Raw genomic sequence first — 144,179 nt, forward strand, 5'->3', positions numbered from 1 at the left:
CGTAAAAATGAGGTTTTCTTGAAATCTTCTTGGGAAGAGGACAATGGAGGAATACTTTGGTGAGCCGCTTGCTGGTGGGGCTGAGACCGCAAGCGGCATGTTGATAGAACAGGTGACCTCCAAATTGTCTCATAAGGGGGCTGGCCTGGGTAACTGCAGAGCTTTGGCTTTGTGGAGTGAGGAATGAGGGCTTAGGTTTCTTTTTTTCAGTCTTTCTTCCACATGGTACCATGGTATCATGGGGGTTTGAGAATAGAGAAGGGAAAAGAGAGCATTCTTGGTTGAGGGACAGGCATAAGCAAAGGCCCAGAGGTGTGGCCACTGGTGGCAACCCACTAAAGTCAACCTAAGAGGATGTCAAGATGGTTCTCTCTGTCTCACTTTTGGCATATGCCCTAAGACAATCAAGACATCTTTTTCTGAATAAATTTTCAGAGTGCTATGGTGTTTCTCCCCACTGGCTCCATTCACAGAATGAGGTTTGTGTGTGTGTGTGTGTGTGTGTGTGTGTGTGTGTGTGGTTATCCTAAGCCTAAGAAGAGGGATTTACATCGTCTCTAGAGCTTGGGACACACTGGAGGGGTGACTAGCATGGGCTTAAACATAATTTACAGCTGAGAGGCTGGTAGACGAGGCTGTAACCACACTGAACTTCCAAAGCCAAAGGTGTGTGACCAGGAGCCCACGTCCCATGTATCAGGGCCATTTAAAAATGGTTAATTTTACGTATCAACTTGGCTGGACCATGGTGCCCAGATATCAATCAAACATTATTCTGGATATTTCTGTGCAGGTGTTTGTGGATGAGATTAGCATTTAATTAATTAATTAGTTAATTTGTTTATTTTTAAGATTTATTTATTTATGATAGACATAGAAAGAGAGAGAGAGAGAGGGGCAGAGACACAGGAGGAGGGAGAAGCAGGCTCCATGCCAGGAGCCTGACGTGGGACTCGATCCCGGAACTCCAGGATTGCACCCTGGGTCAAAGGCAGGCGCCAAACTGCTGGGCCTCCCAGAGATCCCCGAGATTAGCATTTAAATCAGTGGCTGTTGAGTAAAGCAGGTTACTCTCCATAATGTGTGGGTGGGCCTCATCCCATCAGTGGAAGGGCTGAATAAACGAGGAAATTCTGCAGCAGGTGGCCTCTGGACTTGAACTTCAACATGGGTACTTCTTGGGTCTCCAGCCTGCCAGCTCACCCTACAGGTTTTGGACTTGCCAGCCTCCATAATCACATAAGCTAATTCCTTAAAATACATCTCTTTCTGTATATACACACTTTCTATTGCTTGTGTTTCTCTGAAGAACCCTGACTAACACACCACGCACAAGGCTTTCTTCCAGGGTGAGGCTACCTCAGCAGAAAGAGGCTGGAGGGGTACTGCTGGATGCAGATTTGGGGGGCAGCATATGGGTCATTCATGTAAGCATCCGCTGGGTGACCAGTTGGATGACTGGCATTACCTGCATGGAGGGGGCTGCTGTGTTATGTTCCCAGTGGGAATCCAGGGATCCCAAGAAAGCCACTTACTTACTCAGAATGGTTTGTGGGAGAAATAACTCATCAGAAGATGGGGGCTGTCTCACAGGCTCAGTGAGGAGGCAGGAGCCCAGACTCATCCCTTTTCCATGTCCTCCAGTCTCTTGTGTTTTTCATCATTGCACCTGCCTCAAAATATCTTCCCCATTTATGGGCTCAAGACGAACTATCATCTGAATCTCTTAGTTCAAATTCTCAGAAGCCGGATTTGCTGGTGGTTGGCTGGTGGGCTGCCTCCTCTGGGTCAGGAGCCCCCCTCCCCCTCCACAGTAAGAGAGGCTAGGAGGAGAGGATGCCCCCAAATGCACGGCGTGGGGGGCCGCCCCCTTCCAGAGCTCTGAGTGGAGCAGACTGAGCGGTGGGAGGATTACCAGCTGCAAACCCTGGCTGGTCGGGCTGGAAGATGAGGTTGTGCAGGGCAACTGGAGCTGGATCGTGGAAGGTCTTGAACGCCGTGTCAAGGAGTTTGGACTTTAACTCCTGTGACCAGGACCCGGGGAGTCACATCCAGCAGCAGCAGCAGCGCCACCCCCTCAGGTCACTGCCAAGTGGCCCATTTACCTGGCTAAGCAGTTGGATTTGAAGGGGGCAGGTAGAATGTGGGTTTTTTGTTTTTTTTTTTGATGGATGCTTGAAATGATCCTCGGGCTTTGGAATGATTCACTTCAAGGACTCTTGGCTTTTGTATGTTTCAACTCTCAATTGCAACACTACACTAATGTGGTTTTTTGCATTGAATTAAAATTAATCTAATACTTGACAACTCTGGCTGGATGCCTGCCAAATATGGAGACTGGAGATGCTTCCTGTAAATTCCGCCACGGAGGATTCTTACGATTCAGGGAACATCTCATTTATCTCACTGCTATGCACTCCTGACCCTGATTCCCTAGAGATTCCTTCCGTAAGATCCTCTTGCATAAACGTGAGCATGTTCCATGGCAGTTACTTTTTCAAATCTGTATAATCTCTGGGGACCAGGATCATCCGAGGTGCAGGGAAAGGGTCATTTAGATGAACCAGGTCTGCTCAAAGTCAGTCTTGGATTTTTTCCAGTAATAATCTCTTTCGTCATTAATGGCCTGCTGGGTGAATCTTATTACATCTCCTTAAAATAATTTAGATGCTAATATCTCCCAGTGACCATTATGTGGGGAACGCAGGGCTGGAGGTGGTGGTGAGGGCGGAAAGCTGTCTTAATTCTATGCTCCTTTTCACAGCTGGACACTCTCAGCCGAGAGCTGCCCTAGCAACCAGGATTTTCATGTCTTTGCCCTTAAAATGCCTTTGATCGCCATCCTCAAAGTTCTACTTTCCCCGATGAGGAGCCAGGACTCTGGGCGAGCCACCCGAGGGGATTCTGGGTGAATGGTGGAAGGGCAATGGTAGTTTTGATCAGATGTGAGCTTGAGGGTGGGCTGGGGGATGCATGAAGGAAGTGGGAGGATCTGGTCATCAAGAAGTTTGACTTCCAGTTCTAGGTTTATTTATTTTATTTAAGAAATTTTTTAATTTTTATGTAATCTCTACACCCAACGTGGGGCTCGAACTTACAACTCCGAGATAGAGTCATGTGCTCTACCCACTGAGCCAGCAGGCACCCGCCCAGTTCTAGGTTTATTATGAGTAGCTGAATTCGTTCGTTCGTTCATTCATTCATTCATTCATTCATTCATTCATTCTTCATTCATTCAGCAACTCTTGATGCCTACTCTGTGTTGAGTCCAGTGCTGGTTCTGAGAAAGCAGAGACAAGCCATCCTTCCTGCTTCAAGGACATCATAGTCTGTGTGCAACTTTCTCCTTCTTGGGCGTCAGTGTCCTTATGTGTGTAAGGAGGAGATTGGAGAAGTCCTCAGAGTGCTCTTCCAGGGTCAGTGTTCGGGACCGTAAGAGCGCCTTCCTCTCCCTTACTGCACCCCCACGCTTTGCCTTGGGGCTTGCCATCAGTATCTTGCTCTTGAGGAGCTCAGGGTCAGTTGGGGCAGGGTTCCATGGCCTGGTGGTAAGTGGGCCAACGCATGTTTGTGCAGAGCCCTGTGGCAAAGCTGAGGAGGCAAAGAACATCTCTGCTTGGGGAATGTGATTGTGAGGATTCCCATAGGTCCCGACCTCCAGGAATGCCCCGAAAATCCCAGCCCACTTCCAGCTGAGCCTTTAACTACCTTCATTGGATGAGGGGCTGTGTAGCTCTTAGGAACTCGGTTTCTGATGCCACGCCAGAGAGCAGGCTGATTCTGCACCCAGGTTCTTGATGTTGAGCACCAGGGAATATGCCACCACTTACAAAGAAAGTGATAATGCTGTTGACGTTTTTACAGAAATATTTCTTGTTGGATGCTCAAGAGTACGCCTGTGTTGTTTTCTTAGAATAGGAAGGGGTGCGAGGTGTGAGTATAAAGCTTGATTTTGTAGCAGATGGGCCCTGCCAGCCGGGAGGGAGGGGTCAAGGTGGCATCCCAACATTGTCCTGAGGATGCTGTGTCTCTGGCTCGGTCTCAGGCCACCCTGAGAACCTCAAGTCTAACAGGTTCATCCCAATATTTCCTGGGAGCTCCTGGCTCTCTTGCTTTGGGTTTCCCCAGAAGCAGAATCCGAGACAAGGTGTATTGGTGGGGATTCAGTTGGAGAGGTGCACCTGCCACCAGGGAGAAGCCAAACACCCTGTATGTCTCCCCTTGGGGGTTTGCCTAGATCCCGACTGACAAACTTCGTCTCTGATTCTTCTTCTGGGATACTACACACCTACGTTCAAGGGGGTAGTTATAGGGACCAGACTTTACAGCTTGTGGGAGTGTCCGTGAGGCTGTGGTCACGGTGCCTGCCATTGGGGGCTGAAATCCAGAGGGCAGACAGGAAGGGAAGATGGGTGGAAAGGGAGGGGCAGCAAGGACAAGCTGGAACCCTAGGAGACCTCTCTGCACTTGGGGTCTGTTCTTGTGGTCCTCATGGTGGGGCGTGTCCTGCAGAAGCTGGGGTCAGTGTCATGGAGCTCAATGTAGGTGCCTGAGAAGCTGAGGGAAGGTCTAGGGGAAGCGCAGCAGGTGTGGACCTCATGTCACCGGGCCGAATCCCAGTGTGCGCGAGCTACAAATGGCTGCACTTGCCCACTGCCCTCCAGACCCCCTGCAAAAATTCCTCTGTGGCCAACCTTAGCCAGAAACATCCAGGAAACGGAATTCTGGGAAAGGTAGTGTCACCTAGCCAGGTTGACCCGTTACAAAGTCACTAAACAGGGAGTTAAGGCCCTGTAGTTCCTTCAAAAGCAGATTCTAAGAAACACGGGTGGGTGGGGGGTGGGACAGAGAGGGCTGAGTAATGCCACTTCCCCTGTGGGCTCCTGGGACTTGGCCCCCCTGGGAACCCTGGAAGACAGTCTCCCCAGGTTTCAGAGTTATCTCACTTCATGGCTGAGGACGCTGGGGCGCCATCTCTGTCTAGGGTTGAGGGCGGCTTCCAGGCAGAGGAGGGGTTTGTAGAAAGTCGCAGGTGTTGGTGATACACGGCCTTCGGGGCGGGGGGAGGCTGGGGGGGCGATGCCGAGTCCTTCTGCACTGGGGCGTCACTTCTATGTTCCCAGCTGCCGGGTGTCCCTCCGTTTTCTCGACTTCTTGCTTTGGCCACGGTGGTGGCAGCTTCTTCGTCTCTTGCACTCACTTTAAATGGGCAGAGCTGCTTCTGTACCCTCTGCTGCTGCTTTATTGTTTGGTCCTCAAAGTGGAGCTGAAGTGAGTTGGCAGAGCGTCACAGAGATTTTAGGGCAAGAGTCTACTACGTACCAACGTGTCCCTGTCTGTCCGTCTTCTGGCCTCAACCGAGTGTGGGAGCTGAGCCAGGGGATGTCTGTGGGGGGGGACACTGTTGTGCTGTTCTCAGAACCAGACCTCTTTTCTGAGCAAGACCCACTGCCCCTGCCCTAAGGGTGCGCTCTGCTGGGCAGATCCAGGCTCCCCACCACTCAGGCCGCAGGACCATGACTCGGCCGAGGCTCAGGGCCCCAGAGCACCCCACCCCCCCCCCGCCAGAATCTCAGCATATCGAGGCTGAAAGGGGCCTGCTCAATCCCCTCAGTTCACAGAGGGAGAAGTCAAGGCCCAGGAAGGAGACAGATCCTCCGGGGCGGGGGGGTCTCACAACTGTTTCACGCGACCCCCGTTTGTCTGAATTTCAGGCCAGTTGATTTTCCACTGTGCTGTGCCATCCACTAGGACAAAGCGTCTGAGTGGCTGTTGCGTCAAGAGGGACCTCATCACAGTTTGGGAAGTGTCTTTGCGGCTGGTTTTGAGCCTGTTTCAAATCCTCGCTTTACAGCCAGACCTTTCTTTCCCTCGTGGGCAGGTTCACAGATGTGCCCTTAGATATAGGTCCTCTAAACAGGAAGGACAGCGACTTCAGACTTGGGGAGCCTGGGGTCAAGTTCCAGCTCTCTGCCTGCATGTCTTTGGGAAAATGATTTAAACTTATGTGCCCCATTTCCTTGTCTGAAGAAGGAGGATAAGAAAACACACCTCTGATGCCCGTTGCGTGGATTCAGTGTGTGGTTGTGTGCAGGACGCAGTAACTGCTGGGTAAGCAGTGATGGTGACTGTTGTCACGGTTATTGCTGGGTTCAAGGCCGTCTGCCTCCTTGATTGGGGCAGCTGGTCATGCTGCCTGTGTAAGTCTTTTTATTTTTTAAAGATTGTATTTATTTATTTGACATAGCGTGAGAGAGGGAGGGCATAAGCAGGGGGAGCAGCAGGCAGAGGGAGAGGGAGAAGCAGGGTCCCCACTGAGCAGAGAGGACCCCAGGATCAAGACCTCAGCCAAAGGCAGAGGCTTAACGGCCTGAGCCACCCAGGCACCCTGTGTAAGCCTGTCTAATTCAGGGGTTCATTAGAAGCCCCGCTTCCAACCCTGCCAGCACCCGGTAATAAAATGGGAACTTTGACCTCTACTCGTTTTATTCTTTTGTATTCCTTTCCATTAGTTCAGAGCCTGAACCAGGAGACAGGGGTATTTATTGAGGCTGCTCAAGCCCCACTAATGTCCAGTATGGACAGTGTTGAAAATTCAGAGAAGAAAAAGAACAAAAATCTGCCCGTAGTTGTGTCACCTGGCACTGACCTTCGTCAGATTTTTCCGTGTGGGTATATATATATTTTTTTGACCGAAGTTGCATTATGTACTTTTTTCACTCAAAGATAGAATGGATTCCTTTTCAAGAAATATTTTTTCTTGGCATGATTGTTGATGGCTGAATGTTATTCAAATGCATGGGTGTCCGGTGATGTATCCGACCAGTCTCCTGCTGGTGATGGGCCAGGATCTCATGTGTTTGTCCGCAGATCCGGTCTTCACCCTTTTCACCTGCTCTGGACGTCCAGGGACCCGCCAACAGGCTCCCGGGGGACAGAGGGCAGGGCAGGCTGCATTCATTGCTCTTGATGAAGAGGAGAGGGACGGGCTGGGTGAGGCAGGGCTGTTCCTTCCTCAACTCACCCCCATCAGAGCAGGGGGCCAAGGGGGCCTAGCAAATAATGACGCCCCAGGAGTATTTAGATAAACTTCCCTTGTGTAGAACCAAAAGATGTGGGGGAGGAAAAAACCCCAACCCATGTAAAATAAGTCAAAGCACCGTCACACAGCTTATCTTGCTTCATCCTTAGGCTAAAACAGAGAGGCAGGTAATGTTTTTTTGGTTCCCACGTTACAGGTAAGAGTGAGGCTCAGACAAGTTAAGGAACTGGCCCAAAGTCACACAGCTAGAGGGTCACAAGGTTGGGACCAGAAGCCGTGGCTCCTGACCCCCCTGGCCCCACTCTGCGCCGACTGGGAACCTGTTTGAGTGTTTTTAAACGTTTGAGGTAAGGTTGCCAAAGGGTGGTGGGCCTGAGAACCGCCGGCGGGGAGGGAGCAGGGAAGGCAGCTCCTGATCTGGATCTGTGAGGGTGCCCACTGCAGCCCCCCTCTGCTTCCTCCCACTTTCCCCAAGTGCCCCTGCAAACTGCCCACCTCCCTGCCTTTCCACCTGCTGTTCCCTCTTCCCAGGATGCCTTCCCTGCCTATCGTCCCGGGTGGAAACGTTCTGTTCTCGAGGGAAACTCTGAGATGCTCTCTTCCCCCACAAAGCCTGTCTTCGCCCCCCAGAACTGCCACGTGCTCTCTCCCTCCTCCGAGTCTCCGTCATTTCTCTGTGGAGCTGGACCATGCACCCCCGGGGGCTTCCGGCAGAGCCTGTCCCCCAGCTTCCGCAGCAGCTCGCCCTTAGAGGGTGTGCAGCTGTTTGTCAAATCGCATCAGAAGCAAGGAATTTTTGCCTTTTGACATTGCCCTTGCATCCCAAGATTTGGAGGCTCCGGATCCGTCCGCTGCAATTCTGCAGCCGTGATTCTGGGGGGGCCCCCACCTCCCCTCCACGCAGAGCCACGAGCCGCTGGCCCTGCGTGCACAGTCTCCGGGATGTCTTTCTCCTGCCCCCTCGCCCCATCCTTCTCCACCTGCCTGGCCCTCCAGGCATCAGGCATCGGGGAGCTGGTGCTGTGTGACAAAGGACGCCCAGGCCTAGTGGCTTCAAGTGATGCTTTATTGTTTCTTATGCTTCGGTGGCACACCCCCGGTGCCCTAACAGAGGTGACTCATGAGCCCGAGAGGGCCGGTGGTCTTCCTTGAGCCTCTCCCCATGGCAGCTGGCCTCCAGAGGGACAAGGAGAAGCTGCTCAGGCTCTTGAAGGCTGCATCCCATGGTCAGAGCAAACCGCAGGTGCACCCGGATTCAGGGAGGGGAACTAGCGTCAGCCTCTTGACATGATGCCGAGCAGCCTGTGTGTGGAGGGGCTGGAGGAACTGTTGGTGGTCATGTTTAGATCAGCTCCCCCACTTCTGCCACCCTAAGTCCGGCTTCCTTCTGCAACAGCCCCCTGGGGGTCCCATGCTTCTGTCTCTTCCCCCTCCGCCCATTCCCCAGCCAGAGGGATCACTCCAGAGTGCAAATGTGGCCACATGCTCACCTAACCTCACCTCATTGACAGTTTGCCAGGTGTGCCACGATTCTTTGTGGCCTAGATTTCTCCCTCAGCCTAGGATGCCCTCCCCGGGCACTATGGTGCACTCCTCTTTGCGCTTCGGGCTCCTGCTCAAAGGCTACCTCTGCCCCAAAGCTGAGGGAGTCGGTTCTCCTACAGCTTCTAGAATTGTGTGAGTCTAGGCAGCCCACATCCCACCAGGGGACAGTTGCCAAGCTACTCAGTTCATTGCTTTGAAGGTTTTCCACACGTTCCTATTTCTGAAATCAGGATGCATTTGTCACCCGGTGAGACGCCGTCACTGTCACCATGGGAGAGGGACAGCCGTGATGTGGTCACCACTGCCTGCGGGGGCCGGCCAGTGATTGGGACACCCATCCCTCCTTGGAAAAGTCACAAGCCAGTTAGGGGCCGTTTGAGGAGAGAATGGGCGGCGGGTTCTCGTCTGTAAATCTTCAGTGGACAGCCTTCTGGTAAGACCAGGAAAGTCCAGAATTGGAACTTGCAAAAGTGGGTGTGAGCGGCCGGGAAGAGAGTCCCGGAGATGGTGGTGGAGGAGTCTTTGAAGGATGCACCATCATCTACACGCCTGGTGTCAGGGGATGGTGTTAGTGACAAGAGCCTGGCCGTGGACCGGGCTCAGTAGAAAAGAGAATCAGAAGAGTTGGACTCCAAATGCATTTTGGAGACCTTAAGCAATTAGTTTTGCTTAGGGTTTTCTTTTTATGTGTATGCCCAAGAGTGATATATAATTAAAAAAAACATGTCTAATTAGGTTGAATGGAGCTCTTTTGATGAGAATAAAATAAACATTCTGTGATAGAAAGTATTGTATCTTAGTTGCATTTTCTTTCTTTTTAGTAAATTAGTAATTACCATCTAAGAATCAGTGCTACCATATATTAAAGGAAATATGGTAAATACCTGGGCAAGTGTCAGGATTCCCCCGGCCAGCTGGCCAGCTGAGCCCCCAAGGGCAGGGACAGGGTCACTCCTGTGACTTGGTATCCCTAAATTTGTCGTGTGAATAAGCTTAACTGTATTCCTACAGGAAGAGATGAGGAGGCTCCGCGTGGTCTGAGGACTTGTCCAATGTCACCCTCCAGAACTGGGATTTGAACTTGAATCTCTTTGGTTGCCAAGATCAGTGCTTTTCCCATGACATGTATCAGTTAGGTTACTTTTAGCTCCAAGGAACAGAAGACCCAACCAAAAAAAGTTTAGGCAAGATGGATAGTTTAGTGTTCCATCATAAGAAACCTGGATTTAGGACAGTTTCAGAAATTGGTTATGTCTTCCCTCATAGGTTATGCACTTCCCTCATCAGGGACTCAAGTGTTTTCCATCTTTTGTCAGCTGTTTCCCTCATGGTCTCAAGGTGGCTGCAGGAGCTCCAGGCATCTCTCTTTAAGATCAAAGATCCCAGAAGTCCTCTGGCGGATGCCCTGCTTATGTCTCATGGGCTGGAATAGCATCTTGTGCCCATTCCTAAAACAATCATTGGCCAGAGGGTTAGGATGACCTCACTTGGCTTAGGCCAATCAGAATATCCTTGCATGAGTCTGTGACATCATGATACAAATGAATAAATAAATAAATAAATCATAAACTGGGCTTCTGTAAACTGGGGTGGTGGTGGCATCAGAGGACTCACGGAGAGGGCTGCACCGTGCCTGGATGTGCTGCATTCCCTAAGCAGCCTCACGTCTTTGAGGAACAGCAGAAAATGTCTAGAGACCTTTACCAGCTTCTCTGCTTTCCGTCTGTATCCTGGAGAGGCCTGGTTTGGCCTGGCCAAACTGACTGTGCTGCCGCTGCCCTGAGCTCACCTCCTGGGTGTGGAGGGAGGGGGGGCCCTTCCCTCTCTTGGGCCCAAACATTTTAGAGAATGAAATCTTCATTTCCCCTGTCTGTGCCCCCGCCCCCCCCCCCCGCGTTGGCGATCACACGCGTCTCTAACCTTCCTTATCTTCCTGGCTTACACACTTGACAAGTGAAAATTTTACTTCCCTTCTCTAGCTCAGATAACAGGTGATGTGGGAGGTTTAGCTTCCTTAGGAGTGATTGCTTGGGGCTTCATGTGAATATATTTTAAGGTTTTCAAGATGAAACTACTTTTCCTTCCACTTCAGAGAGGCAGTTTCACGTTCATTTTATTTCTCAGTAAAATTGGGCTTGGACGCAGAAGATCCTAGCTGACCATTTGGATCTTCCCAGGAGGCAGGGTACGGGGTTGGTTAAAAGCCCAGTCTCTGATTTCGGACCTGAATTGAGTTCTCAGTGCTGTCGCTCATTAGCTGTGTGACCTTGGACAAATTGCTTCAGCTCTCTGATCCCCAGATTCCTCAACCAGGGCTAGGGATGGCCTCTGCTCCTAATGTCGCTGTGAGGATTAAATGAGGCACCATGAAATGCCTGGCACCTAGAAATGCGCCTAAGTGCCCCCCTTCTCCTTAGTGTCCCTGGAGACAGTCTCAGGGCCTCTGTTGGCTCAGCTGAGAAAGGGGAGGCAGTTCTTACAAGACCAGACCTCCCCTTTCTTCCTTCTCTCCTTCTTCTCCTCCTTCCTTTCTTCATTTGATATTTATTGGTCTCCTTTAGGAACAAGACGCCAATGGGCTTGGAGTTAAGAATACAACACAGTGAAGAGCAAGGCAGATGCTGTCTCTGCCCTCCTGGGGCTTATAGTCCAGCAAGGGAGACAGATATATATAAAAAAAGTCAAGAGCAAGCTCAGTAAGGGTTCCAGAAGGGAAATGGGGGCATCGTAGAAGGGAAAAGAGGGAGCTCCCCTGGGACCCGGGGTGGGAGAGTGATGGGGAAGGCCTCTGATGAGTACTGATGTTTAAGCCGAGCCCTAAGGGATTACAGTAGTTAGCAGAGGTTGGGGAACCGTGTTAGGGTAAAGGGAGGAGCGTGTGCAAAGGTCCAGAGGTGAGAGAGGGGTGCACATTTAGACCAGCTGAAAGAAACACACTTTGGCTGTGTGGGAGGGCTGTAAGACTCAACCAGGGACGACCCTGTGGGCCGTATGAAGGAGTTCCATTGTTTTCTAAAATGATGGCCAGTTTTGAAAGGGTCTTAAGCTTGCCAGGTTTCTCCTGGTTGCCTCATGGGGACTGGATGGAGTGAGAGGCAGTGGTAGGAGGAGAGAGAGAGAGAACTTAGGTGGCCTGTGTGGCGGTGCACGTGGGGAATGATGCGTGTGTGGCCTAGGGTGGGGCAGCTGAGCTGTCACCTGAGTCCAGGTGAGTGACGGTGAGGAGACTGTGGTGGCTGCTTCTCTGGCATCCTGGGCTGGGCTGCAGTTTGCAGGGCTGGTCAGATGATCGGGCTTGAAAACTCCCAGATTCCAGGACCTGTATGCTGGGTTAGGGTCCTGCAGGCCATCTCGTGGAGGGAAGGGGTTCAGGTGGCTTCTCAGGGGCCATATTTACCTTGAGTGTTCAACTAGGTCGACGTGGTACCAAGTGGTAAGCCTTGCGGGTGCGCACCTTTGTCTGAGTTCTGCTCCCTGCGAGGAGAGCCTCATTTCCTTCATCTGGAAAGTGGGATTGGTGACAACTCCTGCCCCTTAGGACGGAGTGAGGTAGCGCCTGCAGAGTGCTGGGCCAGTACTCGGAGACCAGCTGGGCCCGCTATCATTTCTGCTGTTAGAAAGGCGGATACCATGGCCCGGTCTGTGTGTGTTTGTGCGTCCAGGGGGCGCTGGGCTGACCGCTGAGTCCCTTAGTACCCATAGCATAAGCGAGTTTGTCCTCGGAGCTTGTGATGGTCAAAGGCCAGACTCCAACCCATCACCCTTAGGGGATGTGCGCTGGGTTAGTAGACAGACCGTTAACCAGAGGTCAGGAGCCTTGGGTTCTGGCATCAGAGCCGTTACCTGACCCGGAGAAAATGCTTACCTCGCTTCGTTCAGTTCCCTCATCTGAGCAGCAGGACAGGTAACTGCCACCCTGCTGTGTACTCTGTAGATTTATCCTCTCTCTTCTTAGGGGTCACATCATCTCTAGGGGGGAGCTGGTGCCCGTGCTGAGAGGCAGGTTTGGAAGGTCCATCCTGCTCTCACTTGCAAACCTTCCTCAAACTTCAGAGATCTCCCACAAGGTCATAAGGGCACGCTGGAGTCCCAGCTATCAGTGGCGTCTCTCCTCCTCTGAACGCAGTCCTGAGGAGTTGGGGCGTTTTCCTGGGGTCTCCACTGCAAAAGGAGGGAGAAGAGGGGGCCCTGAGTGTGGCTAAAACACCAACACGTCAGCAGGGCCTGAGGTGACTCACCACTTACCTGTAAACCCCACGCCACCCGCTCCCTTCCCCAGGTGCCACACTCAGCGTTCCAGCTCCACGGGAACCCCAAGAATGCTCTCCTACCTGCAGCCCTTTGCTTAGGTTCCTTTGACTGCCTGGCTTCTCATTCCTCCAGTGTCACCTCATGAACTCCTACTCAGGTAAAGGCCCAACTCAAATGCCACCTCCACTCAGAAGCCTCCCTTGACTGACCCATAGAGCCGGCATTGCTCTCCCTTGCTGTCTGAGAGCCAGTGCTCCAGGCAGTGACTGGGGAGCATTTCCTGCAATTTTTGGTTCACTTTCACCTCCACTAGGCTGAGGACTCCCTGAGTGTAGGATGGTGCTGGCCTGTTGCCCATATTCCCTGGGTGCAAGGGTAGGTCCTCAATGGCTGTCAGCACTAGTCGGGTGACCCAAGCATCCTCTGGGCCTCTCAGCCTTTGGGGCACATGGGGTCCTCTTACCAGGTAGACCTGGCTCTCCTGTGCCAACAGCCCTTGACTGCAGAACTATGAGGACTCAGGCCCTGTCTTTTCTGACAGGCCGAGGGGCTTCAGCAGATAATCAGACTGTTGTGCTGCATTCCCATGACGTCTTCCAGCTTTTCCTAACACAGGGCTGCAGCGGCCACTACTTCTGCCTCCCACCCCGCCCCTTTCCCAGCAGTGCTGTGGGTGCTCTGCTGTGCTGCTCTTCTCTGGAGGCCGCCATCTCTATCCCGTTGTGACTGTACTGGTCACTTGGCTGCCAACTGTGGGAGAATTTTGTCCCCCTTGTCGTGTTTTGCTTTTTCAGAGGAGCCCCAAAGCAGGGGTGCTTGGGTGCCAAGGTTCTACAGCTCCTGTGGTGTTAGGCCTCACAGCCTTCCCTACTCCTCTGGGCAGCTGGACAGGGCAGGTGGGAGCAGCAGCCACCCAGAAACACCACTCCTTCCTGGTCCTCAGGCCCTTCCCCAGGGTTGATTCTCTCCCAGGACCCCATGGGCTCTCCTTGGGATTTGACTTTGGTGGAGCTCCAGACTCCGAGGCATGCCTGGAGACACTTTGTATAGTTATGCCCTGAGGGGATGGCGGTCTTTGAGTTCTTTTCCAGAAGTCTCCTCAACTGCTGTGTTAATCAGTTGATGCAAAGTGTGTGTGTGTGTGTGTGTGTGTGTGTGTGTAGGGTCCCTGCTCACACACCCAGGCTCTGCTTAGGATCTGCTGGAGCAACCCGCTACTGTTGAATGAATGAACACACGGGTCCCTGCCCTGGCTTCTCGGGGATGCTGTCTGAACAGCTGGTGTGAGAGTGCAGGGGCTGGGCTGGGGTGGGGTGGGGTGAAGGGGATGTTACTGGTTTTAATTGGCTGTTTACATTCTTTCAGGCACTTACTAACTGGGAACACTTAGGCCGATTACATAACTCCTAGGAGCCTTGGTTTTCTCTGGTGGAAGACAGATGCACGAGCAGTGTGGCCTGTGCAGTCTCTGTGTGTGCTGCACGACGCCCTGCTTACCTGCTAGGGTGGTGGTGGGGAGAAAACGGGTTACTCTGGGGCAGAGGTTTCCTGGTGAAACACAGACTTGCATGGAGAGGTCTGGCTAGGGGACAAAATTAGGACTGTGGAGCCAGGAAGAGAGAGGATGACATGGAGGTAAGAAGCCAAAGGAGGGGCATGGAAGGGCAGCAAGCAACGGCTCAGGGATCTGTCCAATGGTGGCTGAGTCCCACTACCCCTGAGTCCCAGGCAGAGGGAGGGAGGAGCAGACGAGGAAGGCGGGGCTTCTCCAGCTTCTCCAGGAGAGGAGCGAAGTCCCAGGCTGTTCTGTGGCATCTCCATCTCTTCCATCTCCTGGCCGCTGTGTCTCCTGGGGCAGCTTGGGGCGGGGTGGGGTGGGGGGAGCTCACCTGCTCCCACCTCCAGGCCCCTCCCATTCCTTGGTCCTCAACTGACCCTCTGGCTCTGGGCTGTCTGCAATGAGCGGGGGAAGCGGGGCAGATTATTTTGGGGAGTTTGGTCTAATTCTGCTCATTGATCAAAACCATTTTTTCCTAATTTAGTCAGATGATTTCCTTAAGAACATTCATGTTTCTACAAATGAGAGCACTTGCATAATCTATTCCATTGTGGCATCCCTCCACTCCCCATCCCCACCCGCACCTGCCCCGCCCTCACCCACCCCTCTCCGCCTCCAGGAAGCCACACAGCTTCCGGGCTAATTTGATCAAGATGAGTAAAAGCAAAACCATCTGGTTTCCTTCGACAGCTGATTCCAGAATCGCTATTGTAAGAGACCTGTCTTCCAGGTGGGCCTGCCATGTGAGGGGGTGTCTCTCTTTGCCGAGATGAAAGGGCTCGGTCTGCTACAGAATATCTCTGTGCAGGCATCAAGCTTCCAGTGAATCACATCAAAGGCCTCCCTGCCAGCGCTGGCCCCTTCCAGCTGGGGGAAAATGGGCTCATTAGAAGCAGGAAGAGTACATTGTTTACATTAGGCGGTGCTGATTTACAAGCCGGAGCCTCCATTCCCCTGCTCACCTCGGCGCTGCCGGCTGGGGAGAGCCCTCCACTTGCCTGGAAAGGCTCCTTTGAAGGTGCCCAGCCTCCTGCAAAGGAGGCTGTGACGGCGGCGCTCCCCCCCTGCTCGCCCTTCCTCCGCTAATTAGGTTGTTACCAATTGAGCAATATCTGGGGCTTGGGTAGAGACTAGCAGGGGGACTGTCGGGGAAGGCCTCTGCATAATTGTGTTGATTAAGAGGTACAAGGCTGGAAATGTTGTCTTCCTTCAAGATCAAGTCCCTGCGCTCGTGGGAGCCTTGATTTTTCTGGGCCAATTTGTTTGTATTGGCCTAATTGCTCAGGAAGGGCATTTTCCCCGGATGCTTCAGGTCCGAGGGTTTGGTGTAGTTCTGCAGCCCAGGCTGCCAGGACGCCGGGGGCTTGCGTGGGGGGCGCCCTGGGGGCTGGTGGCTTCTCCCAGGGGGGTCTCCCTGTGGGACAACTTTGGTGCCCTTCGGGGGGTGGGGGGGCAGGTGGGGTGCCTGCACAGGCCAACTCAGTGTATTCCCCCGCCCCAGGGCAGGATAAACAAAATGTTCACTGGGCTCAGGGTTCTGGACTCCCCTTTAAAAGCCACCCTATTAAAAAGAAAAAAAATAAAAGCCACCCTATTGGGCAGCCCGGTGGCTCAGTGGTTAGCACCGCCTTCAGCCTAGGTCGTGACCCTGGATTCCCGGCATCGAGTCCCACGTCGGGCTCCCTGCATGGAGCCTGCTCCTCCCTCTGCCTGTGTCTCTGCCTCTCTCTCTCTCTCTGTGTCTCTCGTGAATAAATAAATAAAAGCCATCCTATTTGGGGCCCCGGAGAAAATTCAAAGAAAGTTAAGAACACCAGCTCTAATCATATTTAAAGTTTTTTTTTTTTTTTGGGGGGGGTGGTTGCGGAAATCTCACGTGGCTCCCAGCAGCCGGCGCATCCTCATCCAGGACTGAAAGGCCGTCTCCTGTTTCCAGCCTCCCTTGCAGCTAGGCGGGCCATGTGACTAGTTCTGGCCAATAGGCTTTGAGAGGAAGTGACGTAAGTCACCGCGCTAACGGGGTCGACGGCCGGAACGGTCCGCCATCTTTGTTTTTGCCTCTGCCACGGAGACCTCGGAGGCGAAGGCTGGGGGCGGCGGCGGGCCGTGCGACCCAGGCCTGACCTGGTGAGAAGCAAGCCTTTATTGCTTTATGCCCCCGGGGTTTCATGGTTAAGTTCTTCCTGCGGCCTAGTGACCTTCTGGTGGCCGGTCCCGACCCATACAGGGACCCACCCAGTGCTGCCGGCGCTTGTTTGTCCGGACATGGCTGACGTAAGAAAGGGAATCCGCCTTCCCGGACTTGCCGTTGTGCCTTTCAGTTTTACCTTGGACCTGTCAGTCTTCCTCTGGAGCAACAGGAGGGCCTGTCGGCCTGGGTCCTGTGCCCACCCCCTCCCCTGCCAATCACGGAGCCCGCTGGCATCGGAACGTTTTGATTGGTCAACCTGGGCTGGGGCGGTGGGGGCCATATGATTGACAGTCCCATCCGGGGCGCGGGGCTGTTGGGGAAAAGAGAGGATCCTGAGCAGCTGGAAATTTCTATTGCAGGTGCTGTTCCTTAGACCGCTGTGCACCGAGAGCCTCGAGTGGCTCAGGGGCTTCTAGAAGACCATACCGCCAAGGCCCCGGGGGAGCTGCCCGGCCAGGTACAAAGGATGGCTGTGTGTGTGAGCGGGTCAGTGGTGATCGGATGGACTCACCCTACCAGCTTGCGGCCAGACGTGTGGCAGGCGAAGGGATATCGCTTGCGTTGATGGTGGAGAGGCAGGAACTCTGGAATCAAGGCGTGGCTGTGGGTGCTGGGAACGCGGAAGCGGAGGAGGCCTGGGAGGGTGTGCTGGTGGGGATGGTGGAGCTCACCTGCCCGCCTCACTGGTGGAGAGGGACCTCGTGGCCTCTCATTCCCTGCAGGGCTTCTTCCTTCTCTTTCTCCACAGCCTGACTTCTGGTCACACGTCTTTTTGCACAAAGCCCTTTGTGGTTGTTTCAGAATGGTGGGAGCATCCGCCCCGAGTCTCCTGACCTCGTAGCTCCGCTCCCACAGCTAACGCCACAGGCTCTGGGGTCTTCCATCCCAGAAATCTCCGGAGGAGATAATAGATAGGGTCGGCCCAGCCTGGGTCAGGTGTCTGTGGGTGGCCAATCAGCTGTGGAGGCCTTCAAGGACACGTGGCACTTCGGGAGGCCTCAGTTTTCTAGCTGTAAAGAGATGAGTCAAACGGCATGCTCTCTGGGGTGCCTGGTGCCTCTGATGATGGGAAGTGGTGTGTGGTACGGTGGTCAGGAGTGCCTGCTTTGAAGTCAGACAGCCCTGGGCGTGAATCTCAGCATCCCACCAATTAGCGGTGTGAGTTTGGGAAAGTAATTTGACTTCTCTGAGTTGCAGTTTTCTTATCTGTGAAATGAGGGTAGTAGTGGTACCTCCTTTAGAGTTTTTAAAACAATTTATTTATTATTATTATCTTTAAAATTGACACACAGAGGCAGAGACACAAGCAGAGAGAGAAGCAGGCTCCATGCAGGGAGCCCAACGTGGGACTCGATCCCGGGACCCCAGGATCACACCCTGGGCTGAAGGCAGGCGCTAAACCACTGAGCCACCCAGGCTGCCCGAGTTTTTATTTAAAAACAAACAAAACAAAAAACAAAAACAAAAACAAAAACAGGATTAACTAAGATGATGCACATAAAGCATTTAAGCTGCAGTTGGTACATAGCAAATGCTCAACAAATTTAGGTATATATAAAAAAAACTATGGTTTTATTTATTTATTTAAAAGGTTTTTATTTATTCATTAATGAGAGACAGGGGAAGAGAGAGAGAGAGAGAGAGAGAGGCAGAGACACAGGCAGAGGGAGAAGCAGGCTCCACACAGGGAGCCTGATGTGGGTGGGACTCGATGCCAGGACTCCAGGATCACGCCCTGGGCTGAAGGTGGCGCTAAACCACTGAGCCACCCGGGTTGCCCAAATCTATGTTTTTTTTTTTTTTTTTTTTTTTAATATTTTTTCTTTATTTATTTATGATAGTCACACAGAGAGAGAGAGAGGCAGAGACACAGGCAGAGGGAGAAGCAGGCTCCATGCACCGGGAGCCCGACGTGGGATTCGATCCCGGGTCTCCAGGATCGCTCCCTGGGCCAAAGGCAGGCGCTAAACCGCTGCGCCACCCAGGGATCCCCAAATCTATGGTTTTTAAAGCTATTTTTCCCAGTAGTCTCTTCTGAAGACTTGGGTTGTGTTTTCACAGTGATGTCCTTTGGAGAGTAATATTTGGATCTGGAGGAGGCTGGGGAGAAAGGGAGGATGCCAGTGTGGAAATCCACTGCGTTCTTCTGAATCTGGTGGGCTCAGGGATGATGCTTGGCGGTGAATTTAGGCAAAGGCATGGCTAATGGGGCAACTGGGCATAGGCCAAGTGGCCAGGGTGACTCAAAGCCCTGGGTCTAAAGTGTGACCACTTATAGGACACTGGCCCTGGTGGTCCTGGGAGGGCCAGTGGGTTGGGTGAGAGGAAGGCAGGTGGTGGGTGGACTCCTGTAGGTGGCTGATACCCTGGAAGCTCTGTTGAGATGTGACTGTGCTGTGGCACATGTGCAAGACTGTCTCCCATGAGTAGGAGGCAGGGAGGAAGGATTTAAGCAAGGGCGAGGCCCAGGCCACCAGATGCAATCACAGTGCTGGGGCAGGAAACTCTGAGGTTCTAGGCCAATCAGTAGCTAGGTCTCTGAGGCCTGAGAGGGGCCAGCCTGGGGTGGGAGGTGGTCTGGGTTCCCGAACCTCTGAGCAGCAGTAGAGCCCAGTGATCCTGGCTGAGCCACTGGCGTCAGGGCTGCAGCTCTGGCTTTGTGCCCATTCTTGGAGCTGCCTCAGACACCCATCCCAGCCAGGATTGCTGCAGGGACCAGAGCCAGGGGGAGATGCTGTGCAAGTGGGAGCCCCAGTGGGCCCTGGTGCGAAGCGGAGGGAGAAGAAATGAACAGATCGACCTGCAGAATAATTGAAAGTGGTAGTTCTAGCAAAGACACAGGGCTTGTGTTGGGATGTTCGGGGTCAGGGCCAGCATTAAGAAGTTATACGAGGGCAGTTGGCCCAAGGGAAAAGACACAGGCTGGCCAACTCCCAAGCCATCAGACGGTCTCAGCATCAACACTAACTTTCATCCGTTGGACATTTACTATGTGTTCTTGTTGTGCCAAGAGAGCACTTTGTGTATGTTATCGTGAATCCTGACATTGACCTTGAGACATGGGGATCATCACCCCCTTTTGTGTGTTTGAAGAATTTGGCTCAGAGAGGTAAAGTCACTTACTCAAGATTGCACAGCTAGTAGCTGGTGGAGGCGGGATTTGAACCCACCCCCGACTAGCTGTAGAGCACAGGTTTCTGGCGGCTGTTCCTGCCCTTGCCCACAGTGCTCCAGTTGTGTTGCTTTCCTTTCTACTCCCTGATTGTCTGAAGGGCCCAAGGCCTTGACACATACCCTTCCTTAGGTCTGCAGTGCCCCATTCCCGCCCATCCTGGGTCCCAGTATAAAGCCGCTTCCCTGAGGAAGTCTTACCCCCAGTCTGTTCTATGTCTCTTGGCTGTGATTCCTCAGCATCTCCTCTCCTCCTTGGAGCTGCTGTTACATATTTTTATTTGTAGTAATTTATGTCCAGTTGGTTTTCTCCACAGGAAGAAAATACCCATGAGGTTCAGGAGGGCAGGGACAGGGACAGGCTTTTGGGTTTTGTTTGTTTCTTTTTGTCACAGCTGTATTTCCAGTGCCAGGGACAGGAAGCCTCACACATATTTGCTCTCTCATATCTGGTACCCAGTTCCATCCTTGCTGGCTCTGGGAGCCTCTCTGTGGCCTTGGTATCCTAGCTTCTTACCCACAGCTTGGCTCTGGAGGGGAGTCTTGTGCTGACAGGTGGACTGGGCACCAGCCCTGCATCCCCAGGGCTATGTCCCTGCCAGAGGAGGAGGGGCAGACCCCTGGATGTTCGCACAGCTGGCATTTCCCCTGGACTCCTTCACTGGAGGCGTGGAGCAGAGGCCCGGAGCTCGGCTCACCTTTAGGCTGTAACCCATCTCCTTTGGCTGACACACACTGCCCGTGTGACTTGGAGACAAAGATGCGGTGGCTGGGCGAGAGAAATTGCGTGCTGACATTTTGCACCGAGAGGGTCTGTGACCGGCTCAGGCAGGAGACAGTAATGTTATTAAGTCAGTTTTTAAACTGGACAACATTCTTGACATTTCGGCCGAGATGCCCGAGCATGAAAAGCTTCTCCCTTCCTGTAGTGCATCTGCAAACAGTAACTCTGTAGCAATATGACTTGACTTAAAAGCCTGGGGCAGTTTGCTCATAATTCTAATAACCATCCAGAATTAGATCACTTCACATTCACCTTATTTCTTCCCTCATTCATCTTCTGGTCAGGTCATTAGGAACTCCCTGATTCTTCCCCCAACCTCAGCGTTCTATTATTTATATATTATACACATTTTTCTATAGAGTCCCTGGGAAGATTTAAAATGGCCACAGAGGATGGACTTTCTGCCCTAATGACAGCTTGGGAAACCACCTTTTCTCTATTCACAGATCCATTTTGATCCATTGAGATTTTTAAAACTTCCAGCTAAAAATATTGCACAGGGGTTTCTATCTGGGGTCCCAGTGAGTGTGGGACAGGTCAAGGGGATGAACCAGTGACCACAGCTTGGCAGGAGGGTAAGGGAGGGGGGTCGGATGTTGTTCAAAGCCTTCTATGACCCCAAATGGGCGGCTCTTGGATGTCACCATGTTGCTGTGGCCCTCTTGTGGTTTTAATGTGCCCATGTCAGCTTGATTTGACAGGTTGGAAAACCACCATTTAAAGATGACATTTGGGGCACCTGCGTGGCTCAGTCGGTTAGACATTCTCCTTTGGCTCGGGTCATGATCCCAGGGTCCTGGGATTAGGCCCTACACTGGGCTCCCCACTCAGCGGGGAATCTGATTCTACCTCTCCCTGCTGCTCCCCCTGCTTGTATTCTATGTCTCTTTCTTTGTGTCAAATAAATATGTAAAATCTTTTTTTTTTTAAAGACTTTATTTATTCATGAGAGATGAGAGAGAGAATGAGAGAGAGGCAGAGACACAGGCAGAGGGAGAAGCAGGTTCCATGCAGGGAGCCTGAAGTGGGACTCGATCCCTGGACTCCAGGATCACGCCCTGGGGCGAAGGCAGGCACTAAACCGGCTGAGCCACCCAGGGATCCCCTAAATGTGTAAAATCTTAAAAAAAAAAAAAAAAAAAAAAGACATTTATCGGTGTGCCTGGGTGGGTCAGTCGCTTAAATGTGTGTCTTTGGCTCAGGTCATGATCTTAGAGTCCTGGGATCAAGCCCCATGTGTTGGGGCTCCCTGCTCAGCCTGGAGTCTGCTTCTCCCTCTCCCTCCGCCCCTCCTCCCTACTTGTGCTTTCTCTCTCTCTCTCTCTCTCTCTCTCTCTCTCCCCCCTCTCTCCCTGTCAAATATTTATTTGATAAGATAAAAATCTTAAAGATGACATCTATCTTCATTGTTTGTTTTTCCTGACAACAAAAGAAATACTTGCTCACTATAAATAACTCAAACCCCACAAAGATACATAATGTAGAAAGTGAAGGTCCCTTGTAATCCTGCTACTCCTGAAGATGATAGTACTGTGCATTATACCCTAGATGTTTTTCCTACACATATATCAACAGAAGTAAGAATATATAATTATATATAATTATTTTGTTGTAAAAAAAGTGTGCCACAAACATTCTGGATCCACACTCCATTTCTGATTACTTAATTTCAGTAAACTCTTGGGCTGAGGCCTGGAGTTTGGTTCAGAATTAGGTAAAGATGTCCATCACCCACTCTGCTGGTACTAAAGGAAGTACTTTGTGCTTTAGCCCATGTCAGAGTGTCCTTCCATCTGGAGGCCAAGTCCTGGGCCTCTGCTGGTGCCCTGTGCCTCCCATGGGCAGCAACCTCTGTCTCTGCTGCTTTCCTCCAGAGAGGGTCCCTGGATCCCCCACCTTGGACCCCTCCCATTCTGCTGAAGTACAGAAGGCGGCGAGGTAGAAGGAGCAAGGCGCCTCTGAGGTTTAGCACAGACCTAACATTTCCCAGTGTCCAGCTCTTTTTTCTTTGAGAGTTGGTCTCCGCGATGGTCTAAATATTCGTGTCTCCCAGCAATTCCTATGTTAAAAATCCTAAAGCCCAGTGTGATGATATTAAGAGGTGGGGCCCTTGGGGCGCTTAGGCCCTGAGCGCTGGTCCCTCCTGATGGGATTAGCATCTCACAAAAGAGGTCTGAGAGAGCTCACTCTGCCCTTCTGTCCTGTGAGGACACTGTGAGGAGGAACTGGCCATGAACCAGGAAGGGGGCCCTCACCAGAACACGACCATGCAGGAGCCTCCATCTTGGACTTGCTGCCTCCAGAACTGTGAGAAAACATACTTCTGTTGTTTATAAACCACCCAGTCTGTGGTATTTTGTTATGGCAGCTGAATGAGCAAAGAGAGTCCTCCAAACAATGCAACAAACACCTTTGTTTCCAGTGCACTTCAAAGTTGCATTTTAAAACAGTCTTCCTAATATGCAAGGTTAAGATAAATGGTATTTGGTCTTGGCTGGAAGGACCAGATTTTTCACCTCTTAAAGTTTTAGTCCACGCAGTGAGGTGTTAATTTAATGCGTTGAATGGCAGAACAGATGAGCTCGCAGTGCACAGAGTATTTTCTCCAGGAGCAAAAAGTATTAACAGTAACAAAAATAAGACAAATGATGTGCAGATCAGCACGTTTATGAAGTACAGTATCTAATGATTGTGATAGTTGATCTTCCTTCAATAACTCATTGCTCAAATGAGAGACATTCATTGTCAATATTTTAGAGCATCAAACCACAAACAGGTAGTTCCGCGTAGCAGAAGGAGCTCTCTCCACCTCTAACATCAGTGTGGCAAGTTAGTTTCCCTCTTTGAGCCTCAGTTTCCTTGTTGGTAAGATGGAAAAGATGCCACCTTCTCAGGGTTGTTGCAGAAGTCAAATGGAGTACTAAAGGTCAAGGAGGTTATACAGTAGACATCGTCTTCTAGGATTGCCTAGCATTTAGAGGATGAGTGGGAGGGAAAGCTTCCCCCCCACATGGAAAGGGAAGGGGTCAGGTGCCCATATGTACAGGCACGTGGTCCATGCTTGGCCAACCATATGCTATTGCCTAGTGCAGTATTTGGGAAGGAGTGATGCCCAGAGTTAGGGGACAAATCAGAATTCATCCCGGTGGCCATGGGACCAGCAGGTGGATGTGGCGGTTCCAGGAGTGGCCGCAGCTGTGTTCTACTCAGACTCCTGGCATCCTGGATTTCTCCCTGCTTTTAAGCCTGCTTCGCCTCATTGGCGCTGTGAACTCTCAGTCTTCCTTTGCTGCGTCAGTTGCCTATAGTTGGCTTCCGTCATTTTCAATAAGGAGTCCTGACCTATGGAATCTTCTGTGAGCTGTGCACCCATGAGAGATTTCTTTTTGTGGGATGTGGCTCCTTTCCTGGAGGACTGAAAAATACGGATGCCTGGGCCCTGCCCCTGAGCTTCCAATTATGGGCAATTTTGGTTTAGGGGGTTCTTCAAATTGGAAGGAACCAAAAGTGACGGTCTTGGTCCTGCTTCATGATCTGACCAGAGCACAAAGGCAATGTCTTTTAGAAAATGTGCCCACATGTGTCCATTATCTCCCTAAATTGCTTCTCCCGGAATTCCTCCCTTCTAGTTAACCTGACCTAGGTTAACCCGGAAACAGGTTTAGGCGGAAGGAGAGTCATTACAGCATTGTGTCTAATTTAACAATATGGAGATAGGCCTGATCGCCACAAATGAGGCTAATGGTTACGTAAGTCATGGTGTAGCCACTCTAAGGAATGTTATGCAACCACTAACAAGTGATGTTTGGGTAGAGGTAGGAAATATTTGTAAGTTAAGTATGCTTGACCAAGAAGATACAAGAGAATCTATCAAAATATTTGTGGCACAGTGTGTTTCTTTCACAAAATACAGCTTTCTCCAGCTTCTCCTCCTTCCTCTTCATGTTGTTCAGTTCAGTCAAACTGGTTTGTGTGCAGAGAGAGTTTCTACCAAATTACCGAGAAATGTTGGCTGACAGGACAGTGGCCATTTGAAGGCCAGCCATCTGGCCTAAACTCGTCCTGGGTTAGTCACTCCGTGCCCGGCTTCCTGCCTCCCGTTGGGGTGGCTGCCACCGATGGGCACGCTGGTGAAGAGTGCGTTTTGCTGTGCAGGTGGACAGGCCTGGCTTGCCCCCAGTGGGGAGAATAGTAGGAAGTATGACACGGTCCAGTTACTTTATGATTTCCTTATAAGGCGTCCTACTGAAACAGATGTTTGAAGGAAACTCTCTTTTCCAGCTTGAATATGGATCAAGATAATAATAGATTGCCAGGTAAAATGTTTTATCTCTAGTCATTAAAAATCATGTATTTCCAGTCTTCACTCCTTTTTTAAAAGTTTCTGTGAATTGGTAGAAAATATTCATTTATTGGTGTGTTCATGCACTCATCATTTATCATGCATTTGCTGAGAACAGAGCTGGGCAAACACCTTTGTTCACTTGCATCGTTTCCTGAGGTCAGAAGCTTCTGGTATTTGTTTGGCTCAGTCTGGCTGCTTGAGGCTTTTGGATTCTGGTCTTTGCTTGGGTGTTGAGGGGTTTTATCCTCGTTCCTCCTGGTTCTTAGCTGAGAGGGGCAGTTCAGTCAGCTTTCCATTATCCTCCCAGAAGTCCTGGGCAGAGACTCCAGCTCTACCTCCCCTCAGCCTTTGCAGGGGGACATCCTGCCAGCCACCCTCTCTCCTTTAGGCCTAGTCTTGAAAGAATAGAAAGTCTGCTCTCTCCTAGTTCAGTCCATTCCAGTTCAACCCATTAAACAGGAAATCCTGCCATTTGAGACAACACAGATGGACCTTGAGGGCATTATATCAAGTGAGACAAGTCTGACAGAGAAAGATGAATGCTGTATAATTTCCCTTATATGTAGAACCTAACAAGCAAATGACAATAACAAAATAAAACAAAAATCAAACTCCTAAGAAAAAAAAGATCAGATTGTGGTTACCAGAGGTAGCACATGGAGAATGAGGAGTTAGGTGAAGGTGACCAAAAGATACAAACTTCCAGTTATAAGATAAATACATACTGGGATGTCATGTGCCACATGGTGACTATAAGTCAACACCACTGTAGGATATATTTGAAAAATGTATTAAGAAGGTAGAACCTGGGGCACCTAGATGCTTAGTCGGTTAAGCATCTGATTTGATTTTGGCTCAGGTCATAATCTCAGGGTTATGGGATCAAGCCCCATATTGGGCCCTGCACGGAGTGTGGCACCTGCTTAAGATTCTCTCTCCCCCTGCCTCTGCCTCCCCCCTCCACTAAAAAAAATACTAATAACTGAAAAAAAAAAAAAAAAGTAGATCCTGACAGTTCTCATCTTAAGGAAAAAAATCCATTTTTTCGTATCTGTGAGATGATAGATATTAACTAAACTTACTGTGATCATTGCACAACATATGCACATCAGGCCATTATGTTGCACTCCTTAAACTTACATAATGCTATCAATTATGTTGCAATAAAACTGGAAAAAATAAAAATTTAAAAATTTAAAAAAGAAAAACATGGATGTTACCCTGAGCCCAGGCCTGTGCTGGGGATTGAGGTGGATATAAAAGGTTAGAAGCTCTAAACTTACTTGGAGGCAAGGCAAGGATACAAGTAGCCATGTTCTGTGAAACCCTCCAAGGACACTCTTTGGCATCCTGTCCTAGCCTGTATTGCCACTGGGTTAGTGGTTGTTTTTCAGTCATTTGTTAGTTTATGTTTTCAACACACTTGCTGGATATTGGGTGGGCACTGTGCAAGCCCTGGCAACAGAGCCAGAAGCTCATAGTCTTGAAGGGGAGATAAGTTGTGCATAAATAACTATACAGTAAAATGCAGAAAATTGTATTCTTTGAACTTCTGCTGGTTCTACTTCTCTAATAGCTCTTAAACCCTTTTCCTCCTCATTCCCACTCCTATTTTGTTTCTCTTGTGGATGACTATATAGACTTCCTAACTCAACCAGCCTCCAGTCCAGCTTCCACATTCCCATCAGATGGGTTTGTCTAAAATCTAGACATATATCTCCATATACTGCCAAATCCTCCAGTCTCTACACAAGGCCATCTGTGGGATGGAACTCTGCCTCCCCTTTCTAGCCAGACTGCTTGCCCCCAACCTGCTTCACAGTCTCTGTAGTTTTGGTACAATGTGCCTTTGTGTCTTCGGGCCTGGTATTCTCTCTTCCAGACGAGCTGTCCCAACCTGTTCTCCTAAAAGACTTCAAACCTCAACTCCTATACCAGATCATCTGGAAAAGCTTCCTACATTTCTTTTTCTTTTTCTTTTTCTTTTTCTTCTTCTTTTTCTTTTTCTTTTTCTTTTTCTTCTTTTTCTTTTTTTCTTTCTACAACTCTTCAGTGGGTGTCCGCTATGTGCCAGGCATGGTGCCAGGAATATGAAAGTGAGTAAAACCAATATGGTACCTGACTTCATAGAGCTTCAAGCCAGGTGGTAAAAAGAGATACATGTTAGACAAATTTACAAAAAAAGTAGGATCACAAATTGTGATAAACAGTATGAAGAGGATAAATGCAGGATGCTCTCAGAGAGGATGGCCAGGACTCCACTCCCAGAGTATTGAACAGCCACAGGACATCCGTCCTAATCTGGTACCAGGCCTCTCACTCTAAGGAGATGGTCTGACCAGAGGTATAACGAGAACCATTTGGCTTGGCCCTGACCCTGTGTCAGTTGTCTCTGTAGTGGCAATATAGTCCTTTGCTGGATACCTTCTGGGAGGTTCTGCTCAGCTCCAGTGATCTTCCTGTATTACCCTCCTCATCCTTGGCTATGTACCCCCATAGATGTGTCTGTACCATGGGACCAACCCTCCTTGGTCATGTTTGGATGTGTCACAATGGATACCTGAGCCAATTTGGTGAGATCGATTCTTTCTCCTCAGATTTTGAGACCCAGAGATCTGGTAAAGGCTGAAATTTTCTCTAGAATAGAACATATGGAACTTGGGAGGAAGGAGTGTCCATTTCCTTCTGCCTGAGAAGCAAATATGCTGAAGAGAACAGCAGAGCAAGGACTTTCTTGAGGTCTGGTGCTATTTGTGCCCTTGAGTTCTGGGAAACAACCCTATGTTCCTTTAAATGATTCCCCTTTGCTGTCTAAGCTTAGCTTCTGTTGGTTTCTATTTCTTGCAGCTTAAGAATTCTAGCTATATAGATCCCAAACAGCTGATCATCAGCGTGGGCAAGTTGAAGAAAAATCAGTCACCTCAGCAAAGACTTGGATGGAGCTAGTCAGTGCATGTCAATCTATGGGGTCAGGTGTTCAAGACTTGCAGCTTCTTGGCTGACCTTGAAATGTCTCATGGGTAGTTTCAGCATCTTGTGCATCCCAAGTCAACTCCAAAATGAAATCGCCCAGATAGCTGTTAACAAATACACTGTAACTGGTCTGTCCAGTTCTAATGGTTGGTTAGCATCTGTGTGTACATGTCCTGTGTTTACCTCAGCGGAGCCTTTGGTCTTTTGGGAGTAGTTGTAACTCTGCAGAGCATATGGTCTGGTTCTAATCCCTGCAGGGATATTGATATTCTGTAGATGCATGATTTGCCAGGTCAGATTTTTTTTTTCTGCTTCTTTCCTCTTGAGAAATCAAATTTTTTCCTATTCTAGATCACAAAGAGAATTTTTTTTTCTGGTTGAATTTTTAACAGATCTTTATGAGTAAAATTAGCTGCCTTTGACTTCTCGGGTTTACTGTCCTCTTGGGTTAATTTTATTTAATCGGTGGCAGAATAAGTTTTCTAAAAATCACACTCCTTCCATAGTCTTAGAAAAATAAATGAAAAAAAAAAAGGCCCCATTTAAGTGGCCTTGTTATTTCTCTTGATTTGCACAGCCTTAGCCTCTCGCTTTTGTCCATACAAACCGTAACACAGAGGTCACAAAAACCCCTTGACTTATTTAAATGTGGTAATAGCATCGTTGATGCAAACATGGGGTTAACCCAAATATTTCATAGTTTAGAGATTTTCAACTAATAAGAGGAATCAAGCACTATATTTGGGGAGAGATTAAGGTCACTGGCCCTCATTTGAGTTGATTGGTCTCTTGAAATGAGATGCTAATTGTGAAATTGATAGGCAGATTTCCAATTTTTTTACCCCCAATAGTTTATGTTTATAATTAAAATAATAAAAATGGAAAATGTCCAGTTCAATCAGCATAATCTCTCATCTATTCTCAAGCAACCTAACTGAAGTGAGATGCATCTGTGCGTGTAAGTCACGAATTCCTTTTCCTTTGCCTCTCCTGGCTGGAGGGAAGGGGAGGAATAAATTGCTTATAGTCTAGATATGTTGACATCTCAGAAACTAGAGAAGACCAACTACAGTGTTAGAATAAAAAGAAAAACCAAAAAAGAATTGGGGCCACTTTATATAAATAAAAGAAGATTCTGGTTTGCAGTTAAGGTTATTAGTTGATTCATTCATACAAGCAATATTTACCTGGGTACCTATTCTGTACCAGGAACTAGGGATATGGAGGTGAATATGAAAGTTAGATTCCAGGTCTCGTGGAGGCTACATTTTGGTCAGGGAGGTTTTTAAGCAGGGAGTGGGGTGATTTGATGTGGTTTCTGCTAGCTAATGGCCCTGGCTGCCCTGTGAAAAATGCACTGGAGGGAACCCAAGTGGAAGCAAGAAGACTAGTTAGAGGACTCTTGTAGTCGTCCAGGTGGGAGATAACAGAACAGTGGTTTAGAACTGGTTGTGACAGTGACAAAGGCAAGAAATGACACATTTAGAATGTTTTGGAAGTTGAGTGGAAAGGACTAGCTGATATGGTATGGGGGTTGAAGAGAGGAATAGACTTTCCCCCCTCAAATATATGGTTGTGTCATATGGCAGGTGGGGAAACTGAGGGGGATCTGGGAGTTCCATTTTAGATATGTTGGCTGTGAGATGCATCCAAATTGACAGGTTGCTAGCTACCTCAGTTCCAGAGGAGGATGGGGAGACCAATCCTTGATAAGGTCTGGCTCCAGTGAGGAGGGAGGCAGAGTTTTCCAAGCTATGGGGAGCACTAGAAAATGATTTGCATGACAACTTAGAATAAGAAAACTGTCTTGGCCAGCTGATACATTGGGCAGCACCTGAAAAAAGGAATTCAATAAAGATGAATGAAAGGTGAACGAACCCAAGGACAGAAGGGAGCTTGGAGGGAAGGAGGAAGACAGAGATATTTTGCATCCTAAGAGCAGGGTTTAGGGAAGAGTAGACCCCATTGAAGCCAAATGGAAGAGTATGACAATGCATGTGTGTCCTGCCCCTGCTTCTGTAGTGGGAAGAGTCTTGATTTAAGGGTCAGACAGATCTGCGTTCTAATCCAGATACTATCACCTGCAAGCTGTGTGTTCAGGCCACTTGCTGGACCTCTCTGCACACATACTTTGAAAAATTTCTGTCTCCCCAAAACATTGAAGTCATTAGGTAAAAAGTAATTTGTTTCCCCTTTCTAGTGTTGAGCAAAGAAATATCAAGCTGCAGCTCGAAATGTCAGGTCAACTTGAGAGAGTGTGACCACATGAATTGAAATAATTGCAGCCAAAAGCAAAGGCAGTTTTCTTTAGGCAGAGGTCTTATCTTGCATGAATGGGTCATTTAAGCTGTGATTTTTAAAACCTTGAGACAGGCTTTTGTACCCTCCAGGCTGTTGTCTGGGATGCTGGGAGAGGGACCAAGGGGCCATTTTCCAAGAGTATCCCAGGTGATAAGCTCAGGAATGTCCAATAACCTTGACTACTTCTGTGATTGAGAAGAGATCAAAGGAAACGGAGGTACATTCCCAAGAATTAAAAGACCTTCAGAGCAAAAGGAACAAAAGCAAAAATAAAAATAAACAAGTGGGACTATACCAAACTAAAAAGCTTCTGCACATTGAAGGAGACCATCAGCAAAATGAAAGAACGACCTACACAATGGGAGAAAATATTTGCAAATCCTATATCTGATAAGAGGTTAATATAAAAATATATAAAGAACTCATAACTCAAAAACAAAAAACCAGTCTGATTAAAAAATAGGCAGAGAAACAGAATGGACATTTTTCCAAAGAAGACATACAAATGGCCATTGGGTACCTGGAAAGGTGCTCAACACCATGTATCATCAGAGAAATGCAAATCAAAACTACAATGAGATACCACCTCCCACCTGTCAGAATGGCTATCATCAAAAAGACAAGAGGTAACGAGTGTTGGTGAGGATGTGGGGCAAAGGGAACCTTCATGCACTGTTGGTGGGAATGTAAATGGGTGTGGCCACTGTGAAAAACAGTATGGGGGTTCCCCAAAGAAATTAAAAATAGAACTACCACATGATCTAGAAATCCTACTTCTGGATATATATCCAAAGGACCCCAAGGAGATATCTGTACCCATACTCACTACACTTTATTCAGAACAGCCAAAATATGGAAACAACCCAAGTGTACATCAACAGATGAATGGATAAAGAAGATGTGGTATATATACACAAAGGAATATTATTCAGCCACGAGAAAGAAGGAAATCTTGCCACTCGAACATTGAGGAAACTTATGCTAAGTGAAAATAAGCCTGACAGAGAAAGACGAATACTGTATGATGTCACTGACATGTGGAATCTAAAACAAAAAAGAAAAAAGTTGAATTCACAAAAACAGTATAAAAGTGGTTGCCAGGGCCTAGGAGATGGGGGAAATTGGTAAAAGAGTACAAACTTTCAGCTATAAGATGAATAAGCTCTGAGGATCTAATGTAAAGCATGGTGACTAGAGTCGATAACACAGTATGTGTAATTGAAATTTGCTAAGGGAGCAGAACTTAAACGTTCTCACTTTAAAAAAAAAAAGATAAATCTGTGAGGCAGTGGATGTGTTAATTAACTAGATGGGGGATTCCTTTCACGATGCATATGTGTATCAAGTCACCATGATATGCACTTTAAATATCTTGGAATTTTATGTCAATTACACATTAATAAAGCTGAAATTTAAGAAAGACTTTATTATTTTAGGAAAAAGTATGCAGTGCTTCCTCTGTCTACATTCTAGGAGTGTCTTGCAAAGGGTATTGATATATCCTTCATCTTTTGTCAATTTTTACATCCGATGAGGAACGAGAAGAGACTTTTCATTGTGGGAATGCTGTGGGATTATGTCTGAGGGAAATCATGTCATCTCATCTTAATTCTAAATCTAGTTGTTTGGTTCACATGATGCCAATGAATTCTTTATACTTTTTCATCACTGGGTTTTCTGGTTTAATGGCTTGTGCATAGACACTGGCCATGAGGAGATGGCCCTGTTTTCCTAAATGTATATTATAAACCAGAACTTCTCAAACTAAACCGTGTACACAAACCACTTGGGCATCTTGTCAAAGTGCAGACTGGTTCAGCAGGTCTAGGTGGGGTCTGAGGTTTTGCATTTCTGATTAGCTCCCGGGATGCCTGAACTTGCTGGTGTGGGGATCACATTCACACCTGAGTAGCAAAGTTGTAGCATCCTGGTCTGTTAGTGGAGCCCAAGGGAGGAGAGGTTCATGACAAAAAGGTTTGGGGAAAATTGTATATTTTATCTCACCACGTAGATTTAAAATGCACCGTATTCACATCTTCTTAAAGTCTCTGAGAAGTTCTGCCGTTAAAAAGAAACTATTTGTTTTACTCAATGTCAAACTCATTTAATCATGAAACCCCTTTTCAAGGAAAGCCATCAACATTCAGTAGAATTAGTGTTCTTCGTATCAAATTTTGGAGAACAATTTGAGGCACCAAGGATAATCATGTTGATTGCAAACAGTTGCTAGGCAGTCCCCTGGGAGAATGCCACAGTGTGTGATTATTAAGAACATGGGCTCTGAAGTTGAGTCAAAGCCTGTGGTTGAATCTTGGCTCTTCACTTAGAGCTGTGTGACTGTGGGTCAGTCCACTGCTCTGAACCTCAGTTTCCTAATGTATAAGTGGGGATAATAAAAGATCCCGAAAATGGAAGCTGATATCATAGTTGCCTGGGTTGGCGAAACATGATGCTGATCATCTTGGTTAGAGTGAAAAGGGCTCAGGTGAAGGAAACCCAGGGAAAACAGTAATATAGGAAAGGTTGGGAGTTTGAGCCCAAAGGGCCCCAGAGACTGTCTGATGCTGCACCCTCCGTTTATGGGTGGGCGACCTGGTCACACAGTGGAAGGAATTCACCCAGGTCAGACGTGAAGAGCAGACCAGAACCCAGAACTCTGGCCTGACCCTGCTGCACTCTCCAGCCCACTGTGCCAGGCATCATTCAAATCACCCAAGTAACACCTTCAGGTTTCCTTGTGACGAACCACCTTTGTTCCGACATAGTGTTTGAAACTGTGGCACAGAGAGGGGATAAGAAAGATTTTGCAGGGCACCTTTCCCTTTGGGGGCCCAGGCGAGAGACCTCCACTGTTGCCGGTTAGAACCCTCAGTTTACCAGGGTGCTCATGGAAGTGGTGGTGACCTTCCCAGAGAAGCAATACCCAGGTGGTGGGGGTGGGGATGTCTATAGGACATGGTGCAGCCTGAGAGGGACCCTGAGGCCAATTTTGTAGAGGTCAGGCCAGTCCCCCAGGCCACCCTATGGCTGTGGGTCCCAGGGTGTGTTGCTTACTCGATCTGCCCACAGGCCAAAGGGACAAGAAGTAAACACACTACTTTACTACTTTACAGTTCCTGAAGGCCTGTCTGTTTGATTTCTACTTTGAATCTCAAAACATCCCTGGAAAGTGCCTCGGTTTGCAGTGTTCTGAACCGAGGCTCCCTCATTCAGGAAGAAGGAGACAACGTGCTGCCCATGGTGGGGGAGGTACTTGATGCCCAGGTCCTCGGGTACCTCTGTCTTCAGCCCCAGCTCTTGTCTTCACAAAGCCCTCCCTAAACAACCCGAATGGGTGCATCTGGCCTGACAGCTGAGGGCTGTTACCTAACCGGTTTCCTGAAAACTCTTTCTTCCTTACCTCTCTCACTTCAGGTGTGGAGGCTGTGCAGAGCCCCAGAGCGTGAGTGAGCCACTAGGTTGGTGGACAAAAGGATAGACTGATGCGGGAAACAAAGGCAAAAGAAAAATTCAATTTCCTTACTACCCATATAGTCCACTGACAAGTCCTTGAAACAGGCAGAGTGACATTCCTCTAGAAACTCCTCTCCCTCCATATTAATACTTTGCTAAGGGCACAAGGCAATTTTAGCCCGACCCCCAGGATCCTGTAAGTCTATTTATCATGAAAGTTCCTTTGGAAACTTCCTTTATCTCTACCCTCCAAGATACATACTGGCAATCATTCCCCAAGCATACGACCCACCGGAAATACATCTAAACGGTCTCAGGACAAGGTTTTATTAGACAGTAATAAATGACCCTTTACCAACAATAGCCAGCCCCCTCAAGGTCCTGAAAACTTGCTTCCAAATTCCTTAGAAACTTAGGCTATCCCTAACCCCTTCCCAACTTGAAAGTATAATATAATGGGCCACTCCTCATGACCCTGGTGCAGCTCTTTCTGCCCACAGGTCGTGTCCCTGTGCTTTGATAAAATCACTTTTTTTGCACCAAAGATGTCTCAAGAATTCTTTCTTGGCTGTGGCTTCGAACCTTCATGTCTTTCCTACTCACAGACCATCCAGGGCAAAATCTCACCCAACATCCTGATCATATAATGCTGACTAACGTTCGAGAGGAGCTTATAAAGTTCGTTCACGTCCATTTTCTTATTTCTTCCATCTGCTAGCCTCAAGAGTGGACAGGGCAGGGTTTGCAATTCCCCTTTTTACAGATGAAGGAACTCAGGCTTAGAGCCGGCATGATGGGTCCACGGCAAGACCGCAGGGCAACCAGGACAGAACCAAGGCTCTGGGCTGGTCCAGGCCACCCCAGGAACTGGATCAGGGGCCACCCCTTGCCTGACGGAGCTCCTCTGCTGCTGCCACATCCAGGAAAATCCGTGTCCCCTAAAGAGCTGTGAGCACCATTCTTCCCAGAACTGCCCCTTGCCCTGTGCCAAAGGAGAGAAAGAGTGGGTTTTTAAGAATCCTCTTGCAATAGCCCAACACTCAGCCTGGCCTGCAGTCAGCCCAAATGCATGTTTGTGCAAGTAGGGGTGGGCAGGCGAGGGCAGAAAGAACCCCGGGCTCTGTGCCCAGTGCCTGAGATTTCCCAGGAGGGAAGCCGGCGTCCAGGCAGAAAGCCAGAAGTGTCCCTCATCACTCCCGAAAATGGGTCCTGGAGGAGCCGTCCATCCCTCGTCCCTGCTGCTGATGCATAGCGCGGGGGGACGAGAAGGGGCCAGCCTTGCCCCCCGAGGGCTCCCACCGAATCCGGGAGGAAGCCGCGTATTTGTCTTATTTCCTGTGCACCATTTTGACTTATTTTCCCGGTCCAAAGAAAGAGCTGCCATGTAAACTAAGGCTCCGTTCTAGGGGGCCTGTTGGCTCCTTGGAGTCTGTAATTGGGGCATTGAAAGGATACAAAAAAAAAAAAAAAAAAAAAGCCCACAGAGGAGTGGATGATCTTTTATACTTAAAGTTCCCCCCTCTATAAAAGCGACATATTACAAACCTCTTTCTCCTCTCGAACATTTCTTGCTAAGTGCATTCTGATGCCACATTGAAACGCAAAATAGCTGGAATCAAGCAGGCACCGAAGGCTATTTATATGCTAATCTCTATTTCCCAAGCTGAAGCAGGAACCTGCAACTGGGTGCTGCTTCTAATGATGGCTCGGCTTTAACCTCTCTGGAAGAAAGAAAAGTATTTTCCTTAAGAAAACAACTCAGTTTCTTTAAGATGAAATGTAATTATCTATTATCAGATGTCCCTTAAAATGCAAGGCCTATTAAAGCTGCTAAAAATATTGAAGCCCTAATTTCACCATAATAGCATTTTAATTTCAGCAAATCACGGCTCTATTGTTACAGGACATTTTGCGGTAGGAATGTGGTAAGAGGTCCATCTTAGCTTTCTTCTTAACATTTTCCTTTCTTTGAGAAGTACAATTAAATCATTGCAATCATCTAACCTTGCTCGACACAAAATTTTACTTATCAAGCGCGAAAACAATGGTCATTAGCATTTAAAAGAATTTGTTTTAAAAGTAGCTAAAGTTTAATTGCTTTAAATATTCTTGTTAGAATGTGCAGCCGCTGTTGGTTCAACGTTCATATTAAAGAGAGACGGTGTTTAATTGATCGCTGAATTTCATTGAAAAATATTTACTTTTTTCCTGGGCAAAGTACGAAAGAGACGTTTTGATGGACCCTGGAGGAGGAATGGTTTGGGGGAAGACGGCGGAGTGTGGGGAGTAGCTGGCAGAGTGACCAGCTGGGTGCTCACCTGTGCATTGCCTGCATTTTCGGGAGCCCTTCCTCTGTAAGTCTCTAAAGCGAACCCCCTCCTCCCTCCCCGCCCTGTCGTCTTAATAGACCGCAACGGGAAGCATCTCTTCTCCACTGCAAAATCCTTGAACTTGTATTCTTGTTTATCGGAGACCCTGGGGCTAATCTCGACATCTAAAGAGGGGGAACTCCATGCTGGGGTATCCAACCTCTCCCCTCTGAGCGTTTTGAAACTGGGGCCCAGAGCAGAGCTGGTGCGCAGCAGAGAGGGGGCCACTCTGTGCCGGGTCTTCTGCCCACACCTGTTGGGGAGAGCAGACTCTTCCACAAATCCAGCTCAATCTCCATCTCCTTTTTTATTTAAGAGACTTTAGGCGTCTTAGTGGTGCTGTCCCCACTGAGTCTCACCAATTTTACAGGATTTCTGAGTTCCTGGGGGAGGCTCTGGCTGGTGGGAAGAGCCCTGAGGAACAGGGCCAGAAGACAATCAGCTCAATAGGCTACTGACTGAAGTTGGCAAAGAAGATGTCGTTGGGACCCTCGGAATTAGTGTTTATTGAGCACGTTACTGTGCACCCGGCACTGAGTTACTGAGTGCTGAGATCTTCATTTGCATCATTTCCCTTAATCTTTGCAATAACCCTCTGATGGACAATACTATTCCCGTTTTCCATGTGTGGCAACTGAGGCTCGAGGAGGCTAATTTGTGCAAGCAGCCAGTGGGAGGCAGAACCTCAAACCATCCGAGATCCATCTTCTAACAACTTCCGTGCTAAGTAGCTTTCTTCTATTAGTTTCTGTCCTTAGCCATGACCATAACTTGGGCCTCCCGCTGGGACCCAGGTCACACTAAAAGCCAGTTGCTTCACTCCATTCTACTTCCTTTCTGCCCCCTTTGCCTTGGGACCCTCTGGGCCCATGTATACATGGAATTTAAAAAGTCTCCATTTTTTCCCCCTTGAGTCTCAGTTTGCTACCTGGAAAATGAGGAACTTGGCTCACCCAGTCTTCAGGAGCTCTGCTGGGTCCAAGTTTCTATGGACTCAGTTCTGGCCTGGGAGGGTACTGAGTACCTAATCTGTGCCAGGCCTGGGGTGTTCAGAGAAGGGTAACATGGATCCCTGCCTTCTAGATGAATGCTCTCAACAGCCAGCTCACTGCAGCTGACCATCTTCCTTCTAATGTCATAGGGCTGAACAATGGCAGCTGTACCCAGCACAGTACTGGTTGGATCCTTCAGGGTCCCAGGGCAATCTGAGATTTTGCTTGGTGTTCCCTTTCATTTGCTGGACCAATGCTCCTTCTCTTTCAACATCCAGCTCAAGAGTTACATCTCCTGGGGAGACTTTCCAGCCTCTTTTCAAACTTGGATTCCCATGACTCTTCCAGCATTTCTGTTGTGTAGCATCTCCTCTTACAATAGAAAAGTGAGGATGTAGCCCAGGTTAAATGTCTGGTTCTACTGTGTGCCAACGGATACTCTCAGGTAAGTCCCTTATCCTCACTGAAGCTGTTTCCTTGTCTCTACAGTGGGGTAATAATAGTGTCCACTTCCCCCTTTTGTTGTAAGTGCCTAGTGAGATTTGTATAAAGCTCCTAGAACAGTGTCTGGCACATGCAAGCACTTAATGAGCATTATTTACTATTAACATAATAAAGGTACTTACTCCTAGGTGTGTGCTACTGCCGGGCCATGTGCTCTGCCAAGATTGTTACTTTTATGTCTCTGTGGCTAACACAGAGACTGCTGCCTATGGGCAAGCATCAGAAAATGGGCAAGAGCAAGGGGTCCAATTTATGTCATGGCACTTACCAGCTCTGTGACCTTGGATAAGTTCCATGACTTCTCTGACCTCCAGTTTCTTCATTTTATTTATTTATTTATTTATTTATTTATTTATTTATTTATTTATTTAGTTTCTTCATTTTAAATGGAGATACCTACCATGCCTTCTTTGTGAGATCATCTAGAGAGTTACCTGAGGCCACGTTGGGGAAGTTCAGTCCTTGTTCAGGGACAGTTGTAAGAGCCCAACCCATGGTACCCATTAGGTGACCAGGTGCTCATTAATCACTGACATCTGTATTCCCCTTTCACAGTCTTATCTCATTTAATCACAACAGTTCTGGGAAGGACCTTTATTATAAACTCTGGTTCATCAAGATCCTACAGCTGGTAAGAGGCAGGTCCTCTGACCTCACATCCCCTCACCCCCCCATTAACCACCCCCTGACATCCTGTATGATGAAGTCAGGTGGACACAACAATGATTCTCAAACAGGCCAAATCATCTTCCATTAAAGTTAAATGGGATTTAGGGAAAAAAAGTTAGGTGGCATTTGGACTCCTTAGGAATCCTGGCTAAATCGATTTCATAATGGCGGGTCCTGAAATGACACCTCCAACAAGAAGCTGCACTTGGCTTTTTATACTCTTCGGAAGCTGTTATAAATATTATATTTGAAATAGCAGATTTCAAGTTGAAGTCCCCTTTGTCCACTCTGGAATTCAGATTTATTTCTAAGAGACCAGTGCAATTTTCTTATCTTTTTTACAAATTACTATAGTCTGGGTTAATCTCATGCAGCAATAAAGCTGTTTGCCCAGGAAGCTGCCTGTGGTGTCAGAGCTGATGAATGGCTCGGTCCAGAACATTGAAAAAACTTGGTTCTCCTGCGGCAAACTACTGATGTGTTCAGCTGCTCAGATGTTAGTGGGCAGACACTCTCACCTCGATCAGGGCATCGGACCCTTTGAACCTAAGAGGTCTGAGGTGCTCCAAGCTGCCTCTCTCCTTCATAAAGAAGGTATTCCTGTCTGAAGCTTTCTGATAGTGGCTGTGAATCAAGTGATGACAGTCAAAGCCAGAACAGGGAGTGGGTACAGGCAGGGTGGTCTCAAGGGACAAGAGAGTGAGCGAGCTGGTCTCAGAAGCAGACAAGAGTGGAGTATAGGGGAAGGAGCAGAAAGCATGTGTTTCATTCATTCAACAATTGCTATAGTTTTAAAAACCTAACACACACCATTGATTAGAAAGTGCACTATTGACTTAATAAGAACCCTTTTTGGAGACATGAGGGGAATAAATACAACCACTTTCAATGTATGTATTGATTTTAAGACCCAGTGTTGAAGGCATTCTAGAGGGATTGAGATCTGAAGGATAGTAAAAGACGACTGTTGTTTGTATGCATGTGTGCTCGGGTGAATGTGTGCATGGATGTGTGTGTGTGTGGCTTTTCTGAGCAGTGGGAGACCCTTGGGAGAAAGTGTTCAGGCAGAGATAGTAGAAGCCCGAAGCTCTTGAGACAAGGAGGCTTGCTGAGGAAGCTGAAAGAAGGTCAGTGTGACTCTGGAAGAGGAGGTTGGTGGAAGGTGAAGCTGGGGATCATCTGGGACATCTCATGAATACAGGTGAGCTGAAGAGTTTAGATGTTCTTCTGAGGGCAATGGAGAGGCACTGAAGAGGTTAGGATTGATACATTCTATATGTGGGGTCCAGGGGAGGCAAAGAGCCACAACCTGGAAGACAGCTGAGTCATGGGAAAGCTGGCACTAGAGAGGATGCGCACACCAGGGGGATGTTCCCCCCCACCACTTCTGGGATGAGCACTGGCTTTGCGGGCCTCAGGGAGTGCCTCAATCAGAGCACTTAACTTATGACTTTAGAATTGAGAAGAGAGCAGATTTGTCTCAGTTCTGTAAGAATGAACCTCTTCTAAGTGCTTATCCTTCTAGGCTGGCAAGGTCAAGTCTTCAGCTGGGTTTCTGTTCCTACCCTTCCTGCCACTGCTGAGTAGTACCAATGTCGGAGGTGGGGGTGGTCCTCACCCAGTCCCTTCCAGTCCTCAGTCCCCTTTGGTCACTGTGGATTAGCTTCCCGTTCAAGCCTGCTGGGTGTTTAGATGATGGGGCGCTCCTCAGCCCTTCTGCTACACTTGGTCACAGGGGTATTTTCATGTGGGTCCAAAGGCCACAGATCTTAGAGTTCAACTACTTCACTTCTTTCTACTCCATCACATCTTCTCGTCACAGCAACTCTCCAGCTTGGGGGTCATGTACCCATTGGTCTGTGTTCCACTTGGAAGCCTCTGAGAAACCTATCCTTTTCTCTTCTTCCTCCCCCCTAATGGTTTCCTTATATTGTAAGCATTCCCCTCTGCCCTTTCCCAGCCTGAGATAATTCAGATAAACTCAGGAGCAGGTTGTCTTTCCCTACCTAGGAATTTCAGCTTTTGTCCCTTTAATACCAAAGCTCTGCAGGTAAGGGTGAGGGAACACAGAACCCTAGCACTCTCCCCAACCCACCCTTTTTTTTTAAACTTTAGAAACTGTCATGGTTTAGCTGGTAATGGGCTGAGCAAGGAAGAGATGGCCCATCTATTCATCCATCCATCCATCCATCCATCCATGCATCTATCCATCTACTGCTTTCGAGCAGGAGTAAAAAGGTTTTAAGGATGCCATTTCTTTGATAACTGCCCACTTCTGAGGATGGGCTACCACAGCCTTGTTTCTCTGCTAGGCTCTGTCCATTGTCCACAATGTCTGAGACCAATACTGTATAATATTGGAAGCCTGGGTTCTGGAGTCAGACTCCCTGGGTTCATGTCCTGGCTGCATCACTTGCCAGTTATGTGACTTTGGTCATGCAAATCAGATTTTTGTTATGGTACTTATCTCATGCATAGAAGGAGAGGCCAGGATCCCTGGGTGGTGCAGTGGTTTGGCGCCTGCCTTTGGCCCAGGGCGCGATCATGGAGACCCGGGATCGAATCCCACGTCGGGCTCCCGGTGCATGGAGCCTGCTTCTCTCTCTGCCTGTATCTCAGCTTCTCTCTCTCTCTCTGTGTGACTATCATAAAATAAAAAATAATAATAATAAAAAAAAAAGAAGGAGAGGCCTACTGTTAGAAGGCCTACTGTTAGAAGGAGGCTAACAGTAGCACTTATTTCAAAGGCTTGTAAGGATTAAGTGAGTTAATACATATAAGGCTTTAGAGCAGTACCTGGTACTTAAATGTTAGATATTGTGAGTACTCTTAGATCAGGGGTGGACATCTGACACAAGCTGGGTCAATCTGATTCTCTCTGCTCTTCTTGAAGTTTGGAATCAGGACTGGAATGTGTCTGGGTCACTCAAACCTGATGTCTTGAACTGAGATGAAGTGAGGCTGTCCTGGGCGTTGAATAAGGAGAAGCTGGTCTACAGAGAAGAAAAGAGAAAATGGGTGTCTGGAGAGGAGATAAGAGTCTGTGTCTCCGAGGAAGGGGGAGGGAGGAGGAGGGAAAATGAGAGGGAGGAAGACAGGTAAGGAGGAAGAGGAGGAAGGGCAGAGGGAAGAGGAGAGAGGTTTAAAGATGCTTAAGTGCTTGGGTTCCTAGTCCCAGACTTGCTCCTGATGGTCCGTGTTCTTTTGTGTTCAGGTCAATCTCCATTTGTTTAATTGCTTTTTGTTTCTATTACTTTGGAGTGGGTGTCTGAACGGGAATGACAAGCAGATCACATCCCTGCCCTTGAGGAATTCGCCATTGCTATAGGCTGAGTGTTTGTATCTCCCCAAAGTCATATGTTGAGACCTAATCCCCAATGTGATGGTATTAGGAGGTGGGGTCTTTGGGAGGGGGTTGGATCCCAAGGTGGAGCCCTCATGCACGAGGTTAGTGCCCTTATGAAAGAGGCTCCAGAGAGCTTCCTTGTCCCTTCCTCCAGTCCTCTATGTGAAGACACAGCCAGAAGATGGTCATCTAGCTAGGAATGTACTGATGCCTTGATCTTGGCTTTTCCCAGCCTTCAGAACTGTGAGAAAGTTTGTTGCCTCAACCACACAATCTATGGTATTTTTGTTACAGCAACCCGAACAGAGTAGGTGAGGACAGGAGATACAACGTGGTTGTAGCAAACTAGAAAATGAGTATGGATAGGATGAAGAGGGGATGTGCTAGCACTGCTTGAAAGCAAGCAGGATGGCAGAGGGCTTGATGGAGAAGATAACAGTGGCATTAGGTCTTGGGAAATGGATTTTCCAACAACTTCCTTTGTGGAGCTGAGCTGTGTCTACTGCTTCCAGCCATAATTGCCCCCTGGGGCTATGGACAGAAGACACAGCTACACCATGAGAAAAAGACCCTCACAGTAAAGTTCCCTTCCCAGTGTGTCAGGGCTTTCTAACCTGACAAGCTACGGCTCAGTGCTCTGGGATTCCGGACAGGATGGGCTTATTTATTAGTGTCCTTTGATTTCAGGGAATGTTAAGAGGCAGCTCTAAGAGAGGAGATTTATAATTTAAGCATACCCTTTCTCCACACCAGCCATATTGGGTATTAACCTCACCGAAAAGGCTGAGGTAGCTGACAGGTTGTTCCATGAGGCAGGCTCTTCCTGGAATCAGATCAGCTGCCTTGTGGGGGCCAGATCCACAGCCCATGAACCCAGTGGGACTAGTTGCTGTTCCCCATATCCACTCTGGGTGAAATTTCCTCACTTGCAGGCCTTTCTTTGTGCTGTTCCCTTACCTGGAGTGTCCCTCCCTGTGTGCTCATGGCCCCCCATGAGAACACTACCCATTCCTCAACGCCCATCTCCCCTTGTGCCTTTTCCATGATGGTCTCTTCGCTCACCATCTTCCCAGATGAGATACGGCTCTCCCCTGCACTCCCTCATTTTGTAGCCCCGATGCAGCATCGTTGGAGCATATTCTGGGTGTGGGTATGATACCACACACTTGTTTTCTCCTTTAACTCCCATCAGAGTGGGACCGCTTCAAGGACGAGACCTATGGTTTATTCATTCTTACATTTCCAGACCCTCCATAAATGTTTATTGACTGCATAATCAGACTTTTTAGTGCTTTAAAGTTATTGATAAACTACAACCCAAAACCTGTGCTGCTAATCATATGCCGGGAATAGGACTAAGATCAATCATTTCATGTCGTCCTGATGCCAACCCTGTTGGTAGGTGGCACCATCATCACCACTTTGCAGATGAGAAGAGCAGATGGGACTGGAAAGAATTAAGGCAGGGCACACAGCTAGTGAAATGGCAGAATTATTATATTTTCAGTCCTAGACTACTTCCAGCCAAAGCTCTTAACCCTTGAAAATGACAAGATGCAACCACCCTTTTGTAGGACACCTCTTCCCCAAGGCTAATTAAAACAACAAAGAGGTATCATTTTTCTTAACCTGTCCAGTGAGGATAAAAAGGTAACATCACTTTGGACAATGTTGCAGTGGATTCAGTAGTCTCCTATGCTTGTGGCATTAATGCTGAGTCCAAACATGAGTCATGCTCTTTGACCCACTCACACATACTGCATTAATGTGGAAAAGTTCTCTTAAGGGGTGCCTGAGTAGCTCAGTCAGTAGAGCATCCAACTCTTGATCTCAGCTCAAGTCTCGATCTCAGGATCATGAATTCAAGCCCCACTTTTAAAAAATTATTAAGAAAAAAAGAGAAGTTATCTTAAGGAAATAACCCCAAAGACTGAGGAAGAAAACAATAATAAATAAGAAGCTCTTCATGGCATCATTGCTAAGGATAGTGACATGCTCATCGGTAGAATAGCCAAGTGAATAATGGCACCACTCCATGGAGTACTAGGCAGTCATTAAAATGACAGTTGTGAAGATTGTGTGGGATACCAAAACTGTTTAGGGTGTAGCATGAGGCCCTAAAACATTGGGTACACAGTTGGGGGAGTACCTCAGTTACCACGAGGTAAAACCTAGGGCTGAGGAGAGAGGAAACCTATTGAGAATACTAATGGTGCTTGTGTCAGGGTGAATGAGTTATGGCTTATTTTTGTTTCTTTTGTTTCTTCTATTTTTCACTTCTTCTGTAACATAGTTTATTATTTTTTATGATGAAAATGATGTGTTTTTTTTAAAGCTGATGAATAATTCCATAGCTGAGCTTTATTAGCAGCCCAAAGGTGACCTTGTCTGAGGGAGATGTTCTCTAGGCCTTGGATGGAGGCAGGGAGGGCCGGGCAGCATGTGGCAGTTGCCCTGGGGGTGAGGGGGTGGGTGGACACCTGTGTGTATGTCCTATTGCACTGAAACACTGCCAATGAGGGGACTGACCCCAGGTCCCTGGAGGTGCCTTACACCAGGAGGATTGCTTAGCTTTTTGGGTGAGGCAAGCACCCCAGACATCCCTTTTTCTCTTTGAGATGTACCTACTTGGGCACACTGCTATGCCTCCCCATTTTCTCTAGTGCAGAGCTGAGTAGCAAGCTCAGGGAGGAAAAGGCTGGATACAGCATCTGTATTTTTAATTAAAAGAAAAAACCAGCAACAAAAATGAAAGCTGAGAAACTAAGGATGTGATTGATAGTGTGCAACATTTTTATTATCTGCCCAGTTCATTGAAGAGCACCCTGTGGTTTCTGACCACCTACAAGGCAGTTTGGCCCATGTTCTTTCTGACTTTTGGCCACTCTTTGTTCTTCCTCAGTTTGCAGGGCTCTTTGACAAGAACAGAGTGAAGGAAATGGGCTTATAAAAACTGTCTTGGATTCCCACCTGGTGTAGGCTGTTAAAGCTCTCCTCAAGGGAAGAGGGCTGTGGTCCCCTCTGAGAGGAGGTGATGTGGTAGGGAAGAAGGCAAAACCAGGTATGAGCTCTGTTGTAGCTGCTTACTAATCATGGCTAAATTATTTGGGCAAATTCCTTCATCTCTCTGAACCTCATTTTCCTTATCTGTAAAATGGATGATATGGATGGTACCTGCCTCAGGAGGTTGTTATGAGGTAAAGTGAGTTGAAGTATATGGAGCAGTGCAGACCTGGCCCATTCTTCATGCTTGAGAAGTGCCAGCTCTTATTTTGATTATTACTACTATGTAATGACCATCCCTTCCTTGGTACCCCTGATGAGATATATGGGCTTTTTCTTTTCTTTTTTAAAGATTTACCTTATTTATTTGAGAGAGAGCGAGAGAGAGCGAGAGAGAGCACAAGCAGGGGCAGAGGCAGAGGGAGAAGTAGGCTCCCCCCTGAACAGGAAACCTGACTCGGGGCTCAATCCCAGAACCCTGGGATCATAACCTGAGCTGAAGGCAGACACTTAACTGACTGAGCTATCCTGGTGCCCCACTTTTTTTTTTTTTAATAAAATATTCTATTTATTTATTTGAGAGAAAGAGCACATGCATGAGTGAGCATGCTGGGGTGGGGGAGTAGCAGAGGGGAAGGAGAGGAACAAGTAGACTGCACTGAGTGTGGAGCCTGACGTGGGACTTGATCTCACAACCCTGTGATCAAGACCTGAGCTGAAACCAAGTGTTGGATGCTTAACTGACTGAGCCACTCAGCTGCCCCAGATATGTAGGCTTTTTCAAACAGAACTTTACTGTAGGAGAAAAAAAGGTGGTGGTAAGCAGGAGATGCAGAATAACTTGCAGACTTCCTGTGCCCTTGAATGTTTCTGAGCCTCAGACTCTGTTCCTTCAGGAATTCTCTTTGCCTAATATCACCAGGTCTTCCTGGGACTTTGGTCCTGTCCTGTCTTAAAGACAGCTTCTTGGTTCCCACCAAGAACCGCTGTTCTCCTGAGCATTTCCTTGTTCCTGCCAAGGATTCAAGACTACAGTGTGTCCTACACGAGGTACTGTGCTGAAGGCTATCCATACAATTTCCAATTTAATTCTCACAACCTTTGAGGTAGTACTGTTATTATCACCCATTTTAGAGCCAAGGTAAAGGAGGCTCAGAAAAGATAAATAATGGCCCAAGGTTACCCTCTGAGTAAGAGGCAGAGGAAGGATTCTAACCTAGGATTCTGACCATGAGCTCTTAACCACTGCATCTATAGATGGTGACATTAGTACTGATGTCCAGGAGGTTGTGCTGTGGATTATTAATGAAGGTGAAAAATGCATTGTAACCTCTAACGTGCTAGGCAAATACGATGGTGTAATAACATACAACATCATATATAGGAGGAAGTACAACACTGTGGTTATAGGCTTGTGTTCAAATTCTAGGCCATTCCTTATTGACCTTTTATCACTTAAGTGACTTTGGACGTATTGTTGAATGTTTTCAAGCTTCAGTTTCTTTCTCTATAAAACTGGGAAACTAGTATGGGATTGTGATGACAAATGTGGTAGTATGGGTGAAGCCTTAAAACAATGTCTGGCACATGATCGACAATAAATAAATAAAACTCTATAATGTGAACTCCACAATGGGAGAGAGTTTTGTTTGTTCATTCTTATGTATCTAGCACCTAGGCCAGTATCTGGCCCACTTGTGCACTCAGCGACTCCTTGGTACACAAACAAATGGTGGTCCTAGTTGTAGCCACAGTGTCTCTGGGGACACTCTGGGTTGGATCCTTATGGAGGGACAGGGCTGGCTCTGTTACTCTGACAGGCAATTTGATGGATGTGCCAGGGTAGCCCATAGACATGATGGCTTGAATGGCCTGATCCAAAGGCAATACTTAGGGATAGTCACACGGACACCCCAAGAGCTGCTGCTACCTGAGATTTCATCATTTCCCTGTGAGCTAAGTCCATCTAGGAAGTTCTTTCTGGCCTAATCAGAGTTGCTTGTCAAAATTTATTGTCTAGAGTCAAGGGGAAGACCCTTATCAAATTAGGATTACATAGGGCTGGAGAGACCACTGGGGCTTGGGCCTCTTACCCCACCCCTCCCTAATAAGGAGGCCGCAGTAGTTAGAATTCAATTAAGCCCTGGTGAAGGGAGTCTTCGAGGCAGGGCTGGGGCAGGCCCATGTCTGGGCTGAACAGAACAACCGATTTAAGCTAAATCAACGCCTACTTAAGTGAGCCGTAATAAGCATTCTGGGGGCAACGCCAGCCTGGGGGCGTCATTTATCACCGGGTAATAGAAAACCCTAATGAATAATAACTTGGGCCGAGCAGCCGGAGCGCGCATACATTACGGGGTTCGAGCTGCCGCTGTCCACTGAGCCGGGAGGGTGGGGTCCGGGGCCTGGGTGGCGGGTGTGCATATTGAGTTCTGCCGCCGTGCACGAAGGCCTTTGTTGCGCAGGAAGGCCATTAATCTCGCGCCCGCTTTGCCAGTCTTGCAGTTGGTGTGGGGGACACGGCGGTCCGTTTGCTTGTTGCACCCAGAGGGACCAAGACGCCTGAGGAGAAAACGTGCTCCTGAGAGATGCTGCTGTTGGCTTCTGCTTGGCCAGGACGTGAGAACACAGACCTCACACCAGCTCCCCTCTGATGCCGGGTCCCAGGTCCCATGAACTCAGGCGGCCTTGTCAGGCAACACAGCGTGAGCCCCCGCGGTGTGCACAGTTCCGTGCGGGCAATGATGGGGTTTGGGGCCAAGACCGGGACGTGCATTATAAAGTTTTGCACTGGCAGTGTCTCATTTAACGTAACTAACTGCTTTTGAGATCAATGTTATATTCTTGCCCCGTTTTACAGACAAGAAAACTGAGAACAGAAGGTTTAAGTGGTGGGTGTTAGGTTTTTTTAGAAACTAAATGGAAATGAGACCGCCAAGGCAAGCGAGGGTCCAAGAACAGATTTTATTGCAGGCACCCTCGGGCGAGGTTCCACGACTCACGGGGGAGAGAGAGTGAGTCCAGGAAGTCGCGCCAAGACAAGGTGGTTGGGGGAGGGGGGGGGTTTACATAACGTTGTAAGGCAGAACGGTTTCCTATTGGTTGGCTCATATGCAAAGGGAGGATTGCAGTTTGACCAGTCAAAGGTGACTTCCTCCTCTGGGGTTTGAAGGGCATTGGGTTCGGTTGGGGAAGTCCAAAGGAGAGGTGTCAGGGTCTGCTCAAGCTGTCGTCCCAAGTGGAGGTGGTGACAGGAACCTCAGCCATTTTGGCGTATCCGCCATCTTGAGGAGTTTCCCTTCCCGCCTGGCCCCAACAGTGGGCACACACAGCTAGGAAGTGGGGGTGGGGGGGTCCTGGAATTTGAATCTAGGCCTTCTGAATCCTTTACCTTTTAGCACTTCCCCTCCCAGGAAAAACAGGCTTATCTAAGACTTCTTTATCTGGTCTGATAGCATTGCCTTCGGGCTCTGGATCCTCTCTGGGTCCTCGAGAGTTAGATATTGCCCCTCCCCTGTTGTGTCCTGGCAGACCACTCCCCTCCTCTTGGAAGTTCTTCTTGTGTCTTCCATAATACACCTGCCCCTTCACCTCGGCCTCCTCAACAGGATAATTATTGTGTCTCACTGCTGTTGTGAGGATAATACATCAATCTGTACTAAGCCAAGATTCTTCTGGTCCTGCCGGCCTGGGGGTAAGAGAAGGCCACTGGAATAATAACACACCAATGTCTTCTTGGCTCAGACTCCACCACAGCTTTGTTCCTAATCTGTCTCCTCACATTCTTTGAGGATTTTGGGGGTACCTCATGTTGCGGACAACTTCTGTTGTTTCCAGGGAGCCTCTGTGACTTCCTCCTGTCCTCTCTGTGAGCCTGTTGAGTGGTGTCCAGTTCAGTGTTGACCTCTTCTCCTGCCTCCAACACTAGTAGAAGTGACTTTTCTTTTGTTCTCTCAAAGTCCTCCTTTCAGACAAGTGGGGAGGTTGCCCTCCTGCACATTCACTAGTCCATTCAACAAACATATATGCACCTTCTGGTGGATGGAAATTCAAAGAGGACTTAGACCATATCCTTCTATACCAGACAGAAGCCTTTCTTAGGGGCTACCACTCCTTGCTCACCTTCATATTTCTTATTGACTCCATATTTCAATTTTAGAGCTGTACAGTCTTATGTTTTTTATTTCCTGAAGAATCTGCTACTGCTGTTTTTTTTTTTTTTTTTTAATTGACTGACTCTTGACCATAAACTCAACTTCTCAGGATTTTTGATGAGTTCATTGAAGCCTAGAACAAAGCATCAGTGCCATGAGCTATGCTAGGCTCAGTATCCTCCCTTTTGACCTCAGCCAATGTCCTCAGACCAGGATGGGGCTGGGGCCCAAATTTTCATTGGTACCTTCAACTGAACAGTCAACTTCAGGAGAATACCTCAACAGCATTCCCCATTAAGCATCGTAAGTGAACAGAAAAAAGTCACCTTGCTGTTTTCTGAGAAAAAAATTTTAAATTCATAAATGAAGAATTAATTTCAGGGGTACAACATAGTGATTTGACAGTTTTATACTTTACAAAATGCTCACCACAGTAAGTATGGTCACCATCTGTCACCATGCAAAGTTACTATAATATTACTGACTAAAATCTCTATGCTATACCTCACTCTAATCAACCATAAATTGATAAAACCCAACAATACCAAAGAAAATGAGAAGTGTTCTCTCATGTGACTTGTAATAGCTTTGTTTTGACCTATTTTTTCCTAGCTTGTTTTCTGCTACTGGAGACTCATCATCCTTTTGCCACCTATGTAACAACTCTTCTGAGAGCAAAGCATCTTTATGATGGTATCAGCCCTGTCATGGAAAGCTGAGTGGCCATTGGAGGCAGGCCACTCAGCTTTCCCTTCAAAAAGCCATGTGAATAGAGTTGGCTGATGGGCTCTAGGTGCTGCTCTTTTTGATCTGCGGAGATAGATGTTCAGCTGAGGCCACACTCTCCCAAGGCTGCTCCTGGCCAATGACTGAGCACTGCAGGGATCAGAGCTGCGATATTTGTGTCTCAAAATGCAGGACTCCTCTCATGGCCATCTTTGCTCCAAGCTCCTTAATGGCCTGGCCAAGACATTCTTAGAGCTATACTGCATTTTGTGACTTTTCCTGCCCAATCTTCCTTTTGTCCCCTTCCCCAGTCACAGATGTCAGATCAGTATATTAAAGGTTTTCCTTGCCCACTCCTGGTGCTTCTCCCCTTTATCCTTCACAGGCATTTCCCCACTATAAATACCTGGCACTTCTAATTCTGTCCTAGCATCTGCTTCCTGGAGACCTGGGCTGACACATGGTAAGAGAGAAGCAAAAAATCATACCGACACTCAGGATGACTTTAAAGGACCAGAACAGAGGCTCTCAGGATCACCAGGGTAGCCCTTCAAGTTTCTAACATGGACTCAGCTTTTGACTGGAATGGCAGTGAGTGAGGGACACTAGGACTCTTCCAACCAGACTGCATTTAGGATAAACCTGTTGTGCCAGGGGCAGAACTGAGAGGCCAGAAGGTCTTGCTTTGGTCTGCCTTGTTCAGCTTCCCTTCCTATGCTATTATCACCATGAACTGTGTCAGTCTGTGATATTAAAGTGGTTGCCTGTATGCTGTTTTGGCACCATTGGACCTCAGGAAGGATTCTCAAGAACAATCTGCCAGGTCTATCTTCCAGAAGGCCTTGACCTCTGTTACCTTGAGACCCCTGTTGGTGCTCATATGCTGAGAATATACCACTTCATTCTCCTCACCACCATCCTCAATCTTCAGGAAAATATACAGTTCAGTTTGGAGGGAAGGGCTGGTCAAAGTCTGTTCTAACTTCACGGACAGATTGACAGTCACCTGAATGACAGTTGTGATGGGTGGTCACTGGGTGGGGTGGCCAGCTGGCTGAAATTGGTAAGCAGGTTACGTGGCCTGAGAAGTTGTTAAGGAACCACAGGGATGTCCAGGGTGCAGAGAGATACTGATTCTAGAAGGTAGAAACAGTGGCATTCCATGTTGCTGAACCCAACCAACAGTGACGTCTCTATCCTCATTCCCCCACATCGCAGCAGAATTCCACACAGTTGTCACCCCTCCTGCATGTTAAAAGACAAGCTTGTGTCATATTCCTGAGAGATATTTGTCTGTACTTAACATACCCTCAGTGAAATTTTTGGTTTACTCCTCTCCCCAACTCATTCATCCCACCATCTTTTTTATCTTAGCAATGTGGTTCATTCAGTAGCTCAACATTCATGCAGAGATTAAAAGCAAAAGCTTTGGAGTCCTCTTTTTTCTTCTCCACTAGCACCTAATCCATTAGTAAGTCCTATTGCAGAGCATCACCTCTTACCACTGTCACCGCTACCATTTCAACCTGGATCATGACATCTCTTGTCTGGACTCTTACAGTGGCCTCCTACACGATGTCCCTGCTCTCCTCCTGCAGCCCACCTGACCTTTTTAGAATTTCAGTCAGATCATTTCACTTCCCTCTTAATCCAAACCCTCTTACCATATTGAAAATGAAACCCATCATGAAAATGAAAGGTAGAGCATAGGGGATATAGTCAATTGTATCATAAGGCAAAATAATAAAATAAAATAAATAAAATAAAATCCAGATCTCCTAATCTCATAGTGTGTCTTCCCCCCACCCCCCATCTACCTATTCCACTCAGGCCCACTCCTTTCTGAATCCTGAACACAATGAAGATTTTAAGATATTTTTTTTCCTACTCAGGGCCTTTGCACATGCTGTTCTCACCACTTCTTATGCTCACCTACCTAATCTTTGCCGTTGAGTTGCTCTTTATATCACTCCAGTCTGACGTAAATTATCATATAAAGAAGCTCCTCATCCCTGTCACTTTCTTATTCCACTGTCCCTTTATTAAAAATTAATAACCTGCATTGTTAATTGCAAAAATGGCCACAATTTACCATCCGTCTGTCTACTGATGCCTCTTTGCGATGTGACTTTGCAACATGTCTCATAGACAGGTAGAATTGATTTTCCCATTCCTTGAATCTGGGCTGGAGTTATGGCTTACTTTGGCTAATAGAATGTTTTAGAAATATATGTGTGCCAGCTCTAAGCCTTGCAGTCTTCCACTGTTCCTCTTGGATCCCAGCAACTGCCATGTGAAGAAGCTTGAACTAGGTTGGTGGAGGATAAGAGACACATGGAGGTAAACCAAGGCACTCTAGCCCAATAGTCAGCCTTCCCTGGAAACAGAGCCATCTGGCTGACCTGAAGCCAATTTGCAAGTGTATGAAGGATCCCAGACAAGACCAGTAGGACTGTTGAGGACAAGAATAAATGGTCCTTTAAAAAAAAATCATAAAATATTAGTATGGTTGGTTATGTAGCAAAAACTAACAGATCTAACTCATGCCATTATTTGAAATTATCTTACATAGTATGCTCATTTCTATATTGTGTCTCCTCCACTAAAATACAAATTCCTTGAGGGTTGGGAGGTTTGCTCATCACTGTATTGATTATAGCTGTAGCATTGGATCAAAATGACAGTGTGACAATATGGTACTTTAAGAAAGGCCAAGATATTGGCATTTCATTAAAAAAGGCGAGATGTGGCCACCAAAAATCTTCATCGCTTTGTTTTAAGTTCTTCCTGAGGGAAAGCCATGCTAAGACTGAGGCAATTTTGTTCTTCCAGGAGAGTGATGGTCAAGATAAAGTACCTAGGGGAGGAGGCATCAGGCACCAACAAGGGATCCAGCCCTTTTCTGGGAGGGGAGAAGAGTAAACCTAGCACTAGGGGAAGGAAGCTTGAAGGGTCTGGGGACTTCATTCTTTCCTTGTCCCTTCCCTACCCCTTAATCCTGCTGCCATATCCTCCACTTGTTTGCCTTAATGTGTCCCCTCATTCATGTTCTAAGGAGACTCCATTGGGCCCTCATAAGAACAGCAGAACGCATACTGGCTTTGGGAGCAGTATAAATTACTAATAGCACTCAACCCTGAAGGGAAAAACAAATAATGGCCAACTACCCAGTGATCCAGGTCATGGGATTTTCACAATAGCTTGGAGAAATATAGACAGATGGATTTCTAAGTGATTGCTCCTTGGGCTGGTTAGAAATTTTGCTGTAGCACAAAAATTTCTGTGTATCTCTCCAGATATAAGTAATTCTGACCTCAGATTTTGAAAGATACTGAAATAATAGTATTGTACCAACAAAAATATTAATATTTTGATACTTAAAGCAAGTATATAATACTGAAATGTCCAAGCACCTACAACCTAACTGTGATGGCCATCACATTCCCAGCACCTAGCACAGTGCCAAGCAGGTTCTTGGTCTGTGCATGAATGGATGAGCAAATGCTCACCAGGGTTTGGCTGTGGGAAGGGGCTGGGTGGAGGTCTAGCACCAGGGTAAGCAGCTGCCCTCAAATGTACATACATACCCCTTGCATATACACACATGCCACCTCCCCAGACAATAACGGCTCCACTGGGCAGGCGGAGGCTCTGAAAGGGAAGCAGGAGGGACATGCATCCCAGGGCAGTATGTCTGGAGGAGGATGCAAACACTCCATGTCCTCCTGGCCTGGCAGGGCTGAATCTTCTGGCAGAGGAACTTATACCATTGGCTCTCCTGGGTCTCCCACTTGCTGACTGCAGATCTTGGGACTTTTTAGCTTTCATAATCACATAAGCCAATTCCTTATAATAAATCTCTTTATATCTATCTATATATATATCATCTATATATCTATCTCTATATCATATCTCTATATCTGTAGCCCTATATTTATATCTGTGCATCTATATCTATCTATATCTATGTCCTATTGGTTCTATTTCTCTGGAAAACCCTGACTCATATAGCCAGGGTGGTGGCTTTCAACTGTGACTGCCCACTAGCAGCACCTGGGAGGATTCAAAGAGTGTGACTCCCTGGGCTCCATCCCCCCAGAGGTTCTAGTTCAGTCTTCTGTGGTGAGACCTGGGCATCTCTAATTTTTAAAAGCTATCCAGGGACCCTTTTGTGCAGCTGGGGTGGAAAAGCACTGAGCTGGGGCATGGGGCTGGTGGTGGAGAAGAAGGGAAGGGATGTGAATTCATTCAGGGCATCTGTGTTGCAGGCATTTGCATAAGTTTTCTTGTTTAATAGATACAGGCAACTGCATGTCACAGTGATGATTCTTTTCCTTTTTTTTTTTTCTCCAAATAAGGACATTGATTGCTCAGTAAGTGGATGATGTCCAAGGTCACAAGGCTAATAAGTGGCAGAGCTGGGATTCACACCCAGGTTGTTTGACCCTAAATTTGGAAGATGAGTCTGGAAAGTTTTGGCCCAGAAGTAGTACTTGCCTTCTACTTTGGGAGCATGGAGAACAGTGGAGCGTGTAAACCCCACTCTGAGGTCAGATCCCCTCATATATAACCCGTTGCTCCTGCCTGGGAGGAGGTCTTCAAGCCTGGGTTCCTGCAGGATTTATGAGTCCCATGACAATGTCTTCGATAGCAGAATATTAGCATTGGACTGGCTCTCAGAAATCAAAGCATTCCCCCATCCCCTTGTTTTCCTTCCAGAGTAGGGATGTGTCACATTCATTTCTTAATTCCCTTGACAGCAATGCTTGGCATACTGTGGGCACCCAATTAATGTTTATGGAATTGAAATAAGTAGTTTTAAAGGTCACAAAATTGATGCAACAAATGCTCAGAGAAGTTAATTGTCTTTCCTACACAGAGTCAGCTACCGCAGAGTTGGGACTAGAATCAGTTCTGATCCCAGCCAGGTGGCCTTTTCATGCTGCTGTGCTACAGTATTGCTGGTTTCAGAATCACAGCCTTTTGGGGCTGAATGGGCCTCAGAAAAGGGTTATGCAGGATTTAAAAATAGTTTTCACCTTCCATGTCCTCTCCAACTCAATATCAGTGGCACATTGTGTAGAAAAAGATTCTGAGACTCATGAGGAAAGAGTGCCATCATTGATTAGTGATGTCTGCCAAAGATGTGGGAATGGTTAGTGGCAACATACATGCCATATAGTTGCTGTTCCTGATTTCATTCAAGTTCTTTAATTTATGGTTAAGAATTTATGGTTAAGAGCATCCTGGTCCTTTTTGCCATCCATAAAATTTTGTCATCAAAAAAAAAACAAAAAACAAAAAAAAACCAACACCACAAAAACTGCACCCCAAAACAACCCAACGTAAGTCTCTTATATAAGTAATAGAGGACTATTCCACAAATCCCAGGTCTTCTAGGGGCTCTATGAGGAAAGCCAACATTGGAGTTATGGCAAATATTCTGGACTTGAAATTGAATGAAGAGATTTGTATACACATACTCCTGCTTAATAATGGTGTGATTTAAAAAAAAAATGGTGTGATTTCAGGCATTTCCCTTCTTCTTTCTGAGTTTCAATTTCTTCACCTGTAAAATGGAAATATAATCACTGTCTCTTAGCGCTCTTAGGGTTGTTATGAAGAGTAAATTAAGGACAGTATAAAAAATGTCTCATTAACTATGAAGCATTGTGGAATCATTCCTTCTGTAGCTTGTGTTATTGGTCCCAATTTTTTATCTTTCATATGCCCTTCGCCATATGACTTTGCAGTTCTTTCCTTAAGGGGAAGTATACTTTCCTGGCCCTTAACTTTGGGCTTGGCCATATAACTTGATGTGTCCAATGGAAAAGGATAGAAGTCATAGGGTGCCAGTTTGGGCTAGTCCTCAAGAGGCATCAAATATTTCCACTTCTGTCTTGTGGCTCTGTCATTGTGATGAGAAGAATGTGTCCCAGCTAGCCTGTTGGTCCAATGACGATGAGAGAAATGAGGAGCATACTCAGACCTAACTTGCAACGTATCGCTGCCCAGCTGAGCCCCAGCTGATCTGTAGATGCCGGAGTTAAATGATGGCTTTTTGTGGAAAGTAACTGAGATTGTTATGCAGCAATAGCTGACCAGGTCACCTTTGAAGGTGATTTCTAGTGAGAACTAGATTTCTCTCTCTGCGGTTATAGTTCTATTGTGGAGTGAGTAAAGGACAATGTGTCACAGGATAGTAAGGGCACCTTGTCACAGACTGGCCTTCCCTCCCTTTTCTGCCTCTGGGAATGTGCCTAGAGGCTCCTGGATGCAACTGACATTGATCTATGCAACAGCTTGTGTGAGGGCCCTTCGGCCCAGACATGGCTTCATGGCCTCCTGTAATGCAGTGACTCAGTGCAGAACATCAGTGATTTCAATTTTATTTCCTCAGTCTTGGAAACTATGGCTTCCCCTGTTCACAACCACCTTGTACCTGCACCCCACCTTCTGGGGTCCTCACTGCCTATTCCCATTCTGTACCCTTTCTCTGCATCCCACTTTGGGTTGGACTTTTATTCTCTTCAGGAGTAGGAAGGGATGTATGGGAAGGTCAGTTACCCCCAATTAGCTTTGGAGGGAATGGACCTGAGCCTCAGCCAGGGGACAGGGCTGCTCTGTGGTGGCCAGCTGAAGGGCAAGCTGGACCCTAAAGAGTCTAGGAGAATATGTAAAACTCTGCATTAGAAAGGCAAAGGCTTGGCTTTCCAAGTCCTTTGCTCTGAAGTTCAAGCAGAAACTATGAGAATTGATATGCTAAACGGATGCAAAGGAAGAAATTCTTCCAGCAGGTGCCTGGGTCTGAGATTTTTTTCCTAGATAAAGAAAGGTAATGTGTGTTCTGAAGTCATTTTCACTGGTATTTCTCAAAGGAAGAAGTTGTTTGACCTTGAGAGCATTGGGTTGAGAGAAAGAAAGAAGGGCCAGAGAGGATGGGGACTTGTCTAAGATCTCATAGTGACTTGAGGCAGGGCAGGCTGTGCTAGGTCCTGGTTGAGCTCTTCCTTTTTTGAGTGGATTTTCAGAACCAAACTAGTTCAAGAACAAAGTAGGGTCACCACCCTCACATGGTTCAATTTTCACTTATCTTCTTTTTTTTTTTTAAATTTTTATTTATTTATGATAGTCACACAGAGAGAAAGAGAGAGAGGCGGAGACACAGGCAGAGGGAGAAGCAGGCTCCATGCACCGGGAGCCCGATGTGGGATTCGATCCCGGGTCTCCAGGATCGCGCCCTGGGCCAAAGGCAGGCGCCAAACCGCTGCGCCACCCAGGGATCCCTCACTTATCTTCTTGCTGGAAAATATCCCTCTTCAAGGTATTCTCATGGCTTGGCCCCACTCTCCTGGATCCCCATGCTCGCACTATTGATGGTGGGGCTATGTGCCTGTTGCCTGTGAAGCTAACTGAACAGGGCTGCCTTCTTGCAGGGCTGGTGTTTGGGCCACTGTGGCCTTGGCGCTGTGAATAAAATGTGGAGGCTTGCTACACTGCTCTCTCTGGCCCACTTTATGTGGTTGGGGCAGCCCACTCTTCTCCAGTCCTTCCATTCTACAGAGTTTGGAGCCAAAGACATCTTTGTGCATTTGCAGAGAGAAAGGAGCCCCCCTGTCTCCACACACAACACTGGATTGTTTCTTCTTCCCAGATTAATGATATGATAGGATGATTGACAATGAGAACGCTCACCTTCTTTCAGGCAAAAATCCATTCTCCTCCTTGGTGTTTCTCTCATGGTCTTGACAAGATAATCACAAAATGGGTCAATATTAGTATCTTTCTAAGGTTTGGGTTTTCCACTTGGTTTTGTCCGTGGTCACTTGGTTATACCCATGTGTTAAATGGGAAGCTGAAGCCCTGAGGGTGTGAGTGGCTTGCCTAAGGTCATACAGCTGGTTATGGTTGGAGTGGAGGTGTTATGGGCTAAGTGGTCGTGTCCCCCCAGAATTCATGTGGGGAAATCCTAAGCCCTAATGTGATAGTATCGGGAGGGTGGGAGGTAATCAGGTTTAGTAGAGGTCATGAGACTATTGCCTTTATGATAGAATTAGTGTCCTTAGAAGAAGACGGAGGGACATGAGCTCTCAGTCCCTCCATGAGCACACAGCAAGGTGCAGACCCCATGTGCACGCTATGAGAAGGTGGGCTCACACCAAGCCCAAATCTGCTGGCACCTTATTTGGGACTTCGAAGATTCCAGAATTGTGAGAGGTAAATGTTTGCTTAAGCCAGCCCATGATGACAGCCTGAACTGAGTAAGGTAGGTGGTAACAAGTCAGTCCTCTCACCTCTTAGCCCAGCTATCCTTCTGCCTCACAGACGGGCAGGTAGGTTGTACACTTTCTGGGAGAAGATAGGTTAAACACTCTCTCTGTGACCACTGAAGCCTTTGTTTACCTGGCTCATCGCCGGAAGGTGAACCTCATTCTCTCCAGCCGAGGATGATGGAGTGGGCTTAGCTGACATGACAGTCACATCATCAGCCACAGTGACACAAAGTTGGAAAAGTATGATTCCCCAAGAACACTTGTGGCAAGAGAGCAGGAGCAGACATCTTGCTGTCCAACAAGTGAGGTAATTAATATTCCATTAACAAGGCCATTACAACTCCTGAATAGAAATATGCTTTCTCTTAAGGTGTGAAGCCCACTCCTAAGTGAGGTGTAACAGCTGAATAAGCATACCTGCTGATTTATGTCCATAAAACTTAATTTATTAGCAATGTCTTAATTGTGATGGTGCATACAGTCCCTAAGCCATTAGCAAAATCCTCTAAAAGCCGCTGACGAGAATAATATGCCCAATAAATGGGATGAGCAGCACTTTTTCTGCTTCTGAGGCTATAGACTTGCTAATAAGGCTAGACTGGTTTTTTAATGGAGTGGCCAAGTGCATGGGTGGGAGCTCCTGGAGAGTACGATGGGGGATGGCCTCAGCCTGTGCCTATGGCTGTGGCTTGAAGGATGGGTGATATTTGGACAAGTAGAGATAGTGCGAGAGGTGGAGGGAACAGGAGTGGTTCTCTAAGGCGTAGAGAATGTGGCACAGAGGTGAAGCAGGAGTACCATTGAGTTGTTCAGTTTGTCTGGAAAATAACTGTGACATCAAGTGTTAGCTGTTCCCACCCTCCCTCCCTTCTTCCTTTGTTTCCTCCCTGTGCCTCCCACCCTCTCTTCTTCCTTCCTGTTTTTCCTCTTAGTCCTACCAAGGGCTTGGCTTGTATGAGCACACATAGTACCTTAGTATTTGGGTATCCATAAGAATGCCAAGAAGTGGACCCTGATTCCTTCTTGCATGAATTCAGACATGGGCCCACCTGGGGTGCCCATACTCAGAAGAACAAAAGCCTGGTAGAACCAACAACCCCTGGGCTTTGAAGGACATACTATCTTGCACATTGCGATATCTACCTAGATGAATTTAAGTGACAAAACAATACTTCCTCTGGGAACTCTAATGGGCAAAGAAGAATCATGTTCCTTTGCCCTGCTTTCCTCCTAAGGGAAGGAGCCATGTTAGGACCCTCGTCATTAGGGGGAGCACTTCTGGTTCTTCTCCATTTTTCATGGACTTTCATCATCTGAAAAGGATAAATGGAAGGAATAGATTGAATAGATGTACTCCCAGGCAAACTTTGTTACCCAGCATCCTGCTTGCAGCTATACACCACCCTTCCCCATCAATGACCACTGTCCTTACAGAAGCGCCAGAAGGCCTAGGGCTTCAGTGCTCTTGGGATGGAATGCACTAGAGTCCTGCAGAGCAGTGGCACTGCTAGTTCCACTCAAGATACTCATTTTGGTCAGCCCAGCTTTTGTTCTGAAGCTAGTTTGGATTGGAGTTCCGTTACCTAAAACCAAAAGAATCTTGATTAATGTCGTCTGCTATGTATCGCCTAAAACTTCACTAAACAATATGGGGGGAAAAGCCAGAAAAGAACTAACAGCATAAGGAAAAGATACTGGCTGTCCAAATCCTGTCCTAATATGTGTGTGTGTGTGTGTTTAAATTAACTTTATTGAGATGTAATTAACATATAAGAAAATGGACATGTTTAAGCATACAGGCTGATAACTCTTTTTTTTTTTTTTTTTTTAGGCTGATAACTTTTGATAAAGGTAGATATCTATGTAACTACCACCTGATTAAGATGTAGAACATTTCCATCTCCCCAGAAAGTTTCCTGCTGCTGGGCAACTACTGTTCTGATTCCTAGCACTGTTGATTAGTTTTACCTGTTCTACTATATGGTATAATCAAAGGCCCATAAATCCTACAATATATACTCCTTTTTATCTGGCTTCTTTTACTCAATGTAAGTACTTTGTGATTCATTCACATTATTGGGTATATCATTCATTTTTTTTTTTCAGAATAATATTCTACATAGCACAGCGTAATTTGTTTATCCATTTACCTGTTGATGGACATTTCAGTTGTTTCTAGTTTGGGGCTATTATGAATATAAATGTTATGAACATTTATGTGTAAATATATATATATACAATTATATATATACATATGTAATTATATGACTAAATTATATATGTATTACATATGTATAATTTCTCTTGGGTAAATATGTAGGAGTGGAATTGCTGGGTTGTATACATATACATTTGGCTTTGTAGGAAACTACCAAACTGTGTTCCAAGGTGGCTATACCATTATATATATTCTCTTCAGCAATGTATGAATAACTCAGTTCCTCTACATCTTCATCATCTGATCTTAGACTTGTCTGGCTTTCAAATTTTAGCCATTCTATTGGGTGTGAAGTCATCTCTCATTGTGGTTTCAACTTACACTTCTCTGATGACTAATGATGTTCAGTATCTTTTCATAAATTTATGGGCCTTTCATGTGTCTTTTTGTGAAGTATCTATTAAAATTGTACCCCTTAAAAAATTAAGTAGTTTGTCTTATTATTGATCCATGAGAGTTTTTTTTTAAGTATTCTGAATATAAGCTCCTTGACAAATATGTGTGATACAAATATTTTCTCCGAGTCTGTGGCTTGCCTTTTCTCGATAGTGGTTTTTTTTTTTTTTTTTTAAAGAGCACAAGTGTTTTATTTTGATGAAGTAGAATTTATCTTTTTTCACTTTTACAAATAATGTTTTGTTTTTCCTGTCTCAGAAATCATTGTCTAACCCCAAACTGCAAAGATTTTCTCCTACAATTTCTTCTAGAAATTTTATAGTTTTAGGTTTTAGGTTTATGTCTCTGATCCATTTCAAAATAACATTGTGTATGGTATGAGGTAGAAGTTGAATTTCCTTTTCTTTTATATGACTATCCAGTTGTTCTGACATCATTTGTTTAAAACATTATCCTTTTCCCATTGAGTTATGTTGGTGCCTATGTTGTTGAAAATCAATTGGCCATATATTGGCCAATTTCTGGATTCTCTAGTCTGTTCTCTTGATCTATATAGGTTTACCCATATACCAATATCATTCTCTCTTGATGACTATAGCATTATAGTATAAATCTTAAAATCAAATAGTGTAAATCCTCTAACTTTATTCTTTTTTTCCTATTTTGCTTGAGCTATTCCAGATCCTTTGTATTTCCACTTAGCTTTAGAATCAGTTTGTCAATTTGTACAAGAAAATCTCACAGGATTTTGATTGGGATTGTGTTGAATTTATAGATCAATTTGGGGAGAATGTTGGGGAACAACTTCATGGTGTGCAGTCTTCTAATGTGTGACTATGCTATATCTCTCGATTTATTGAGATTTTTAATTTCCCCCAGTAATATTTTATAGTTTTCAGTGTTTTTTTTTTTTTTTTTTTCCCCCATAAATGCCCTTTATCAAGTTGAGGAGTTTCTTTCTATTTTTAGTTTGCAAAGAGTTTCTTTTTTGGTCATAAATTTTTGCAGTATAATCCCCCATTTTGTACTGATTTAAGTATTTTTTTGTGTTAAAATTAATAAATACTATACCAGAAGAAATTTTAGAATAAAAAATGTTAAAAAGTAAAAAAAGGAAATATGGGAAAATATATTTATATCTTTTATAATTTAGTGGTGTGGAGGTCCTGTATGACTCCAAAAACAGAAACAATAAAAAAGGTATTAGATTAGGCTACATGAAATTGTAAATTGCTGTTCTAAAGATATTATAAACACATATTGGCTAATTACCACCTGGTTAAAAATGTACACAACATATATGATAGATAAATGATTGTTGTTTCTAATATGTAAAGAGTCTATATATATCAATGGTAAAAATTAGAACAATCTCATAAATAAATAGGCAAAGGGCACAAACAAGCAATTTACAAAAGGAATGTAAATACCAATAAAAGTATGGAAGGATGCTCAATCTCAACGGTAATAAAATAAATCCAAATTAAGCAATGTTATTGCAAATTTATGCCATAACATATGCAATATTATGCAAATGTTATTTGGCAGATTGGCAGAGTTAAACAGATTGATAATTTTCGGTGTCAAAGAGGGTGTAAGGAAACTTTCGTATTAGTGGTGGGAAAGTAAATTGTTATATCATTGGAAGACATGTGCTAATATTTATAAAAAAATCTTAAAAAGGTGCATACCCTTGAATTCTGCAATTCCATATCCAGGAATTTATTCCAAAGCAATAATCAACAAGTTAAAAGAGATTTATATATAAGGATGTTTATTGCGAGTCATTGTTAATATAAAATTTTGGGTAGAACCTAAATATCCATCAGCAGAGACCTGATTAAGCTAGTAAATTATGCTATAGAATACTATCTATTTATATGAATTATGTGGTTTTATATTTATTGAAATGGGAAGATGTCCCTTGTTAAATTAAAGATAGCATGTGTATATTAAGATCCTATTTTTTGTGTTAAAGTAAGTGTGTGGGGATCCCTGGGTGGCACAGCGGTTTGGCGCCTGCCTTTGGCCCAGGGCGCGATCCTGGAGACCCGGGATCATATCCCACATTGGGGTCCCGGTGCATGGAGCCTGCTTCTCCCTCTGCCTGTGTCTCTGCCTCTCTCTCTCTCTCTCATTCTGTGTGACTATCATAAATAAATAAAAATTAAAAAAATTATAAAAAAATAAAGTGTGTGTGTGTATACACACACACACACACACACACACCCCCAATACAATGATTGGCACTCAGTAACAGCTGACCGACTAAGGTCCAGATTAAAAACACAAGGCTAGGTGTGTGTATATCAGATTTTTAAAAAAGATTTTATTTATTTATTCATGAGAATACACAGAGAAGAGCAAGACAGAGACAGAGACACAGGCAGAGGGAGAAGCAGGCTCCATGCAAGGAGCCCGACATGGGACTCAATCCCGGGTCTCCAGGATCACACCCTGGGCCAAAGGCGGTGCTAAACCCCTGAGCCACCTGGGCTGCCCATGTATATCAGATGTTAATGATGACTATTTAAAGGTGGAGGGTGTTAAGTGATTTTTATCTTCTCTGTTTATTTGTGTATAGTATGAAAATTTTTTCAACAAATGGGTGTTATTTTCATAATCAGAAATTGTAATCTATTTATTTTCAGAAATGAAAGACTGGATAGGACTTCATCAATTATAAGTAGAGGTGTTGAGGATGCTGGCCTGTGTTTTGGGTTGAGTGACTGCCTTTAAGGTTCTCTTTTCATTGGAGATAAGACTATTAGAAGGAGGAGAAGGAAGAGGAGCAGGTGTATATTTGTATATGTGTATATTTGTGTTGGTGTTTAAATTTTCCACCTGTTGTGTTTGGAGTGCCAGTGGGACACCCAGTTGGATATATGGGTCTGGAGCTCCAAGAAAGAGGTTGGGTTATAATCCAATTACTGTTGATTCTAAGTTGTGAGTCAGCAGCCAATGTGTGGTAGTTTCCATCATGGCCATAAATGCTGGCTGCCCAGTGGAGAGAACAGAGTGAGGAGAGAGGAGGACAAGGGGGTAGTTCTTCAGAACTCCAATATCTTTAGGGAGGGCAGGAAGAGTTTCCAGGAAAGGAATCAGAGGAAGAAAAGGGAGTGAGGATGGAGAAGCAGCAAGTAGTGTCCTGAAATAATGGGACGATAATAAAAAATACATAATAATAAATGCAGCTGAGAGGTCAAGCTGGGTGCAGAATGCAAAGTGCCCAGTGGATCTAGTTGTTAGTGGGACATCTATGACCTTGGTGGGAGTGGTCTCAGTGGAATGGTGGGTATAGAAGTCAAAATGAAGTGAGGGGTGAATGCCATGTGAGTTGGTAGGGTAGTAAGTGTATTCAACTCAGTTCAGTAAGTGTGTCCAAGTGTATGAGACACTGGATGAGCAGGTAAGACCAGACTGATGGTGATAGCTGGAGGGAGATAGAAGGTCAAGATCTCATGTACTTTTTCTTAGGATAGGAGAGATGTGAGCATATTCAGAGACTGAAGGGAAGGGGCCAGCTGCAAGGGAGCCATGGACACTGGAGGTGGAGAGAGGGGTACTTCACAGGGGGTCAGAACAGGTGGGAAGGGACAAGAGCCATGGCACTGAGAGGATTAGTCCTTGATCAAGGAGGCAACCCTCTTCTACTCTGATAGAGCAGGGGAGAGGATGGGTGTGGGTGCAGCTGTAGGGCAGGGAGCAATAATTACGGGTGGTTCATGCTTGATTTTCTCCAGAAGGCAAAAGATGCCCTCCCTCGTGATGGTGTTTCATCATCTCACTACCAGGAAAACCACAGTTTTAAGGTTCCCGCTTGATGAAGTTGGCTTGACGCAAAGCAATAATGAAAGTCGCCAATGGAGAATGTGGCAGGAATCAGCCCGAGTGTCAAATTCACTCAGCTCCTATGTGCAAATAGATAATTACGAGGCATCTCTACCAGTTGAAGGGATCAAGATTCTTCTCCTGCGTAAGCTGGCACATGTTTAAGATTTCCAGAATACAGATTTCCGAAATAATGATTCTAATAAACAGTGGTTATCTTAACTTTATTTTCAGGCCATAAAACATATCCTTTGATAAATTATTTCGCCGTCTATCCCCAAGTGCACCTCTCCATGCAAGCCTCCCCTCCCCCGGCCAGCAGCAGCCCGAACGGCAGCTCCATATATTATTCATTCCAATCAAATAAGACACAGTGGTGCCTCAGTAAACTTGCTTTTCATATCAGAATTGGTCTTATTGAGTAATACACACTGCAGACCCCAGCTTCCAGCACCAGGCCTGAAATGAGCAATTCTCTCATTGTAATAATGTGCCTCTGTCATCTCCTTATTATCAGCATGATAAAAGATGAAATATTCACAGATGCTGCCCTCCTAACCTGATCACAGCTTGATATTTGAGCTTTGGAAATGAGTTTTATAAGCTTTAATATACTCCTTGGCGGAGTGACCCCTGAAATTAAACATTATTACAGAGCGGATATTTAAAAAGCTGGGGCCGCAAATTACATCAAAATGAAAATATTAAGGAGTATTACGAATATACCAAGTGGGAGCTCACAGCTCTGGAAGCTGTGAGCGCCGGAGAACTCCACACGCGGGTGTCAAAAACATCAGAAAAAATAATAACAGCAGAGACACCTTGACTTCGGTTATTTTATACTTAGGACTAAACGAAATTATTTGAATGGATTTTTTTTCTCCTGTAGGCTAGCTTTCCAGGAGGGGGAAAAAAAAAGCCCATTATTCTCAACTTTAGGTTCCTAATACATTTCACGCTTGGTTTAAAGAGGCACCTTCCTTTTTTTTTTTTTTTTCCTAGTGCATGGATAAATAAAAGAAATACCTAAATATAATGAAACCAAAGATCATGCTAAGAAAAAAGTGAGCAAACACGACTAGAAAGAGCCCCTGGATTCAATTTCCCCTGCGATTGGCACTCTGATGGACAGGCTTCCAGCAACATCGGGGCTGGGGCTGCAGGAAACCAAGTAGGAGAGAGTGGGGTGGGGGGCTCACCAGCCTGCGGTAGGACTGTGGCAGCTTCAACATGGGGACCTGAGGATAATCAGAAACATAGTATTGTCTGCTTGAGCTTCACAAGGGATTTCAGTTTGTGGGATGGTGGTTCCTGGAGTTGGGTACTATGGATGCAGACCAGTGATTACTGGTTTAATGCTAGACTCTCTTGGATTGAAAACTTCATGAGGGCAGGAATGGTGCCTGACTTGTTCCCAGTGGTATTCTCAAGTGTAGCCCCAGGACTCAGATAGATGCCCCTTAGTAAATACTGTATTTGTTAAATGAAGGAGCGAGTGAGTGAAAAAGAACCAATGACTTCCCAATTCTTTTCCTTCCTGGCCCCCATGAAGAGTTCCTTGGAGGTGTTGTCTCTCTGGACCTGCAAGGAACACACAAGGAATCTTGTCTGTTCTCTTCCAAATTCTTACCCTTTTATATTTACCTGAGGCTGTAAAACTAAGTTGCTAATTATAATTGGAGAGTATGCCAAAATTTTTTTTTTTGATGCAATATATACATTTTGCTATTCTGCTTGTCATGGAAAGCTCCAAAAAAGAACCAATGACTTCCCAATTCTTTTCCTTCCTGGCCCCCATGAAGAATTCCATGGAGGTGTTGTCTCTATGGACCTGCAGGGAACACACAAGGAATCTTGTCTGTTCTCTTCCAAATTCTTATCCTTTTATATTTACCTGAGGCTGTAAAACTAAGTTGCTAATTATAATTGGAGAGTATGCCAAAAAAAATTTTTTGATGCAATATATACATTTTGCTAATCTGCTTGTCATGAAATCTCCTCTTTTTGTCATTGCTTTTTAAAATTAATCTTTCTGAGATTCCGTTTCCTCAGCTGTAGGACTGGGACATTAACACTCAACTTGGTGGTTACTGTTGGGATGGAATGAGCAAACATATGTAAAACAGTATGTTAGCTCGCTGGCTCCCTCCCTCCCTCCCTTCCTTCCTTCCTTCCTTCCTTCCTTCCTTCCTTCCTTTCTCCTTCCTTCCTTCCTTCCTTCCTTCCTTCCTTCCTTCCTTCCTTCCTTCCTTCCTTCCTTCCGGCTTGGAGATGGTACAGATGTATTGACCAATTCAAAATAATCTTTTTTTTCTTTAAAAGAAACAAAAATCCCTTTCCTCAGTGGCAGATCAGTTATTTTACAAATCTCAAATGTTTATGTATAAAGGGGAAAAGAAATTCACACATAAAATCTAAAACATGGATTTTGTAATGGCTAGACTGGGGTTTGAATCCTGACTTTGTCTATTTGTAGCTTTGAGACTTTAGGCAAGTTATTTAATTTTTCTGAGGCTCAGTTTCCTTATTTATAAAAATAGGAATAATGGTAATGCTATCCCATTTGCCTGCTTCATGCCAAGGTATATATGTAAAAAAAATTAAATATAAAGTGTAAAGATTAGAAGAGAAGAAATAATAGTTATTATTTGCAGGAGTGCCTGGCTGTCTTAGTGGAGCATGTGACCCTTGATCTTGGGATTGTGGGTTCAAACCTCATGTTGGGTGTAGAGATTGCTTAAAAATAAAATCTTCTCAAAATAGTTATTATTTGCAGATCTATTACTATATAGAAAACACAAAAGAAACTATAGATAAATTATTAGAATCAAAATGAGAATTTAAGTAGGGTTGCCGGATACAAAATCAATATACAGAAGTCAGTTGAATTTTTATATGAATAGCAATCAGTTGGAAAATATAAAAGAAGCCATTCACACTAACAACAAAAATATAGAAGTACCTAGGAGAAATACAACAAAAACTGAAATTTTTTATGGAGAAAATTACAAAATTTTTTTGAAATATGCTAAATGAAGGGCTATATAAACAGATATATCATATTCTTGGACAAGATGCCCAACATTATAAAGACGTAAATTTCTCGAACTGCTCTTTCAATTCAGTGCAATTCCAATTAGATTTACGATGAGATGGGACCTTGACAAACTAATTCTTTTTTTTATTTTTTTATTTTTTTATTTTAAAGATTTTTATTTATTTATTCATGAGAGACCCACAGAGAGAGAGAGAGAGAGGCAGGACACAGGCAGAGGGAGAAGCAGGCTCCATGCAGGGAGCCCGACGTGGGACTCGATCCCGGGTCTCCAGGATCATGCCCTGGGCTGAAGGTAGCGCGCTGAGCCACCCGGGCTGCCCTAATTCTTTTTTTTTTTTTTTTTTTTTTTTTAAGATTTTATTTATTTGAGAAAGAGAGCATGAGCAGGGGGAGGGACAAAGGGAGAAGCAGACTCTCTTCTGATCAGGGAGTCCAATGTAGGGCTCGATCCCAGGACCCTGGGATCATGATCTGAGTCGAAGGCAGATGTTTAACTGACTGAGCCATCCAGGCACCCCTAACAAACTGATTCTTACATTTATATAGTATAGCAAAGGGCCAAATCCTTCTGAAGAAGAATAAGCTGGGGATATTACTGTACTAGATGAGCAAGACTTACCATAAAGCTATAGTAATCAAGACAATGATAGATAAATAGGATGATGGAACAGAAGAGCCCAGAAACCATGCATACATGGAAACTTGACTCTTGATGGTATGTGCGTTACAGAGTAGAGGGGTGCTGGGAAAATTGGTAATCCTTACTAAAAAAAAGATTCTGGTTCTTACCTTATGATTTACATAAAGATAAATTCTACGTGGATTAAATTATTAGAAGTGAGAAGAAAAACTAGAAAATGTTTAGAACAGTATAGGAGAATATCTTCATAACCATGAGGTCATGAAACATACATGTTGTAAAGACAAAGATTAATAAATGTGACTATATTAGAGTTAAGAGCTCATTCATCACAAGACCCCATAGAATGAAAAGACAAGCCATAAACCCAGGAGAAGATATTTTAACACACATAACCAAAAAGGATTAATATCCAGAATATATAAAGAATGACTGCAAATGTGTAAGAACAATACATTTGTATCAGACTAATGGGCAAAAGACATAAACAATTATTTTCCACAAGAGGAAATATGAATAGGCAATAAACATATGAAAAGATGCTTAGCCTCACTGATAATTGGAAATTGCACATTAAAACAATAATGAGATTTCATTGCATGTCCATCAGATTGCTAAAAATTAAAAAGACTGGCAGCACAAAGTTTTTTTGGGATGTGGAGTAACAAACTCTTGTCTACTACTGCTGGGTGTAAATTTGTGCAACCATTTTGGCAAAATTTTGGAATCATTTAGCAAATTTGAACTCCTATATATACTGTGATCCAGTAAATCCATTCGCAAAGTATATCCTTAAGAAACTTTCATATATATTTACCAAAGGACATGCACAAAAATGTTCATACCATCATTTTCTGTATTAGCAAAGATAATGGACTTCATCAAAATGTCCTATTGTATATTGGATAAAGAAATTCTGTTAAGCTTATATAATGGACTGCTATTCTGAAATAAAAGTGAACATATTAATACTATTTGCATTAACTAGGGTGAACTTATAATTCAATGTTGGGTGAGAAAAGGAGGTCATAAAGAACATCTATAGTAGGATACCATTTGTAGAAAATGCGTAAAAAGCTGATGATGATAAAATTATAGAGAAAACCTAAGGAGTGATTAAAACAACATTGAGATAGTGGTTATGCTAGGGTGGGTTGGAATCTGTAGGAGAGGGTATGAGGCAGGGGAGGAGTATATAGGGGGCTTCTAAGATGCCAGGGTTGTCTGATTTCCATTTTATTATCTCTGTTTTAACAGTACATATGTGTTTTTAAATCCTCTTTTGTATGATGTATTTTATAGTGAAAAACAAAGCAACAAGCTCAGAGGTGGGGAAGTGACTTGCCCAGAGTAAGAAGTAAGCAAAGACACAGACCACAGTCCTCAGGCTGGTGTCATTTCCTGAAGCATTAATGTTTAACCATTAATTCCTTAACCTTCTTTTGACTGTGGCTCTTTCCCTCCATTTGCACATATGTGTTCATGACTCCCTGGGCCTGTGGTGTCTTCTTCCAATGTGTAGGTCTTCCCCGTTGGACAAGATGCTGAGTTACAAGGCCGTATTTCCAATCAGGACTGTGTATTTTCCTTCAATCTGTCATTAGGTGACAACATTGAAACCAGATGTGTCAGTCATTCTGGTCGTGGTCATGGTCAGCAAAAGGGCCAGTTTGCAAGTCCAGTTTCTTCATAGCAGACTAATGGCAACTATACCAATATTAATAAACATCTATTGAGCACCTACTGTGTGTCAGGCACCATTGTAAGCACTTTTACTTAGTCCTTCCTATAGCCCCTAAGGATACTGTCATCCATCCACATTATTCCTCTGGATCTGGGGTTCATACCCAGCCAGTCTGACTTCAGAGTATTGACTACTCTCCACACATTTAACTATTTATTACATGCCTGCTATATTCAAGTCCATGAAATAAGTAATAAGCAAAACAGACATGGTTTCTGCCTTTACGGAATCCAGTGTGGGAGGCAGGCACTCATCCAAATATAAAATTGCAAATAAGGGTAAGGCTGTAGAGGCAAGAGGTATAGGGAGCTATGATAGCATATGTCGGAGAGCCTATCTGTGTTGGGAATGTCAGAGAGAGCTTCACTAGGATGTAACATTTGAGACGAAAGTGGAGAGGGCATTAGCCAGCCTGGGGATTTCGTTTTTACACTGAAGAAAGTGGTTATAGGGCAGAGGGAGAGCAGGATGGTGCAAGAAGAGGGTACAAGCCTCTAGAACAAGATGGTTAGAGAGAGGTAATGACACATTGTTGTCACAGGAGACCTCGTGTTCACAGACAGCTCCAGAGTTAGCAAGACAAATAAGGGCAGCTGGAGAAACAGCCTATCCCAACCTACCCAAATAGGCTGATAGGATTTAGCATTCCAACACTGGCTTGGGCAGAGACCTATTTATTTGGGGTGAAATGGGAAGACAGGACTGATGTCCTGCCCTTCCAATTTCCCTTCCTGAGCTCAGGGGAGCTTCTTCTAGGATATGGCTTCCTTCTCCTGAGATGCAGGTGGCTGCTTTTGGACCACAGGTAAATTACTTCTTGGCACCTGGCTTTAGGAGCCTGTTAAGCCAAAGAATTCAGCCAGTCTCAGTGTTATCCACACAACTAAGGTTGCGGCAGAGACTCTATCTTTTGTCCTTCTCCCCTTTGATTTTAGTCAGAACCAGGGTCTGCTTATCATTGGTCCACCTCTCCCAAAGTTGCTGTTTCTAACTTTGTCTGTGAATAGGACCAATGCTTGCAAGTGCCATAAACTCAGGTGGAGCTAGCACAAAAAATAGGGGCTTATTAGGGTTTCAGGAAATCCAAAGAGAGTGATGAGGCTGGATCAGAAACAGACTCACATGGTGGAACATAAAGCCAAACCTCCTTTCCAGTGCTGCAACTGTCAGGGAGAATGGGTTCTCTGCCTCATTCCTTTAGTCACGTGTAGTATAGACATGTAGTATAGAGTGCAGGTGGGCCCGCCCACGAGGCAGAAGAAAGCCCGTGTGCAAGAAGAAGGGGATGTCCTACTTTTTGCCATCAACCATGGAAACTTTGACCACTGAAAAAATGTGGTTCAATGAATGTCTAGGCCTGGACAATTAGATTTGTCACTCCTGTCCATCAAGAGAAGCAAGTGCAAAGATGTTGAGAGGAGCTAGAGAGTTGCTAGATGTTGCTTCCTTTATGAGCTGAGTTGGAAATATGAGGCAAAGAGAGAAGCCTTCCTGTTAATACTGGCAAATTGAGTGGGGTCTCAAAATGCCACCTAAACCATTGGGACACTCATGCAGCAGTCCTGGCCCTGTGTCGGGATCTCATTCCATTAAGAGTGTGTTCCTGTTCTGACGTCAGACACGGGCATTGGCTCCTCATTGGTCCATCTCCCCCTACGCTAAGGGGAGACTGACTTCCAATTGGCTGGCCCACTCCCAGTGTTGTCATGGTAGAAGTAAAGGCTTACTGCTCTTTGGTCCAGTTGCTTCTATCTTTGTACAGCAAAATGTAGTAATGCCAGAAACAAACACATTTTTGCATCAGCATTTGCCAGGGGACATAAAGTTACTTTTGCTTTCTTACTACAGCTCTTGAAGAACATGAGCATGCCCTGTAAACACACTTTTCTTTTTTTATTTTTCAAGGTGAGATAATCATGAATGGCATTTTAAGAAAATTCTTGTTAAATACTTTGAGTATCTAGCTTCCGAGATGTGACACGGAGTTGGGAAGAGGATTCCTTCTGTGTCTGCATGGAATCCACGCAGAGTCCCTCCCACCCCCAATAAGTTCTGGACCTCAGCACAGGGTGTTGTAATAACTCCCATTTCTCTGCCTGGTAACTACTGTCCCAGTCTTTGCTTTTATGAGTTTGGCTATTTTAGAGAACTTGTATAAATAAAACCATGCAATATTTGTGTTTCTGTGACCGGCTTATTTCTCTTGGCATCATATCCTCAAAGTTCATCCATAGAATTCAGTTTTCTTACTCTGTAGACCATCTTCTATGCACTGCACTGCCTTGCTCCTCTGTTCTTAGCCAGCCCTGGTTTAGTAAGACTTTACATTTTGACTCATGGTTATTTCTCAGCTAATTCTCAAACTGCCAGCTTTCTACCTGGTTGAAACTGTTGGACATGGCAATCATGACTTTCCCAGACATATACTCTTCCAAAGTAGCCTCTTTTACTCAGGCTCCTGCTCAGAGGGAGGGTGTTTAAGTGCCCTGTGTATAAGAACATGGTGCCCCTTTGCTGAAATTTCCCTATACACTTTGTTTGGCACTTACGTGCATTGGCCCACACAACCTGTACCATCTTGTGCGATAGGTCTTGGTTCTGTAATTCTTTGATTCTAAGACACATTGTCCATTTATTTACTTTTTTTGGGAGGTGAGGGACACTATCACATCAAATATCTAAATCAATCGTAATGCATAGCCCAGTTTCAGAATGCTAAAGTGTGAAAAAAAAACACAGGATAATTTTTACTTAATAATAAGGTATTAGAGACTCAGGGAGATTAAGTCATGTGCCCATGCTCAAACAGTAAGTGGTGGAGCTGGGATTTCTAAAATTCCTGGTGGTGGGGCACCTGGGTAGTTCAGACGGTTAAGCCTCTGCCTTCGGCTCAGGTCATGGTCTCAGGGTCCTGGGATCAAGTCCTGCATGGGGCTCCCTGCTCAGTGGGGAGTCCGGTTCTGCCTCTCTCTGTCCCTCCCCCTTGCTCCTGCTCTTTCTCTCTCTCAAATAAATAAATGAAATCTTTTATTTATTTATTTAAAAGATTTTGTTTATTCATGAGCGACACAGAGGAGAGGCAGAGGCAAAAGCAGAGGGAGAAGCAGGCTCCACAGAGGGAGCCTGATGTGGGACTTGATCCTGGGACTCCAGGATCACGCCCTGAGCTGAAGACAGCGCTAAACCGCTGAGCCACCCAGGCGTCCCTTAAATGAAATATTTTAAAAAATAAAATTAAATTCATGGTGGTGAGAGGTGACCCTGTCCTTTCTCTTCTCCTTCCTCCTGTACCCACTTGCAGCTGGAGCCAGCAGCCTGGTTCGGGTATGTGCATCTGATCTCCTGCTGTTCCAAGTACTGTCTTCCTCTCAGGAATGAAGTATTGGTGTTGAGGGAGACTGTAGTGCCTGGGGCTGCAGAACTGGGAAGTCTGAAAGGGTCAGAGCCATGACAGGCTGGAGCCTTGGACAAGCTGATGTTTAGGGGAGCAGACAGTTTGAGGATGGGTATATAAATGGGGCAGACCAGCTGAGAAGGTAAGATAGGGATACTAGCCACTATGATGTTCTCACTCTCCTTCCTCCAGGAGGATTCTGGAACATTCTCCTGAATAAAAATAACCTTTATTTGCCAGGTGCTTTGCTTATTAGCATTTACACCTCATGATCTCATGTCACCTTCATGACAACCCTTTGGCCAGTTCTAGTCTCACCCCATTTTAGAGTGAGAACATGGGTTCAGAAAAGTGACTTGCCTCAGTCCCACAACTGGAAAGTGGCTGAACTGGATTGGGATCCAATGTGGCCTCTATCCAGAGCTGGGCTTCTCTACACCATCTTACTTTGAGATCACTAGAAACAATAACACCAAACAAACAAAAAACCCCGAACCACCCTCTTATTCATGCTGGTTTGCATGAGTGTCTGATCCTTGGCACTAGGCAATTACAACTGGAACAGAAGTTTTCACAGAGGATTTTGTTTTCCCTTCTGGGTTTATTCTGTTTGACTACGATATCAGTGACAACATCTGCTTTCTGTTTTTACAGATTCTTTTTTTTTTTTTTCAAAGCATGCATTTGAAGTATGAGTATTTGGTTTTTTGGACTGAGTGAATGAATATGTTTTATTTCTCTGAGAATCCACATTTCTTAGGCATGTGGATTGAACTGAACTGTCTGGATTGTTTTTTCATCTGAACAGTCCATGCCCCAAACGCAGCTTCTTACCACTCCTTCTCTATCCCCCTTGATGGTTGAATCCATTTGAACAGGCTTTTACACTTGCCATATGATTTATTTACTAACTCAGGTGCTCATTCAGCAACTGAGCATTTACTGAGCACCTATTCTTTACTAGACGTTGTGCTGCAGCCAGAGAGCTCCACTGACACGCCCCTGCTTTAAGAACCTCACAGGTTGGGGTGTGGAGAGAGAAGTAGGAGGGAATAAGGTTACTGAGGACCCCACAGCATCACAAGTGCTATCACAGAGGTAAGTACAGTGATGACAAGAGCAGTGTGTGCGTCAGACTGGGGTTTTATCAAAGCTTCCCGATTGGTTGGCTGTGATGTTGAAGGACAGGTGAGTGTTAGCTACATAGAGAATGGGTGGAGAGGTGGGGAGCATGTGAAGCAGAGACAATAGCAAGTATCAAAGTCAGGAGGAAAGTTAGGAGAACTGCAACTCACCTGGTGTTGGGAAGGCACAGGTGAGAGTGATATGGACAGAGTGACAGGGATCAGGCTAGAGAGGCCGTCAGGGGACAGACTGAGCCTCCGTACAGCCTTATTAATGAAAGCCTTCCTTAATAACAGGTGAAGGAATTCCATGGAAGGGTTGAAGTGGGGGAGTGTTGCAGCCAGGCTGCTTTCCTGTGGTGGCAGTGGAGTGAGTGGGGTGTAGTGGCAATTTTCGCTGTCAGAAAATCCAGTTGGGAGGCAGTTGCTCTAATCCAAGAGAACAGTGGCAGTACAGATGGAGGAGAAAAAAAACCAACAGATTTGAGAGCTGTTAGGGAGGTAAAATAGGCTGAGCTTCTTGACAGAGTGGAGCAGTGGGTGAAGGAGAGGGGGGCATCCTTCCTTCCTAGGTCGTTTGGTTGGGTGACTATGTTGGTGGCACTGGCACCATTTAGCAAGATGGCGTTGGAAGTGGTGGAGCAGGTATGGGGTCTGGACTGGGATTGGAGAAACAAGTTCAGATTTGAATATGCCACAATAGATATGTCTGTGGGACATGTAGGGGAATGATGGGCATTGGCAGGAGAACACCAGAGAGGGGCAGAACAAGAGAGACCAGTGCTCAGCATCCTACAGCTGCCCTGGGAATGGGATGTGAGGATGGGGTAAGGAAAACTCTTTTGCTTACCTCAGGCATCCTGGATCTTTTCTTACAAGGTTTCTACTTGGAAAATTTCCTGTCTGTCTTGGGGGGTATGCAGTCAAATTGCAATGTCAGTGCACCCAGCATTGATAGTTTCCCTGGAGAGATGCATCTTCCCACCCATTTGGATATAGCATGTTGGGGCTAATATGGAGGATTCTGCTTCCTTGCAGTTCATTGATACATTCCTTGCATTTGGTATCCATCGTCCTCTGGCCATCACCAAGTCAACGGGATTCTAATATTCCTTTCCCTGATCCAACCAAAGCTCTTTGTAAATTGGACTCAGCAGGAGTAAGTCCAGTGACCTCATAAATAGTGGAAATGATTGCAAATCAGAATTCATATATGTTCCCAACTCAGTGGGTATCCTTCTCCCCCACAAAGGAAGCAATCATTGCTTTCAAATTTCTGTTTGCCCTTTCACTCAGCTATGTTGGAAGAAAATATATATAGAGATTTTGCTGTATAAGCCTGAAAAGTCCACTTCCTCCAACCTGAAAAAATAAGAGTCCTATGCCTGGCCCTGTGTAGTCAGGTGTTTGCACTTGGAGAATCACCCAGAAGTGTGAGGCTCTGGCTGGGGGCTCATAGAAAAGGTCTTCCATAAGCATCAGGGAAAATACTTCATACTGAAAGAAATACTTAAAAACATGGTGGCAGAGACTGCTAATGTGTGACCAACATCAGTCTTTTCCCCTCTCTTCATGGCACATGGAGGAGGAAGGGCTTCAGGGACTCATTTTGGCCGTTGGAGCATGAGCAGAAGCAATTATACCCTTTCTAGTCTTGGCCCTTCATGAGATCTTCCACTTTCTTTCTTGTCTGTTTTCTGGCTTTTGTGGTGATCCAGTGGAGGACTCTGAGATGATGGAGCAAATATATGGAAGGAGGTTGAGTCTCTGAATGACTGTATGGAGCAGAGTTCTGTCTACTGGCCTGCATTAAACTATGACTTGAATAGGAAATAAACCTCTCTGTGTCTAAACAGTAGGATTTGGATGGGGTTTGTCCGATGTGGGAATTTGGTTGTCTTTTCTGCTATTTCTTCTCTGAGTTCTGTTTTTTGGAGCCCTGCTTGGATTTGTATGGAAAAGACTGCTTTCTCATACCTCTTTCCTTGTCTGGCACTCTCCTTGCTTTTCCCTATAGAGATATATGAATCGAATAACTTGTGGTTCTGATGCATAAAAGGTACATAAGAGAGAGAGAGACAGAGACAGAGAAAGAGAGAGAGAGAGAGAGAAAACGTGTCCTCACGCGCACAAGGGATTGCTTGAGGAGAGAGCAGGGATAGTCCTGGATTCCCATCCTGCCTGTAGAGTCTGTTATCTGATAAATCACTTAATTTTGTCGAATCTCAGTTCCTTCACTTGTGAAATGGGCTTGTACGAATAAGGAGAATTGCTGTGAGCGTTTGATGAGATAATGTATATGAAAGCACTTTATAAACTGTAAAGCTCAATATGCCTGTGGGTGATGATTGGGGAGGTAGGAGGATGTTGACACTTGGCTGAGCGATACTTCACTGTGATTGTTCTCTTTTCGCCTGCCATTCTGGGCACCCACATTCTTTAAGTGGAAGCATCCATGTTGAACCCCAGTTCTTTCATGTTGCACTGCTCGAAATAATCCTTGAAGAGCATTTATAGAAAGTTAAGGTTAATTTTGCTCACTCTCAATGCTTTTTTTCCCTCTTCTTTCAGTTGTTGCTAGATTTATGGAAGGAGAATTCATAGAGCAGAGTTAATAAGTCAATTAAATTTCATTTGGTTTACAAAAAAAACTCCCCATTCTAAAACTGCCCAAGAAACAAAACTACATCTATTCACACAAATTGCAACGCTTTTTCTCTGGATAAACAATTTCTTTTTGTGTTTTATTGTTTTTATGTCCTAAAAGGACAGAGAGATTCACCCGTCTTGGAGTTTCCATAATTTAAGAACAATCATTTGCTTTTTCTAATTTGTCCTAATGAGCCCACATTTTTTCTTTATCAGACCCATTTTCTCTGGCAAAAGGTCATCACAGGCAATCATCCATGTCTGCTGGGTATAAATTGTTTTCATAACAATTTTCATTTGCCTTGGAAAATGCGCCAGGCTGAAAACATGGCCACTTTTTATCTATGATAGCATGCATCATGTTTCTTCCCATTTGCTTTGGAATATCAACCCTCAGAAGAATAACAAGCCATGGAGTTGGGAATGTGAGCTGGTGATGTGGACTGACAACACTCCGTCCCTGCTTTCTAGACCTGCACACCTGTTCCATCTCTTCTTTCTGGCTCACTTTGGGATCCAGATCCCCTTTTCACTTCCTCTACCTCCTCGGTGTGTTTTCTGGCTGCCTTGGCCTAGTCGGGCCTTGATTCCCCTTCATTCTGTGTCCCAAAGCTGAAGGCTGATCAAGCCCACTCTCACTCCCAGTCTCAGCTCCTAGAAGTGTCCTGGGCTGAGGCTGGGAGACTGTGATAATCAGAGGAAGGGAGGATTTTAAAAAACATTTTATATTTCATTTTAATTCTCCAAAAGCTCCAGCATGTGTTCTGTTGATTCCTTCACTCATTCATGTGACTAAAATTACTGAGCATCTACTCTGTTCCAGGAACTGGGCATAAAGATTACATACATTCCTGCAAACTCTATGCTTTTGATCCATTGATGGAGATAGGCAATGGTATGAGAAATTATATTGCCATTGTGGGAAGCACAGAGACACTGGGGGAACAGGGTGTCTGGATGAGTTTCTGCTCAGATTCAAGGCAAACAGACACAATGTGCTAAAGGAGGGGCTCAACCAGCACTGTCCAAGAGAAATATAATTTGAGTCACCAATGTAATTTAAAATTTTTTACTTAAAAAATTATATGGTAAAATTGACGACTTTTTTCTTTTCCTCCTGCAGTGTTCAGTTCTTAGAATTTTAACACATGGAATATACTCAGGTACCCACCACCACAGAATATAGAACAGTCTTGTCTTCCAAAAAAACTCCTCTGGGCATTCCTTTGTCATCACATCCTTTCCCACCTATAATCTCTAGCAACCACTCATCTGTTTTCCACCACTATAGTTGATCTTTTTTTTTTTTTAAATTTATTTATTTATTCACGAGAGACACAGACAGTAAGGCAGAGAACAGGCAGAGGGAGAAGCAGGCTCCATGCAGGGAGCCTGATGTGGGACTCGATCCAAGGTCTCCAGGATCACGTCCTGGGCTAAAGGTGGTGCTAAACCGCTGAGCCACCCGGGATGCTCCTATAGTTGGTCTTTATAGGAATGTTCAATAAAATGGAATCATATAGTATGTGAGCTTTTGTGATTGGCTTCTTTCACTCAATGAATCTTTAAGATTCATCTAAGTTGTTTATTAATATTTCCTTCCTTTTTTGCTGTAAGTAGTTTTCCATGATATGGATATAGTACAGTTTCTTTATCCATTCACCTCCTGGGGAAGATTTGAGTTGCCTCCAGCCCTGGGCTATCACAGACAGAGCTGCTGTCAGTCTTTTCCAGCTGCCATGACAAAGTACCATAGACCAAGTGGTTTATAAACCATAGAAAGTTATTTCTCACAGTGGCAGAGAGGGAGAACTCTCTGGGATCCCTTTTGTAAGGGCACTAATCCAATTCATGAGGGCTCAACTAGCATGAGTGACTCACCTCTCAGAGGTCCCACCTCTTAATACCATCACACTGGGAATAAGATTTCAATATAAAATATTCATGGGGTAGGGAACAAAAATTCAGTCCATAAAAGCTGCTATGAACACTTATATAGACTTTCGTATAAACGTACATTTTAATTTCTCTAGGGTAAACACCCCGGGGTAGGATCTCCGGGGTATTATGGGAAGTGTATAATTAACTTTGAAAGAAACTGCCAAACCTTTCCCAGAGTGCCTTCCATTTTGCATTCCCAGTCGCAATGAGAATTTCACTAATTCCTCATCCTCACCAGCACTTGGTGTTGTCAATATTTTTAATTGTATCTATTCTAATGGATGCTAAGGGATATCTATTTTAATTTGCATTTCCTTAATGCCTAGGGATTGAACATCTTTTCATGTGCTTATTTGACCTCCTTATATCCTCTTTGGTAAAGTGTCTGCTCAAGTCCTTTGGATGTTTCTTATTGAGTTTTGAGAATTCTTTTTTTTTAAAGATTTAATTTATTTATTCATGAAAGACAGAGAGAGGCAGAGACATAGGCAGAAGCAGGCTCCATGCAGAGAGCCTGATGTGGTACTGGATCCCAGGAGCCCGGGATCATGACCTGAGCCGAAGGTAGACGCACTCAACCATTGAGCCACCGAGGTGCCCCGCATTTTGAGAATTCTTATGTTCTGGATACAAATCTCATGTCTGTTACGTGGTTGGAAAGTATTTCTTCCCAGTCCGTAGCTCGCCTTTTAATTCTCCTGTTCGTGTCTTTGGTAGAGTAAAAGTTTACAATTTTTATGAAGTTCCAATTTATCATTTTTTTCTTTTATGAATTATGCTTTGGTATCATTTCTAAGAGCTCTAAGTGTTTTAAATTTTCTAGCAACCATCTAAAGAAAAGTCAAAGGAATGAGGCAAGATAAATTCTAATAATATATGATATATGTCCCAATATTTCCAAAATGCTGTAATTTCAGCATGTAATCATTTAAAAAATTAAGATGTTTCACATTTTTGGGGTACTTAGTCTTCAAAATCCATTGTGTGCTTCGTACTTACAAGCCATCTCCACCTGACTATCCACATTTCAAGTGCTCAACAGCCACATGGGTTAGTGGCTACTGCATTGGAGGGTGTCAAGCCAGACCATGTGACAAGTTTTTGAAAGGTGATGGTTGACAACTCTTAAAGTCCTCCCCTACACTGAGGGTATAAAAAGAAGAGGAATCAGAGATTTGGAGCTGGTCTTCGGGGAGGATTTCTTCAGGGAAATCTGTGCTGTGAATTCTAGCCTCCTTCCCTTCCATGGGGAGGGGGGTGGGATCTGCTACTTCTTAATCCTAAACCAGCTGAGAGGGACCATGAGGAGGAAAGCAGGATGTGGGGGCTCAAGCTTTGGAAAGGAAATGGTGCTGTGCTGTGGGTCCCAGGGGAAGGGCTGTGGGATACCTGTCTTCTTGTCTCAAGTCTTGAGAAAGGGCTTGAATGGGTCACTTGGAGAGCTCATTATACATCCCCTCCAATTTGAGGGACACAGCTGGTGTATGATTTATACCTAAGAAACCTACAGGTCAAGGATACTGACTGAAGCAGCCTAGAAGTTGCTGTACTCCCATCTATTTGGGGTCAAGAATGCAAGAGTGTAGCCCAGAATGAGTCAGACAGAAAGCCAGTGTGAGATCCTATGCAGGACCTTGGCCATCAGACCTCAGCAGAGAGAAGCTACAGGTGTCATCCAAGGCCTCAGGACTAACGCAGGGCAAGCCATGGGCCTAGGCAGAGATACATTTGCCCTGATTAAGAAGACTGCAGCTGTGAGAGAGCAGAGTCTCCAAAGGACCCACGAGAGAAAAGAAGTCAGTTGTGGGCGTCTGCGAAGTTCAGAGAACAGCAATGCTAGATCTCCATGTACCAGTCAAAACAGAACTTTCAGGCTCCCCTTCCCTCTTCCTCCTCTTTGCCTTCCATCCATGGAGATGTCAGAAAGGTGGATGGCAAATGGGAGAGGAGGAGTAGAAGCGTAGGTGAGGAACAAGAAGACATCCACCATGTCTCTCTCCTCTGACTGCAGGCGCCCCACCTGTAAGTAGTCTGGAGTGGGCAGAGTGGAAAAGCCTCGATTTTAAATCAGATCTAGGAGTTTGATTATTATATGAGGCAGGATGTTTAAATTACTTAAATTATCCTGTGACTTAAAAGACAGTTTATGCTTCTCACCTGTTTGATGTCTCATAACTAATCTCCTGCTGCTAGACTCCCTTTTGCCCCCTTCCTGCCCACTGATGTGGAGGTAGCCTATTGAATTTCAGCTCGATCATGTCACACCTATTCTCACAAACCCTTCATGTGCAAACCTGTCAAGGCTTTCCATGAGGGTAGAAGATAATATTCCCTCTACTCCGTCCACAGGCGTCATCGTGGTGGTCATGGTGGGGATCGTGGTGGTCATGTGGCAGAGAACACATTTGTCTCAGGTGCTCCTGGGGCCCTTGACCACAAGGTACAGGTATAGTTTAGTTTGCTTGCAGTGGGGAAAATCAAGCCCAATGTTAAATGAAATTGATCAGTTGGAAATGTTGATACATCATTAGGTTGAGAAAAATAAGCCAATCAGTCATCAGATGTGTTTGATGGAAAATGTAAGAGACTAGTTTGGGTGATTTATTAATTCAAGAATTATTTGCTGAGCCAAGCACCATGCTAAGGAGCTGGGCATACAACAATAGAGTAGTCACAGCCCTTGCCCTCATGCAGTTTTCAGTTTCTTACCTAGGATTTTTGCAAGAAATTGTCACTACAGTGTGTGAGGATTGTTACGATAGAGGAAGTCCCAGGTGCTTCGGATGGCCATGACAGAGACAGTGTCTAAAGCCTTACCAGTTTGAATTTCCATCATTTGGGGATCAAATCTGCAAGCATATAGAGATGTAGAAGGGAAATGCATATTGGAGAAGCTCCCAAGAGAAATAGAAGGATATAGCATTACTGAGTAGGAACATAATTAGGAGGGCAGTGGCAAGAAACGATCCCCAAGGATAGATGGGGAAACAGGATGATGCTCATCAATCATGGGGGAAAAAAGGCATCAAAGAATGATCATTTATTGATTCCCTGCAGTGGGAATAAAACAGTCATATCTTGCAGATAATGATTAACAGTGGGTATTAGTGTGATGCAGCCCTTCAGTGGTGGAGGTGATGAGGCACCTCTTTGATTTCCAAAGGCTTGGAGTATAACTGATTGGCCATCCACTGCTGAGCTCTGAAGTCCTTCATGTGCTTGCCTGAAGGCCACACTTCTTATGCTTATCCCCGGCCGATAACAGAGCGAGGTGGGGCTACTAAAACAGACTTGGTCTGAGGAGATCCGGGGCCCTTCTGATGGGTGACTTCCCACTTTCTTCTGTAGCTTCTCCCCCTAATGAGTTTTTGCACATCTAATCTCAGAGGATCCAGACTAGCATACCTTCCCAAGAGTATTCCAGAAGAAATGAATAGATGTTTCTTGAAGCATATTTTTATCCAGAAACCATCAGTGCTGTCAGGGTAGGTGCAGCAGTGGGGGCGGCAACCAGGCCGGGCTATGTGGCCACATGGCATGGCATTACACATGCACCTGGTTCAAAGTTTGGTCTTCCACTTTGGGGTGGGGGACCTGGGGCAAGTTACTTAATTTTTACTACTCTCTGTATCCTCATCTGTAGAATGGGATACTCATTTTTCCCTCACACGCTTTTATTTGGTGGGATAGATCAAGGTAATGCATGTAAAGTCTTACCACAGTACCTGGCACAGAGTTGGGCTTGCTGCTAAGGGCTTTATCTCCTTTCTCCTTCATCCTTGGCCGAGTGCATCATTCCTCTTTCATTTAGGGCCCCTTGATGCACCACCCTTTAATACAGCTTCATGAAGGCCCTACTTCTCCAAGAAGCCCTTACTACCAAAGTCTTAGGATTGAGATCTTTTGCTTCTTCTGACCTGCTGTTGGTGTCCCTTTCTTGGTTCTGATTGCACTGGACCCTGTATGGTTTACAGGGGATCTCTTCCACGTCCTCTTTATAGGAACTCCTCCTTCTCCATCCTTGTGGTTTTCGTGGGAGCCATGTTGGTGCTCTGCAATTCTATCTCCTGGATACAGTTGGTTGTTCTGTGGCATCTGAAATGAGCCATTGATACCTTCCCTAGGAATTTTAGACTCAAGAATGTCAGATTTGTTTCGGGAGGCAACTAAGGTCATCACATCTCAAGCTCAGAGGCTACTGGCAGCCCAGCCATGTGTTCCATTGGACGGAAGGAGAGAGCCTGGCCACAAGGAGCTGCCACACCTGAAAGGGAAAGAGGAAGGACAGGGAGAGGTCTGGCAGCATTGAAGTTCTTGGTTCTGGTTTTTCCATAGGTTCTGAGACACACCCCATCATAACCAATACCCTTCTTGCATAAGCTAGTTTGAGTAGAGTATCTGTCACTTGCAGCCCAAAGAGTTCTGAGTAACGAAGGTGTTATTTTGTTCTATGTTTCTACCCTGCCTTCCCGCCTTGACTATGAACCTCTCAGGGGCAGAGACCATTTCTTTCTCTCTGCTTCTGCCCCCAGAGCCCAGAATAGTGCCTGGCCCCTCCCTGCAGCTGCTCCAGACAGATGTGCAGTTGACAACAAGGCTAAATGAAATATTATGCTCATGGAAGCTTTCTATATAATCTGTGCATGATGTCACACGACCACTTTAAATCTATGCCCAAAATTCAGGCTTAAATGTGCTAAAAATGTTTGGTGGCAAGGACTGTGGGCCCTTTTGGAAAAGAGCTCCTGGCAGGTATTTTGTAAGAGGCATGGAAGAGTTTCAAGTTGATGGGTGTTGCTAGGAGAAACACCACCCGAGATGAACCTATGTCACCATGCACCCCACCCCCGGCTCCCCTGCTCCTCTTCCTTCCCTTGTTCCGCCAGGCGACCTATTTAAAAATGCAAACATGAGGATACTGCAGCTACAACCAGCCTGTCTGTGGTTGTAGATGCACAGAAAGTTGGTTGGATTTGCTCTCAAGGCTCTTTGCACACATGATTCCATTTGAGTCCTGATTAAGGTGGAAAATCCACAAGGACAGAAATTTTTGTATTTCATGTACAACCTACACCAGGCTGGCCTTCTCAGTAAACATCAAGCAGGGTTCCTCTTCTGAGTTCTGCAACATGAGCAGGGCTAGGACTTGGGTAAGATGAAGACATTCACCTAGATGCAAAATGTAAGGGGGTACTGAAAAACTCGCCATTGAGATAAGTAACATTTCAATACAGTATTTTAAAAGGTCATTATTAATTTAAAAAGTCTGTGATAAGATTTTAGCATTTTACTTAAAGATGGGCTCTGTTGATGGGGTCAGGATTAGGGTGAGTTGCATGGGATGAAAGGGCAAGTGTGGGGTTGACCTTGAATGGAAGGTCCAAGGATAGAAGACACTCCTCTGAGTTCACCACAAGCCATCTGTCTTTCTCCTTGGCTTATAGATGACTGTGTGTTTCATTCTCCTTTGCGGTTAGGTACAGCCATGTGACTAAATTCTTGTGGAAAATCAGTAGAATTAATGTGAGTCACTCCAGGCCTTGCCATGGAGAACTCCAGCATTCGATTCTTCATGCTCTTCCAGCTTGATACCCATGAGCATGGGGACCTCAGAAGCCAAGGGTTGAACATGACAGAGTCACCAGACAAAATAACCTAGGAAATGAAGTCAGTAGTGAAGGAGAGCCCACCGGTCAGATCAAGGCATCCTTTCTGGACCTTAAGAGAATTAAAAAAAAAAAAAACGACAACTTATATTCTGTTAATCCACTGAGATCTGGGAGATTTTATTCTTTCCAGCAGCTAGCATTACCTTAACTGATAAATAATTTGGTACCAGAAGTGGGATATTGCTGCTACAAAAACCTAAAATATAGGACATTGCCTTGGTGGTCAGGTGGCATGCAGTGAGGAAACTGATCTTGGAGGCTGGAAATATGGACACCCATGATGTACAGGTGCAAAGCTTTTGGTACAGTTGTCACCTGTGATAAATGAGAAGGCAGGCTATGTGCCTACTGGGCCTGTGGCTCTAAGGGACTCAGTTGGAAAGAGTCTGATAACAGGCTGGATTTTACTGTCTGCTTCTGGCAATAGATTACAAGAAAGAGATGAGCTCAAGAGAGATGTGGCTGAGTAGCCTTAAAATAGCTCCCATGTCTCCGAACTTGTAGTAGAAAGCAGCTGCAAAAGGTACACAGCCTCAAAAGAAGGATTAGTCTCCTATACCCACTTCAGATGTGGTCACAAAATATGATGGATGAGAAAGAGCCTCTGAGAGCCCAGATAGGAGCCACAGGAAATCATGAATGTGGAAGATTCTCCCAGAGAGCAGAGCCAGCACCTGGTTCCTTAAATGTCCTTACATTTCTCCATCATGAGGGTAGGCACACCTCTAAATTCCACTAGCAGATTGTTTATCTGAACCTTTCCCATCTCGCCTTTCAGGCTGTGTGCTGCTCCATGCCTGGAATGTGTTGGTGAGATCTTGGTGAGATTAGGATTGCACATTCCACTAGCAAATGTATAACCTGCCAGGGGGCTTTCAAATGCTTATGCGCTTTATTATTATTTTTTAAAGATTTATTTATTTATTCATGAGAGACACAGATTGAGAGGCAGAGACATAGGCAGAGAGAGAAGCAGGCTCCCAGCAGGGAGCCCGATGCAGAACTCGATCCCGGATCCGGGGATCACGACCTGAGCCAAAGGCAGGCGCCCAACCGCTGAGCCACCCAGGCGTCCCTGCCTGTGCTCTTTAGTCCAGTATTTCCATGTGTAGTAATCTGTTCCAAAGAAACAGTCCAATGTGTAAATAAAGATTTAGGCACAAAGATATCCAATTCACTGTTATTTAAATAATAAGAAATTTGGGGCATCTGAATGGCTCATTTAGGTAAGTATCCAACTCTTGATTTTGGCTCAGAGCATGGTCTCAGAGTCGTGAGATGGAGCCCCATGTTGGGCTTTGCACTCAGTGGGGAGTCTGCTTGGGATTCTTTCTCTCTCTCTCTCCCTCCACTTGAGCACTCTCAAATAAATAAATCTTTTTTAAAAAAAGTAATAAAAAATTTGGAGACTATCTAAATATCCAACGAATTAAATAAAAGACCTAGTAAATTTATCAGATATTTATAGCATAGAATATTACTCATCCATTAACCTTTTTTGTATGTGAAAAGTTTTTCATGATTTGAGAAAAGCTTATCATGCAAAATTGTATGTCAACGAAGACTGCTGCTCAGTAAAGACATATGCACAGCAAGAAAACCAGAGAAGGAGTATGTTAATATGTTTGTGGCGATTTTATAGGGAATTATAGGGCTTATTAGAGACAGTATCTTGGAGGTTTTGGTAACATACAGATTTGCTACAAAGGGTATAGATGGCTTTTATAATTATTTTTTTATTTTTTTATTTTTTTTTTATTATTTTCATTTATTTATTCATGAGAGTGACACAGAGAGAGAGGGGGAGGGGGGTGGCAGAGACACAGGCAGAGGGAGAAGCAGGCTCCACGCAGGGAGCCCGATGTGGGACTCGATCCCGGGTCTCCAGGATCATGCCCTGGGTTGAAGGCAGGCCCCAAACTGCTGAAGAATTGATGATGTACAGTTGTCACCTTCTTATCCCTGATGCTCTTCTGATTCTAGCATTTGGTTTGATGAGCTGGAGATACCATTGGCCTGAGAATCAGGAGCCCTGACTTCAGGCTTGAGTTGCTGGGGAAACTTGAACCTCCCTGGGGCCTGTTTTCCCATTTGTACCCAACAGGGGCTGCGTGGGATGATACTGAGCTGGCCTTTCCAATTCAAAAAGTCTGTACACAAATGTGCTGAATCACCCTCCAGTTCATCATTCCTTGAGGTAAAACCAACCCTAAATCTTGGAGCCTGATAGACTTTGAAATTGGCCCTCATTTTAATTCTCAAGTTCTTAGCGTGAGAGCAACATTCAATATGGTTCTGAAATATCTCATGCAAAAAAGTGCCAGAGTCATAGACTGAAATATTTATTTGAATATAAATGAACTCAGATTTGCCAAAATGCGTTCCCCCTGTTGTCATGGACACAAATGCCTGACTTTCTGATTTGCATTTCTTCTCTAATGGGTACAATATGTTTCAGCTCCTCATTGGTGCTGGGATTGGATATGAGAAACTCACCCTTCTGTGAGCTCCCCAAAATGTCAGCCAGTGAGGAACTTTTGTGCCTTGGGTTCTGCTTCCCTGAGCCAGCTGGAAGTAAGTTTGTGTGCCCGTGGGGTCAGGACAGAAGCTCAGAAGACTCCTGGCCCCTCCCAGCCAGCTACTCCGGGAGGAACACAAGCAGTGGGCCCAGGTGCCTCCTACGTATTGCCTCTTGTGGTCCTTCTTCCCGCCTCTTCAGAAGTTCACTTTTGCTCCTTATTCTTGAGTAGTGAGGGTTGCAGGAATTCTTGAGCAGATATTCCTGATCCCTGCCAACAATGCTCTTTGTGATCCCTCTCGGTCCTAGGTTGCCCTCTGCCCTCCCTCTCAGCTCGAGTCCCCAGAATCACATTCTCCCTTGCCGCCTCACCTTGAAAAAGACAATCACCGAATCTCCCAATTATTCCCCCTCCTCTCACTCACTGAGCCTTGTTTTCCATTTCTAAAATGCTAATGGGATCTTGCGTGATTTTTCTTAAAACCCCTTCATGGTCTGACCCTGATGTTAAGATAAAGTCCCAAATCCTTATCACGGCTTTTGAGACCCTGTCCTATCTGGCTCCTGACCCCCTTTTCAATCTCATCTCATGCCATCAGGCCCTGGGCTCACTATACTCCAAGCACATTGGCCATCTTGGCATGTCACCTTCCCCCCTTCATTGCCTTTGCCCATGCTGTTCTCTCACTTGGAGCTTTTTCCTCTCGCCCCCGAGCAGATATTTCTTAGTTTTCAGATTTTACCTTAAATGCCACTTGTTTAGGGAAGTCTTCTCTGATGCCCCGAGTAGGTTATATAATCCCTAGATAAATGTACTTGGCATCCCCTGGCCTTTTCGTCTATGGACTTGTCACAATAGGAATTAAATACTGATCTCGTGTCTAACTTCTCTGCTGATCCGTAAGCCCAGCGATGTTTAGGATCAGGTTTACTCAGTTGGCCATTATATCTCCAGCCCCTTGCAGAGCGTCAGGGACACGGTAGGTGCCAAATAATTATTTGAATGAAAATGAGTTCTTCAGTCTGGTTGTCACAAATTTCTAAATCACAAATCTGACCCTGTAAGCCCCCAACCCACAACTCTCTCCTTCCCTGACAAAACCAAGTAACTCAAACTTAGCTGAGGGCTCATTGGGAGCATGAACAGACAGAGGTCCCCCATGGTCTGACTCCCAGGTCCTCTTCTCAGCCCCATTTCCTCACTCCCTGCCAGACCCTGCACGCCCCACACTTCAGAATCTCCTGACCCACCCATGGCTTCCACACTGAGTCTTGGTGCTTCCTGCTGGGTTTGTTCCCTTCTCCATGGAGAACTTCAGCACACCCTTCATAACCCAGTTTGGATGAAGGAACCAAGGCCTTCCCTCCTCTGAGAAGCCTCTTCCACCCCCAGCCAGCTGGTCCAATCCTGCTGGGTTGTATTACTCACGGGTAAGTTTGTAGTCGGTGTCACTCTCTTGTGAGTTGCTTTAGGACAGGAAGCCTGTCTTATTCTCCTGTGTCACCTGTGATCAGCATGAGATCTGGCCCACAGCCTGATGAGGGAACGCTCTTCTCTTCTCCGCATGCTTTCTCTCTGCTCCTGGACAGGAAAGCACTTCTGCCTCCCCTCGTGCCTGAAGTGCCGCTGCTCCAACCCCTTCCTAACTGTGCCCTGCCACCAGAGGAGACGTTGATATCCGATTGGTCAGAGTGAGGATATTCTCTGGAACAAATTGCACTCATGGTTGGCATGTCTGTGTCTTAAAGGCAGAGACAGAGGCTCTGCCCCTCTCCACACCTGTTAATCCAGCCAAGGCCCACAGTCCCTCCGCCCTCCTCTCTGATGCAGGTTCTGTGCCTCAGCCCCAGAGGTAGGTCACATGGGGCCTGCTCTGAGGGTCTCACCAACCTCACCTTTGGAGATTCAGGCCTCCTGGCAAAGCTTTGCTCCTGTCTCAGTCCTGCATATGAGGGAGTGAGGAAAAGACGTTGGACCCGTGGCCAGTTGCCAGGAATAAAGGGCTGCTTTGTTTCCTATTTGATGATGGTGCCTGGTGCATGTGCTTTACCAGGCAGTCCTTGATGGCCCCCATGGACTCCCTCACGTGGTCACTGAAATAATTCTCAATTCCGAGAGCCTGGGTTCAAATCCTGGCTCAGTACATGCTTGACTGAATGTGAACAAGTGATGAGGCTTGCATTTCCTCACCTAAAAAACAGGGACATCAATAATGTTCACCTCTTAAGGCTTTTGTGAAGATTACTTTTATTTTATTTTTAAAAATTTTATTTATTAGAGAGAGCACAGAAGCAGGGGGAAGGGACAGAGGGAGAGGGAGAAGCAGACCCCCCACTGAGCAGGGAGCCCAACACGCGGATTTATCCCAGGACCCCGAGATTATGATCTGAGCCAAAGGCAGATGCTTCACCGACTGGACTGAGCTACCTAGGTGCCCCTGTGGTGAAGATTGGATGAGAGGTTCTGAGCATGATGCCTGGCTCTCAGGAAGCACCAGGTGACAAAGAGGGACCCGGTTAGGGCGCTGGAGTGTAAGCTCTCCGAGGGCATGAATGCATCAGTCTCTTTCAGGGCTGCATCTTTCACTCCTGGGACTGAGCCTGAGGCAGAGCAGGTGCTTGGTGAATGCTTATTGTGTGAATGTTATTGTTCCTATTGTTAATAACGTGTAGGAGGCACTCAGTAAAGCTTTGAAAATGAATGAATGGATACATGCACGTCTCTCCAAAGCCAGTCTCTGATACACAGGCTCACTAAAAAGATAGAAAAGAGTCTGTTTTAATAAAATCAAGCACAGACCAGGGAGACCTCTCTACTTTGCAGTTATCTGAAATGTCAGCAGAATTTTCTAGATTTGGATAGCACTGGCATTTTGGAACAGTCACGTGATGGGAACTCCTTCCTCCTTTCCACACGACTCTCTGGCCTCCTTCCTGTCTCAGATTCTCTCCTGGGTCCTGTGACACAGATGCACCAGGCACCATCCCGGCCCCGAGGAGCTCCAGGCTCACAGGTGAGTCCCTGGGCAGCCCTGGGGTCATGGTCTCAGGTACCCACCATGTGCTGTCGTCCAGCTCCAGCTCTGTCCCTTCCTTGCGAGTCCCCTGAGGATGCCCCTTCCTCTCTCTAGGAACTTCCATGATGGGTTTGGACTAGGTCAGTAGTGTCCCCTCTTCGGAGCAGAGGAACTCTTTGTTCTAGTAAAAATCCTATGTGGAAAATGAGGCTGCCTTGGTGGCGCCGTTGGGTAAGCTCCGATTCTTGGTTTTTGGCTCAGGTTGTGAGCTCGGGTTCGTGGAATGGAGCCCCACCTCAGGCTCCATGCTCAAGCCTGGAGTCTGCTTGGGTTTCCCTTTCTCCCTCTCCTTCCTGCTCTCTCTCTCTCTAAAATAACTAAATTGTAAAAAAACAAAACAAAACAAAAAACAGTACAAGTGAGGGTAAAAGCAGATACAAGGGAGCTGCCAGGACCGGGATGGTGGAGGCTGGCTCTGCCCACAGTCCCAGTCCCTGCCCTCCCTTTCCGACCCCCCCACCTCAGGAGTGCTGAGGGTGGGAACACAAGGTCCCTCCAGCATTATTCATGATCCTGTGGTCCTGGACTGCCCAAGATTTCCTTGTTTTTTTTTTTTTTTTTTTTTTTTTGTTTTTTTTTGTTTTTTTTGTTTGTTAAATATATGTTTATCTTCAAATAGTTTTTAGATTGAGGGAAGAGGTGAGAGGAGAGTACAGAGAGTTGCCATAGAACCCACACTGAATTTTCCCTGTAATTAACCACTCACGTCAGCATGGAGTGTCTGTCACAACGCACGAGCTGGTATCGACCCACTGCTACTAACCGAAATCCATACTTCACGAAGACTTCCTTAGTTTTCCCTTAATGTCTTTCCCCTGTCCCTGGACACCACCTAGGACATCACATTCCATCTACTCATCGTGGCTTCTCTGGCTCCTCGTGGCTGGGATAGTTTCTGAGCTTTCCCTTTTTTGGATGATCTTGACAGTTTGCAGAGTACTGGTCAGGTATTTTGTAGACTGTCCCTCAGTTGGGATTTGCCTGATATTTTTCTCATGATTAGTCTGGGGTTATGGGTTTTTGGAGGGAGATCCCAGGGGTGAATGCCATTCTCATCACATCATTATCAAGAGTCTATCCCATCCGTGTGACTTATCACTGCTCCATCAGTTGGCTGAGGCATGTTGGTTGGTTTCTCCACTGAAAAGTCACTCTCCATCCCCACTTTCCTTACTCTGTACTCTTCGAAAGGACACCACTATGACTTGAGGGTGGGGAATTTTACTCCACTTCCTTGAGGACAGAGGATATACGTAAATTATCTGGGATTCTTTTGCACCAAAGATTTGTCTCTTCTCCCCCACTTATTTATGGTTCACTCATTTATTTATCTCTGTATAGATTCATATTTATTTTATATTTTGGGTTATAATCCAATACTATTTTATTTGTTGCTCAGATCATATCCAAAGGGTTCTGATTTCAGAAGAGCTTGGGTACCGGCTGGTTCTGCCCCCAGAAAGAGCTCATCAGTGAGGAGACAGCGTTTGGTGCAGGAGGAGGGATGGGGCTATTGGTTATGGAGGCCTCCACTCCATCTGTGCTCTGTGCTGGAGGAGGGGTCTCTGGCAGCTGCTGCTGAGGATATTTTTGGGGGGGGTTGGGAGAAGTGGAGGTGATCCCCACCCCTACTCACCACCCTCAAAGAATCAGAAGAGAACTAAAGAGCTAAAGAAAAGCTTGCTTAGCTGGAGCCCACTCTCTGTTCCCCTGAATGGTTTTGACGGTGGAATTTAAAGGGGCAGTAACGTGTACTCACACCATCTTCTGTTATTTGTGTCACATGTTGAAAACCTTGTTGGGTAAACTGGGGAGCAAAGCAAAAGGAAACCCTCAATGATTTCACCTGCATGCAGATCTCAGAAGCAAGTCCTCCTTAGTGAGAGAAAACAGAAGTGGGGTGTACATGCGTGTGTGGACCTGTGTTAAGATTGGTCCTGATGATTCACAGCATCTGCAGATGGAACAGGACCCCAATATTGAGGATTTAGCTGCAGGAGAGGGCTGTTGGAGGAAGGAGACCCGAGTTCCAGTCCCTGCCCCATCGTCAGCTTGCCGTGTGACACTGGGCAGATGCCACATGCCACACATCTCTAGGTCTTGGATTCCTCACCCGTAAAGTGTGGAGGTTAGGAGCAAAAAGAATATAACATCAGGAACGAGGCCAGTGACAATACTGCCTTTTTGAGGGTGTTACTATGTAGTAGATGCCCCATTAAGTGCTCTGTACGCATCATCTCCACGACAGACCTGAGACGTCAGGGGTTTTGTTCTCATTTGAGGACAGGTTGATGAGGAAACAGGTTCAGGCATGGTGAGGCCAATAGATCAGGAAACAGTTGCCACTGAAAAGACAGTTTGTTACTCACAATTCCCAAGAGGGAAGCAGGGCCAGAAGAGGAAGCACCCGGGTAGGTCAGGCATGCTGTCTGGGCTGAAGAGAACATAGTTGATGTCCAGGCTGGGATTTGAATTTTCTCTCCAGGACTGGGATTTTTATGATTGAGAACCCAGGTACTGGGGCAGATTCCCGGGGCTGCGATGCTGTGCAGCTCAGGCCATTTGCATCAGCTTTCTGAGCCTCCACTCTCCCATCTGTAAACAGGCTCAGCAATAGAATTTTCTAAGAGGATGGAGGCTCTGCCATCTAAGAGCTGGTCCTTGAAGGAAAACCCTTGCAGGGGAGCTGAGACAGGTTCAGGATGCAAATGCAGACAGTTCAAGCTCATTAATTCTGACTTCAGTGGTTTGCAGTCTGGGATGATTTGAAGCCAGTAAAACTAGGCTTCCTTTTCACTATTAATAAGAGTGTAAACAAGATTAGGGGGCGAGTGCAGGGAAGCTAAGGTAGGCCATTGTTATCATAATATTGCAAGGGAATGTTAATTCACACAAGCAAACAAACTATTTTCAACTACTTTGAGGCTGCTGTTTACATATCAACAGTGTGCTAATTGCAAATGACTCTTTCTCAGTGCAGAGCTGGGTCTACTCTGTTAGCTTTTGGTGGGGGAATTTTTTACATTTGAAGACTTCTCTTTAAAACTACTGTGTAAGTTGGGCTTTTCTTTTTACCTTGTTGTTACCAACCATCGGAGGATCCCCAAGATTCAGGGAGGGTGCTCACAGGAGAGCACTGCCTTGCACAGAGGTGAGCAGAGGCTGATGGGGAGCTACGGAGAGCTGTGGGCATGGAGGTGCCTGAGCAAAGGCTTCCCAGGAGAATTGACCATCTGCTTGGGTCTAGAAGGGTGATGGGTTTGGCTTGATCTGGGACCAATTCCTGAACTCACACCCTGTCTCACCTGTCCTGTGCACCCCACTTGTCTGGCCATCTCCCCATTCGTTCGTTGCCCTACCTTTCACATGGCACTCAGCTGCTAGATAAGAGCCCAAGGGGCTGTCGCTGTAGGGAGGGGCAATGTACTCCTGGGGCAATGTAGCTGGACATTGTGGAATATGGGAAGCCCAAAGAATTGCCCCTCTTTTGAATGCATACGCAAGATGTTAGGGTAGGAGGGTATGTAGTAGTTCTCAAATCTGGCTGCATATTAGAATCACCTGGGAAGCTTTTAAAAAAAATTGAATTCCCAGGTTCCACCCCAGATCAATTAAGTCAGTAGGGTAGAGGATCACAGCTGTAGAGTTTATTACTTACATTGCTCAAAGGGATGCTTGATCCCATTATATCTCACATGGCTGTCACACTTTTCTGTGTGTTTTCTTTGCTTCTCCCTCATTAACAAGCGTAACGAATTCATTACTTCCATTAAGTCAGCCAACCTTTATTGAGTGTCTGCTTTATACCAGGCATGATACCATAATTTGGAGGGCCAAAGATGAATGACACAGTTCCTGCCCTCAGGACTTCGTAACTGGGGAGAGAGAAGTGTGCAAAGAAAATAGTATTCTGGTGTGGCCAGTGCTGTCATGGAGGAGGGGCACCATTGTGCAGGAGCACCGAGGAGACAGTGAAGGACTCAGTCTGGAGGGGATGGGGAACATTTCCTAGAAGAGCTAGCATTGAGGGTGAACCTTGAAAAGATAGTAGGAATTCTCTGGGCTAAGGGAACTTTGGGCAGAGGGAACAGTATGAGCAAAGGGCAGGAAGTATGAAGCTGGGTTGTGCATTTATCACTCTGTGTCGGGCACGGTGTGGAGCACTTCACCTTCATGAACTCTTCCTAATCCCACAAGGTAAGAACTCGTTTTACTTCCAGTTTACAAATTAGGAAACTGAGGCAAAGGGAAGTTGAACAGTGTGACTAAAGTCCCACAATTGGTAAGTGGGGAAGTTGAGATGGAAACCAAGCTGCACCCAACCCCAGAGCAAGAACTAGATGAGGAGGATGTGGGGAGGTGGGTGGGGGTGGGTAGCAGGGCAGGATGTGTGACAAGGGTAATGCTCACAATAGGATCTTACATTTATCCACTGTTTATCTGGTGCACCATGATTTCTTTTTTCTTTTTTCTTTTTTTCCCCAAAAGAAAATTTCAAGCAGACTCCATGCTGAGCCAGAGCCTGACACAGGGCTCAATCCCATGAGCCTAAGATTAAGGCCTGAGCTGGAACCAAGGGTCAGACACTCAAGCAACAGAGTCACCCAGGCAGCCCAGTACATCATGATTTCTAAAACACATTTCTTTACTTGGGTGCCCAACACTTCCTGAGTGGACCGATTTTCAATGCACTACCTCTCAGCCCTCTCTGGAGCCAGATGGATACAGGAAGGGCAGCCAGGGCTCTGAGCCAGTGGCAGGGTTAGCAGGGCCTCTGCATGGTGGTCACTGGCCTTGGAGCTCCCAGGCTAGGCTGTGGGGCCCTCTGGCTCTGACTGAGGAAGTGCTGCACATTGCCTGGGGTACAAAGTGCATAATTTGATGATTTGGGGGATTCCTGTGTCATTCATTGATCTGGAGTGTCATTCATTGATCTGGAGAAATATACACTCATTTTGGTGCCACCTTTGGGTCCCCACTTAAATACCCATAGTTTGTCTGAGGTCTTCCCTGGTTGTGATAATGTATATATATCTTTTGTAAGAATGACTTTTTTTTTTTTTTTTTTTTTTTTTTTTTTTTTTGTGGCAGAGCTAAGACATTGCGTTTAAAAAGCAAGAGCTCTGGGCTTGCTTTTTGGAGTCAGTGGAGCTGGTCTTGCTATTAGGACAGTAAGTAAGTGACCTGCTCTTAAGGGCAGGAGGGGTAAGATGGTCTCACAGTGTGCAGGGTCATTCTGCTTCTTAGAACTCAGTTGGGGGGTCATTTGTAATTCTGGAGACTGGTTTTGAGGGACACGGACCCCTTGGTACTATAACAGAGCTCAGGTGGAAAGCTATAATCACAATATGTTACCCTGACAAAAGTGAAGACTTGTTTAAAATACGTATCTCTGAGAATCCTCTCTTGCAGAGACAAATGAAGCAATTTGAGGAATAGGCTCAGTCTATGTTAAACACAAAGGGGATGAGAGAATTAATTAAAGGGGAGGGGCGGGATTGATCTCTGTGCTTGAAGCCATGAGCCTTGGTTTGACACATCCCTGACAACCTCTGATGCCTGTGCCGGGACACACCTTAGAACGTGTCCTCTGCACAATGCACTGGAGAAATGAGATTAGCAGGCATCGTAGGAGGCATTAACGGACGGTGGTTCTTGCACAGGGCAAGTCTATGTAGCATCTGAGCAAGAACTAGAAAAAGGAGTCCCTTCTGGAAGGAAACAGCCTTGAGAGTGCCCAGCTTGGCAAGTGATGAGAAGCTGGTTTCTCTTATCCCTCTGCTCTCTTGGCCAAGTGCCTTCGTGGAAACTGTACACCTGTGCCTGGCAGCGGGGGGCCTGAGGTTGCGGTTGGTCCTCTCTCTGTCTCTCTGCCTCAGCCCAGAACAAACATGTGGCTGGATAGGAGCCACAGAAGCCAAGAGGAGGTGGAATCTGGTGGCCTGCCAAAGACATCTCATCACATTCTTCCCCCAGGACTACCTGAAAAAAGCCACGGGCCTGAGGACTGACCTTCTTGAGAAGCTCTCCTGTGCTGACACTGGCAACATCACCAGGGAATCATTTGGAGGCACCTCCTGTGTGCCAGAGGATGTCTTCAGAGCCAGGCAGCGTATTGGTTTCCTGTTGCTGCTGTAAGGAATGACCACAAATTTAGTGGCTTAAAATGACACAAATTTATTCTCTTCATGTTCTGGAAGTACAAAAGTCCAAAATGGACTTATTGTTTAAAATCAAGGTATCGGCAGGGCTGCATTCCTTTTGGAGGCTCTTCAGGAGAATCTGTTCCCTTGCCTTTCCTAACTCCTGGAGGCTGTCTATACTCTTTGGCTAGGACCCCTTGCTTCATCTTCCAAGCCAGCTGTATAGCATTTTCATGTCTTTCTCTTTGACCTTTCTGCCTCTCTCTTATAAGGACCCTTGTGATTAATTGTGATTATCTCAGGTAATTGAGTATTGTCTATCTCAAGATCCTTAAAAGTCACATCTGTAAAGTGCTCTCTGCTGTGTAAGGTAACATCATCACAAATTCCCAGACCCAGGACTAAGACATGGACTTCTTTGGGGGTCCATTATTCTGTCTACCACAACACTTATATGTTGCCTTTGTTTGTTTGTTTCCAATGTCTGTGTCTCCATCAGATTGTCAGCTTCTGGAGGGTAAGAATTGTATACATTTTGTATGGTTGGCATGTTTCACATTACTTAACACAGTTGCTGTTGGCAAATACTAATTCTTGAACAAATACATCCTGACCTCTTCAGGGTTATGGGTAAGGTCACCGAAGCCTAGAGAGATGTGCGGCTTGTTTCAAGTCTTATCAATCTTGTGGCAGAGCTGGGTTCAGAACCCAAGTCATAAAAGTCTTTCCACTTTCCCTAAATAGATAGTGGTCCAAAGTCTCAGCATACAAGATAGCCTATCCTTTTCCCATAGGATGACATGGACATTCCTCCAACCCTGCTGGCTGGGGTTGTTTAGAAGGACATTACCTATCCAAATGGAGTATAAAGAAGAATCCAAGCTATGGAGTCTCTAAGACATAGGTCTAAGTTCTGCTTCCACTTATAGCAGTTAGCTATTGCTGTATAACCAACCTCCCCATAACCTAGTGGCTTAAAACAACAATAATTTATAATTTCTCATTTGTCTGTGGGTTGGCAGTTTGTTAATCTAGACCTGACTTGATTGACCTTGGCTTGGTTTGCTCATGTCTGTGGTCACCTACTAGGTGAGCTGGGGACTGGCTGGCCTGGGATGGCCCAAGCTGGGACAAATCAGCTTTGTTCCATGTAGTCTCTTATCCTCCAGTGGGTAATCCTAGGCACGTAGTCGTGACCACGGCAGGTTCTGGGAGAGAGAGTAGGAGTGTACCAGCTCAGAACTGGTGTGTTATTACTTTTGCCACATCCTCTTGGCCAAAGCAAATCAGACACTAGATTCAAGGGGATATGGACATGTCCCCACTTCCTTTAGGGGAGGATCTACAAAGTCACAGTCCTGATACAGGAAGGGGTAGAAAATTAGGGACAACTGTATAGTTAGTGTACCCCATGCTTTGACCCCATGACAGTCAAGTTTCTTAATTCTTTGATTCTCTAGTTTCCTCACCTGGAAAATGGGGAAATAGTAATAATATTACACTGTGGTGAGGATTAAATGAGATGGAACTCGTGAAACCCTTAGCAATGCCTGGCATGGTGCTCAGTAATGATAGCAGTGGCTGTGCCTAATAAGATCAGCAATTACTCTTGTTTTTGTTATTGTTATTACATAATAATTGTTCCTATTATTGTAGTTTCTACGTAGCAGAAAAACCATGGTCCTAATAAGAGATAACAGATGCTGGCGGGATGTATCTCACTTCATGGGGACAGGAAGGAGGCCAGAACATGGCTGTTTCTCAGGTTACTGAGAACCTTTTATCTTTCTTCCATTTCATAAGGATAAATATGAAGGGCCCCTGGGTGGCTCAGTCGGTTAAGCATCCGACTCTTGATTTTGGCTCCGGCAGGTCATGATTTCAGGGTAGGATCGAGCCCTGCATGAAGCTCAGAGCTTTTGGGGGGGAGGGCTCTGCTTGAGATTCTCTCCCTCTCTGCCCTTCCCCCTACTAGCACGCAGAGCACTCCCTTTCTCTCAAATAAATGAATCTTTAGAAAAAGGATAAATATGAATATAGCATTTAGGGACAGCGTGGGACTTGAATTCAGAGGACCTGGATCCACGTATTAGATCTTCATCCTATTAGCTGTGAGAATTTGGACAAATTTTACTGTACCTCCCTGATTCTCAATTTCTTTCCCTATAAAATGGAGCTAATAGTACCTATTTCCCTAGTCTGTTAGGCGAGCTGACTCAGTTGCGACAGGTAAAGAAGAGTTCTGCAAGCTGGAAAACACTAGGCAAATATTCCTTATTATCGATCAGTCCTTTCCTTCTTGTCATCTGCATCTGTGCCCTCAAAGGCCTAGGCTGTCTCAGGATGATGAGCTTTAAGAAGATGATGGAAATTTCTTGGCTCTCTGGTTATCTGTGAGCAGGAAACTTATCTTAACTTGTGTGATTTTCCAGCAGTTATCCAAGCTTAAAAGTTTCATAAAAGGGGACAAATTCCAAATGTTCAACCTTCTAAAATCAAAAGAAATGACTCACAGGTCATTAGCATCCCTGGAACATAGTGGCTTCTGTTTTATTGCTATTAAGTAGGATTTAGCTCTATTTTATTAAGGCAATTTTTACAATCATGTGAGAGGTTAATGCATTTCGCACATAATCCACTGCCTAGCTCACTAAATGCTGAACCCATTAAAGCCAAGCCATACAGGGGAAGGCTTCAAGACAGAGTGACAAATTATGGGTGGTGTGCAATGAGTGACTAAAAGTATCTGAGGGTGTTTTTTTTTTTTTCTCCGAAATTTAAAATTTGTTCTCAAGCAGGAAAATAATTGGGCTGTCCTAGCAAAAGTACTTATGTAGGAGCATATGGCTGCAGCTGGTAAGCCCTGATGGGCAGTAATGGACTCTTGCCCAGGTGCCAAAGTTCTGAGAGAGTATCCCTTCAACAATTCCTAGCCCCCTGGCCACTTAGGTCTTCTTTTATGATTTTTCTACATCTTGGGACCTGAAAGGCAGTATCTGCCAGGAATTCTGCATTTATTAAGCAATAATGGATTGCCCCACCCTCTGTACTCTCTTCATGGAAGACAGAGCCGGTTGGAGTTTTGAGCAGTAGCAGGTCATAGTGATCACGTGGGTATCTGAAGCCTGGAGAAGGAGGCAGGAGCCAGATCATGGAATACTTTGTAAATTTTTTAGAGTAAATATGTAGACATTTGGGGTAAATATCTAGGGGTGGGATAGTTGGGTCAAATAAGCAGCCTCTGTTTAACCTCTCTCATATATTTTGCCTTCCTACCAGTAACGTATGATCATTCCAGGCTGCATCTTTGAAATCGGAGCCATTCTGGCGGGTTTCTAGTGGCATCTCTAGTGGTGTTATAATTTGTGTTTTCCTAGGGACGAGGGACATTGACATCTATCTGTGTATGTGATGAGGTCAGGATTTTAAACAGTGGACGCAGAGAATCCGATCTGTGTTTTAGGTTCTCGAACCAAGATGGAACTAAGATCTTGAATCTGATTTCTTCTCATCATCCCCGCTGAAGTGCTGCAACCGAAGGGACAGGGAAATTCCTTTTTTTTTTTAAATTTTTATTTATTTATTTGTATTTTTTTTTAATTGGAGTTCGATTTGCCAACATATAGCATAACACCCAGTGCTCATCCCGTCAAGTGCCCCACTCAGCGCCCATCACCCAGTCACCCCATCCCCTCACCCACCTCCCTTTCCACCACCCCTTATTCGTTTCCCAGAGTCAGGAGTCTCCCATGTTCTGTCTCCCTCTCTGATATTTCCCACTCATTTTCTCTCCTTTCCCCTTTATTCCCTTTCACTATTTTTTATATCTCCCAAATGAATGAGACCATATAATGTTTGTCCTTCTCTGATGGACTTACTTCACTCAGCATTGTACCCTCCAGTTCCATCCACGTTGAAGCAAATAGTGGGTATTTGTCGTTTCTAATGGCTGAGTAATGTTCCATTGTATACATAGACCACATCTTCTTTATCCATTCATCTGTCGAAGGACACCGGGGCTCCTTCCACAGTTTGGCTATTGTGGACATTGCTGCTATAAACATTGGGGTGCAGGGGCACAGGGAAATTCTACATAATTTCTGAAAACCACAAAAAGGTCCTAGCCACTTCTTTGAAACCTCTGAGAGTTTTAGCAAAATAAAATTGGAAGCGGAGAGCACAGTAGAGGTAGGTACTGGCTGCTTGCTCTGCTATCCTTTGGTTGGTGGAATGAATGAAACAGTTTTACTCTGCCCCACTGCTTAGCTCTTCTTGGATCTAGCATTCTATGTTAGAAACTCCCGATGGCAGAGGAAGGGGTAAGGCTCAGTCCTCTAATACCCACACCTGAGACTGCAAAAAAAATTCCAAACAAACAAAAACCACCCCTGGTTGTACCATAATATCTATTGTTTCCTTCTTTCATAGCAGTAGCGTTTTTAGCTGGTCAGATGGCCACTCAGAATAAGAATTACATTTCCTAGCCTCCCTTACAGTTAGGTATGTTTATATGATTATAGAGGTTTAGTCTCTGGAATGTAAGTAGAAATGGTAATGGTCATCTCCAGGAAATACTGTGTGTGTGTGTGTGTGTGTGTGTGGATGTGGGTGTGGGTGTTGGCAGGACTGAGGGAGAGAGAAAATCCCGAGGAATCTGTATGCCCAGGGTGGAGTCCGACACTGGGCTCATCATGAGGCTTGATCCCACCACCCAGCAATCATGACCTGAGCTGAAATCAAGAGTCAGGCGCTTAACTGGCTGAGCCACCCAGGTACCCCACCAGGAAGTGTTCTTAAAGAGAGAGTGTATAAATTTTCCCCACCTTCCTACTGCTGGATGGATTCTGGACTTGAGGGCTGGAGTTGAAGCATTCTCTTTAGACTATGAGGTAAGACCCTATGCTGAGGAAGATAGAGCAATAAGACTGAATGAGCCAAGACCCCTGACACTGTGGAACGTTGAATCAAAGCTAGACTGACAGCTTCTGGATTTCTGTTTCTTGAGAGAGAAATAAGCTTATATCTTATTTAAGGCACTGTTGTTTTGTCATTTGCAGCTGAAGTTAATTTTAATTTATAAATCCTAATTCCTCATTGCTGTTGGTCACTTTCAGGAAAGGTATAGTGACCTACTAATTACCAGCAGATTATCCAAAGTGAACTAACTATAAATGTCATCAACAAGTATGAGGAAATGGTGAGAAGATGCTGGTTTTGTGAAAAGACTTAGCAATTCAAAGAGAGGGGCTAGAAAACCAGTCTGAACATTGAGCATAAACAGTGTACTCGGTGGAAAGGGTATTTGAAAAAGCCCTCTTAATTGTGTGAGATGCTGTTATGTTGATTTTTAAAAGATCAATCTGAAAACAATAAGGAGTTCTTAGAAAGAAAGACATGATTTCCATTGGTTTCTACGCTATCAAGGCTATGCATCGCCAAATGGAAACGTCAAAGAAGAGCCTGATGAATTAAAAAACTAGCTTGAGAAACTCTCCCAAAGCTCAGATGAAGATTTTGAAGAGATAGAACGGAAGTGCCAAACGAAAGGGAAAAGAACTTCAGAACGAATGGGGGAATACAAATAAAAATAGGCCTGGAGACTCAGATCCAGGAAATTCACTGTCCATTTAATGGAGGTTTCAGATGCAGAGAGCTTTATAGAAGTGAAGCTGTAATTGAAGAAGAGACTGTCCTTGAATTGAAAAAAACAAAACAAAACAAATACATCTTCAAATAGCAATCTCCACAAAGGGTTGGAGAGGAGCACTGAAGGAAGTTCAAAACTTTAGAGATTATCGGAAAGGTATCACTAGTATCAGAAAAACCAATAAGATTCAGATTGTTCAATAAGTTCAGATTGTTGACTGATTTATCTTCAAATTGTGCTCAAATATGATGGAAAATATAAAGTTCAGAGAATAAGTAATTGTGACTGTACTTTCTCCTATAAACTATTAAAATAATAACAGTCTTGGTTACTTACTATGAGACAGGGACTGTTCAAAGCATATTGGTTGAATTATTTCATTTAGCTCTCATGGCAACCTCAAAAGGTGGGCACTATCATCCTTTTTACAGACGAGGAAGTTGAGGCACAGAGAGGTAAATAACTTGCTCAAGGCTACACAGTAAAGGCAGAAGGGACACAGTATGAACTCAGCTCATGGTTTTTTTATTTTTTATTTTTTATTTTTTATTTGTTTATTTGAGAAAGAGCGAGCAAGAGCACGCACAAGCAGGGCGAGGGGCAGAAGCAGAGGGAGAAGCAGGCTCCTCGCTGAGCAGGGAGCCAGACATAGGTTTCCATCCCAGGACCCTGAGATCATGACCTAAGCTGAAGGCAGACACTTCAACTGACTGAGACACCCAAGCGCAACCTCAGCTCACGCTCTTAACTACCAAACTACACTACTTCCTAAAACAAGTTGAGGAATATTAATCTAGTAGAAGAACCAGACTTTAATCAATGCCTGTTAAGCTGCAACTATGATAAGTGCCAGTAGGGGGTGCTGTAGAGTTTTCATGCCTGGGAATCCAGCCTGACGCTTCACAGATGAATGGCGTGTAGTTACTGCTTATTGAATGCTTTTTTTTCTACCAGATACTGAGCATCATCCAAAGGGGAAAACTAGAGGAAGGATCTGGGGTGACGATCTTCTACTTACATGGAGCACAGAGACACTCAGACTTGGGAGGAACCGTGTCTGTCAGAGGAGAGTATTATCTCCACCACATCCAGTGTCGGCTTATAAACCCCACCAACAGGGAGCTCACTACCTCTTGCGGTACTCTGCATCGTCATTGAGCACCTGGACCCCAAACAGTCCCAGACTTCAAATCTGAGGTTGTCCTGAGCTAGAAGATGATCACAGAGTCTTGGCTGGTTAACAATAAAGATAGAGGAACAATGTGCTTCCCCAAAGGACAGGCATGCTTATAATGGAAAAAGGAAGTGTTCATGAGGGCCGTGATGCAGCTTCCCAGAGGCTGATCTTGTAATCACACCTCCTGGATGTCCAGAGTAGCCTCTAGTGCTGTGAGTCTCTTGATTTCCTGATTCACGTATTTACTCCTTCACACTACCATTCATGGATTTTTTTTTTTGTACACACCTCCATTCATTCACTCCTCAATTTATTTTTTTCATTCATTCATTGATTTAGTAGGCATTTGCTAGGTCCCTGCTGGTCTATGTGCAGGAGGAGGACGGGATCCATTTCTGGGAGGTCCTGCTCCGTAAGAACTAAGATGTCAGTTACTAACTATGAAAAAGCCTGCAGATTTCCAAAGTGTTTGGGGTCTGTAAGAGTAGGGACTGCTCCCAGCATCCATCTAGAGGACTCGAACTGTGCACTGAGGGGCAAGTGTGTGTGCTGTCCCACACAAGCAGGCAATTCACTAGAAGGAGGGTGGCTCTAGTGACTTATGGGTAAATGAAGACGCACTTGAGTTTTCCTCTCAGCTCCCATTTTATAAATGAAGATCTGGGCTCAGGTCACATTTCCCTAAGCCATGGTCTGAAAGCAAGGTATGCTTCCCACTTTAGTGCAGATAGGTAGCATAGGGGATAGCTATTTAGGAATCGATCTGAAATCATTTACATTCCAACCAAATTCCCAATGTTAATGTCTTAAGCCAGACATGATTGGGGAGGAAGGGAGAGACTGGAACCAAGAGAGAGTTAATTTGTACGGTTTTAACATAGGTACGAGGATGAAAGGAAGGCAAGACACCTCTTGAAGGACAGGGGAATGCTTGGCCAAGGGTCAGGGTCAGGACCAAATGGGGGACTGGAAGATGGACAATAAAACATGAGGAGTAAGTAGAATTCCACCCAGGGATTTTGCTAGAACCTGGTGTGTGGCTGACTTGGATTTGGTATAGAGGCCACTTGGCACCAACACACCTTCTTCAGGCACATCCTTTATGGAGCTCCTACCCATGCCCCTTACTGCCATCTGGGTGTCTCCCGGTGCCATATTCTCAGCAGGAATCACAAGGGCTTCCCACAGAAGGTACCCAGGGGCCCGGTCCATGCACGATCACTCCTATCCCCATTTCCCAACTCTAGCTCATTCTCCCTCTATCTCATTCCCTCCCTCCCCCTTCTCTCTTCCCTCCTTCTCTGTTCCCTTTTCTCTTTTTTTTCCCCAATGTCTTGTGAGTCCTTACTTTTTCTCTCCGCAGTGATCTGTCCTTTCCTTCTGCCTGTGTTCATTTTCTATCATCGCAATGAATATGAAGCAATGCCTCCCAACAGCCAGGTGCCAGAGGTACAGAGATGAAAAAGGGTCCCCCAAAGGTGGATCTGCTTGCAGGGGAGATAGACTAATGCTCTGAGGTTAGAAGGAAGCTCAAGGTGCGGTGGGAGTGCTGAGGAGGGGGTGGTTATTAAATCAGTGGATCCTGGGAAGGAGGTAGGGAGAGTTACAAAGAGGAATGGATGGCTGGGATGGGCACTGGCCAATGACAGTTCACGCTTGGATGTGGGCCTTCCAGGGAAAAGGAGCAGCATGTGCCAGAAGCTTAGAGACAGGGAGAGCATGGTGAGGTCCATGCGCCTGGGTCTCAGGGAGGTGGACTTGGTGGGAAGTAACTGATTATGGACGCTCGTTCCATACTCTGAGCAAATGCCTCTGCGGAGGTTCAGTCTCCTGGCCAGGAGGAATTTGGGGGAGAGCCACCCACCTTCAATTCCCAGTTGGAGGGAGCAGATGAGCTATGAGCAGACAGGAAATAGGGGCTGGGTAGTGGGCTACCTGGAGCTCACGCTTGAGCCCTTGTTCACCTTGACCTGTCCTGCTGCCCTGGGGACTGTCGGCTGCGGGGAGTAAGGGAGGCAGAGGGAGTTTCGAGGCAGAGGGGCTGTGGGGAGGAAGGGAGGCAGAGGGAAGTAGTAGTTTGAGCGACCTTTTAGCTGCTGAGACTTCACTGGGCCTGTCTGCTTGCCCATTGGTTATTCTGGGTAAGGTAGGGGCAGATTTTCCAGGGGGCGAGGGAAGAAATCACCTCTCTAAAAAGGAAGACGGTAACTCCTTGTGCCTCAAGCTGGATGCACAACCGGGCTTCTGGCAGCCCTGAGTGGGCCCCATGGGGCCTTGCCCAGCCCCAGAGCTTTCATGATGAAATAATTGGCAGCTCATTGCAGCCCAGGCTGGGGCCCAACCAGGCCGCATTGAGGTCTGTGGCTCCCGATGAAGCAGGGCCCATGCAGAGATCCTTAATGAGTCACAGAAGGGCTTCCCCAGGGGCCCAGGCCACTGGGACAAGGTCACTACAACAGACGTGGAACCCCGTGGGCCCCTTCCCCACTGTGCGTCCATGAGGGGCTCCCACCGTCGGGTGCCACAAAGGCCAGTCTTCCCACAATGTCCTTGGACTGTACCCACATGGCCAACTGTGCAAATCTCAGCTCAGCCTTGCAGCCCGGAGCTGAGCCAGAGGCCTCTTGACTCATTGCTGTAGCTGTTCTGGAACTTGGCACAGTTACTAGTATTCCTCAAAGTCATAATTACCACCACTTAGCCTGGGTTAGTGATCTGGAGCAGGGAGCAGCCCAGCCCGCATTGCCTCCTGCTGCCAGCAGACCAACTACTGGTGATAGCTTCGTGGTTCATAATAATAATAATGATGATAATAGCTATCATTTATTGGACACTCGCTGTGGACCTGGCTCGGGGCTAGGTGTTTTACATGCGGAACAGAGCCTGCTCCTGTTCCTCCCCCAATTTTCTCCACCCCCCACCCCCCACTCCGGGTCTGCTTCATAACCGTTGATTTGCATGGCAGCTTTTATTTTAGAGCAGGGGGGGAGAGGGTGTTCTGAGGACGAGGTTGGAGTGGATGAGATGCATTGTTTCCCATCTGGCCTCTCATGTGGTCTGAGTTTGAGCAGTTTGGTCAGCAGAAGGCCAGGAACGGATAGAATGCCTTTTTTTTTTTTTTTTTTTTCATGAGACACCTGGTAAGATTCTGGACAAGAAATCCTGGACAGAAATCCTGGGAGACTTTGTGAGGCTTTAGGCAAAGCAAAGCTGCTTTGGAGGGCAGCCCTTACCCAGTTCTGCTGGGACCCCAAAGGCTGGTGGCTTTGGAAACAGCCAGCTGTTGATGGCCACCTTGTGAAGGGTGAGGCAGGGGTGAAGCTTCCTGCAACAGGTTGTGTTCTCCAGAGGCAGATGCTGATGGTAAGACGTTCTGGGGACCAGCGCCTACAAAGGTGAGGGGGCGCGTGCAGGATTGGGTGGAGGAAGAAGCTCAGCTACCACGCAAGCCCAACAAGGTCTCGGCCAGCCAGATGAGGAGTTCTGAAATGAGTTTGTCCCTCAGTGTCTGCACTTGGCAGGAGTGCACAGACTCACACCCCTACCTCACCATCACTGGTCACAGGCTGTCCAGAAAGGACAGCCAAGGGTGGAGCTTCTGAGGCAGATCTTGAAGGAGCTGAGAACTGTGGTGGCTATAGATTCCTCCCTATAGCTGGGCTTCTCCAAGTAGCTTCATGGTGGAGGGTAGAGGGGTGTGTGGGCCGGAAACAAGGGGGAGAGGAGGAACAAATGGGGAGGCCAGCTGTCCGGTTTTGTGAAGATGTGTGAGTGCCTTTGGCAACTCCTACAGAAACCGGGTGGTGCTTTGGGGAGGCTAATTTCCATCAGTCAAGTGGCCTGGAGCCACCATAATTTGGTCATGAGAAGTCAGTGTGACTTTATTTTCTGGTCAAAGGCTGGTGAGATTACACATATGTGTTCTTTGAATTTCCCACAATAACCCCACTTAATAGATGGGAAGACAGAGTTCTGAGGGCCAAGTAGCTCGGGTGTTCAGGTCACCCCCGAACACAGGCCAGGCTGATTTGGAAGCTCAAGTCTTTCCCCTCATTGCTGCCGGGGATAGGGGAGCCTCAGGCGAACTGCCTCTGGGAGGTCCTCATTGCGTTTGGCTCCAGTTCAAAGAATGGAGAGAGCAGGACCCTCTTAGCTTGCCAGGCCTGCCATCACAGAGCACCACAAGCAGGGTATCTCGAAACAACAGAAATTTATCGTCTCAGTTCTGGAGCTAGAGGGCCAAACTCAAGGTGCAGGATGGTTAGCGCTTGGAGGAGAATTTGGTCCATGCTCTTCTGCTTCAGGTAGGTAGTGCCAGGTGCTCCTTGGCCAATAGATACATCATTTCCATCCTTGGACGGATGTTGGATGCCCGCCTATGGGGACACCAGTCATGTTGGATTAAGGACCTCCACAAAGACCTCAACTGATTACATCTGCCACCACCTTCTTGGCAGATAAGGCTACACTCTGAGGTATCGGTGTTCTAGGACTTTAATATATCTTTTTGGGGCCACGATTTAACCCAGAATAGACTTAGAAGACCCTATGTGCCATCTACCCTCCCTGAGCCCACCCACCAATTCTTCTACTGCCTTGGATTCATTGTGCCAGGACAATGAAGCTAAGCTCTGGGGTTCAGCTGCAGGGAGGGCAACATGCTGGACCCCTCCTTGCCATCGATGGAGGGGCCATTGTCTCTCCCCAAACCAAGGGTGTTTATGGCATCATAAAGCATCATAGCAAGGTCTCACCACAGCGACCCGAGTCCCGGGACAGCAGGGACTAACGTGACCTGACTCACGCTTAACCACTGTCCCTACGGTGCTTGGCACACAGCAGAGTCTGAGAACAGGAAGGGACTCTGGAGGAACTGACCTGCTGCGTAAGGTGCAGCACGGCGGTCTGGCAGGATGGGGTGAGCGGTGACCATCAGACCTGGAAGGGTGGTGGCCCCTGGTGACTCGGGGACAGTGGCTTTGTCGAGTGGAGGGGCTAGTCACAAGTTGAACTGGGATGAGGGTTGAGACAATATTCTGGGGGAGTCTCCTGTGACTGAGGGAATTCAGACACTAATCGGAGTTTAGGAAGGGGGCTTTGGGGTAAAGCGAGTTTTTTTTTTTTTTTTTTATGATAGTCACACAGAGAGAGAGAGAGAGAGGGGCAGAGACACAGGCAGAGGGAGAAGCAGGCTCCATGCACCGGGAGCCCGATGTGGGATTCGATTCCGGGTCTCCAGGATCGCACCCTGGGCCAAAGGCAGGCGCCAAACCGCTGCGCCACCCAGGGATCCCTGTTTTTTGTTTTTTTTTAATTGGAAAACTTGAGCTAGGTGGGTGCTGACGGCAAGGGCTGGGCATGAGGGGGAGCTTGATGGTGCGGGCAAGAGGAAGGAGGATGTTGGCTGAGGCTGGCAGGTTTTTCTTCTTCTGAGCCCCTCTAATCCACACCATCTGCTCTTACCTGGAGATTAACACCTCCTCTCCTTGCTCCCATTCAGTTCCAGCCGGGTGTCCTTGGCAGGGACCCAGAGGGTGCCATTGGTAGGGTCACAGGTGCAGTTTGGGTCCGATGGGACGGCCTGGACGCCCTGTGTGCTACAGGGTAAAACCTACCCCCCCCTCAGCCTGATACCGTGGAATTTTTGTGGTTTAGTTACCAGCCTTCTCTGTGATTCTGTCGATTTCTAGGCCCTCAATCAATGTTTGCTGAACGGTGAATGAATGGATGGATCCCAAGGACAGGGTTACCGTGGAGCTCCCAAGCATTTATCTTGAATCTGGAAAATGCAAGAAAAATTGGGCCATCTGTTTCTGTATTATATCAGGATAGCAAAAAGCCACAGAACTTAACTGTAGCCAACTCAATCATGTGTGACAACCTGGCAGTAACGCAGGACGCCTTTGTGTAAAACACAGTGTGTGCGTGTGAGTGTGTCTGCAAGAGTTGGAGGTGATTGCATATAAAATCACATGTGTGTAAGGGCGTGCATGTCTGAGTGCGTGTGTTACTGCATGTGCCTGTTATCTGGGCGGTTGTGTGCATCTAAGTGAGCAGATACATGCAGGAGCATGTGTGTCTGAGTATATGTGAGTCCTCGTGTACACGCGCAGCCCTGCGGGCTCAGATGAGCAGGTGCACTGCAAATTGCCGTCTGTCTGGTTGTGTCCATACATTATGTCCCCTGGAAAAATCTCTTGTTCGCGAGCTCACGGTGTCCAAATGTATCTGAGAACTACTCCACCTCGCTCCCTCAGCCCAAGCTGAGCTGAGCCATGTGAATTGGTTAAAAACCAGAATGATCGGGTCCTTAGGAAGATAGGCAACCATTGCTATACTGAGAAGCTAGTAAGTAATGCGGGCTCACCTGCCACCCGGGCTGCGAGCACCGTTCCACCTACCCGTGCTTCCAGCACAATATTCCGTGACGACGAAATTGTTCTATGTCTGCACCGTCTTTGGCACGACACGAGGCGGCCCACATGTTAAACGCTTGACGTGTGGCCACTGTGCCTGAGGAGCTGAATTTTTCATTTTCAGGACTCTTAATTAATTTAAATTTAAATTGCCACATGTGTGGCTAGCGGCTGCTGGATTGGACGGTGCAGATCCAGGCCCTGTGGTCCAGGCTTTTCTCTCCACACTGTGTCCCCGGAGCCTAGCCTTGGCCTGACTCTGGGAGGGTGCCCAGTAAGTGTCAGCAGACTGGAGAATCTGCAGGCAGGGCAGGCAGGCCTTTGGGGGATTTGTATTAATGAAGAGAATAATGGAAATTTGATAAAATAAATGGGAAAATAAATCATGTTTGTAGATAAATGAGTGCTTCTGAAGTGTTGGATAAGTGCCTTCCCTAAAGAGGTACACAATATCTTTATGGTGGAGTTTATCCTAAGGGTTTATTAAGACTTGGCCATTTTTTTCCCCTTCTCTCTCTCTCTCTCCCTCAGCCTAGCAGGAGCAAACCTCAAACTCCTATTTGCACGAGGTATTAATTTCTCCCCAGCGGAGGCTCAGTTGGTGAGATAATTTAAGCTACTGTGGGGACAGAGGGCTGTCCTCACCTTTGTGTGTCCTTATGAGCTTGCTGTCTCAAAGCTTGGGTTGTTCAAAAGACCGTCCATCTCCAAACGCACAGCATGGAAACTACAGAATCTCTGAATTAGGCACTCAGTAGCTACTCCGCTGATTCCTAGAAGCCCACCATGCTAAGCTCGTCTCACCAGTAGGTCACAGAGTAGGAAGTGTGCAAGTTCCTGCTGATTTGGCAGCCCTGTGCCCACCGAGAAGGAACGTCCTCCACCTCTTTCACATTGGCTGCAGTTGCGCAGCTGGTGTTGCTGAACCTAAGTGCACGACCTCTTGTGAACCCTCTGTGCCTCAGTTACTTCACCCATAAAATTGGGGTGCACCAGGACCCATGTACCCACATCACAGGGTTGTAGGGACACGCAAATGATTTAATGCACATAAAATACTCAGTCTGAGTCCCTAACGTGTAGTAAGCTGTAAACAGATGTTAATTATCAATATCAGCATTATTATTTTTAATCATTATCTCATCTTGCTAGGATCTGATGATGGCCCATCAGGGGATATTGTTTATTTACAGAAACTATTGATGACTTTTTTTTTTTTTTTTTTTTACCTTAAATAAGAAATTGTGAAGTCAATACTCCTGGCACTTTGTCCTTAACCACCATACCTATAATTAATTCTATAAACCAGTAGTTTCTGTATTTTTAAAAATCATGGACTCCTTATTTACTGGAAGCTCAAAATGTAAAATGTATATAAATGGAGGTTCTCTAGGTGAGGGGAAAGTGGGCGTAAAGACCCTCCCTGCCCCAGCTGTCCTTCCATGGGTTTCTTGGAAGCCTTGGACTCCAGGATTATCCTTACAACCAAGACAGTTATGCTTGTGGTTATGTCCTCTACATCCTCAATCCCTCTTCAGACTGGGGTCAGGTGACATGTGCTATTCCATTAGTTAGTTACTATAAGTGTGTTAAGTGAGGATATCAGTTGACTCCATTTTAATGCTTTTCCTTCCTTCCAATATGGAACCTTAATCCATTGTCTTTGGTTGATTTGCACCAACACCCTTCCTTAATCTCCTTACGTAGATGGACTCTTCACTTCTGATACCCAAAGTTGTTCTTGTAGGGAATTTATGGACACTCCCTAGAGATGCTTTTACCTGTGGTGTTTAAATGTGTCACATCTCCCGACCCCACCCTGAGTTTTTGCACACAGGGGCCAATGCTGGGGTCCTCTATCTTTTCTGCAGCCCGCTGAAAGGCCAGGCTCAAAGTGGCACTCCATAAATATTTGCTGACGAAGACATTTTCCTAGGGAAGAGCAAGAGATTTGGAGTCGGAAGACCTGGAGTTAAGTCTTGGTTCAACCATGGGGGCTGAGCAAGTCCACTCGCTCTCTCTGGACCTGTAAAGCACCAACATGTGTCTCCTGTATGTAAGGCCCATGTGAGGAGGAAGCCAGGGGAGATTTGCAGCTCTTTGTAAACTGTGAAGGGATGGAGGTGCGTGAAGGGATTGTTGTTACTCTATCTACGGGGGGGCAACTTTGGCCTGGTTAGCCTCTGGGCTCCCTTCTGGGGCCGAACAACAGGGACAGATTCATTTGTAGAAAACATTTGCTAATTATCGTCTGGTTTGAATAATTATCTAGGGATCCTGGAAACAGCCCTTCCCACGGATCAAACTGTCACATCTGCAGCCGACCTTTAAGTAATCTGAGTGGGGGTAATTACAAAGGGCTGGTTTTCTCTAAATATAGCTGTTCCCCAGCTAAAGGTCAACTTGAGGGAGCACAGTTTGATAATTGCAAGCAGTTTGATAATGAATTAAGGCAAATATTCCCAGGGGTGCAGTCAGTGGTCTCCTCTTACAAAGACCAGAATGTGGATGCCCCAATGCGGAGGACCTGGCTTTCTGACTGCTGCTGGAGAACCTCAAGGTTCCCACTTTATTCAAGCCCCAGCCCTAATGTACTATTGTTCCTGGGAGGATAACTGTAGAAAAAACTCTTACAGAGGGTGAGGTTGGCTCTTCCACCCCTGGACTCCCTGAGTCCTGCAAATTCCAGTGCTCTGCTGGGGTCTACTGTTTGTTTCCTGGCTGCAGGCCTCATCTCCCCAGTGGGAGATTTTACTACCTATTGGCTGAGATCCCAAAACAAAAACATTAGGAAGTATAAAATCAGAGATGACTTGGCCCTGCCAAGATTCTTTTGGGGGAGGGGGGAGGCGGGGGGCTTTGGACAAATTACTTTATTCATCGAATTCAAGTGTCCTTATCACTAAAACAGAGTGTGTGACTCTCCTGCCCACCAGGATAGGTCATAGGAAGATCCAATAAGGAAATGCATGGGAAAGTGCTCGGCAGGCCTCAAAGTACTCTGTAGATGTTCGAGGTCAAGACAAACTCACTCTGTGCTATCTCCTTAGCTCGGTTTTAAGCTTCTCTAGCAACTGTGTCCTCTCCTCACCTGATGCTTAAATTCAATAAAAATTTGAGAGAAGTGACTTGAGATAAAAGTGGGAGAATAGGACTAAACTGAAAGAAGGTGACAGCTCTGCAGAACGTGAGGCTTGGTGGGTGGCTACCCTGTGCACGTCAGACGGCTTATCTTCCCTTTTCTTACTTCGCTCTCACCCCTTCTGGCTCCCTCTTTTAAGTCTTTATCTTAGGTCCAGACCGATTTCTCCTTTCCCTGGAGTTCCCCAGTCCTATCACTTGCAGTACCTGGAAAGGTCCTCAGCAGTAGAGTAGTGAGCAGGATGTTTAGTAGAGTTGGGTTGCAATATCCCTTCTGCCCATAGGTGTCACCACTGAGCACACATGCTGCCCATTCGTCCTACACCTGTTCCTTGAGGCTGCTCTGTGCTAGGCCCTCAGTCAGGCATCCAAACAACACCCCTGCCCTCAGAGTAAGGACAATAACTAAACCACCACTTAGATGCTGACTGCAACATCAGGTCGTGGCGAATGCTATGGAGAGCGGGCAGGCTGTTTCAGATAAAGTGAAGGAAGGTGACACAAAAATATCTTGAGGCCACAGACTGTGTGTACCCATTCATGTGTGTAAGGCATTTTACCTTAAATGGTTTTTTTTCTATTGCTAAATCGATTTTTGGACTTTGAACCCTCATGTCACAGAGCTTGAGGGGTGGGAATCATCCTCAGTCTTCCTCAGGGATCCCCACTCCCAGGCAGAGTTGGAATTCTGGGCTCTTAGGCAGAGCCAAAGCACTGGGAGGGAGAGTCAGGGAATAGACCTCTTGCCCCGAGTCGTTGGTCCCCACAGTGCCCTACAGGGCCTGGTGACCTTCTGTTGCTGCTATGTCCTGCTTGAGGTGGGGGAATGATACAATGCTCCTGCATGTATCTGCTTACTTAGATGCACACGGTTCTGTCTGCCCGAGTGACCATCCTAGGGGGCGATGAGAATGGGTTCTCTCCTGGTTGTCTTTAGGTCTCTCTCCTCCCCGTCCTGGGGGTGGTGGGGGTGGGGGTGGTGGAGGAGGATGGTGGTGGGTGGGCTGGGGTGGGGAGCGGGGATGGAACTTCTACCTGAGGAGGGGATGGAAAGTGAACCCCAGCTCTCCCCCTGCTTCTGGATACTTCCCAGGCCCGAGAAGGTCCCCCCTGCCCCATGGAACCCCAAAGCCAGAGAGATTTGCAGGCTATTTCTGGTTTTTGCCCTGTTGCCTCTCTCCCAAGGCTTGGCGGTGGGAGTGAACGGGCAAAACACAGGGGAGCAAAAAGCACAGATTGGAGAGATTCATATCTCAAAATATCATCTCAGCCACACCTGTCACAGCAATTCCAGCCTTCTCTCACTACTCCTCGAAGTTCAGCATTTCGTGTGTCCGGCGTACTTATACCAAGGGTCACCAGACACCTGTGTGTGGTGCCTGCACACTGGTTCACATCCACACCTGCCCCCTCTAAGGTAGGTAGGATTTCTTCTAGTTCAAGTTGGAAAACATGAAGTAGTATTAATAGTTCCCCCCCACCACCCCCAAATGAACAGTGATGCTGCCAGGCAAAAGGCAACAAAAAAGCATTTCATTAGCTTTCGGGTGACTTGGAAACTCTCATCTAAAAATACGGACAAGCAGGAGTGTGAAGGAGTGTGTAGGAGGGCTGTCCCCACAGTTCTCTACAGTTAGGACAACTGGGGCCACTTGTGGGAAATGTGCCAAAATGTCCCTGCTTAGAGCCTCTTTTAAAATAAGCTCCCCTCCCACCCCGAGGTTTACAGGAAACTTCTCAGCAGATGTGGGCAATTTTCCCCAAGCCCTTGAAATGGAAGACAAAGGAGGCTGAGTGACAGGGCATCAGAATGTGGAGAGAGGGATTGCCGGGCAGGCCGGACCAATTAGCTGCCTTCCGCCCCTCGGCTCTCTGCGGTGGTCTCTGGGACTTTAGTGGGGAAGTGAGGGGAGCCGGTGGGCCCTGGCGTGTTTGACACCCAATTACTGCTCATTCACCAGCTGACCGGCCAGCCTGCTCCCTTCCAGCTGCTCAGCAGCCCTCTCAGCCAGCAGCTCCAAGAACAGAGGGTGCTAATTGGATGCTGAAGGCCCACTGCCTCTCTATCAGCCCAGCCCGGCCTGGTCCAGGCCCTGGCTTTCCGGACCCAGCTCCTGTCCCTGGTTCTAGCACTAGCTCATCCTCCCTGGGAAAATGCCATGCCTTTCAAGTAGAAACAGATCAACTGGCCTGCAGCTTGTGCCAGGATTCTTGAGGAGCCCAGGACAGGACAGAGGCAAGGTCAGTGGGGGATGATGTGAGCGCCTGGGGGCCAGGTGGATAAGGTGGGAGACAGGGAGCCTTGCCACTGTCTGTTTCTGGTATCTCTTTGTTCTTGGGCCTCTATTTCCCTATATGCACAAGGGGCAGGTGGGGGGGGGGGTGTCCAGTGAGATGCCCTGCATGTACCCTTCCTGTCCTGGTGTGGAGAGTCTCTGTACCAAGACCCTGGGGTGTCTGAGAGATCCCTGCGGTGAGGGCGGGGTGTGAGCATCTTGGGGCCCTGAGCCGTGTGAGGCCTTTTTGAGCCAAATGAAGCTCTGGCACTGGATGATGAGGGACGAGCCTGCCTCCTAGAAGGCTGGGCTCCCCAGCACAAGTCAAGGTGCTTGGGGAACAGATCCCGGTCCTGGGAACCCAGATGCTCAAGTTGTTCTGTTGTTTCAATGATTCCAGGGAGGTCTCAGGGTTACAGCAGGGTCACATGTACTCTCTGGAGGGAGCCATGGCCCCACGCCCATTCCTGTGGCAGCTGCAGATGTGTGCACACGTGCACAGCTCGGTGTCCAGCCTCAGGGCTCATCTACGATGTGCCAGGTCCTGATGCCACAGATATTAGGAACAGAGTCGCCCATGAAAATTCAAATGATAATGTCCCCGTTGCTCTGATTTTCCACTCTATCCATGTGTTAGAGTTACACATCCATGCCCTTTAGCACGTGACTTTGCATTCTGTGCAACCAAGTGGGTGGTATGTATGATGGTCGTGAACCGGGTCAGATGACTTGCTTTGGCCATTGGGATGTGAAGAGTAGTGACTGTGTGCTAATTTGGAGCCGAGACCCTCAGATCCATCCCCGTTTCTCCACAGACCCTTGTGCCCTTGTGATCTGCTATGGAAAGAGCATGCTCCAGGCTGCCACCGCCCTTTAAGCCTAGGCCCCAGGAGGCCTGAACCCATCTCAGAGCCACTGGGCCACACGAACTCAGTCTTGAGCAGCCAAACTTAGGTCAGACCTGTAGACCTATGAACTTGAAAACAAATGTGTGTTGTGGTAAACCATTGGGATTTTTAAGTTGTTGTGTGACAAATAACTAATATACCCACAAAGGTGAGAAACTGCCCAAAAAGGCCTGGGGAACAGCACCTTGCAGGTGTCTGGAACTGGGTGCCATAGAGAGTGGTGCTATGATACCATTAAGACCAGGGAGCAGGATGCCCGTGTCACCATAGGCCAAGACTGGGCACCCCTGGGCCACTTTCTGGCACTGCCCAGGCTAACCCAAGCTCCAGAGAGACCCTGGGCTCTGAATGGGATTGAGGAAAAGATCCTGAACTGTATTTTTGGAACCTCCCCCACCGAGAGGACAGAAAGGAGTGGGGGCTACTGTTACCCAAGTAGTAAGCCACGAACAAACCTGGCTAGGGGAAGAGGCAGAAACAAGATCCCCAGAACTGCCAAGGGCGTCTGGGACGACTCTGGAGCAGTTAGCCATGCCGATTGGAAAGCCTGGGCAGCAACCCTACTCATTTTTGAGATTCAGGGATGATGCTGAAACAGAAAGTGATTCCTAATCAGTTTAGCTGAACGCCAGATGACTCTTTCCCGGGAGTCTGCGGCACTGAGAGAATTGCTATAATTGCAGGCACTTGGCAGAGAAATCAGGTGCCTGCCTCCAGTCCCTTAGGCAGCATACCCTTGGGGACCCCAGGTTCAGAGACCCTCCCGCTGAGACTCGGCTTCCGACCCCCTGCGGATGTTGACCGAAGCCTGTTAGGGTGTGGCTGGAATTTTGGTTAGGGGCTTTCTAATTGCAGCCTGATCTGTCCTTTCAAATATGCACAGAAATTAGGATGCTCATGGAATTCTGATTCTAGACTTTCTTTGTGCTTGGAGAGACCTGGCGTTTGCCTTTTCCCAGGGAAGGCTGCAGTACGTGCCACTTGAGCGCACCTGTGTGGCTTTCCAGGAGTTTCACTTACGCCGGGCGAGTTGGCCACTTGGCCTCACTGTCAGCAATCCGGGTTCTGGTCCTGGCTCTGCTATCACCTCTGTGCGACTTTGGGCAAGTCTGGTCATTGTGTTGAGTGTCACTTTCATCCTTCACAATTTGGGGAGAATAAAAACCAGCCTCAGAGGGGGTGTTGTGAAGACCAAATGAGATAATGCCAGTAAACGCTTATCACCCTGTCTGGCACCTAATGCCATGGTTGTGGTATGTGGGACCAGCCCAGTAGCTTCTATTATCACTATTCTCTCTCTCTCTCTTTTTTTTAAGATTTTATTTATTCATGAGAGATACAGAGAGGCAGAGACACAGGCAGAAGGAAAAGCAGGCTCCATGCGGGGAGCCCAATGCAGGACTCGATCCTAGGACCCCGGGGTCACACCCTGAGCCGAAGGCAGGCACTCAACCACTGAGCCACCCAGGCGTCCCTATTATCACTATTAATAAGGGTGAAGTGCTTAGCATGAGCAAATCCTCCATCAGCGGTGGACTGCTGTGGTTGTTGTGATGATTGTTGAAACATCTGGTCATGTGCATCTCTGGCCTGAAGTCCTTTCCAGAAGCCCTCGGAAGTGGGTTTCAAACCGCATTGCTTAGTGCCTGGGACTTCTAAGGCTGTGTCCTTGTCTGTTTGATGTTCAGGAACTGAGTTAGCTGCCCAAGATCACACAGGTAGGAAGTTACCCGTGGGAAGTCCAACCCAGTTCCCAGTGCACTCATGACCTGGGCACGTGGGACTTCCAGCACGTCTTCCTCAGACCCCTCTGGCACCTTTATATTCGTGTTGCATTGGGCAAATCATTCCCCCCTCCCTGGCAACCTTTTCCCACTTCTCTGCTTATCCAAAATACCTCCCTCCCAGTCTGGAAAAGCTTCCTGAGCTCCTCAGGCAGTCACTGCTTCACTGTTGGGTATCTCTGTGTTAGAGCCTGACCCTGCCTGGTCAAGGTCTGTCTTCGAAGTGAGCTACGACCCCCAGGGCCCCAGGACTAGCCTCCTCCCCATTATCCCAACCTCATCTGTCACTAGTGCAGGATGAATGGTAAATGAGCCAAACTGAGGCTGAGTGTCAGCTGGTTACAAATGCACCAGGAGTATTAGACTGGGCCACCTTGTTCCTGCATCTGCCACACCCTGAGCTCCTACTCATGAGGGGAGGGCCGGCAGGGCAGCCGGAGTCCTACAGGAACCCAAGCCTGGGCCTGGTATCCTGGCCATGTCTGCATGTGTTAGCTTTATGTTAAGCACCACAATGAGATTGCCAGATAAAATACAGAATGCCCAGTGGAATTCAGGTCTCAGATTAGCCATTTTTTTTCTTAGTGTAAGAATGTTTCATGAAATATTTGGGACTTCTTTAAACTAAAAATTATTATAATTTTAATCTGAAATTCAGATTTAACTAGGTGTCCTGTATTTTTATTTGCTAAATCTGCCAATTCTATAGCATTGGGACAACTACACGCACCCTCCTGAGGCAGGGGTCCCAGGCACGTCAGTAGGCAGGGGCTCTGAGCTTCCTAGGCTGTCTGTCCACACCAGCTCTGGGTGTGTACCCACGTGGACCAACTAATTTTCTTTTTTTTTTTTTTAATTTTATTTATTTATTCATGAGAGAGAGGCAGAGACACAGAGGGAGAAGCAGGCTCCATGCAGGGAGCCTGATGTGGGACTCGATCCGGGGACTCCAGGATCATGCCCTGAGCCAAAGGCAGACACTTAACTGCTGAGCCACCCGGCGTCTCCCAACTAATTTTCTAATGTTATATTTCATAGATTCAAGAGATCCACTTCCTATTTTAGCATCTCTATAATCAGGACCCATCTTGGGATCTTAAAATTGTTGCTCCTCTGGCAGTGATGGGGGTGTAGCCACCACTCACTGAACATGTGTAATCTTGGTGGTGATGCTGGGAGGCCTGACCAGGCCCCAACAGCCAATGCCTCGATGGGTCAGACCACAGAATGCTCTAAGACCAATTGAAGAAGGGAATAAGCCTTGTTCATTATCCAAAAACTTTCCATTGACAACTCTGGGAAGATCAAGGAAGAGCCAGTGTCACAAATGCAAAATGAGTAGAAGTCATTTGGAAGTAAATCCCAGGGATGCTGGTGGAGTGCTCTTGGAAGAAAGGCAGTGATGTCACTTACACTTGGTTTCTCAGAGGATGATGCTGTGCGGGAAACATGGACGTGGGTGGCTCTGAGTTGAAACGTGATCCAGAAGAGGTGGACCCTGGCATTTGTAGGTGTGAACCCTGAATAGGTTAGGAATACCCTAAGCAATTCATCACATTTAAAATATTCTTTGTGGGGCACCTGGGTGGCTCAGGTCACCCAAGGTCAACTTGGTTGGTCACGTCAGCCAAGCATTGGACTCTTGGTTTGGACCCCAGCCACGATTTCAGTGTTGTGAGATCGAGCCTCACGTTGTTGGGTTCCACGCTCAGCAGGGAGTCTGCTTGAGATTCTCTCTCCCTCTCTCCCTCTCTCCCTCTGCTCCTGCTGTGCTCGCATGCTCTCTCGCCCACACGCACTCTCTCCCTCATGAATAAATAAAATCTTTAAAAAAAATTCTTTGCCCTTATAATATTACATGATATATAACAATGATTAAATAAATATTAAAGAACATTTTCAGTGATTACAAAGTAAAAATCTCAGTGATGCGTAAGCTCTGGGTCACAGCGTCATTTCCTTCCCTCATAGTAAATAAACGATGGTTCCCTTTACGATCAGTGGCATCCCAGGTGGGGCGAAATGCAGGTAGCTGAGTTCAGTTAAACTAGTGGTCTGTTAGCCTAGGCTAATGAACTTAAATTTAAAGGTAACCAGGAGGTCACGAACCGTCCCCCTGGTGAGATGGCCCCTGTCAGTGGTGGGTCTTGCTGGATGGTCATTTTCAGGACAATCACTTCCTCAATGGAGAGCACGCAGAGGGGAAGCCAGTGGCATTAGCGGAGGGACAGTTACGTGGGAGCGCTCTATGCATTGCAGGATGTTTCGGGTCCTTCCTTTCTACCATGTTCTGTCCTGCCCCCCAGTCGTGATGGCAGCAGATAAAACCTCCAGAGTCCCCATACGTTGCAGACATCCCCTTGGGAGCAGCACCATTCCTGACGAGTCCATTGGGCCGTAGGACAACGAACAGTTTGATGCAGCGCTGCCCCCACCGGTCCCCACCCTAGCTGGCTCCTCATCTTCCAAGAAGCCACAGCACTGCCAGGATGATTCCAGTTTGGGGTGTGTGCCCAGCCTTGGTTTGCAGGGGTTGAGGGCACAGCCCTGGACATTTCTGCCTCCCCTGTCAGGCCCCAGTCAACCTTCCTCCGCCCTGCGTCCTCCTTCCAGGAGCATTTTCTCTGCATTCCTAAAGGCAACCTCGGAGAGAGAGGCACGTCGTCAACTCCTTTTCATTTACATGGGGATTACTGGAGACCAGAAAAGTGCTTTAAAATGATATAATGTCTCTGCACCTCATCAAACCCTTCCCCTTCCACCAATTTCTGCCTGATTTACAGTTAATATTGCACACTCCCATCACCCTGCCGGAGAAGCGGTGATTATTTCTCCATTGCCATAAAGAATGTAAAGGAGATGGGAAAAATCAGGTGAATTCAGAGAAAGTTTAGTATAAAAAAAAAAAAGTGCTGGGGGAGGGGGTGTCAGGGAAGGCAGTGTAATAATGGGAGCAAAAGTGTTCCTGGAACCAATTTCAGAGTCAAGCGATTCCTGCAGGCCTGGCAATGAAGCCAGCAGGTGTGGGGCCCTGGCTGCCTGATGCAGGCAGCTCAAACCTGGACCAGCCGGGGCTGGGGCCGGGGCCGGGGCTGGGCGGACCCTGATATGGAGCCTTGTCAGGACTTCATCCCCTGGGGAGGCCTGGTCTGGATAAAGGGGAGTCAGCTCACCCTGAGAGGGTGGAAGCACCACCTGTCCTTCCTCCTTTCCCTGGATGTGAAGGCTTGGGGGAGCATGGAGGCTCCTGTCTCCAAGACACAGAGGTGGCTCTGAATTCAAGGTTCCTGGACAGGTGTTTGTTTATGTTGCTTATTTTATTTTATTTTTTGAAGGATTTTATTTATTTATTTATGAGAGACAGAGAAAGGCAGAGACACAGAGAGAGAGGGAGAGAGAGAGACAGGCAGAGGGAGGAGCAGGCTCCATGCAGGGAGCCCTACGTGGGACTCGATCCCTGGTCTCCAGGATCACGCCCTGGGCTGAAGGCGGCGCTACCACTGAGCCACCCTGGCTGTCCTATGCTGCTTATTTTAGTTGCACCCTTATTTTAGTTGCATATGGGGTCTGGGCTCCAATCCTGGCTCTGATGAGTCCTAACTATGAGGGCTCAGGCAACCATTCACCTCCCTGAGTGTCAGCCTCTCAACCTCTCTAAGGGGTTGGACTGGCCTATGGTAAGTGCCCCAACAACCCCCCACCCTTTACCATCTCTGTGACACGCTCAGCAGTGGCATCACCCTTACCATCCTTCACCAGGCAAGCGTGCAGGTGACTAACTCTTCCAAGGGTGCTGTTGCTGGACCTTGGCTGATTTTCCCACGAAGTTGCTGAGTGTCGTTGGTGATTCTTAACTGAAAAGAGATACTCTGTGCCCCCTGTTGTCTATCAGCCGAAGGAAATGATGGCTTCCGTTGGATTTCCTTACTCTATCAATCCAGTCTTTCAGTTACCCGTTGCTGTGAAGCCCACGACCCCACACCTTGATGACTTATGATGCAACCATTTTATTCGTTGCTTTTGACTTTGTAGTTTGGGCAGGGCTTGGCAGGGCTCCATGTGGCTGCAGCAGAGGGCTGGCTGGCCCAGCTTGATTCGGGTCCCAACGTCTGGGGTCTTGGTTCTCGTCATCTGAGTTCCTCTGTTCTCCAAGTGGATTTTCCAGGTACTTAACTCGGGCATCCTCACAGCAGCAAGATGGCCTCAGGAGAGTCAGGCTGGCTACATAGTGGCTGGCTTTCCCTGCAGAGCACAGAAGGATGGAAGCCGCCAACTGCCAGGACTTCTTAAGGACTAGGCTTGGGATTGGAATGGCATTGCTTCTGTGACATTCTACTGGTTGAAACACGCCCGGGCCAGCCCGGAATCCGGAGGAGGTGGGTACCCAAGGGCATGAAAACTCAGTGGTTCATTGCAGACCACTCAAGTCATAGTCTACCACTCCCGGTCTTTGGCATCATTATTTGTTCCTTCTTCCATAATAGTTTGGCTTTGAATTTTTACTTCTATGTGTATGCCTTATTACACACGGATCTTTATTGCAAGTTACCTCAAATCTCTCTCTCTCTTTCTTTCTTTCTTTCTTCCTTCCTTCCTTCCTTCCTTCCTTCCTTCCTTCCTTCCTTCCTTCTTTCTTTCTTTCTTTCTTTCTCTCTCTCTCTCTCTCTTTCTTTCTCTCTCTCTCTTTCTCTCTTTCTTTCCCTTCCCTTCCTTTTTTCTTTTCTTTTCTTTTCTTTTCTTTTCTTTTCTTTTCTTTTCTTTTCTTTTCTTTTCTTTTCTTTTCTTTCTTTCTTTTCTTTTCTTTTCTTTTCTTTCTTTTTTTCTTTTCTTTTCTTTTCTTTCTTTTTGAATTAAGCAGGAGAGCCATAAGGAAGCATGGGTGTTCCATAGTCATCCTGGTCTTCCTGTCTTCCTGCTCTGTGTCTGGCCACTCCATCTCTGTCTCTAGGACTGTCTTCTTATGTTCCTGTCTGCATCTCTCATCTTTGTCTCTGTGAGGCTCTGTTTCTGACTATCTTTCTGCTTCTGTATCTCTCTCTCTCCACCTCTCTCTGTTTTGGGCATATTCTTCTCCAGTTTTACTTTTGTTGGTCCCTCTCTCTTCCTATGAATCTTCTGTCTTTTCTCTGATCCCCCGCCATCACCCTTTTAGCCAGACACTTAGTGCTGTAATTGTTATAAATTGTGGCCTTTGGTGTTGTCAGAGAACCTCACATCTGGTCCTTGGCAGGTCATCAGGGATTTCCTGAGTGGGAGAAGCCCAGCCTGCCCACGGGCTATGACCTAATGCAGAGAAGCCATCTAGAGATTCCTCTTCTTCCTCTCATGTCAGCACCTTGCCTCTGGAGCCTGAGAACTGTCTGGATCTCATAGCTTTGCCAAACCCAGGGGTGAAGGCCTCCTCTTCAGGGCTCTCTTGGGAAGCAAGGGATAGAGAGGAAATGGCAGGTGGGGGCAGGCCTGGGATGTGGTGAGGGAAGGGAGACAGAGCTCTAGACAGGCCCAACTTTTGAGAATCTGTAAAAGGTCTATCATTCCACCCTTGAATTGAGACAGGAAGAGGATGTTGCTGTCTTACCTGACTCCCCTCTGTGCCCCAGGACCTGGAGTGTGCTGAGCACACAGTAGGTCAGGGAATGCTGAATACCCTCACGTCCTAAAGCTGTTCAGGGGAACTGGTAGTTTCAGGAGGCAGTGAGTTCCCCATCCCTGGGTTTATTATGCAAGCTGAGGCAGGACAACCACTGGGACAGGGTTTAACCAGCTGCCTATTCAGAGGAGAGTGCAATCCTGGTTTTCGTGTGTGGAGCATCCCACACTCAATTTGAGGGTGGAATGATGAACCGGAGCCACTGAAGCAGAGGGGTAGGGTTCAGTGCCCTGCATCAGGCTCAGCCCTGGCTGTGCAGTACTGGCTGAGCCCTCCCTTGCCTCTCCCCAGGCTCCCACTCTGTGGTCCCCTCCCCTTGCCCTGGAAACTGCTGGCAGAGGTGGGTGCAGGCCAGGCAGGGGCAAGGCAGAGGCAGGGAGGGAGGCAGCCAATACTTCTTGAGCCTTCTGGTGAGGGCATGCCCTGCAGAGCTCCCCAGGAAGTGACCTTCCCCTGTCCTTTGGCACTGGATCACATGCAGGCTGCAGGGGTTGTGCACAGCATCCCCCAAGGTGCTGCAGGCAATTTCCCAAAGCACGAAAGCAAAGGGAGAAGTAACTCAGGGTTTAGGGAACAAACACATATTGATTTTTCCACTTTCAAAACTGCTTTTCTACTGAGTTTCTGGTGATGCTGGTGCTGAATTTTGACTCTGCAAGGAAGCTGGGCTAACTCGAGGGCTGCCTGTGTCTCCCATGTGGGACCCTGCCCGGTGTTGGGCTGCGCAGGACAGACCCCGGGGGAAGCACACTCTGGGGCATACCATCACAGCTGCAGACACCAGTGTGTAAGTGCGCTGGCGTCGTGGCTTTCCAAACCACATCATCTGCAAGAGCAAATGCTCAAGGTCACACACACCTGCATTGTCACACACACACACTGAGAAAGCGTCCCCAAATCCCTGACACACATGTGTGGGCAGCCACAGCCACATTGACAAACCTACCTGGCTGCACAGGCACATGTTAGTATACAACACCGGTGCCTGTGTGTGTGAGAGACATACCCACACCCACAGCTGGATGCTCATGAATGCAGACATACACAAAAAGCAGGTGCATTGGCACTCAGCAAGAGCCACATGCAAAAGCAGATCTGCACACACACCCACGTGTGTATACACACACTGGTGCACCACACGTACGCATCTACACACAGCCGTGTACGCAAATATGCACGTGGCGCACCGTGTTCATACACCTCTGCCTCCCTTGCTCCCACAAACGAGCACCACAGGCAGCACAGCATGGTGGTAAAGGGTGCCTGGTTCAAATCTTGGGCCTGCGACTTTCTAGCTCTGTGTGACCTTGAGCAAATCATTTAGCGTCCCTAGGCATCTGTTTCTTCATCTAAGAAATGGGGATAATAATAGTCCCTACTTCATGGGTCTTTAATGAATATGGGTAAAGTCTCAGGACAGCGCCAGCAATGTGGTAAGCCTTCCAGGGTTGCCTCTGACTGTTCCAGGGGCTGGGGAAGAGGTCAGAGAGCGCCAGGTTTATGGCGAGAAGTGTCTGGTTTGATCCCTGGCATTGTCATTTGGGCCTCTGTGCCTCTGGCCTCAAACTTCATTTCTCTGTGCCTCAGTGAATGGGGATTGGCAGCCTTGCCCTGACTGCCTCCCAGATCTCAGGTGGGGTGCAGCTCTTCAGGAGCTGGAAAGTGGTAGCGATGCACCAGGTGAATTCACTTGCTGGAGAGCCACAGTGTCCAGGAGACTCAGCAGGGCCTGGTCATGGCCTAGAGGTGGCCGACACACACAGGCTAGTGCCCCAGTGCCTGGGGCTCTCACCCTTTGAGTCACTCATGTGGATTTAGCTCATGTGTGCTGAAGGCCAGTGCTGCTTGGAAGGAAAAGTTTGGTGGCTTTGGTCGTGCATGGAAGCCCAGAAATTCAGGCAGGGAGGCATGGCTGCTGGTTCTTCTGCACCACAGGCTCTCCTCCTCTTCTTTGGAGGAGGTGTGATTTGGGAGAGGGGCCACGGAAAATAGGAAAGAGAGGCCCACATCCAGCCAGCCAGGTGAGCCAGCTCCACCAGGCAGTCCCTGCAGCCATCAGAGAGACATCAGATCATGCCAGACCCCAAGGAGCGCTCCAGGGCCTTCCAGTGTCCTTAGAGGCAGCTCCCAACATCTTTTCCAGGCCTTCAGGGAATTGCGGGAGCTGTCCCTTTCTATCTCTCCTCCTCACTGACCACCTCCCCTTGTTCACTCTGCTCTAACCAGTGAGGGTTCTTTCTGCTCTTGTTTTGGATTTTGCCCATGCAGGTCCCTCTGCCTGGAATGTTCTTCCTCAGACATACGTAGCTGACTCCTCACCATTCAAGCTTCAAATCCAATCAATCTCCTCCAAGAAGTCTACCCTGCTGTTCCCCCTCCCACTCCATCCCACTATCATCATGCTTTATTTCCCTCAAATGTATTGCATTTATTATCTATTGAAATGATCTTTAAAAAATATATTTATTTATCGCCTTTCTTACTCTCCCTCCTCTGCCACCTAGAATGTGGCTCTATAGGAGCAGGATCTTTCTGGTGTCTGACAGTGCGTAGTAGATGCTCAACTAATATATGCTGTCTTGATAGCTAAATGACTGACCATGCTTCCCCACCGCTGTGTAATTCAGCACTTATCTGTGGTAAAATGTACCATGAGTGACTTGTGGTGAAAGTAAAGTACCATGGCTGGGAGTCATTTATTAAACAAAACGAAACAAACAAACAAACAAACAAACAAAAAGAGGGCAGCCCCGGTGGCCCAGCGGTTTGGTGCCGTCTTCAGCCCAGGGTATGATCCTGGGGATCCAGGATCGAGTCCCATGTCAGGCTCCCTGCATGGAGCCTGCTTCTCCATCTCCCTCTGCCTGTGTCTCTGCCTCTCTCTCTCTCTGTGTCTGTCATGAATAAATAAATAAATAAATACATTTTTAAAAGATAAATCAGAGGAGATTCAGGGTCCTCACCATCATGGTAGTTCTCTTACCTTATCAAATTTCAACATGGCTTATGAGTGAAAGAGACAGAGGAATAGCAACAAGGGAAATGGGAATCGTGTCTCCAGCCTCATCTCTACCTTAGCTTTTCAGAAATAACAGCCACTGAAGTACGGACAACAAGGCTAAACTCGCATAATGCTTCAGTGTCTTGAAAACATTTTTTGGTCTCATCAAAATTTGGATTGTGCCTGTGAGACTTTAGTATACAGGTGAATTTTTTAATATATTTGAGAAGATGAAAAGTTGAGAACCTTTGGCATAGGAGGTGGGGTAATAGCTAGAGAAATTGATCTGCAGACACGGGGGAGGAAGAAATGGTTCCTGTTATAAGCCACTAAAATGTGTGGGCTGTTTGTTATGCAGCATTATCATAGCAATAGTTGACTGATACTCTGGGCACATGAATCAAAGTGCTGTGTTCATAATAAGGCTCTTGGCTAAGCCCCTGTGATGCGAGGTCCAGGACACAATGTTGGGTGTGGTGATCCTGATGGTATTGGTGGTGTTGAACTCTTTTAACTTGTCCATCCTTTTATTTTTCAGTAAGTGCCAGTCCTAGCGAAGGGCCTGGTGCACAGTTTGTGCTTAACACTGCCAAAATAATGACAGAGGAAGTGAATGAGTACCAGGCCTGAACCTTGTACATAAAGTCAGCTGTACCAGAAGTGTTCCATTCTTCCTTTTGTGTTTTTATTGAAGTCTAATAGACATATAACATTATATTAAGTTTCAGATGTGCAACGTAATGATTTAGCATTGGCATATATTGCAAAATGATCATCATAGTAGTCTAGCTAACTTCCATCATCACACATGGTTATAATTTTTTTTCTAGTGTTGAGGACTTTTAAGATCTATTCTCTTAGCAACTTTCAAATATGCAAAACAGTATGATTAACTACAGTTACCATGCTGTATACATTTCTTATTTTAAACAGATTAATTTTTTAAAAACAATTTTATTTGCTTACTTGTGTGTGTGTGTGAGAGAGAGTGGGGGAGGGAGAGGAATAAGCAGATTCCCTGCTGAGCACAGAGCCCGATACCAGGCTTAATCTCATGATCTTGAGATCATGACCTGAGCCAAAATCAAGCGTCCAACTGAGTCACCCAGGCCTAATCTAATCTGAGCCTTTTCCCTGGGACTGTGCCTGGGAGGAGCCTGAGGGTTAGCCAAGCTCTACAATAGAAGCCCATCTTATCTTCTATTTAATTTCCTGCCTCCAAAGGCATCGATGGCCCAGTGGAAGGAACATGGCACTTGGGTCAGGATGACCTGGTGTCAGATCTTCTAGTGTACTTCCCAGTTATGCGACCTTGGATAATCCACTTGAATATCAATGTCCTCATCTGTAATATGGGACTATATTTCCTTCTAAGGGTGCTTGTAAGGCTCCGTGGGATGACACAAGTCTCCTAGGGCCATGCATGTCACAAGAAATGGGTCCAGAAATGATTGCCCTTTCGCCCCCTGGGGTGTCAACCAGCTCACATCATCTCTACAAAAGTAGAGAAATCTCCAACTACAATGATCATCAACTTAGGGCTACTTACCAAGAAAAGCAACAACATCAACCACAGTAAGGAAGTTAAAGATCTATATACTCCAAGAAGTAACAAATACAACGAAAGGCAGGTTAACTGAAAAACAGAGGTTTCCAACAAGCATGAAAAGTTATTAAAAGAGTTAATATCCCTATTATGTACTGAGAGCTCTGACAATTCCTCAAGATAACTCTAACAGTCCAATTATGAAATGGGAAAATACTATAAACAGTTTACATAAGATGAAATACAAATGGTCAATGAAGTGAGATGTTCCACTTTACCAGTTATTAAAGAAATACAAATTAAGGCAAAAGAGCATTTTTATCTACCAAATGAGTAAAGAGTTAAGAAATGGTAAAGCCCAGTGGCAGCAAGGAAGAAGCAACACAGAATTCTCATATTCTATTATTGGTAATTTAAATTGGTATCTCTTTTCTGGAAAACAAGTAGGGACTAGGTATTAAAAACCTTTAAAAAACTCCTTCACCTCCTTTGGGGCTAGGACTCTGCCTCTAGGAAATACTCAGAAATTCAGGCACTCATACGCAATGACATTCATTATTTATAATTGAAATTAAAAAAAAGGAAACAACCTGAATAGTCCATAGGAAGAGACTGGCTAAATAAACTATGGTACATCCATATGATATTATATTCCATAGCCATTAATAATTATATTTTCCAAGAATTATTAATGACATGGAAAAATACTTACTCTGTAATGTTAAATGAGAAAAGCAGGATACCAGACTATATATGTCATCATGCTGTGTAATCCTGATTATGTAAATAAATAAATATACACGTAGAAGGGCAATCAGCGAAGCAGAACAAAAATATTGTAGGGATTTTGCAGTTTTTAAAAGTTGCTAGCAGATTTAAGTTCCTACCAGTCACTGATGTTAAAGACAGAAGTCACCTTGGAAAAATGGTTCTTTGTTTTGGAGGTTCTTCAGTCACAGAAATGTAGGACAAATATCCACTGAATGTTCTTGTGGGTAATACTCAGCATGGGGTGTGAATGATGAAACTGAGAAGCAAAGTATTCTATTCTTATTATTATTAATTTTTAAGGAAAAAATACTGTTTTGTGGCAGGGTGGGTACATCTCTGAGAGAGATCTTTTTGATATTAAAGGATTTCTCCTTTCTTAGGGGAAGAACAGTAGGGAAAGCATGGTGGGAAGGTTTGATTCACTCGTTCAACGAGGAATGATTGCTCCATGCCAGGCGCTGTTTTAGACCTCAGAGCACGGTCAGTGAGGGTTGAGTCCTTGCTCTTGTGGGGCTTACTCTAGTAGGGGAGATAGACAGTCAGCCGGTGTGATAATATGTCAGGATATGGTAAATTCTACGGAAGAGAAAGAGGGCCAAGGCCTGGAGAATCATAGGGTGGGTGCTATTTTACGTGGGGGGGCTGGGACCAGAGAAGGCCTCACAGATAGGTAACTTTTGAACAGAGATCTGGAGGCAGTGAGGGAGGGAGTGATACAGGCGGGCGTATGTAGGGGGAGTGTTGCAGGCAGTGAGGACAACAAGGGCACAGCCCTAGAGATGAATGAAGGGGCAAGAGGGAGGGGTGGGTAGGGCAATGAGTAGGATCACAAAGACACAAGTACTTCGAATTGTGTTTTAGACAACCTCACCGAGATATAATTTCTATGCAATAAAATTCACCCGTTTTAAGAATTTATTCATTCAGTGGGTTTTGGCAAATGTCTGCACGCATACAACTGCCACTGAGATCATCACCCTTGTCCCCCTTTGCCGTCAGGTTGTGCCCACCATAGCCCTGGGCAGCCATAACGCTGCTTCCTGTCCCTGTCATCATGCAGTGTGCACTCGGGTCCAACTTCTTTTGCTCAGTGTATCCATTTCGAGATTCATCCATATTGTGTATGTTACTATTTTGCTCCTTTTTATTGCTGAGCAGTTTTCCTTTGTAGTATATATGTAGGGTATTTGTCCGGTCACCTGTTGATGACATTTGGAGTTTTCTGGTTTGGGGTTCTAGTGAATAAAGCTGCTTTGAACATTCTTGGCCACCTGTGGACCTACTACAGGCATTTCTCTTGGGTAAACCTCAGAGTAGAATTATGGGTCATGGGTTAAGTATATGTTCAAATTTATTAGAGGGGCACCTGGGTGGCTCAGGGGTTGAGCATCTGCTCAAGTCATGATCCCGGGCCCTGGGATTGAGTCCCGCATCGGGCTCCCCACAGGAAGCCTGCTTTTCCCTCTGCCTGTCTCTGTCTCTCTCTCTGTGTCTTTCATGAACAAATAAATAAAATATTTTAAAAAATTTATTAGAAATGGCCAGTCTTCCAAAGTGATCATCCATTTTACACATCCAGCGTACAGAGTGCCAGTTGCTCCACATCCTCGCCAACACTTGGTGTGGTGACTCTTTTGAATCACACCATGCAGTGGGTATGTAGCGGTATCTCATGTTTTACTTTACTTGTCGCAGAACCTCAGGCAGCTTAAGTTCCTTGAACTTTGGCTTCTTGTCTGTAAAATGGGGATAGCAATCGTGTGTCCCCCGCAGTGATGCTGTGAGGGTTCAGTGCCGTGGTGGGGGTGGGGGGATAGCTCAGTTCCGGGCCCGTGGCCAGTGCTCCATGGAGAAGAGATAGTTATGCCACCCCTCCAAACAGCCACCTCTTGTTTGTCATGTACCTTCTCCCATGCTGCTGGAACCCACTGATCCCCCTTGGTGACGGTTCCCTTTCTCTCTCTCTCTCTCTCTTTTGTCCCCTATGCCTGTCCCCTGACCTCTAAGCCCTGCAAAAGGGAGCCTCCAAGTCACTTAAACATCCTAACAATGTGGTTGGTCTCACCTCCTCTACCAAGTGCCTCTTCAGGGCTTTTTCCCAATGAACATGGTTTTTGCCTGAGCAGAATTTGGGGACCACTATTCAGATAATAAATAAGTTTCAGTGATCTAATTCTGCGAATTCTAACAGGAGTGAGGGCTCTCCCAGGCACAGGTGGGGTAGCGGGCAGAGACGGGGATCCAGAGGGGCCTCACAGGAGAAGGGCCTGTGTCCGCCCCGCTGGCAGCCTGCACCTAGCAGCCGTGACGATCCCCGCCCCAGCTCTGCTCATGTTTTTCTCAAGGAGATCTTGAATATTTATCATGTATTAGGTGAAAAAAAGAAGCGGAACAGGAGGAAATTGTGTTACTGCATATGAAATTTGCCTGAAAAGTTTCCACTTTCCTCTAGTTGGAAAATAGTTGTGATTTGAAATATGAAGCTTCTCTCCAACTTATTATCTCAGAGACGAGAATGGAAAATGATGCTCCTCGGGCTTCAGGTGGAAGCGCCCGAGGTGGTGGGCGTTTCCGGACACTGGGAATTGTCGGTAGAAATTGCCCCACACACATCAAAATTGTAAATGTCTTTTTTACTTGTCTTGCTGCTCCCCCCACCCCAGTTGGCCAATAACTGACAGGTGGGAGCGAGACTGGGGGAGAATCTGGCGACAGGCCACCGGGTCCCTGCGTCAGAATGAACACCCAGGTTTGCTTTGTCCCAGACACGCACTGGAAAGCAGCAGCCTTCACTCCATCCAGTTCCAGGATGGGAAGGATCCCGCTTCCCTCAGAGCAGATGCTTGTGCTTGTCTGGGCCACTCTTCCTTTGAGATTTGGAAGACCGCTGTGAATCCACGCCCCGAAAAAGCACATATACATACCAACTTGTGTGCCCACCTTGAAAGGTGTTGTGCGTTCCCTAAGCTTAATCCTTGGTGCACCTCCAGGTCAAAAACATTCTACCATAGGGGTCCCTGGGGGGCTCAGTGTTGAGCCTTCAGCTCAGGTTGTCATCCCGGGGTCCTGGGATCGAGTCCCGCATCTGGCTCCCTGCAGGGAGCCTGTGTCTCCCTCTGCCTGTGTCTCTGCTTCTCTCTCTGTGTCTCTCATGAATAAATAAATAAAATCTTAAAAAAAGAACATTCTACCCTGACATTAAAAACACTACAACAAAATCATGACAGGTACCATTTAGTGAGCACGTAGGTGCCAGTCACTACACTAAGCATCTCGTAAAGGCGTGAACACAAGCGACGGTACTTAGCATGATGCCTGGCACACAGTAGGTGCTCTTACCATTGCAGTTCTCACGCTATCCTCACAACAACCTTTGTTGCTGTCATTACCTTTATATTATACCTGCGACTCCCGAAGCTCAGAAAATAAGTAATTTGCCAAATGTCACCAGCAGTAAACAGCAGGAGTGAAGTCTTTCGGACTCTGGCCTTGTGCTCCTAGTGTTCACGTTGAAGGGGGTCCTCTTCTCTCCTTGCATAACCGCAGTGACTCAGCCCTTGTGATCACCCAAGCTGGGTGCCTTTCCACATCAGGATTGTCCTGACTCTTAGGGTTTCGCTTTCCTGGGGCCCGAGCCTACTCCCCAGTCTCGGTCTGGTCCTCTGTGGCTGCACAGCACACTGGTGCTACCACTGCCCTTCAACCGCTCCGTAAAGACTTGAGTTGTATCACACTTTTCTTCTGGCTCATTTCCCTCCATTGCCTCCCAGAGCCTTGCTCAAGGTCACACACCTTGGAACCAGTGGAGGCAGAATTCAAACTGTATATTAGTCTCCTGTGGCTGTTGTAACAAATGACCCTAAATTGGGTGGCTTAAAGCCACAGAAATACATTCCTTCACGGTTCTGGAAACTAGAACCAGAGTTAGGGCATCGGCACGGTTGGCTCCTCCAAGACTGTTCCTAGCCTCTTCCAGCTTCCGGTGACTGACAGCTTCCTTGGTTTATAGACACATCGCTCCAAACTCCGCCTCTGCCTTCGCACGACCCTTCTCCTCTGTGTGTCTTCATTCCATTAAGGATACCTGTCACTGGGTTTAGGGCCAACTATATAATTCAGGATGATCTAATCTCTACATCCTTAGCTGAGTTACATCAGCAGTGACCCTTTTTCCAATTTACATCACAGTCACAGGTTCGTGGTGGACATATCTTTTTTATTTTTATTTTTTGATAGGGGGCATCATTCAACCCATGACATTGAACTGGGCTCTTTCCAAAGCATTGTGATTGACTACTACACCCCAATGAAGAAATCTTGATGAAGAAAGCCCATCCCAGGGGCTAACTGTGATTCAAGGATTGAGTTGATCCTAGAATCTTTTTTTTAAAAGATTTTTATTTTTATTTATTTAAAAAAAAGATTTTATTTATTTATTCACAAGAGACAAGAGAGAGAGGCAGAGACATAGGCAGAAGGAGAAGCAGGCTCCTGTGGGGAGCCCGATGGAGTACTCGATCCAGGACCCTGGCATCATGACCTGAGCCAACGGCAGATGTTCAACCACTGAACCACCCAGGTGCCCCTTTAAGATTTTTAAATTTATTTTAAGAGAGAGAGCATGGGACAGTGTGCATGTGAGTGGGGGAGGGGCAGAGTGAGAGAGTAAGAGAACCTCAAGTAGACTCCACACTGAGCCCAGAGCCCACACTGAGCCCTGAGATCATGACCTGAACTGAAATCAGGAGTCAGACTCTTAATGAACTGAGCCACCCAGGCGCCCCTGATCTAAGAATCTTTTAAGAGAAATTTGTATTGATTCCTGTTATTTAGAAATTGGTAAAGACCTCTCATATGTGGCTGTGTAAAACAGTACTTTCCTCTCCCCCCACCCCCCAGAAAGCATTGCAAAGCAACAACAAAACGAAGGAGTCTGCAAACTTCATTTTTAGTGAAACTAGAAGGCAGGCCTAATCCTCAGACTCTAACTTACGTGAAATGAGGGCTGCCAAAGCCAGCTGAGACCAAGGAGGATATCAATGAAGGAAAGGGACACAAACACTGAACAGAGACATCTCAACAATGAGAGGGCTCATCGCTTGGATATCTCAAAAAGTCCTCTGAAAAAACATTATTCTAGTGGGCGCCATCCAGTATGTCTGGTGTCTTTCTGAAAAGGGGAAGTTTGGATACAGAGACAGACACCTACACAGAGAGATGGTGTGAAGATACATGGGAGAGGGCAGCCGTATGACTGGAGTGGTGCATCTATGAGCCAAGAAACACCAACAGTTGGTGTCAAACACCAGAAGTTAGAAGAGGGAAGGAAGAGTTCTCCCTTTAGAGCCTTCAGAGGGAGTGTGGCCCTGCCCATATCTTCATTTCAGATATCTGACCCCCAGAACAGCGAGACTATACATTTCTGTTGTTTTAAGTGCCCCCACCCCTGCCCAGTTTGTGGTATTGTGTTCTTGCAGCCCCAGAAAACTAATGCAGGTGGTAATGGGATTGCCATCTTAATATCAGATAAAGTGGAATTCAGGATGAAGTCATTAAATCAGACAAAGAAGGAGAACTTTCCAATTTTAATAATATAATCCAGTGTTTATATGTACTAATATAATGTGTACTTAATTGCAATGAAAATATAGTGTTTATGAACTCTCATAAATAAAGTGGCATCCATGTAAAGCAACAGAACTTATAAGAAATAGAAGGAGAAGCACACTAATAAAAGAGTCTACTTTTTTTGTTTGACAGACTAAGTGGATAAAAAATATAAATAAATAAGACCTAAATAATATACTTAACAAGGTATGACATGTATATGACAATGAGAGACAGAGAGAGAGAGAGCTCCTCTGCTACAATTTTCCTTTAAGTGCCCATGGGACATTTCAAAAACTGACCGTATATAAGGCTACACATTAAACCTCAATAGATCTCTCCCTCAAATAAAAATAGTACATCATTTCCATAATTCAGTAAGGTAGCAAATTATAAAGTCAGAAAACAAAAAGCCCCTGTTTTATAGGAGTAGAGGAGCAGGGCAGCAGGCTAGCAGTACCAGAGGGAAAATTGCATACCGAAAATGCTCCACCTTAAATTCCATAAACAAGAATGAGAAACAAAGCATCCAACCCAAGAAGTTAGAAAAAGAATAACACAACAGATCTAAGGAAAGCAGAAGGAATAGTTAATAAAATAACTTAAAAGAATAATTTAATTAGTTAGAAATAGATTAACAGTAGAATAAGTAAAATACAAAAAAAAGGTTTAAAAGCCAACAGTAAAATAGATGAATTTATAGTTCTAGTAAAGAAAAAAAATTAGAAAGCAAACATACACAAAATAAGAAACAATGAGGAGGAATTAACACAGAGACAGAATTAATCATAAAGACCATTTGCTCAGCTCTGTGAAAACAAATTTGAAAACCAGAATGGCTATGGAATTTTCTAAGAAAATATAATTTACCAAAGTGATTCCAGAAGACACAAAACATTCATACAGTTAGAAAAATGTAGAAAAAATGTAGAAAAAATGTAGAAAGTTGTCAAAGAGCTATATCCCCAAAAACATTAAGGTCAAATGGTTTCAGAGGAGAATTTTATCTGCTTTAAAAACATCCCAATATTGCAATATTAGTTACTGTGTTCTAGAAATTTAAAAGAAAGGAAAAACCAGACTGTTTAAAATAATTAAGCAATACATTGGTACCAGATCCCAGTGAAGACTGAACACAAAGGAAATGCTGGGCTAATTTCACTTATGACAATTTTCAAATCCTAAATAAAACATTAGCAGGCAGACTTAACACTTAAAAGTATGATAAGTCCAAGTGGCATGTACTCCAGGAATGCAAGGATAGTTTAACATTAAGAAACCATCAAAATGCTTCATTGTATGGAACTGATGAGAAGGAATGACCAATTCTTGATTTTAAAAAAAGTACTCAATAAAATATAAATAGATGGATATTTCCTGAAGATGAAAAAAGATCTATCTCTGCTCAAAAACCAGTATCATTCATAATGGGAAAATGCTGGAAGATTTTATACTAAAGTTATGAATAAGAGTGGGGGATGGGCAAAAATCAATAAAGGAGATTAAGAGGTAAACTTTCAGTTATAAAATAATAAGTCACAGAGGTGAAAAGTACAGCATAAGAAATATAGTCAAAACTATTGTAATGATAGTGTATGGTGATTGCACTTACCGTGAGCATTGGGTAATGTCTAGAATTGTGGAGTAATGTATAGAACCACTATGTTGTATTTCTGAAACTAGTATAACATTGTATGTTAATTATACTTCAATAAAAAATTTTTGTAATACGAAATAGTTTTTAAAGATTTATTTATTTGAGAGCGAGAGCAAGAGAGCACAAGTAGGGGGAGGGGCCGAGGAAGAAGGAAAAGCAGACTCCCTGATGAGCAGGGAGCCCGATGTGGGGCTCAATCGACCCTGGGATTGTGACCTGAGTCAAAGGCAGACTCTTAACCAACTGAGCCGCCCACACACCCCAATACAAAAATCTTAAAATCAAGATAAAATCAGGAATAAGAATTTTGTTTCTTTTTTTTTTTACTTTCAGCACCCTTATTTAATATATATATATATATATATGTATGTATTTTTATCCTTATTTAATATTATACTGGAGGCAGCAGTCAATGAAATTAGGTGAAAGGAAGAAATTAGAAGTATGAAAATTACAAAAAGGGGAAATAAAATTACAGTTCTCAGATGATATTATTGTATACCTGGAAAACCTAGAAAGATATATTTTGGAACTGCTGCCAACAATAAGAAAATTTAATAAAGTAGTGGTGTATAACATAAATATATAGAAATCATTAACTTTTATATATATAAATAACCAGTTATAGGATATAATGGAAGAAATGATAAAATTTACAACATCAACAAAAAGATAAAATACCTAGTAATACATTTTAAAAATGTTCAAGGCACATATGAAAAAAACAAACGAAAACCCTAAAAAATTCCATCTCTGCAGGCTAGAATCTCAGACAAATTAGAAGTCTGAATATGCATGCTTGGTTGGGAAAATTTGACCTCATAACTCTTACATTTCTCCTAAGTTAATTTTTTTTCTAAGCCAATATTTAAGCTTCACATGATTCTAATAAGAATTGCAGTAGCTCTTTTTGAGGGAGACAGGAGGAATGGGGAACCAGGCAGGATGATTATAAAATTCATATGGAAAAATAAGCATAATCCTGCAATTTGTTCCTTTTTACTCAAATTATGTTTAAAAAACGATCCATGTTGATACACATAGTCATGCATTGTTGTACATGTTATATGATACTTTCCCACTCTGTGAAGACACTAAGTTATTAGTTGGCCTGTTGGTGGATGATATTCAGTTGTTTCCTGGGTTGTGGTTGTGGAATCTCCTTTTGATCGGTATGCGCATGCGTGCGTGTATATGCGCGTGCGTGCATGTGTGTATATGTGTGTGTGTGTGTGTGTGAGAGAGAGAGAGAGAGAGGCAGGTAGCTTCGGGCTCCTGTACCATCTAGGGACTAAAAATTCAGACCTACACAGACCTACATGGGATAGTCACTTGGGATTTTTGAATTCTTGCCGACAACTTAAAATTTGTTTCTATCCACGGCCCTAGCAATTTGCCTGATGCTTCCCAGGGTTGATGGAAATGGGTCTTCTTGACCCTCTATGAGAGCTCTGTGCTTTCTCTGTGCACAGGCTGGAGGCCCCAGTGCTGTTCTGCGAGCATTAAAATCCCGGCCCCCATGTCACTGGGTCCAAGCCCCCTGTGGGGTCACTATAGTATCTGTTTCTGCTTATGGCTTTGGCTTCAAGGTCCCTTTTATCTGACTTCTGGGACTTTCATTTCTTTCCTTTAAGCTTGACTATGCACTTGTCATCTCTATGTTGTGCATCACAGCATTTCCACGGAGCTGTGGGTGGTGGGAAACCCTTTTGTGTCAGCTCTGTTCGCTGCACTGCTGCAAGTCCAGGACTCTCGATGGGTGCCCCGGACATTCCGTCCTGTCTGATCCCTCCAGCCAGTGAGTTCTGTTCATGTTGCGATTCTGGCCTCCTACTCTGTCAGCCCCGGATGCCTTTATCTGGGAAGTGGAAGTGTTGTGCGCAGTACCCAGCACAAAGACTGCCCCAAAAAGGGGTGTGCTGATTTAAGACATCAAAAACAGACATTAAGAGAAGTCTTTAAACTGTTCTCCAACTTGACACCACCTAACCAGGAGTATAGTCAACTATTTCCAAACCCACAGGCTTATATTATCAACCAGTTCATTTGTACGGTGTCTGCCCCGGGCATCCAGAACCTCTGTGCAGGGGGCTGGGGAGGATGGAGGGTGTAGGAACAGGGGAGAAAAGTGCAACAGAGGCTGTTCAAGGCCGAGGAAATTAAGTTCCCTGTGGGTTTGCCCAGCACGAGTCATAACCTACAGGCTGGAGGAAAAACAGGTTTGATGTGCCCGGGAGAAACTTCTAAAGGCTCAGATTTGAGGTTTGGCCCATGGCCAGCAAGGTCCCTGGGCCAGGTCCTTCCTATCATAACAGATTTTGCAGAACCAGGTTTACAGTGATCTATGTAAGTAAAGAAGAACCCGTGGAGTGAACCTACCTACGGCAGAGACTCAAGATGAGGCCCCCACTCCCAGTGACCTGGGCGGACAGTGCAGCTCAGTGGACCCCTGGCCACGGGCCACACTCAGAGCGGCACAACTACTTGCATCTCCTGTCCACTGGCAGCTCTCCAGGGGCTACCAGAGGGCAGGATCAGGGCAAATTGTGCGATTGAGGCCAGAGCACATCGGGACCAAGAAATCAGAGGTTTGAACCTACCTATGACCCAGGCATTCCCACTGAAGCTACCATTCTGCACTTCCAGACCTTTCTATCAAGGCCAGAGGGATTTCAGGCCAAGGTGTCCAGGCAAATAGAGGAAGAGGTGTATGTCAGACATAGAGATCGGTGTTATTTTCGGTCATCCAGTGGCCATAACTTGGCCATATCCTTTTATAACTTTGGTTGGGATGTGATCTCGGATGCCCATGTGCAGAAAGTGTCTGTAGGAGGCTGGGATTTCCCAAGGAGGTGGGAGGGGTCGAGGTGCTGTGACACAGCTGTGGTGAAGTGTGTTCCTAGCACCTCTGGACAGAGTAGGCCACCCAGTGGGACCAGGTCTCCCCTTGTTCTGTTGTTAGCCTGCTTTTGCTGATAACAAAGCTCTCCCCACCCCCTGCCCCCGTGCACCATATTTTGCAATGGGCAGATGAGGGTCATCACTCAGTGGACAATGTGACCCTTTTGCTGATATTTACCTTTAGGTAGAGGCTGGGACACATGCTTGAGCCAACAATGTCTTAGAGGTTGAACCCATTTTGACTTTGGTGACCTCAGTACTTGAGGAATGGTCAGAGAAGCTGATGGGGACACATCAAGCCAGAAGGAAGGCATTTCCTCTTCATGAATGGGCTGTAGGCTACGAAAGAAGGAACCCTTGGAAAAGAGTTACAGGGCCCTCCAAGAAAGCGTTCTAGAAGGATCCCTCCACAAACAGAAAGTGGGTTAAGGGAGCATATTAAGGAACAGTTAGTTCAGAGCATTATTTCTAAGGACTTGGAAATTTGGGGGAGATAAGAATGTGTGTGCATTAGAGGACACTGAACAAACTAAGAGTGATAAACCCCGCAAGACCTGAGTTAGGGATGCCTTAGGTAGATTGGCAGGAATCCAGGGATGTTTGTGTGTTTTTTAAGGACTGGAATTACCAGACACTCCTGGTATAAAAGGATAAAGTCCAGTAAGATTCATTGAGTAAAGGACGCCTCTGGGATCCCTGGGGCCTTAGCCACCTGCCAGGGGCTGTTGGAAAGTGCTGGCATACTTGAATAATGTCACTTGTTCACGAGGACCTTGGTGGAGCAGGAGATCCCATAAAGTGCCGGACCATCGTGAGGTGTGGTTGAAGTATCACTCACCGAATAGCGATCCTTCTCTTATACTCAGTAGAGAAGAAGATGTCTTTCTGACAAGAAGGGAGCAGAGATCCAGCAAAGATGTCAGTCTTTTCCATAAGACTCAGTCTTAGAGGACTAAAGACATTTAGAAGATTTGGGGGATGCTTTAGGCAGTTTGTCAAAAACTGCCTGAGTGAGAATTACCAAACTTCCCACAACCAAGATCTGAGGGTGTCTGGTTGCAGTGGGGCCTCCTGATGGTGGAGGGGGCAGCCAAGGGCAGCTTGGGGGGGTGGGGAGGTAGAGAAGGAGGTCAAGGTCACTGGTCCTTGAACCTAGGCAGGGAACTGTGAGAAAGCAGGTAAGCAATCATTCTGGGCAGAGTGGGGTGGGACTAAGGAGGCGACGCCCCCATGTCTTTTGGGGACAAGACTCCCTTCTCCACACTGACACCACCTTGGAAGGCCTGGGGGCCATGTCCCTGGTGGAAAGAGACTTGTGGTTTTTACTGTCCTGCCACATGAAGGAGACAGGGGTTCCCTGTGGCTCCTGGAACCTTGAAACATTCCCCTTCCTGGTCTAGGAGAAGCTATTCAGTCCCCATGTTTGGCAATTTCCATAGGGCCCCTCCTCTATATCTTTTGGGGGGAGAGAGAGGATAATCTAGAAATGCGATTGGAGAATTTGGTTTTTCCAGACATTTGGTTGTCACCACTTGTGGGGGTGAGGGTGGGTGGTGCTCCTGGCGGTGGGGGTGAGGGTGGGGTAGTGCTCCCGGTGGTGGGGGTGAGGGTGGGGTTAGTGCTCCCGGCAGTGGGAGTGAGGGTGGGTAGTGCTCCCGGCGGCTGGGGTGAGGGGGTGGGGTAGTGCTCCCGGTACTGCGGACGGGCTGCTGGAGATCCTAGGAGCACAGGGAGCGCCGCGCCAAGTGGGGCCCGGGTGCCGGCCCCGTGGCTGATGTGTTTCCGGCAGGTGCCAGCTCGCTGCCTTCCCTTCCAGCCTCCGCCACCGGCCCTGAGGCCAGAAGTCCTGGGTGGTTTTCTTCCAGCAGGTGAGGGGGAAAGAGTCACAGAGACGAAAATACATATCGTTCTCCGCTTCTCCTCCATCAGGGAAAACAAGATGTAAATTCAATTTTCCATCCATTATTGTGCCCCACCTTCAACCTGCCAAGCCTTGAGGTGTCTAAGGACTTCCAACTCAACACTTTTTACTTTTCTTCCCTTTTTTTCCTCCCACTTTCAACTCCCTGCATGCGTGTGGGGATGGAAGTTTCGAGTGTGGGAGTGGATGAGCTCACTCACGGAGCATCCTCTCTGCACATTGGGAAGAGCAGAGGAGCAAGGACAGAGCCCCAAGGCGTGCAAACCTTTAAGGGGGGGGGGGTGAAAGGGAGCAGGGGCGGAGGATGGGATCCTGGCCAGTTGCGGAGGACCCATGGGCACCTCGCCTGAGCACCTGGGGTGGGTGCGGGGCGGGCCCGGGGCAGGCCGGCACCTAGTAGGCCTCCCCAAATGTTGGACAAATGAGCGCGTTTCTGGGTCACCGCCTAGAAATAGTGTCCGGCTCCTGCCCAGGGGATGTACAGAAGCTGCCCTTACAGCCTTTGTGCTTTTTCTGCGAAGTTTTGTGTTCAAGCAGGAAATACAAGGTGCTGGAGTCTAGATTCAGGAAGGGGACGGAGGTACTTATTATTCCTTTGGTACAAGACAAGGCACAGGACGAGGAAAGGAGTAATCAAAGTTGACAGCTCAGGGGGGTTGACAGCAAATGGTTTGGAGGAGCCTCCTTTGGTCACGATTGCGGAGAGAATTTGTGCCGAACCAGGGAGTTAACTGGGAGAGATTTTGCCTCAAAAACATGTCTAATTTCATTTTTTAAACCCTTCTCGTAGAGGTGAAGCGGGCTTGTATCCGTGCATTACGCACCCCGGGAGGGCTCCCTAATAGACGGGAAAGTAGATTAGTTCTGACAGTCCCTTCCCGGAGCCGGCGACCGGCGGAGTTGCAGGGACGGAGGTTTGGGGAAGCCTCTGCGTGGGTGGTTTCTGGGCCTGGAATCTGAGTCCGTCCGGAAGGTCCACGCTGATGCCCAGACCTGCGCGCACGATGAGAGCAAGAGGCGGACCCGGAGGGTTTGTTTGAAGAAGAAGGATCTGGATACCGAACCCTGATGAGACTTGACGTTTGCCCGGCATCCGAGGCCGGGAGGCCTGCGTCTCCTCCCAGGTGACCACGCTTGCCCCTCCGAGCTTCTGCAACCAGGGCATCGGACCCATGGGCCACGAGCGTCCTGTCCAGCACCTGCTCGTGGGGTAACCGCATGTCCGCTTCCCTCGGGCAGCTCCCTCTCCCCGCATGGACACTGTCGGTGCCCTTGTCCGTCAGGTCCCCTCACCTCCCCTGAGCCAGGGCGGTCGTGTCCGCGGCCTATTCCTTTCTTCCCTGGAATTCTCTTGTTGCCTCCATGAGCAAGAGTGTTTCTGGCCTTGCAATCAGTGAATACTAGTGTTACTTTGTTATTTGACTAATAATAATTAAATATTTTATTAATAATTTATCATGATAATATCAATTCTATCATTTATAAGTTATATTAGTTATGTCATATAATATATAAATTATATATTATCTTATAAAATATAATTAATATATTATTAATATATCACATATGTTATATGTTATATTAATATGTTAATAGTATATTATATTAATATTATTGATAATATATCAATATATGATATGTAACATATTGTATATAATATAATATAAATTATGTTATTATTATAGCTTAATATGACTTTGTTATTTGACTAATAATAATAGGGTTACTTTGAGCTTTGAGGTTTGGGGGAAATAATCTTACCTCGCAGCTTTGTTAAATAAAACTAGGTATCTGAAGTTCCACGCTCAGGGCTGGCGGGGGGGGAGTAGTTCCTTCCCCTTCCATGTCTGTGCTATGCCTTGTCCATTGAACATCCTTGTTCCGTTGGTAATGGAACTTTCTCCACTACATCCTTCCACGAGAAGCTTTTGTGGGAATTAAATTGAGTAGGGCTTACTGTGGAGAATAAATGAGATAATTCATTTCCTTTTTTTGGGAAAATAGTCAATGAACACCTACGACGTGCCAGGCCCTTCTAAGCATTGGAGATGCAGCAGTGAATAAGCTCAAGATCCTGCTCGCAAGGAGTTTACATTACAGTGGGAGATATAGACAATATGTAGGTGTAACTTGAAATGGGGGCAGTCAGGGAACATGCCTCTTTGGAGATGACAGGCAGGCGTCTGATTAAAGTGAGGGAGGGGGAGATGCCAGTATCTGGGGGAAGAACTTTCCAGGCAAGGCGGGGAAGCAAGTGCAAAGGCCCTGAGGTTGGGATGTGCTTGGTGTGGCTAGGAAACAGCAAGGAGGCCAGTGTGGCTGGAACACTGTGAGTAGAGAGGAGAATGATAGGAAAGGAGGCTGGAGAGGTAGCAAGGCTCTCCGGCATCCCTGCCAAGTGCTCAGTCCTGCCTCTGCTTGCATGCCTCCAAGGGTGGGGAGCTTACTCTCACCTGAGGCGATCTTGCCCATATTAGGACATGCTTGACTTACAGTATTTCTTCCTTACCATGAGCTTCTAACCATTGACCCCATTTTTGCCCCTGGAAACCCCACAGAACTTGTGTGCCCTTGCCCCTCTTGGTCAGCCCTTAGGAGATCTGAAGCCGGCTCCACTTAATTTTCTCTCCCTTGAGATGTTCCTTCCATCGTATTATTTGGAGCCTCTCTGGGGTTCATCAGGATATTTCTCCCCTTGTTCTAGGGACAGTACCTGTATTCATTCTGCCTCTGATGGTTTGGGCTTGTATAGCAGCCTCTCAACCCCACGAGTGCCCTTCGCTCCAGGCTTTTCCTTTCTGGAAGGGGTGGCTCTCCCTCCATCTCCCCCACCCCCATTTCTGTCCTGAAGCCACCAGGCTTGAAATACGGGTACAGGACATGACATTTATTCATGTTAAATATCCTCTTGTTGCATTAGGTCCACTGATTCTGCAAGTCAGGCCTTTTGAGACCCTGATTCCGCCACCTGACACATCTACTGTTTCTCTACTTTGTGTCACCCACAAGTCCCATCCCAAAGCCACCCCGTGTCTCATTTGTGCATGCACAAGGACACAGTGGCCTCTGCTCTGTGCCGGGTTCTGGCCAAGTGCTGCAGATGCAGGGATCCCCTTGGGGACCCCACAGTCTAGTTTGGTAGAGGACACGAGAGAAGTGCGTTCATTATGGCAAAGTGTGTAGGTTCTGGGGGAACCTGGTGCAGATGGGGGTCGTAGGCAGAGATGACCTGCAGCAGGTGCTTGTCAGGAGTCCAATGGGGATGAAAGGCATGCCGGGAGGAGAGCACAGCAGATGCCAAGACAAGGCGACAGGAAAGTTAGTGTCGTGTTCAGGGAAGCGCTGGAGGTGCGGGGCGTCTGGTGTGTGTAGCTGCGTACATGGAAGCTCTAGCTGGTTGGAAAAAGTGGGTGCAAGAGATCATCAGTGTCTAGAGTATTTCCCAAGGACCCACCGAGTCCTTGGAACCTTTGGTATTCAATGTAAGCACAACCTATGGGATTGCCGCCGTGGCGTTTTTATTTTTTAAAAAAGATTTTATTTATTCATTCATGAGAGACGCAGAGAGAGGCAGAGACACAGGTAGAGGGAGAAGCAGGCTCCCCGCGGGGATCCCAATGCGGGACTCAATCCCAGGACCCCAGGGTCACACCCTGAGCCAAAAGCAGATGCTCAACCACTGAGCCCCGCAGGTGCCCCCCACCGTGGCACTTATAGGCACACA

General features: G+C 46.3%; 4 long non-coding RNA genes across 18 annotated transcripts; 3 read left to right on the forward strand and 1 right to left on the reverse strand.

Annotated features, from left to right (window-relative positions):
- Window positions 1-10,465: 10,465 nt before the first annotated feature.
- On the reverse strand, window positions 10,466-17,646 carry LOC144281843 (uncharacterized). The gene is made up of 3 exons (XR_013350253.1): window positions 16,724-17,646; window positions 16,273-16,520; window positions 10,466-12,748 (listed from the first exon to the last, which is right to left on the reverse strand). It is a non-coding gene; the product is annotated as an uncharacterized LOC144281843 (long non-coding RNA).
- On the forward strand, window positions 14,487-108,684 carry LOC144281840 (uncharacterized). 15 transcript variants are annotated; one of them, XR_013350239.1, is made up of 10 exons: window positions 14,487-15,126; window positions 15,205-15,414; window positions 16,333-16,523; window positions 16,947-17,044; window positions 73,896-74,029; window positions 89,776-89,846; window positions 95,001-95,080; window positions 102,654-103,088; window positions 103,758-107,351; window positions 108,567-108,684. It is a non-coding gene; the product is annotated as an uncharacterized LOC144281840 (long non-coding RNA). The 15 variants fall into 15 exon arrangements; XR_013350241.1 differs by lacking the exon at window positions 14,487-15,126 and having other exon boundaries at window positions 15,137-15,414; window positions 95,001-95,084; XR_013350238.1 differs by lacking the exon at window positions 14,487-15,126 and having other exon boundaries at window positions 15,137-15,414.
- A 1,970-nt stretch (window positions 108,685-110,654) lies between these two features.
- LOC144281533 (uncharacterized) lies at window positions 110,655-114,173 on the forward strand. Its single transcript, XR_013350004.1, has 2 exons — window positions 110,655-111,415; window positions 113,704-114,173. It is a non-coding gene; the product is annotated as an uncharacterized LOC144281533 (long non-coding RNA).
- A 15,031-nt stretch (window positions 114,174-129,204) lies between these two features.
- Window positions 129,205-134,123, forward strand: LOC144281844 (uncharacterized). Its single transcript, XR_013350254.1, has 2 exons — window positions 129,205-132,948; window positions 133,269-134,123. It is a non-coding gene; the product is annotated as an uncharacterized LOC144281844 (long non-coding RNA).
- The last annotated feature ends 10,056 nt before the right edge of the window (window positions 134,124-144,179 follow it).

Source organism: Canis aureus, chromosome 13, assembly GCF_053574225.1.
Source record: "Canis aureus isolate CA01 chromosome 13, VMU_Caureus_v.1.0, whole genome shotgun sequence".
Classification (NCBI taxonomy): domain Eukaryota; kingdom Metazoa; phylum Chordata; class Mammalia; order Carnivora; family Canidae; genus Canis; species Canis aureus.